The sequence below is a fragment of the Podarcis melisellensis genome (genome assembly GCF_964234715.1).
Source record: "Podarcis melisellensis genome assembly, chromosome: Z".
In the NCBI taxonomy this organism is placed as follows: Eukaryota; Metazoa; Chordata; class Lepidosauria; order Squamata; family Lacertidae; genus Podarcis; species Podarcis melisellensis.
In genome coordinates, this window is record NC_138547.1 from 12,327,559 (window position 1) to 12,441,819 (window position 114,261).

The 114,261-nt window shown below is 45.3% G+C and overlaps 1 protein-coding gene and 1 long non-coding RNA gene across 10 annotated transcripts; both read right to left on the bottom strand.

Annotated features, from left to right (window-relative positions):
* Positions 1 to 12,508: 12,508 nt before the first annotated feature.
* Positions 12,509 to 14,857, bottom strand: LOC309361566. The gene is made up of 3 exons (XR_014164510.1): positions 14,216 to 14,857; positions 13,682 to 13,885; positions 12,509 to 12,644 (listed from the first exon to the last, which is right to left on the bottom strand). It is a non-coding gene; the product is annotated as an uncharacterized lncRNA (long non-coding RNA).
* Positions 14,858 to 45,107: 30,250 nt separating this feature from the next.
* GAPVD1 (GTPase activating protein and VPS9 domains 1) lies at positions 45,108 to 97,709 on the bottom strand. Of its 9 annotated transcripts, none has more exons than XM_081896292.1 (27): positions 97,565 to 97,709; positions 84,364 to 84,583; positions 83,101 to 83,944; positions 78,943 to 79,029; positions 77,988 to 78,122; positions 77,698 to 77,887; positions 75,592 to 75,672; positions 72,884 to 73,044; positions 71,777 to 71,906; positions 71,359 to 71,487; positions 69,843 to 70,016; positions 68,359 to 68,499; positions 64,384 to 64,518; positions 63,115 to 63,234; positions 60,158 to 60,235; positions 59,628 to 59,986; positions 57,798 to 57,885; positions 55,836 to 55,916; positions 54,728 to 54,850; positions 54,473 to 54,602; positions 53,261 to 53,370; positions 52,102 to 52,261; positions 51,642 to 51,829; positions 50,811 to 51,024; positions 49,750 to 49,822; positions 48,266 to 48,463; positions 45,108 to 46,152 (listed from the first exon to the last, which is right to left on the bottom strand). In XM_081896292.1, exons 2-27 carry the CDS (start codon positions 84,546 to 84,548, stop codon positions 46,012 to 46,014), a joined length of 4,455 nt encoding a protein of 1,484 aa, XP_081752418.1. In that variant the 5' UTR covers positions 84,549 to 84,583; positions 97,565 to 97,709; the 3' UTR covers positions 45,108 to 46,011. The 9 variants fall into 9 exon arrangements, 8 of the variants coding, with proteins under 8 accessions (XP_081752418.1, XP_081752417.1, XP_081752415.1 ...); XM_081896291.1 differs by having other exon boundaries at positions 59,628 to 59,989; XM_081896289.1 differs by having other exon boundaries at positions 59,628 to 59,989; positions 71,840 to 71,906; positions 97,565 to 97,687.
* Between the last annotated feature and the right edge of the window lie 16,552 nt (positions 97,710 to 114,261).

Consider the following 114,261-nt stretch of genomic DNA (forward strand, 5'->3'; position numbering starts at 1 on the left):
CCCCCCCCAACTACTTGCTGGTTTAGGCTGTGTCGCACCAGTCTTGCAATGCCTAAATAAATGTCCTGTTTTGCTGACAGTTGGTGTCTGGCTTCAGTTGGCTGTTCCAGGCAGCTGGAACCCCAAAGCAACTACTCTACTCCACACTTAAAAATGGAAAGCGTGATGCTGGTGGTCAACAAAAGAGTTCAAGTGTCTGTCTCAAGGTAAATCTGAAAAAATGTAGTATAAACACCAACAACTGGGAAACACTGGCCTGCAAGCGCTCCAGCTGGAGAGCAGCCTTTACCAAAGGTGTCATGGGCTTTGAAGACCCTTGAACTCAGAACGCAAGGGAGAAACGTGCTAAGAGGAAGGCATGCTTGGAAAATCCACACCGTGATCAACTCTCGCCTGGAAACCAATGTCCTCACTGTGGAAGGACGTGCAGATCCAAAACTGGCCTCCACAGTCACTTACGGACTCACTGTTAAGACGTGTTTATGGAAGACAATCTTACTCGGCTACAAGTGATCGCCAAAGAAGAAGATTTCCCCAACAGTATCATGGCAGAGGGTGGGAAGAAAGGTCTCTCTATCTGTTTTCTCTATGCCATACATAGTGGGTTTTTAAAACAATTTTTTATTGCTTTTTAAGCAAATACAATAACAATAACCATTGAACATCCAGCAGTACTTCTAATAGTGTTTGTTCTGCCCGTTGACTTCCGACATAAATTCACACATTCAGTCTTCAAACCTATCACTTAACCTAACCTCTCCACTGTGCAGATGGAGCAGGTGGTATAATAAGGACTTGATTTTGGTCATTAACGTAGTTAAAGAAAGGGGTCCCTGTTCCTTGGAAGGTGTCTCTATTCACTATGCCTTTAATTGCTCTCCTATGTCTGGTGAGACACTCAGACATTGCTATATCCCAGATATTATTTTCCCATTTGTTCAGGGGTATTTCAATCTGGTTCTTCCATACATAGTTTTATAAAATCATAGAACTGTAGAATTGGAAGGGACCCCAAGGGTCATCTAGTCCAGCCCCCTGCACACCTCTGAGGGTGGTCCTTAGTCTGGCAATGAGAGGACTATTCTGCAGCACCTCTCCTCTCCTCAGTAAGGCCCAGCTGGCTCCAACATTGTCATCATTAGAGCATCAGACTTTTTGGGGAGCACAAACAATTGGATATTATATTCTGGCTATGTTTTTAATGCATTTGTGTATTTTCTTCCTGTATTTTATGCTTCATGTGAATCATTGCAAGACTTTTTGTTGTGGGGAGCAAAGCCTTTCCTGGTGCACCACACCTAACACCTTCTACAAAAGAGGGTTTGTCCCTGGGGCAGACTGAAGGGTTCAAGCCTGGCTTGCTTTGGGGAAACCTCTTCAGCATGACCTGAGCCACAAAGGACATTGTCAGCTATTAGACACCATTGCTTTGCCCAAGAGGGTGGACACAGAAGGGGGAAGCTGAGGACCACAGAAAAAGAAATGAGCAGCCACTTAAAGCTGGAATCTCCAACATGGTGCCCTCTAGATGTTATTGGACTCGAACTCTCATCAGCCGTATCCAGCATGACCAGTGGCCACAGATGTTGGGGGTTGCAGTCCCAAACACCACGTGAGCTACTCGCTTCTTAAAGATTATATTCAGATTGTGAACATCTGAGAGAAGTGTATTCCCTGCTGAGAATCTCCGAATCCTGGAGAATCAGGACAGGCAGTTTCTTGTTTTTCCAATCTTTAACTCCTGCACATTTCCACATCAGTCTCATTCATATTCCTCATGAATATGTGTCTCAGTGCAAATTTATCCTCATTTACACATTTTTGAATGTAATCCTGGCTAAGATATATATTCTTGCAAAACAATTTCTCCCTAATACAATGTAGTGCTGTGTATTATTTTTACTAACACATGCATTTATCTGCACACTTTGCCCAAGTATGTGCATTTCTGTACACATTACTTGGCTGGAGAACTGTTCTTCAGTTTGCAAATTGTTTCAGAATGTGTGAATTAGGTAGGTCTGTCTTTAAACGCCAGCTGAATCAGATGCCTCCCCACATCCCTAAGGGGGAATTAACTCTCATTTTCTAATTTGAGGATCTGTTTTAATGCAGGTCTGGGCAGCGGCCCTTGTACACACGGTGAACATAGGGAAAAGAATACAGTGCTATGGACACCTTTCCCCAGGGGGGTGATTGTCAGGGAACAATAAACACAGGTGGTCTTCTGGACACAGAAAGCACCTTTCTGTTGCGAGCAACGGGGAGGGGGCTGCCCATGGCTGCTGTTCTGGTAACGAGAGGTAGCAGTTCACTTGGGGTCTGTGACCACCAGAATGGCACCTTTCAGACAAGACAAGGTAGCAAGGCCTCCACCCCCAAGGAGCTGCATATGGCTTTTCTGTTCTGCTGTGGCAGCGGTTGCAACCAGTTCCAAAGCCAGCTTAATTAGCAGGTCCCCTGTGACAAGTTCCAGCGGTGCAAGCGGAAATCTGTCTGCTCCGAATTTTGCTAATTACCTGAGTAGGTTGTAATTCTAGCTACACACACACACACACTCCTCATCTCTCTCTACACACCCCACCCCGAGACAGGAGGGCAGCTGGAATTTCAACGTAGCACAGCAAAAGCCTTCCCTGCTACCTTGCAAAAGCACCTGCCAAGCCTCTTGAGTAGGTGAGGGGTGCTCTGCGTCACAATAGCCGAGCTGGTCACCCCAAACGGGATGAGGAACCAACCATCCTTTTGCAGGCAGTTTTTGCTTTTTTACCTTCCTTTCTCCCCACCTCTTAGTCTTTCTCACTTCCTAGAGAGATTCGGCAAATTTGATTGCAATGCTCAGCGGATTCTCAGCAAATGCCCTTTGCAGACGTTTGTCCATTGAGGTGTCAGCATTGTAATGTCTGAAAAACTCCTCTCGGGATTTGGGGATGGGGAATCCCAGGAAAATGAGGCCTAGAGTCACACAAGCTGTTCAGCTCACAGTCAGTGTATCATTCATGCTGGTGTTCTGAACAGAGGGCCAGTGTAGTGCTTGGCTGCATAGTGTAAAAAGCTGTGGATTTTTTAGGAGTTGGTGAGCCCAAATTAAATACCATTTTCCACAAAAAAAGTCTTGAATTCTTGAATTAACCTGGGCATGGTGATCCAGTGCTCTGGTTACCACCTGGCTGGATTATTGCCTTGTGTTAAACATGGGGCTGCCTTTGAAGATGGTTCAGGTGCTTTTTCCAATCATAAATACAGACAACAGCTGTTTTGCACAGGGGTTGCATTCCTGTGCATCCCCCCATGCATTGCTGGAGAATGTGTAGGCCTGCCCACCCTTTTCTACCCACCCTCTTCCAACCAGTTCCAGGGTCAGTGTGATACGTGTGTGTACAGTTGTGCAACAAATAGTCATGCCTTAAAGAGTCGCTACCTGTACAGCTCTCCACATTTCCACATTGGTTTGTTGCATTTTAAAAAAAGTCCTCATGAAAATTCATCAGGCTTTTAGTGAACATTGGACACTACATCATCATCATCATCATCATCATTATTATTATTATTATTATTATTATTATTATTATTATTATTATTATGTGTATACTGACCTATACCCAGACCAGTCCATTGGTGCAGCTAGCTCAGTATTGTCTATTCTGACTGGCAGCAGCTCTCCAGGCCCTGGTGATGCTGGGGATTGAACTTGGGACCTTCTGCATGCAAAGCAGGTGCTCTACTTCTGAGCTACATCCCCTCCACAAATTTCAGTGCATCTCAGTGCATAGGCTTCACTCTAGTGTGTGTATTTTTGTACACATTACTTGGCTGCAGAACTGCATTGCAAAATTCAGACAAGCGCAAAAGGATTTCTGTGTTTCAGTTCGGCAACACTGCTTCGGAGAATGTGAATGAGGTGGGTGCCCCTTCAAATGTGAATTGAATTCATCTCCCTTCCCCACTTCTAAGTTGATGTGTAGAAGACTACACAGTTGGAGGTCCACTGGTCCCCTGCAGTTCATGGCCTGTCCCCCCCCCCCCAGTCCTGGAATGATTAATAAATGCCAGGGCTACATGATGTTTGGGGTTCTTTCTGTGCCGTGTCGTTCGGCCCGAACCTGTGCTGCTTCCACAGAGAGGAATTGGGGGGGGGGCTCCATTAGGAAGCTGAAATGCCAGATAATTAGAAATACCCGAGCAAACTCCGTTATTGTCAAGAGGCTGCAGTCGTATACAGTAATGAAGCAATTATTAATGAGCGGCGGCAAGGTTGTCATTAATTTCAGCTTTTAAGGATCACAGACGAAGGCACGTTAAATGCTAAAATGCAGGCAGAGTGATGCAGTGATTTATAAACGGACCAGCAGCTGCAACTGAGCGAGGGTGTGCCCACTGCCATGTGGGGACCGCAGGAACATGCTGCTACTGGCATGGTGGGGAGAACTTAACGATCACTGGTTAGTTGCTAAAGGGAGAGGTGATGGGGTGTTGGGGAAGGGCCGTAACTCAGTGGCAATCTGCTTTGCAGGAAGAAGACCCCCAATTCCAGCATCTCCTAATCAGAATCATGAGGACTGGAGCCTTGTTATTTTTAGATGAAGGAATTCAGCAGTAGAACATCTGCTTTGCATGCAGAAGGTCTCAGGTCCAAACCTCAACATCTCCTGTTCAGAATCATGGGGAATTGAGTCTTACTTTGTTTTTAGATGAAAGACAATAATTCAATGGTAGGAGGGGTGCCAACTTGGATACACTATTGGGGGGGGGAGGTAAGCCCCACCCACATAATTGATCACATGACACAGCACACAAACATAATTTGAATGGCAATGCCCATCAACTTTGGGGAGGCAGCCCCCTCAAATAGTTTATTGGTTAAACCAAAGGGACCTCGGCCCCTAGGAGCTGGATCTTAAGAGCGGTAGAGCATCTGCTTTGCATGCAAGTCCCAGACTCAGTCCAAGTAGGGCTGAGAGAGACACCATGACTGAAATCCTAGAGATTTGCTGCCAGTCAGTGTTGGCTTTACTTAATTAGATGGATAGTGGTCTGACTCACTATGAGGGAGCTGTGTTCTTGTGTTCCAGATGTATCCAGAATGTGTAAAAAGAAGGACATTAAGGATCAACTCCATAATTCTGCTTCTCTAAAGTCCAGTAGGAATTCATGAAGATTACTTACACTCACCTCATCCCCTCCATCAACCCTTAAAGGTATACTCAGTCTGCATATTAGGAGTCATCATCACTTCTCTATATAAGAGGTGGGGAACTTATGACCCTCCAGATGTTACTGGACTCCAGCTCCCATCAGCAGAGCCTCTTGGAGATCCAGAGAGACGTGGGTCACTTCCATCTTTTGTGGTCCCTTAGCCATCTGGAGGGTAGGACCCAAACCAATGGCTTCAAGAAACAAGAAAGTAGATTCTGACTAAACAATAGGAAGAACTTTCTGATGGTAAGAGCTGTTTGACAGTAGAACAGACTTCCTTATTTTTAACCTTCTATTGGAAGCCGCCCAGGATGGCTGGGGAAACCCAGCCAGATGGGTGGGGTAGAAATAATAAATAAATTATTATTATTATTATTATTATTATTATTATTATTAAGAAGGTAGATTCTCTTCCACTGGAGTGCTTAAGCAGAGGTTGGGTGGCCATCTGTCATGGATGCTTTAGTTGAGATTCCTGTACTATAGGGGTTTGGACTAGATTCCGAGCTTCCTTCCAACTCTGCAATTCTATGATTCTGTGCTTCTATTGCTAATTTGTTTGGGGTGGGGCAGAAACAAAGGAATATACCTTATACCCAATCAAACCCTGACTCCATCTAGCTCCATAATGTCTGCACTGACTAGCAGTATCATTCCAGGGTTTCAGAGAGTGGATTCTCCTGGTCCCAAGTGGAGATGCTCATACACTGATGGTGTTGCAGTCTAACAGCAAGAGGCAGTATTCCTCAATATCAGGAAAAATAGACCACATCACACTTACTCTCATTTCACAAAAACCTCTTAGAAGGTACCTGCACATTTTGTTCCATAACTTTCTTTCTAGGAGGGCTAGAGATTGACTTCCTTTTTCAAAAGAAAGCTGGGGGGCCTTTCCAAGGGGCAATAATGAAAGATTTATAGGTGCCAGGGTGGGAGCCCCTGCCATGCTGCATTTGCTCCTCCCGAAGGTGCCCCAGAACTCTTGGTTCTTTTTTTACTGCTGCTAAGAATAATGCTGGCCTAGGTGGACAAAACAGCCTGACCTTCTGCAAGGAATCTTCCAGTGTTCCTGATTTTTTTTTTTTGCAAGCTGTTCTCCCCTGCTTCTGTTCTGACACCACCCTTCTCCCACCTTCCAGTTATTATTATTTATAATGAATCAAATATGTTTTTAAGCTGCCTCTTTCCACACTTAGGCCTGCTCTTTTGCTGCCACTTTCACTTAATTAAGGAGGCTCTTTTGCCATTCGGAGAGAAAGTGTGTGTGTAAAGTGCCTCTCAGAAGGAGGGGGATGTACAGACATGAAGAGCTGCTGTCGGTCAGATCTCTACTTTCCAATTTATGGCCTCGGCACATTCATTTGGAAAATGGCCATGGCTTCCTGGTAGCTGAGTGCAGGGCTAATGCGAATGCCTTCAAATTAATAGTGGCTCACACCTTTCATTATTATGATTAAATGAAGCACTGGGGAGGGGGGGAAGGGTTGATGGATCTACTGGGGGGGGGACTTAAGAGCCTGGAAGAAGCAAGATGTGTGTGCATTTTCATTTGGTTGCGTCGTGATGTCAACCTGAGATGGGGGAGAAATGGGTTTATCTATCAACCAGCTCCTGAAACAATATGGAGACCCAAGTACATCTCCTTTCCAAAAGGAAAGGAAAAGTGGAATAGAAATAAACTTGAACAGCTTTAAAATGGAATGAGACAAATTCACAGAGGATAAGGATATTAGCCACAATAGCAATATTACGTTCGGTATCAGTGGTGCTCTGTGTTTGATTACCGGAGCATTCAAGCAGCTGAACACTGTGGGGCTCACATTCCCTTTATGGGTTTCCCTAAAGTGTCTGGTCAGCCATTGTGAAAACAGGATGGGCCAGGGTTCCCAAAATACGACCTGTGGACCACCAGGGGTCCACAGTAGACCTGTGGATTTGTGGTCAGAGCCAGAAGATGGCACATCCATCAAATTAAACATTTGTACTGATTTTTAATTGTATTCTTATTGCTTCTTTTTATTGCTTTTATGGTATTGCAGTTTGAGATCTATGGAATTACAACTGCTACAAAAGGCAGGGAAAATCGTTTGCTGGGCCACCAAGACGCTCAACAAATTTCATGTGGTCTGTGGGTGGGGGAGTTTGGGAGCTGCTGGGATAAGAATATGCAGGTCTCTTCTCTGATGCAAAAGGCTCCTTCTTGCATTCGTATACATTTTTCTTCCAAACTGGAACTAGACTAGATGATCCTTGGGGTCCCTTCCAATTCTATGATTCTCTTTTAAAATACACACCTTGCTTTAAAGTGCAGGTGGGGAGAAGCCTCATCGCCTCCTTGGCAAAATTTCTGGGGCCACATGTGGGGGGGCGGGGCAGAGACAAAAGCGGGCAGTGCAAGTTACATGTAAATTCTAGCTTTTCACAGTAGCCTCGTTTCTACACACCACCTTCCCCATCCTCCCTACAGAAAAGCAAGAAGGTGGTTCAGAGTTCAAGGATGCATTCCACGGAGTGAGGGTGCAAGGCAGGGGCTGTGAGGATTATGGCCTGGGGAGAAGGGTGTGTGGCCTGCAGAGAGTTCTGAGGGTCAGGGAGAAAGGACCACTTTTTGAAGTCCTCCTCCCCCCTTTTTGCTTTACAACATGATCTGCTGTTTGAGCAAACTATTCACCATTGTGATAATTAAGATATTCACTATGGTGCTAAATACTCTATCCCAGGGGTCAGCAACCTTTTTCAGCCATGGGCCAGGCCACTCTCCCTCAGACCATGTGGTGGGCCGGACTATATTTTGGCGAGGGAAAATGAACGAATTCCTATGGCCCACAAATAACCCAGAGATGCATTTTAAATACAGTGGTGCCTCGCAAGACGAAATTAATTTGTTCCGCGAATTTTTTCATCTAGTGAATTTTTCGTCTTGCGAAGCACGAAATCCCATAGGAATGCATTGAAAATCAATTAATGCGTTCCTATGGTCAAAAAAAGTCCAAACAAAGCCAAATTTGGTACAACAAGAGTTTATTAAGTGCTCTTTAAAGTCACACATACTGTAAAGAGCATTTCAAAATTCAAACCCAGAATTTTTTAAAAAAACAGCAGAGTGGCTCAATGGTCACAGAAAATCATAAAAATGCAGGAAAAAAACCACAAGCTTCCAGATTCTTGCAAACCCCTCCCCAACTGTTCCCCCAGCCACCCAGCACACAGAAATTCAAATCCAGAATTTTTTTTAAAAAACAGAGTGGCCCAATGGTCACAGAAAATCATAAAAATGCAGAAAAAAACACACAAGCTTCCAGATTCTTGCAAACCCCTCCCCAACACCAAGTCCTTGAATGCCAAACACCCCAACCCAAAATCCAAACCCCCCCAAAAAAAGTTTTAAAAGCTTAACTTACCAAATGGCTGCAAAAGAAGTTTTGGAAAAGCTTCAAAAATCACCAAAGTCTTTAAAAACCTCAAAAAAGGCTACTATGTACACTGCGTTCTATGAGTTGCTCCTCAAAGTCAAGTCGCAACTGTATTAATGGTGTTAAGAAAAAGGAAACAAACTTGCAAGACGTTTTCGTCTTGCGAAGCAAGCCCATAGCGAAATTCGTCTTGCGAAGCAGCTCAAAAAACGGAAAACCCTTTCGTCTAGCGAGTTTTCCGTCTTGCGAGGCATTCGTCTTGCGGGGCACCACTGTAAAAGGACACATTCTACTCATGTAAAAACACGCTGATTCCCGGACCATCCACAGGCCGGATTGAGAAGGTGATTGGGTGATTGGGCCGCATCCGCTCCACGGATCTTAGGTTGCCTACCTCTGCTCTAGCCCCAAGTTTCTTGAAAATCACACACCCCGGGTTTTATTTGTCAACAGCTGGGAAAACACACAGACCCCAATCTAACACACACACACACACACACAGAGAGAGAGAGAGAGAGAGAGAAAGAGCGCAACTGTATATCAGCCTTCATTGCTGCCACTCGCAAAGTTTAAATTTTGTTCTTTTTCCATGGCCCTCTACCCCTGGGCCTCTTGGCACAAACAGAAACATGTCCGGGAGCAAACTTTGGCCTTTTTGTGATAGCTGCTGCCATGGAACACAGGCTGTGACACATCGCATCAATGTTGTCATGTTTGGAGTGCCGTGACTTGATGGCAGAAGATGTGACAGAGCCCAGATGATGAGGGAGAAGCAGGAACGGGGAGGGGGGAGCAGAGGGGGATATTCCAACATTTGCAGGCAAGGAGTGAGAAGCCATCCTCTGTTAGCGACACTTGTCAGCCTTAAATCTTTAAAAGGAGGGGGGCCATGAAGGATTGAGGGGGTCCCCTACCAACATCTGACAGTCGCAAACAGGTACATCTGTTTGACTGTAGCTGGAAGAATTATCTCCAGAGGAAGAGGAGGAGGGAGATTAAGTATTACTGGTGTGGTTGTTTATCTTTTATCTTATTTACTATAGCGCCACTGGTGTGCATTTGTCCTTGACGCAATAGCATCTGCATATGTGTACTGGAATTGTTTTTAGATGTTTTCACATGTTTAAATTATTTTATTGTTTATTTGTTTGGCACCCTGGGCTCCTTTGGGGGGAAGTGTGGGGTACATCTACCGCTACTACTAGAACTACTACAAATAATAGTCATTATATTCAGTGCCGTAGCATGGGTTGTCAGCACCCGGGGCAAGGCAAGTAATTTGTGCCCCCTAACCCGTGGATTTGCGCCCCCTAACCCTAACCCCTAGATGTTGCGGCCGGTGCGGCCAGCCCCCCCTGCACCCCCCACGCTACGCCACTGATTATATTGCTGTTGTTGTTGTTAAGAGTCTTAAGTGTATGCCTATTCAACTTGCTATGTGGTCACAACTGTCCCTGTTGAATCTACACTGAAATTGAGCCTACAGGCTAAATTCAGACAAGGGATGATCTCTTCCTTCTAGGAACTTACAGTCTAAGGGTCAAACTGCATGCTGTGTTAGGCGCGCTTTGTTTTATTATTTGTTAGAGTGCTGCTGGTGTGCATTGAGCTTTACACATCAGCATGAACAGTCTTGTGCTCATTCAGATTCTTATTTAATCACTCGCCCAAGGGAACTTACAATCTAAACTAAGAGGGGTGGGCAGTCCCTGTCCTAAAGCAAGTTACTGTCCAAATTGAGATAGGTGCTGGGGGAGCCTCACAGCCTTCCATGGTTGCTTACACCAAGTCTTCAGAACAGTGATGATTGTGATCAATGGACGACACTCAGGAAATTTTACAGCACACTTTCCTTGTTCAGATCTGCATAGGGAGACCAAGTAGTTATAACTGTTTCCATATGTATCCTGCCCATCTTCCATATTTTTGCAAGGTAGATCAAAGCATGCTATGGATTTTAAGAAGCTTGAGAGGCACCTACTCCAGCAAACTCCCCAGGATCATGCCCGCTCAGTTGCCTCAGAGCCTTCTGCAGACACAGAAGGAACTGCGGGTTTGCAACATCAGCCACTTTGATTGGCAGGCAGCATCAAGGCTTGGAACTTACCCAGCTTGATATAAACATGTTGCCTTCCAGCTGTTGTTCAACTACAACTCCCATCATCCAATCCCATGTTGGCTGGGACTGATGGGAAATGTAGTCAAACAACATCTGGAACACACTACCTTGGATTTTCCTGGAATAAGACCTACTGCACTTTGGGGTTCTTGTTTCTGCTCCAGAACCAGAGACTCTGGAGCACACATATCCTGGGTTTAGATTTGGGCACATCCTCCCCTTGATCTGGTTCCATCAGCCTGAGTCTCAGGCCTTGTCACAGTCTCCTGGTGGGTGGTAAGCTGAAAGTGGGATTCCCCATATCCACATCCTCATCCTAACCACTGCAAATCCCCTGTGTATGCTAAGAATGGGAGGCATCTGAGGGAGATCAAGGTGGATCAGAATAATAAACAACAGAGGCCTTGCCTCCCTGCCAAGCTTTAAGAAGCCTCTTCAGCTGGGTGCTCAACACTCCTCTACCCCTCGTGCTGAAAAGATGTTTCTCCTGAACGTCCCTGCTCCATCTTTCTTTGTTTTGTTTAATGATTCCTGACATCTCGTCACCATATTGTAAAGTTCCTCCTCAGCAAAGGAGGAACAGATTGTCTCCCTGACAGCAAAGGGGGGAACGGGGGGGGGGGGGTAAGAGAGGAGAGATGGAGAGAAGCTATAGCATCTCCTAAAAGTATGCCTCTCTGTTTTCTGTCAGCTCCAGAGAAATTGTTTTCAACTTCCCTTTGCAAGAGATGAGGGCCTTTGTGGAACAAACGCACCAGGATTTCCACAGTGTTCTTTTCTTTGACCCAAGTAACCACCGTTCAACCTCGAATCTCCACAACTCTTGCAGAAAATAGGAATCTTCCTTATAGAGAGTCAGACCACTGATCTATCTAGGGTAGCAACCACGTCAACTTGTTTCTTGGGCATTCATCCTGATTTTTGTACACACAGAGCTTGTGAGGCAGTTATACAACAGCCATTGTCTATTGAGTATTTGCTCTGATATATTTGCTGGAAGGTTATACGATGCCACAAAGAGCAATTGTTGTCCCACGCAACTTGAATTCGCCAGAATGTATTTGAACCCCACCTCACAAACTACCAAGCAGTCTAGTTCCATATTGAGCTTTGTGATGTTCATAGGTGATTCATAGGTGGAAACTTTTGAACTCCCTGCCTGTTGACACCAGGTAGGGGCCTTCACTGTTCCTTTCTTTTGGCACCTGCTCAGGTGGCGCTGTGGGTTAAAGCCTCAGCGCCTAGGACTTGCCGATTGAAAGGTCGGCGGTTCGAATCCCTGCGGCGGGGTGCGCTCCCGCTGCTCGGTCCCAGCGCCTGCCAACCTAGCAGTTCGAAAGCACCTCCGGGTGCAAGTAGATAAATAGGGACCGCTTACCAGCGGGAAGGTAAACGGCGTTTCCGTGTGCGGCTCTGGCTCGCCAGATGCAGCTTTGTCACGCTGGCCATGTGACCCGGAAGTGTCTCCGGACAGCGCTGGCCCCTGGCCTCTTGAGTGAGATGGGCGCACAACCCCAGAGTCTGTCAAGACTGGCCCGTACGGGCAGGGGTACCTTTACCTTTTACCTTATAAACATTTCTGTTTAGGAAAATTATTCAGGATATGTAGAATGTTTGCCTATGTTTTGATCTGTTCTTTCGCTTATCGCTGATTTTAGGTGTGTTTTAAATATGTGTTTTCAACAGGGTTGTCCCCCCCAACAAGTTTGCTGTTTTATTGTTATTGTAAACCACTTTGAAGTTGTTAGGTTGTTTTGTTTTATTTTGTTTTTTACAATCAAGCGGTATATAAATTTTATTAAATACAATAAAGAAATAAATACTGTCCGCACAGATCAGCAGCATCTCTCCAGGGTTCCAGGCAGCGGACATTCCCAGCCCTATCTAGAGCTGTTGAGATTTGAAGCCAGGACCTCCTGTGTCTATAATGCAGATGAAAAAAGGCTTCACAGTTACATAGTACGTACATGCATACATAAGCATAGTAATCCTAGGTAAAGTTTGCTTAGATCATCCCCTAAATGTCCTTTTGTTTTGTTGGAGTTTCTGCCCTACAGATACAAGTTTTGGAAAGGGTTCGGCGTTCTTGGAGGGAGAAGCCGATTTGCCCGAGCTGCTGGGCTAATATGCCTTTGTTCTGAAAACGGGCCAGAGAGGGACTTTGCTTTCCATACTTAGCTCGCCACCTCGAGGTCGTGGGAGGAAAAAGCAGCCAGAAATCCATTCACCTTCTGTGGAGCCCTGTGGAGTTGACGTTTTTTAGAATCGGAGGATTGACTTGGGCACTTATTGCCCTTTACTCCAAGGATGGGGGATAAATTCACTTTGCATTTAAAGATCAAACCCCTTAATTTGCAGCTTCAAAAATGTGTTTTCATAAATGGGAATACAACGACCCTTTAAAAGTGGCAGTTCTCCAGATTTTGCAGTGCAGTTCTCCAATCAAGTCATGGGTATAAAGATGCAAATCCTAGTGTAAAGTATGCATACCAGTGCATTATTAGTGAAATTAACAAATGCATTATATTAGGGGAAAATTATTTGCATAAAATGTGTACCTTAGGCAAAAGTGCATACAAAAATGTGTCTAATAGGAAACATTCACACTTAAATTCTGACAAATTTTCCTGAGGATTTAAAAAACAAACAAACAAACCAGCAACACACACCTCAAGTTGCTGTAGAAATATGGAGAACATTTAAGAATGGAAAAATAAAAACGTAGAGAAGTGAAACTGACCAATTTATCCATCAATTGTAGGGAGTCAGAAATGCTTGCAGATAGATTGGGGTATATGCTATACTCTGAATTATTATCTGTTATTTGTTTTGCTATGCATTTTAGATAATACAGAATGAATGAAAATTATATCAAGAGGCACAGAAACTCTTGCTGATCTACTGAAAGCTACTCGGAGGTTGAGCAAGAGATCCTGATCTTCCTCATCCTCACCAGCCCGATTAAGTAAGTCTTCCCACTTCTCTTGCAACCAGCCCGTCTCTTCTTGGATGGCCTTGCTCCCAACCATGACCTGTCTTGCGTGGACTGTCAGCTGGAACAACAGACTCTTTCTCTCCACAACTCAGGGTGAGTAGCAGCTGTTTTCCATACCAACTGTGGACATCAGATGTTGGGTCCCTCGGGCTATAGGGTGACCTGGTTGCAGATGGAAAGGAAAAGAGCAAGATCTGTTGGAAGGGCTGCCGAAACTCTCTTAAGACAGCAGCATCTGTCTCCCTCGTATAAGCCAGTAAATATACAGAACTTGGAAGGTGGAAGGGTCTTCACAGTGTGAAACAAGACACTCACTTGTCCCAATTAGAAAAGGAGCTTTCCTGGTTATGGGGGAAAACATGAAATAGGGGCGGGGGGGGGGAGCTTTTTCAGCCCGAGGGCTGCATTCTCTCCAATCATCTGGAGGTCACATGCCAGTGGTAGGGTGGGGCCAGCCAGAGGCAAAAGTGGGCAAAGGAATGAATGTGATACTTTTGTATGTCAGGCAATGTTCTTCCTAATCCTCTTTTAAAGCCATCTGAGCCATCCATCACTATACCTTTTGGGAGTGAGTTCCACAGTTCAACCATTAATAACATAATTAGAGCCTGCTGTATCAGGGCCGATGGCCCATCTAGTACAGCATCCTATTCTCACAGTGGTCAACCAAATGCCTGCGGGAAGCCTGCAAACAGGATCTGAGCACAAGAGTAACTCTCCCCTCCTGTAGCTTCAAATAACTGTTATTCAGAAGCATTACTGCCCATGGGCATAGCTAATTGGGGGCAGGAAGGGGCAGCTGCCCCCCATCAAAAAAATACATAGAAAACTGAGGTTCTGGCCCCCTAACAAAAGACCTACTCCCCGCCCCAAAAACTCCTGGCTACACCCATTTTACTGCCTCCAACGGTGGTGGCAGAGTGCAGCCATTTTGGCTAGTAACCATTGGCCATCTATTAGATTCATGGCTATGCTGTTCCTCCATGGGTGGAGGCAGTATGTCTCTGAATTTCAGTTGCTGGGAACCTCAAGTGGGGAGAGTGCTGCTGTGTCCAGGTCTTGCTTGTGGGCTTCTCATACACATCTGACTGCCCCCTGTGATAGACCACAAGGTGGACCACTGGCCTGATTGAGCTGGGCTCTTACTATGTCCTTAGATTCTTTGGTTCACCTCCAGTGAGCCAATGAGAAGTCTTCTCACCCTTTGTGCTGATTGGAACCAATCAGAGCTAAAGGAGGTGAGTCAGCCACGGAGAATTGGCTCCTAGGGTCACTCTGGAGAAGGTGTTCAGGAAGAACACCAAGGAGTTGTTGTTCTGTCTCCTTCAAAGCTAAGCATTCAGCAATCCAATCAACTTTCAACTTATGCAAGGTTTACATTCTGGGGGTAGCGCATATCCAGAATCACATAGAGTCAAAACACACTCTCCCTGCATCTCCAAATGCTCTCCCAAGGTGAGTGCAATGGTGGGCAGGATTGCCAACATTTCTCTCCCTAGGACCCTGCTCTGCATTACTGGAGAGAACTGGAGGCTAACAACAACAGAAGAAGAACTTCTGTTTCTTCCAGGCCCCCATTTTTCTTATTTGGCAGAGAGCCTTCAAAATTCTAAACGGGCTGGACCAGGGTGAAGTGACTGTTTTGCCTGGTTCTTAAATCCTCACACAACCTAACAGCCTGCTTTTTGACTCTAGCCAGTCCTGGAGAAAGCAGCAGAAGGAAAGGAAAGAGAGAGTGGGATAAGGGGCAATACTTAAAGAGTACTATTACAACCACACACACAAACACAAACAAAGCTCCCTATGCTGTTCAGAGCCGTAATTGGATTAGATCTTTATTAGTTTGTCCCTTTTGGAGGGAGTAGTTGTTGGGGGGGTTTGTTTTCAAACCAAACCTGGGGGGCTACATAGTGCTAATCAGGAAGGGCAGGAGTTGCCTTCTGCTACCCAGCAGGGAAGGAGCCCATTTCAATTGAGAGATTTAACTTTTACTGGCAGATAATAATGTTTCACAACCAGAAGAGCAGGGAGGGAAACTGTCAGCGTGTCAAGCATGGAAGGCTACCTTCCAGTGTGTGTGTGTGTGTGTGTGTGTGTGTGTGTGTGTGTGTGTGTGTGTGTTTAATGTGTTTCATCCAGGAACGATTGATCAATTTATTTATTTATTTAAAAAATGCATGGCAGTAATTTCTCCTGCTCTGACTTTTGTCTTGCCTTAGATCTGGTTGGTGGCATGTGAACCTCCCTCCACCTCTCTGTGACAATTCAAGGAGAGTTTTCAGAACTTGAGTTGCCGATTGAAACACTTTGCAAGACAACAGCTACAGGATATGAAAGACCTCAAGGAGCAGAATTGGAGTGTATAGATGTGTGTGTATGTGAACCTGTGAAGTTCACTTTTTGTACCATAGGCTACTTTATACAGATACTGACACATCCATCTCCATCCAGACAAACAAGAGGCATTATCAGAGCTCAAGGACACATTCCAGCCTGGTAAATATATTGAAGGAAGGTGCAAAGCAGGCCTAGTGAGGGGCGTAGCCTAGGGAGACGGTGTGTGGCCTGGAGAGACAGGGAGACCTGAAGGGCCACATTTGGCCCCTGTGCCTGAAGCTCCCTGTCCCTGCCTTAACATATTTCCATTTAGGCTGCCTGGCCCTCTGCTATTGACTCCAAGCTTCCCTTGACGTCTTAGCTCTGACTGTTCCACACAGCAGCAGCAAAATATATCAATTCATGGCCAGAGCCCATCTCTGAAAAGGAGACAGCAATTATATAAGTCTTAAGCACCCAGAGTGTCAGCGAGCCTTCTCTATCCTGGTGCCCTCTTGCTGCCTTGGACTACAACTCCCATCAACCCTGTCCAGCAGCTGATAGAAGTTGGAGTCCAAATAAACTGGAGGGCAGCAAGTTGGGAAAAGTTGATGAAATCCTAGCAAATAAGGCAGGGAGCATTTAGTTTTGTGGTCCTTCGCCAAGCCCAGGAGTAAAGTAATGGCACTTCACAGCCTCTGGAGAGTTAGAGTGTGGTACAGTGGTTAGAGTGTTGGACTAAGTGAAATATACTCAGAGTCGAGAGTGGATTTCATTCTCTTTATTCAGCTCATGGTGGTGAGGAGGAATGAAAGTTCCCCCAGAATGTCTGCTTTATATGCATTATTTTCACAACAGCCCCATCTGATTGGCTAATCCTGTAGGCCAATCATGTTGTGGATTCACTTCCACCTGGAGCTGGATTGGGTGGCTCCTGTGGGCCAATCAGACTGCTGCATTCTGAATCCTATTGTTCTAGGACCAATCAGACTGCTGCACTCTGAATCCTATTGTTCTAGGACCAATCAGACTGCTGCCTTCTGGACCCTATTCAACTCAGTACAGAACACTAAGTAAGACCTGGGAGACAAGAATTCAAATCCCAACTCAACCACAAAGCTTACTGGGTAACCTCAAGCTAGTCACTCACTCTCACCTTAGCCTACCTCACAGGGTTATTGTGAGGATAAATCTGGGGAGGAAGAGAGAACATTGTACGCCACCTGGAGCTCCTTGGAGGAAAGCTGGAGTATTAATGTAAAAATATATAAAATAAACAATGAAAGACCTCTAACCTACCCCACAACACGCTCACCTATGCCACATCTGTGTCTTTTCCCAGTAGATGCAGACTAATCTGCTGATCTATAGCAAGTGTTTAAGGGAAGTGCTTGACGTTTTAATGCCTATTTAAAAGAGAACATTAGATTCTAAACCCAGATTTACATGGAAATATGTAAATACATGCACACACACACACGCACATGCACACACACGCTTCAGAACTCAAGGGACCTACTTTTCCTGCAGAGTGTATACAGACACTATTCTAGCATTTTCAAACAGAATTAGAGTTGAAATACTTCTTGTATATTCATGTCGAGCTAATGCATAAAGATGGAAAAACAGCCCCAGGCGTTTATGTAGATGATGCGGGAATTGCATCCGCCAAATTGTGCATCTCTTAGAAAGGGAAATTTGGGAGTTTGCAAAAGAACATACCCTCCAACATTCTTCGGCTGAAAATGAGGACGCGTGTCTTTAGGTGTGCGCTGCCACGTAAGTCAGCTGGCTGCCTCCCCTGCTGCCCCAGCCCCAGCCCAGCAGCTACTCTCTCCCTTACCTCCTCCCCTCACTGCCTCCACCTGTGCTGCACCTCATGCTGCCATCACAGCAGCGGTGGCTTTGGCGGCAGCAGAGAGGGGCTGGCAAGAGCGTTGTGTGCATCTGCCACCTCTGCTCCAGGGAGAACTGCCTCCCCTGCGCACAAGGGTCCTGCTTCACGAGGGTTCCACTGTAAGCACTGGCTGTAACTCTGGCTGCAAACACCAGCTCCTCCCCTCTTCCCTGTGCTTGGCAGCAGCAGCGCTAGAGCACTGAAACGGGACATTCTGGGATCAAATCAGAAGCCTGGATGGCCTCTGTCATTCTGGGATGTGCTGGGGAAATCGTGTGTGTGTGTGTGTGTGTGTGTGAGAGAGAGAGAGAGAGAGAGAGAGAGAGAGAGAGAGAGAGAGAGAGAGAGAGAATTTTGATGTGACAGTGACATTGTGAAACTTTACAGTGAGTCAGCAAGTCTGGCACACCCAAAGCACCATAGCTCAGTGGTGCTTAGCATGCAGAGTGTCCCAGGTCCAGCCCCTGGCATCTGGAAGCAGGCACTGTGAAGACCACTCTCTCAAACTGCTTATGTAAGGAAAGGTAAATGGACCCCTGACCATTAGGTCCAGTTGTGGCCAACCCTGGGGTTGCGGCGCTCATCTCGCTTTGTTGGCCGAGGGAGCCGACGTACAGCTTCCGGGTCATGTGGCCAGCATGACTAGGCCACTTCTGGCAAACCAGAGCAGCACACAGAAACGTCGTTTACCTTCCCACTTGAGCAGTACCTATTTATCTACAGTGGTGCCCCGCAAGACGAACGCCTCGCAAGACGGAAAACCCGCTAGACGAAAGGGTTTTCCGTTTTGGAGGCGCTTCGCAAAATGAATTTCCCTATGGGGTTGCTTCGCAAGATGAAAAAATCTTGTGTCCCCCCACGGGGTTTTTTCGCTTTTTTTCGCCCTTTTCCTAAGCCGCTAAGCCGCTTATCAGCTGTTCCGCTGATAAGCTGCTTAACAGCTGATCGCTAGAAGCCGCTAGACCGCTGTAACGCTAATCCACTAAGCTGTCAATGGGCTTGCTTCGCAAGACAAAAAAACCGCTAGACGAAGAGAATCGCGGAACAGATTCTTTTCTTCTAGCGAGGCACCACTGTACTTGCACTTTGACATGCTTTTGAACTGCTAGGTTGGCAGGAGCTGGGACCGAGCAACGGGAGCTCACCCCGTTGCGGGGATTCGAACTGTCGACCTTCTGATTGGCAAGCCCTAGGCTCTGTGGTTTAGACCACAGCACCACCCTGCACAGAAACGCCATTTACCTTCCCGCCGGAGCAGTACCTATTTATCTACTGGTACTTTGACGTGCTTTCGAACTGCTAGGTTGGCAGGAGCTGGGACCGAGCAACGGGAGCTCACGCCATCGGGGGGATTCAAACCGCCAACCTTCTGATTGGCAAGCCCAGGGCTCAGTGGTTTAGACCACAGCGCCACCTGCATAGCATTCACTTAAAGCACATTTAAATCACTCTTCTCCGCACCCTCAAAGAATCTTGGGCACTGCAATTTACCCCGTGCTGAGCTACAGTTCTCAGCATCCTTAACCCACTCCAGTACCCAGGGTTATTAGAGAGAGATAAACCTGAATGCTGGATTAGTCAGCAAGAGGCAGTGGTGGCCACCAACCTGGATGGCTTTAAAAGAGGATTAGACAGATTTACGGAGGAGAGGGCTATCGATGGGGACAATTATTCTGCCTTCACATTTGGAGGCACAAATGCTTCCAGTTGCTGGAAACCACAGGAGGGGAGAGCGCTCTTGTGCTCGGGTCCTGCTTGTGGGTTTCCTACAGGCATCTGGTTGGTCACCGTGAGAACAGGATGCTGGACTTAGATGGGACATTGGCCTGATCCAGCAGTGCTCTTCTTATGTTCACATGTGGTTAATTTTTATTTTATTTTATGTAGTTTCCATGCTTTGGGATGAGACTAGTAAAAGAGTCCTTGATCTGAAAAAGTGGGAGACTTGAGCGTTTGCATAATGTGTAACTTACAAACAGCCTGGGTATGGCTTAAGACATAATGTGGGACTGATGAGCACAACATCACCTGTGAGCATGGCTGAAAAATCTACTTAACACCCTGGGGAGCTGCTACCAGTCAGTGTAAACAATATAGAACTAGCTGGACAAATGGACTGATTTAGCAGAAGGCTGTTCCCTGTGTTCCTACCCTCTTATGTTCTGTGGCTCAAAGAAGCTGAAGTCTTTGCTCTGCAGTTTTTGTCAAATAGGGAACAAGAAACCACAGTCATTCAGGGCTTTTTGGTGGAACTTTATTTCATATGCACAAAATAAATTAATATATTTTGGACGTGCAGTCCTACATGTCAGAAACAGCTAAGAATATCTGGGTGCCGCAAGGCTTGTCTTTTTCTTTGTGTCATTGCGGGCGGATTTTCTCTTTTAGGAGCATAGGAAGCTGCTTTATGCAGAGTCAGCCCAAGAGTCCATCTAGCTCAGCCCTGTCTACACTGAATCCAGGGATTCCGGCAAGGTTCTCTCCCACCTCTCCCTGGGGATGCCCTTGGTAAGATCTCAACCTCACGCCCTTCCATCTTGGGGTAAAATTTGTACTCTTTCCTCCATCTGTTGTATATATCGCTTTTCTCATTATTGCATGATTTGAAGTATAATAATAATAATAATAATAATAATAATAATAATAATAATAATTTCACTGTCAATGTCTTCCCCTCACCTCCAGCCCTGCCTCTTCCCCCCAGCCAGCTCAGGATGCAAATTTCCAATGCCATTACGAGGCCAAGAGTTTAAGAGGCAAGTGCTCTCTAGATGGGTCCAGGCCATTGCTGAGAACCGACAGCCGGTGTTATGGCTTGTACGGTACCATTTACAGGGCAGCTAAGCAGCTTGGTGATTGCCTCGGAGCCGGGGACACGAGCAGGTTGAACAAGCCGGCACGGCTGGGTTTTTATGGCGATGTGTCTGCCGGGGACGGCGCTTTGTGCGAGAAACAGACAGTGGCTTCATTAGAGTCCGTTTTCGGCTGGCTCAGGCTGCTGGCCTGGAAGCGATGGACGGGAGCCAAGGGTAGTTATGCAAGAGAGGGCTGGCAGCGTCCTGATGCCTGCAGATAGGTCCTTTGGTCGTTGCATGCGTGCCTCTTGCAGGATGCAAGAGCATAGGAACCTAGAGCATAGGAGCGCTGTCATTAAACTATGGTATTCCTTGTTTAGAATAAAGTAAGATTCCAGTCCTCATGCTTCTCAAACATTGCCTTATACCAAGCCAGACCATTGGTCCATCTAGTTCAGTACCGTCTAACCTGATTGGCTCTCCAGGGTTTCAGGAAGGAAACATTCCGAGTCCTACGTGGAGATGCTGGGGGTTGAGGCTGCGGCCTTCCTCATGAAGAGCATGTGCTGAGCCAGTCAGCCATGGTCGTTCCCCTATAGATTTTAGTCCTCACTGTCCTGAATAAAGAGCTGGTTTTAAAGAGGAATCTGGGAAGCTTATCCAGTATCACACCCTTGCTCCATCTACTTCAGTGTTGTCCACACAGGCTGGCAGCAGCTCTCTAGGGTTTCAGACAGGGAGCCTTGCCCAGCCCTATGTGGAGATGCCAGGGACTGAGGCTGGGACCTTCTACATGCAACACAGGTGCTCTTCTGCACAAAGTAAGTTTCCAGTCCTCATGATTCTAAATAAAGGGTTGATTCAAAATAAGAACATAAGAAATGCTGGGGATTGAACCTGGGCCCCTCTATGTTCACAGCAGGTGTTCGACCACTGAGTTGTGGCATTTCCTGTAAAAACAAAGTAAGGCTGTAGTCCTCACGTTTCTAAATCAAGGGCTGGTTGAAATAGTGACGTAGGAAGCTGCCTCACACTGAGACAAAGACTGGCAGTGGTTCTCCAGGGTTCCAGAGTCTTATCCCAGCCGGGGATTGCCAGGGTTGAGCCAGGAGGCTCTCCTGTCTGAAATGCTGGAGAGCTGCTGCTAGTCTGTGCAAACAATACTGAGCTAAATAGACCAATGAAGTGACTCAATATAAGGCAGCTTTCTATGTTCCTAGCTTGCAAGTTTTGCAGCATGTCCAAGCAATACATGACGTCCAGGGATTCACGGAAAGGGGGAGGTAGGACCTGCACGTCAGTAACATCCTCTCTCTCTCTCTCTCTCTCTCTCTCTCTCTCTCCATCCCCTTCTTCTGCAGACGCCTGGCCTCAGGTGGGTGCTCCTCTCTCCTTCCCAAGTGCTCCGACTGGCCCATGAACTTGAGACAGCTGGTTACCATATCGGCCTGTGATATGCTGTCATGTCCTATTTGCCGGCTTGCTCCCTTTCGCTGCCACCGTTGCTGGAGTCAGGCTGGTCTTTTCCAGGTCAAAGAGGATGCGTACAGTACAAAGCTGGGGGCTGGGAGCGGGGAGGATGGAAGGGATTCAGGGAAACATCGGGTTTTGCTTGCATTTCAATGAGAAATGGTTTCTCTCTGGCTGCCAGTTAGCTAATAGGCTAAGTTCAAGACGCTAGTTCTAGTGGAGAAAACCCTATATAGCTTGGGACCAGCATGCCTGAAAGGTTGTCTCAGCTCCTGCACTTCTTACCAGGAAGTCCATTTGACACAATATTGGATTTTAGTGTTGTGGTGCTTGGCCCTTGCAACGCCTTCTCTTTAAATATTAGACTGGCACAGCCTCTGTTGTCTTCTTGGCATCTACTGGAGTAGGATTCCAACTCCCATCAGCTCCAGCCAGCAGGGCTAGTGGTCAGGAATGATGGGACTTGAAGTTCAGCAACAGATCCCCTAGACCAGCTTTAGGATTTGAGCGTTAGTTCTGAGGCTAGGCAACAATGGCCTGTTTTGGGTGCCTCTGTAAGCCCGTGAGCAGTCTGTGATCTGCTAGGGCAAATGGGGCACTGCCCAACCAACCTCAGCCTGCCTTCCTCCAGACCCTGACCTGTCTGCCTTCTTTTATTCATACTCTTATTGATTAATTACATTTAAACCCCACCTTTTTCTCCAAGGAGCTTGAAGCAGCATACATGATTCTTCTCTTCTCGTTTAATGCCCCAAACAACCCTGCGGTCAGGCAGAGAGGCAATGGCTCAGGAACGCCCAGTAAGCTTCACGGCCAAGAGGGAATTTGAACCCTGTCCTCCCAGGTCTTAGACCAACACTCTAACCCAGGGGTCAGCAAACTTCTTCAGCAGGGGGCCGGTCCACTGTCCCTCAGACCTTGTGCGGGGCTGGACTATATTTTTTGGGGGGGGAATGAATGAATTCCAATGCCCCACAAATAACCCAGAGATGCATTTTAAATAAAAACACACATTCTACTCATGTAAAAACACCAGGCAGGTCCCACAAATAAGCCAGCGGTGCATTTTAAATAAAAGAGCACATTCTACTCATGTAAAAACACACTGATTCCTGGATCATCCACAGGCCGGATTTAGAAGGCAGTATGGCCAGATTTGGCCCCCGGACCTTAGTTTGCCTACCCATGCTCTAACCACTATGCTGCACTGACTCAGCAGTGTGGCTTACCTACATCCAGCTCCACCTGTTATTGGCTCTGGCTCCCACTATTGTGGTGGTCCCTGTTTTCTGCCTAACAAGTTCCACTGGGCACCTGCCACCAGCTTCTTCTTAGTGGTCCTCCCCGACACCTTGCCCACTCGGCACTTGTCCCAAACAGAAGCCCAGCCTCAGGCAGCACAGGGAGGGAGTGTAACTCTGTTTACCCCTGTTAGCTATGGGAATCCCTTCAACCTCTCCTTGCATAATTCAGGCACTGTTTTTTTTGATGCTCTACATTTTATTAAACATTTTTTTCCGCATTATATTTTATAGCCCTCTCAGGAAGATCGTAACACTACAGAGAAATTTTTACATAGGCAGTAAGGAATCAATCCAGCTTACAATCACAATATGCAGAACATCGTGGTGAGGCAGTCTTCCCTGAATAACTGCACAATGAAGTTAGCAAATATGAGGATGGAAAAGAAGAACCAGGGGGGGGAGGGGAGGCATGAGGAAGCACACACAAATTAAAGGGAAATTGTAATTCTGCCAATTTTTATGGCCTGAGCGTTTCATCCCTTGATTCCTCCCATAGAAAAAAGTTGAAAGATGTTGACACAGTTTGCATGACAGCTGTGCAGGGGGGAAGTAAATTCCACACTAAGGATCGTTAGGAGAAGGATCAAAAATATAAATGCCAATATTGAAACACCTGTTAGTAAATCTGATGAGCAACCACACTTGGAATACTGCATACAGTTCTGGTCACCTCCATCTTTAAAAAAAGATATTGTAGAGTTGGGAGTCAGTGTGTTGCAGTGGTTAGAATGCTGCGCTGTAATTTGGGAGACCGGGATTCAAATGCTCACCCCACCGTGAAACTATGCTGGGCCAGTTACTGTCTCTCAGTCTAACCAACCTCACATTGATCGCTCCAATGGAAATCAGGCAGTCTGTTATGATTAACATAGCTCTGCTGCACTTGCGAACTCATCATACATTTAAAGCACATTATCACACACCCCAAAAAATACTGGGAACTGTAGTTTTCCATCACCCTTAAAAACTACAGTTCCCATGAATCTTGGGAAGTGGAGCCTGTGTATGTGTGCAGTCTGTAACACAGTACTAACATTCCTGGCCATCAAACTAAAGTAGAAGACACAGCGTCATAGGCCCAGTGTGTAGTTCCGATGGACGAGGAGCAAAAATATGTTACTTTCTCGAGGCTCCGCAAGCAGCTGGTCTGTGTTGCCTTCACTCTCCTTGCTGACAGGCTGGCGGTGCAGGTGGTTTTCTGCCTGGCTTGTGATCATCAGGACTTCTAATGAACCCAACGGCTGCTCTGCCCGGTGTCAGCCAATGGGAAGGGGCCGCGCTGAGCAGACTGGCGCAGGAATTATTAATATTCCAAAGAACGGACAGCAGGCTGGGTGGGTTAGCCTGAGGGAGGCAGCAAGTTGAAGGTATGGTTACCATGAGCAGTGATGAAAAATTGAAAAGCTGGTTAACGTCTTTGAAGCTGTCCTCAGCTTGGCCCAGCGCATAGATGGGGGTGGGAGGTGTTTGAGGGTGGAGCGAGACTGGGGGGGAGGGGGAGAACCAGGAGGGGATCAACTGCAGTGAGCTTAAGTCCACATTCACTCCATACATTTAAAGCACTACTGTGCCACTTTAAACAGTCATGGCTTCCGCCAAAGGATTCTGGGAGCTGCTGTTTGTTAAAGCACTGAGTGTTGATTGGAGGCCCCTGTTCACTTCACTCAGATCCCATTCCCAGAGTGGTTTAACAATTGATCCCTCTTCCCAGGGAACTCTGCGGATTACTTTTAGCCCTGGGACAGGAATCTGGATCTCCTAACAGCTCACTGCCCTTAATGAACGACAGCTCCAAGAATTCTCCATGACTTTTCGAAGTGCTATCATAGGTGCTTTAAATGTGGCTGTGGCCCAAAATATCCCACTGCAATATGGGATGTGGTAGGCCACACATGAGGTTGTAGGGAGAACCATGGCTGGTTTGTATTCTCCATACATGGTGCATGGAACAAGGAAATGACTTATGGAAGCTTGCCCACTGATAAGGACTCCCAAGGAGGCCACAATTTGAAATGCCTCACCAGCCTTCACCAACCTTCTAGAAATTTTGGACTACAAATCCCATCAGCCCCAGCCAGCACTGGCTGAACTCAGGGCTCTTTTATACTCTCCCCCTCCTCCCCACTGCATTAGAAGCAGCTTTTGGGGGAGGGAAATTATTTCCAAAAGAACCAAGAGCATGGGGTCCCCGCAACCAATTTGGCTTCCCCCAAAATATCCTGGGAGCTGTAGTTTGTTAAGGGTGCTGAGCGGTGTCAGGCAACCATCATTTCCCCACACAGAGCTACAATTCTCAGAGTTCTCTGAGAAGAGGGATTTATAGTTAAAGCACCCTGGGAACTGTAGATCTGGGAGGGGAATAAAGGTCTCCTAACAACATCTGGAACCCGTAACCAACTACAGTTCTGTCCGATCTAATTGGAGACATATTTTTAGTCAATTAAAGGGTTTGTTTTTGCTTTGTTTTGTTTTTAAATCATGAATCTAATCAACAAATTGATTAAAAGTCACAGTGCTACACATGGTCATTTTATTTATAATTTATCTCGCTTGCAGAGGGCACCGCTCTCCCCCTTCGTCCCAAGTGTTGTCATCTAAGCCACATTTTTTTAAAAATTCCCAATTGTGAGCTCTTTCAATTAGGCAGCACAAACACTCAGGCGGCTTGATGTGTTCATTAGCGAGACACAGCCCCGTCACCGAGTGACAGGCCAGATGACAAACTGTCTAGAGGTTCTTCCAGGCAATGAGGAGAACCTCTCACACATCAATATGGAGACATGGGCAAAACACAGGACTCAAGAGGACGTGCTTGAGGTGTAAATTTGTGAGCCAGTGCTGTTCACTAGAGCTTTGCACCTGAACCTGCTCAGACGGTCAAGGCACCCATCCAAATAATAAGCATCACCTACATGTGCAAAGTTTATTTTCTGCACCACTTATGAATGCATGTATCATGTATGTGTGCATGTATGTATGTATGTGTTACTAGCTGCCTCATACCTGCCATTGCTCCGGAATTCCAAGAAACCCAAAAAAATCACTGCAACCAGTTAATCGAGCTGCAGTTTTGAAATCTGCAGTTAAAAAACCGTGAAATTTTGGAAGCTTAAGTCTGGCATTTTGATTCAAAACCGTGTCCAAACATGGTAGAAAAACTGCTCCGTCAGGAACCTTCATGCAAAATTTGGTAACAATATCGTAAGAAGTATCCAAACACATGGGGAACAAACAACTTACCAAAATATATTGTTATGGATTGTGGAGAGCAGTCTAGATTATACCTGTGGGTCCAAGCCCAGTGAGGTTTAGATGAATCTAGTAGAAAAGGCTGCTGAACTGGTCAGCCCAGTTTATAATGGCCTTGGCTGGCTAGTTAAGTACCACAGTTTACAGGCACAAAGAGGTGGTCAAAGACACAGATCAGTGGACCTTCTCCTGGCCCACCTGGCTGGATGCTACAATCATCCTAGGGTAGAGAACATGAGAGCAACTCAGGTACTTGTTCTTTCATAGACACACATATACAATGGTACCTCGGGTTACGTACTTAATTCATTCCGGAGGTCTGTTCTTAACCTGAAACTGTTCTTAACCTGAGGTACCATTTTAGCTAATGGGGCCTCCTGTTGCCGCTGCGCCACCAGAGCACGATTTCTGTTCTCCTCCTGAAGCAAAGTTCTTAACCCGAGGTACTATTTCTGGGTTAGTGGAGTCTGTAACCTGAAGCGTCTGTAACCTGAAGCATATGTAACCTGAGGTACCACTGTATATATATGATCATGGGTTCTCTCCAGCCAAATTCTACTCAATAGACCCCTTGAAATGAATGTATCTAAGTTAGCCATGTTCAGTGTTTCCAATGGGTCTGCTCGGAATAGCTCTACCACTGGGTGCCATGCCTCATCCTCATCCTCATTCTGGGGGGACGCAGGGGGACGCATACCCCTAAACATTTTGTGAAGCTTTGTACTTTTGTCCTTTTTCTGTATTTATTTTTCCCTATTTGAACTACAAAATGGTGATTTTCTTGAGTCAAAACAGAGTACCCCTAAACATTTTTAAAAGGAAAAAAAAAGCACTGGATGGTAGTATTTATGAGTTTTAGCCAGTGCTGGTCCTACTCAGAGTAGGCCCACCAGAAATAATAGACATGGCTACCTCTGCTTTGTATGCAGAGACCCTAAGTTCAATACCAAATGGCATCTTCTGGTAGGGTTGTGACTGAGTGACTCCTGCCTGAGGCCCTGGAAAGCTGCTGCCAGTCAGTGTCAACAATACTGAGCTAAATGGACCAATAGTCTGACTCCATATAAGGCAGCTGCCTATGTTCATACCGTAGATGCCATTTCCCCCCAACTTTTGCATTGTTTCAGTTTTATGAGAGAGAGAAAAGTGTGTCTCAGCGTTCAGGAAGTTTGGGGAACGATCCCCCTGGGGAGCAGGCCAGCCTTCCATCGCTGGACTCAGCACATTAGTCAAGAGGAGACACACGCTTGCGAAATGTATTCGGTGGAGTCTCCGGAGGCCGGCGCAAATGCTGAGCTTTTGAAATTCAACCTAGGCAGATGGCTGGCCGGCCACTTCGAGCCATCGGCTCTGGGAAGTGGAAGGACGCTCACACTCCTGCCAGAGACAGAGAGGGTGGGAGGCATTGTACACACAATACATTTAAAGCACATTTCCCTGCCCCCCAAAAGAATCCTGTGAACTGCAGTTCACTCCTCGTAGAACTACAGTTCCCAGCACCCATTAACAAACTTCAGAGGTTTGTGTGTGCTTTATTTGTATGGTGTAGAGTCATACTTCGTGTTGCGTTTGCTTCAGGTTGCGTCCTGCAGCAACCCGGAAGTGCTGGAAAGGGTTACTTCCGGCTTTCGCCGCTTGCACATGTGCAGAAGCGCTAAATTGTGGTGTGTGTACAAGCGCCAAATCGCGCCGAGCACCTGCGCAGATAGGGTGCTTCAGGTTGCGGGCTTTTCATGTTGCGAACGGGTCTCCAGAATGGATCCTGTTCACAACCAGAGGTACCACCGTGTATGCAGTCTCTAGAGAGTGCAAGCAGCCTTGCATGTTTGTGCCTTAACTCACTGGCATCATCCTTAAGTTACAGAATTATGGAATTGTAGAGATGGAAGTGTCCCAGAGGGCTGTCTAGACCAACCTACTCCATAGCAGGCATAAATACTTGCTTTCATGACTTAAAGTGACTTAAAATATTCTTACCCCACTTTGCAACTAAAAAGGCTCTCAGAAAGGTGCACAAATAAAGGGGGAAAGCAATAAAGCCACAAATACACAACCACATTGTGATAACAATAGCACATACAATAACAATAGCCTTCAGCATCTTTGAGTGCAGCGGCATTTGCTTGACACAAGTGCTCAATGCTACAGAATGCAGTGTGCTTGAGAATCTCAGGCTAGTGCTTTGTTTTGTTCCTTAGCTCAGATGTTCAGCCCTCAAGGCTGTGTGAGTAAGGTTCTAGTCCATATGGTCCTGAATACAGAGCTAGTTTTAAATAGGAGTATAGAAAGTTGCCTCATATGAGTCAGGACTTTGCTTCACCAAGCTCAGTATTGTCCACACTGACTGGCAGCAGCACTCCAGGGTTTCAGAAAGCAGGTCTTCCCCAGGCCTAGCTGGAGATGCCAGAGATTGAACCTATGACCTTTGGCATGCAAAGCAGTTGCAGTTGCACTTCTGACACTACAAGGACAGTTAGCAAGGAGGAACCTACCAGGAACAAACTGCCCATTTGTGGGAGACCAATAACTCTTGCTGCAGTGTGCAAGCCCAACCTAGATTAGAACTAAGTCTCGTGATTCATGTACATTGTCCCAGTAAGTTTCAGTGAGCCTGACATTTTTGGAATCTCACGCTTTTTGCTGCTCATGTGTGTTTCACCTCTTGCTGGCTAGCTCAGCGCTAGAACAGGCATACACTTCTCCCAGGTCAGCAAATGTACGTCCGGTAACCCATGTCAGAAGTCTAGATTTTGGCGCATATATATATATATATATATATATATATATATATATATATATATATATCAACAACTTTTTCACTTCTGGGTTTTCACTTTTTGAAATATAGCAAGCCTAAATTGCTTTCTTTTCTATGGCTGGTGCCCTGCAGAAAACTCCCCTTTCCAAATCATCGTCTTCAAGTAGTATTAAAAATAGCTCGCTCGTGCCATCTAGAGGCCACAGAGTGCTAGTGGGCACAAGAAGGTACCCTCCTCACACAAGAACATAGTTAAACCATGGAATCCGCTCACAAAAGAGGCAGTGATGGCCAGCAAACATTTAAAGCACGTTACTTCGTGCAAATAATCCTGGAACCTGTAGTTTACCCAGCACAGAGCTGAATTCCTAGCACCCTCAACAAACTACACAGGATTCTTTGCATGGAGTAATGTGCTTTAAAATATGCAGGGGACTCAGCCTTGGGTTGCTTTAATAGCAGAACAGACAAATTCATGGGTTCTAAATACCAGTTTCTGGGAACCACAAGCAGAGAGAGTTCTCTTACGCTCAGCTCCTGCTTTTGAGCTCCCCAGAGGCATCTAGTGGACCACTCTGAAAGCAGGCTTCTGGGCTAGACCTAGACTTTGGGGCCTGACCTAGCTTCAGGGCTCTTTTAATGTTATTTTGAGGCAACTTACATTGGGGAAAACATGGAGACCACCAGGCGGTAAGCCCTGCACCCCAAACCAGAGGGGGCTTCTGCAAAGTATGGCATTGCATTGTATAAAGCCAAAGCCGAAAATGTTTCAAAGAGGGGCTTGCAAATATCAGGGATAGGATCACCCTGTCCTCAGGCTTGCAATAAAAATTACATGACACAAAAGGAAAAGGGGGGTGAGGAAGGAGTGGGGGAAGGAGCTCAGTCACTAAAAACTTTTTTGTTTTTGTAACAGTCAGATGGTATGGAATGGGTTCAGGAAGAGGAGACAAAAGAGGCTGATCTGTTGGCTGTGGAGACCCCGTGGTTTTGTTTCTCACTCTGCTTTAGCCGGATGGAATAGTTCAAAGGAATTTTAAAAGGAATTTTATTCATTCTTGTCTCCATTACCGTATGCATTATATGCATTATATTTGTATGTTACAGAGCCAGTGTGGTGTAGTGGTTAAGAGTCTCGTAATCTGGGGAACTGAGTTCGCTTCCCTGCTCCTCCACATGCAGCTGCTGGGTGACCTTGGGCCAGTCACACTTCTCTGAAGTCTCTCAGCCCCACTCACCTCACAAGTGTGTTTGTTGTGGGGGAGGAAGGGAAAGGAGAATGTTAGCCACTTTGAGACTCCTTAGGGTAGTGATAAAGCGGGATATCAAATCCAAACTCTTCTTTTTCTTCTTCTACAGACTCCCATGTCTGCCTATGTGTACTGCTTCACTTGTAAATAGTCTTGAGAGACCTGTCATGCAAGTCCCTCTTCAGGTTTACATAAAACCCTCCAGCTGCAACATCTGGGAAGAGTGGATACCAGGTTGTATAGTGGGACAACAATTTTAGTTAAAATTATAGCCCCAGAGGAAGAGATTGTTATAATAATTTTAATGTGCGTGCACATAGCAGGCCACATTCCACAGAAAACCAATATTCCACTCTTCAAAATTAGGAAATATTCCCTGGGAAAAAATACATTTTGTTTTAGTACACAGGGCAATTCCAAAGCCATCTTGACTCTCTTAATGACCCCAAATATTTCCTCTGCAGTAGAAGAAAGTATATTGGAAAAACTTTTCCCAATAGTTCTTCTTTTCACTTGCAAAATCCTTCCATGTCCTGTGCTCACAGGTCTGGGACAATCGTTTCAAGAACCAGAGTATTTCCCATTTTGAAAGACTGGCCAGGATTAGGCCATTAGCAAGCATTATCATGTATAGGCAAACAGGAGACAAGCCACACTCTCAAATTTTTTGGTGGTCATTGGCTATGGGGTTGGACAATTTTTAAAGCCTTTAAAAGCTATCACACAACTTTGTCCTCACTTCCTTGCAAGTAGTGGGTGGGGGGGGGCGCTGTTACAACAGAAAATAAAGATCTTCCTTGCTTTTCTTCTACAGGTTCCTGCTTCCACCCAATTCTTCTCTGAACAATAATGGACTTAGGGGATACAGTGTCCTTTGGGGGAGTTGGGCTGTAAAGGCCAACCCCAAATTTTCATATAACAGCCTCTTTCCTGCTCCAGGGGTAAACTAGTCTACTTTCTTCAAAACACCCTGAAGCATCTCAGAACAGGTATGGTATTTTCACTAAGCATTGTGATGCCTCCGCTCCCCTCAAACACACATTTCTTGTAAGTGTGATTTGGATGGAAATCTGGACTGCAAAATTCAGAAATGTGTGGATTTTAAGCAAGAGGTATGTTTCAGGGACGCAGGTGGCACTGTGGTCTAAACCACTGAGCCTCTTGGGCTTGCCGATCAGAAAGTCGGCGGTTCGAATCCCCATGACGGGGTGAGCTCCTGTTACTCAGTCCCAGCTCCTGCCAACCTAGCAGTTTTAAAGCACGCCAAAAAAGTGCAAGTAGATAAATAGGTACCACTCCGGCGGGAAGGTAAACAGCGTTTACCTCTGGTTTCAGTGTTCCGTTGCACCAGAAGCAGCTTAGTCATGCTGACCACATGAACTGGAAAAACTGTCTGTGGACAAACGCCAACTCCTTCGGCCAGTAAAGCAAGATGAGCGCCGCAACCCCAGAGTCGTCTGTGACTGAACTTAACTGTCAGGGGTCCTTTACCTTTACCTTTTTATGTTTCACTTTGCACATTGTTGCAAAAAGTAAAATTTATTTAATTATTGCATTTATAGCTCACATTTTTTCCTCCAAGGAGCTCAAGGTGGCAAACATAGAATGGCTGTCCCTCTCCCCAGTTAACCCCAACAACAACAACAACCCTGTGAGGTAGGTTAGCTTCAGCGGAAGTGACTGGCCCAAGTTCACACACAGTGAGCTTCATGGATGAGTAGGGATTTGAACCCTGGTCTCCTCACTACTATACCACACTGGCTCTCTCAGGGAGTTTGGTGTTAAAAATGAGGACCACGACTCCCATCATCCCTGGCCGTTGGCTATGCTGGCTCAGGCTGATGGGAACTGGAGTCCAATGTCAATGGACTGGAGGACCAGGAGCTTAACTTAGAAGGTGCAGCAAAATGAGAAACTGCACATATTTCTGCCCCATTGTTTCATCAACCAGCCTTTTGACTAAAAAACTGCATGAAAATAAATGTTACCTTATGTTACCTCAGAGCTTTCCAAACTGTTTGTTGCAATACGTTAGTGTGTCGGCTGCAGCGTGTAGGTGTGTCACCCGAACACTTGCCACCCTCCTCCCGGGACTGGAAAGGGGTTAGTTTAACCTCTGGTTTGCTAGTAAAAATGAATTACTGTGTCATGAAAGGCTGCCTCTCTGAAGAGTGTGTCCCCAACATGGAAAGTCTGGAAAGCTCTGCTTTCACCCTTGTATCACTCATCTCATGCCCAGACCCTTTCAACAAGAGCCAAGTGATTAGATATTACGGCCAGCCCAGGAAAGGTACATATTCCTGCATTGCAGCGGGTTGGACTAGATGATCCTCAGGGTCCCTTCCACCCCTACAATTCTACGATTCTATTATGCTAAGTTTTCTACACTGGCTGGCAGCAGCTCTCCAGGGTTTCAGGCAGGGTTCTCTCCCATCCCTACCTGGGGATACCGTTGGGGATTGAACCTGGGACCTTCTGCATGCAAAGCAGATGTTCTACCACTGAGCTATGGCCCCTTTCCCTAAAAATAAAGTAGTCTGCATAGTTCTGAAATGTAGAGGACACAGAAAGCTGTCATACGCTGACTTAGACCAATGTTAGTTCATCTAGCTCAGTATTGTCTACACTGACTGGCAGCGACTCTCTGGGGTTTTAGATAGAGTGTCTTATGCCAGTCCTATCTGGAGATGCAGAGGATTAAACCTGGGACCTTCTGCATGCCAAGCAGGTGCTCTGCCACTAATCTCTTGCCCCTTCCCTGCATTCTAATTTGGTGGAGATCCAAACATCTTCCTGTCCTCAACTCCAGGTCTTTAAAACTGGGTCGTTCTTTTTTTAAAAAGAAAAAGAAAAAGGAAGAAGCTGTTTTTCAAAACAGATTTTCTCCAGTCCCAAAATGAGATCATGATTGTAAATTAAAGTGTAATTAGCCTTTATGCTTTTATATTCATTAACTCTTCTCTGTTAATGATGCAGAGGCTGGAGTGTGAAAGCTGGGCATTATGAAACCACATCCAGGAAATAAAATAGTGATTTAGATAATGGCCAGAATGTATTGCTACTTGCACATAATTAAACAAATGCTCCATTTAAACTTGGAAACATGAATGAATGTTGATTAACCCCAACCCAATGAATCTGCATGCGATTTGGTTAAGTGGCTGCGTGGCTGGCAGGGAAGAAGCAGAAGGAAGAAGGGAAGGATCTGTCAAGCTACACCTGCGTTGGACAGGTGCAGCCTTGGGTTTGGGTCCAGTTGTGGGGAAGGAGCATAAGAATGTTAAGAAGAGCCTGAGACCAATGGCCCATCTAGTCCAGCATCATATTCTCACAGTGGCCGATCAGATGCCCCAATGGGCAGCCCACAATCAACTGGGCACAAGAGCTCTCACCCCACCTGTAATATCCAGCAACTGGCATTCAGACGCAGAACTGCCTCTGACTATGGAGGCAGAGTATAGTCACCGTGGCTAGTAGCCTTGTCCTCCATGAATTTGTTTAACCCAGGGGCTGGCAACCTAAGGCCCGTGGGCCAGATACAGCCCAATCGCTTTCTCAATCCGGCCCACAGACGGTCCGGGAATCAGCGTGTTTTTACATGAGTTGAATGTGTGCTTTTATTTAAAATGCATCTCTGGGTTATATGTGGGGCACAGGAGTTTGTTCATCCCCCCCCCAAAAAAAATTATACAGTCCATCCCACCACAAGGTCTGAGGGATGGTGGACCGGCCCACAGCTGAAAAAGGTTGCTGACCCCTTGTTTAATCCTCTTTAAAGGCCATCCAAATTGATGGACACTGTGGGAGGGAGTTCCATAGCTTAACTAAGTACTTTGTGAAGAATCCCCCCCCCCACTCTGAATCTTCCAATACCATCATTGGATGTCCCCATGTTCTAGTGCATCGTCTGAGAAACTTGTGCCCCTCTTACTTGCCTTTTCCACAAGTTAAAAAGCCCCCAATGCTGTAACCTTTCCTCACAGGGGAGCTACTCCAACCCCTTGAACATTTGGGTTGCCCATTCTTGAACATCTTCCAACTTTACAATATCCTCTCCAATGTGAGGTGAACAGAATTGTGTGCAGCATTCCAGACACTGTATCTGAAATCCAGCAGTGGGTTTAGGGTGGTGCTCTTCAAAGACTACATGCTGGCTCAACCAGCCCAGCATGTGCTCCGACTTCCGTCATGGTGTCCTGTTGCGCCAGAAGTGGTATAGTCATGCTGGCCACATGGCCCAGAAAAGCTGTCTGTGGACAAACGCTGGCTCCCTTGGCCTGAAAACGGAGACAAGCACTGCATCCCATAGTCGAATTCGACTGGACCTAACCATCCAGGGGTCCTTTTACCTTTTTTTGCTAGTGGAATACATTGCAATGGCTCCTGATAACTCAGTGAGACTTTTCCCACTTCCCCGGAGATGCTGTACTACTGAGCTAAGGGCCTGTCTGCTATAAATAAGTAAGATTCTAGTCCTCATGGTATTGAAAAAAAGTGTAGATTTAAACAGGATTCTGCTTTAAACAGAGTCAGGCTGTTGGTGCTTCCAGTTCAATATTGTTCAGGCTCTCCAGAGTTTCAGATGGATAGGACATTCCCAGTCCTATCCACAGTGGCCTGGGATTGAACATGGGACATTCTGCATGCAAAGCTATATCTCTCATAACAGTTATGAATTTTCCCATTCATTACATAAAGGTAAAGGGACCTCTGACCGTTAGGTCCAGTCGTGGCCAACTCTGGGGTTGCGGCGCTCATCTCACTTTATTGGCTGAGGGAGCCGGTGTACAGCTTCTGGGTCATGTGGCCAGAATGACTAAGCCGCTTCTGGCGAACCAGAGCAGCGCACGGAAACGCCGTTTACCTTCCCGCTGGAGCGGTACCTATTTATCTACTTGCACTTTGACGTGCTTTTGAACTGCTAGGTTGGCAGGAGATTCATTACATACAAAGGTTTATATATCAAGATCTAAAATAAACTGGGGTTGTTGTTTTTTTTGCTTTTGCAATTAAAATAAAATGGGATTTGGACCTGAGCTCCAGCCCTCAATGTTCTTAAACATTTCAAAATGAAAACTTTCTGCCCTTCCAAAGAAACAAAGTCCTGGTCTGAACAAGACCAGAGCCATTCAGCCTGTGATGCCAAGACTTTTGAAAAGTTGGGCCACACTAAACATTTTGCACATAGGCTGGTTTTGGATGAGGACTTTGAAGATGTCTGTTTCCTCCAAGCTATTTCCACCCTCCTGGTTTTGGCTCTGGGCCCACATTCCTAGCAGCCTGTTGAACCCCAGGGCTCTGGAAGCTGTCCTGGGGTCAAGCTGTCCTGCCCTGAGTTTAGTCATTGGCCCAGCAAGGGCTCCGCCATTGTAGCTGCCTCAGCCATGGGGGGACGAGCCGTTAATGGCAGGTCTCATTATTAGGCCAATGGGGAGCTTTCGGCAGGGTGGCGGTGAATAATGGCCGACCTCAACACCGTTGCTCCCTCCTGCCGGCTCTGGAGCTGTCGCTGTCAATCAGAGCACCTGCCAAAGGCTGCAGGGCAGGGGCGGCGCAGCTTTTGTCAAGGAACGGGGAACGGCCAGGCTGATCATCCACCAAGGCCATTTGGCATGTTGTGGCCACATTCGCACCATGCATTCAAAGCGCTATGATGCCACTTTAAACAGTCATGGCTTCCCACAAAGAATTTGAGGAAATGGGGTTTGTTAAGGATGTTGCAAGTTGTTAGGAGACCCCTGTTCTCCTCACAAAGCTATAATTCCCAGAGTGGTTAACAATCAACCCTTCTTCCCAGGGAGCTCTCCCATGGTGGTGGAACAGACAGGAATTCAACAAGTGAAGCTTTGTCGCAATATTTAATAAACAAGCTTCAGGATTTTATTTTATTTTTAATAATAAATCCCAGGCTGCATCTGTACTGGGTTTTAAATGGTTTTTAATGACAAAATTGATTTGTTTTTAAATATGTAATCTATATCTATAATTGCTGGTGTTTTTAATGTTAGATTGCTCTGAGATGTTATGTAGGAAGTGATCCATAAATGGAATGAGATGAAATGAACAAATGATGGGGGGGGGGGAGTATTTTTAAAGGGAAAAATTAGGCTGCCATACTGGTCGCTTGCAACATAACGGAAACAAAATCTATAATAAAGTGTGTTATGATATGATGATAAGATATGATATATTCACACTCACACACATATGTACAATAATTTACAAATAACCAAATGTCAAAAGCACATCAAGCAGTAACTTGCAATCATGTCACTTCAATGCAAGCAGTGGCTGCACCCGTTGAATACCAGCCTGGTTTGCTGCTTTTGAAGACACAGTAGTGCCATATAAAGCCACCTATATTTTACTTTGTCTTTGAGAAGCTGGAATTATCCCCCTGCTCCCCCATCTTGGGGGCGGGGGACAAGCAAGCAAAGCAAATTTCAGGGAATAGAGATTCTTGTTGAATATTTAACAAATTTGCTTTGTGTTGATTTCAGACCATTGGCCCATCTAGCCCAGCAATGCATTCTCTGACTGGCAGAGGTGCTTTGGGCAGAAAACGACTCTTTTCAAAGGACTCTTAAGATTCTTTTCTTACCAGAGGGGGCATGTGGGGTGTGTAAGAATATAGAAAACTCCCCATTCATAGTCAGACCATCAGTCTCTTTAGCTTAGCACTGCATGGTAGCAGCTTTCCAGGGGTTCAGGCAGGGAGCCTTCCTAGCCCTACCTGGAGATGCCCTGGATTGAATCCAGAACCTCCTGCATGCAACACATTTGCTTTATCGCAGCCAGCAGATTTCCAAAGAGCTTGGACTCTACCTGTCTTCAAGCCTACCATCTTTTCTGTGCTCCGGTTTCTGTGCTTAGTCGATAACACCTTTTTGGGATGGGGTGGGGAGCACCTCTGCCATGATCAGAAAGAAAGAATACTTTTTAAAGTAAGCAGCCAAGTTTCCCTGCCACGCAGAATCATTTCCAAACTAGAAAGTAACATAATCAGCCTAAGACCTTGGTAGAAAACTTCAAGGCACAGGAGCAGGACCTGTTTTTTAAAAAACAGGTTGTCAACCCTGTGGCCCAGGGTCCTAATGGCAAAGCAACTTGAAGCCCTAACCCCCCACTGCTCTCTCTTCTTAGGATAAATGAGAATGAAATAAATATTATGGGCTGCATCCAACATTAGTCCGACTCAGACTAGACCCATTGGAATGAATAGAGATGACTAACGCAGGTCCATTGATTTCAATGGGTCTGAGTACAAGCTAGGTGGATACAAACCTTGTAGGTGGAGCGAAGCAGATGAGAGAAAGCTGGGGCGGGCAGAACCCTGATAAATCTGGAAGCTTGTCGGCAGAGGCCGACTAAAACTAGCAGGTCTTGTGGAGAGGGAGCATGGCAAAATCTTAAGTGTCGTGGAACCAAACTTCACAACAGACTTATGGACACTTTAGACTGGGGATGTTTTTGCTACATAGTGCATTTATGGTAGATTCATGTTGGACCATCAGTGCATCATTCCACTTTATCAGTAGTTCTGCAGTGCTCTGCCAATGTTACTGTAAGGTAAAAAGGTAAAGGACCCCTGGACAGTTAAGTCCAGTCAAAGGCGACTATGGGGTTGCAGCGCTCATCTCACTTTCAGGCCAAAGGAGTCAGTGTTTGTCCACTGACAGCTTTCCGGGTCATGTGGCCAGCAGGACTAAACCGCTTCTGGCACAATGGAACACCGTGACGGAAACCAGAGCACATGGAAACACCCTTTACCTTTCCGCTGCAGTGGTACCTATTTATCTACTTGCACTGGGGTGCTTTCAAACTGCTAGGTTGGCAGGAGCTGGGACAGAGCAATGGGAGCTCACTCCGTCACTGGGATTCGAACCGCCAACCTTCGGATCGGCAAGTCCAAGAGGCTCACTGGTTTAGACCACAGCGCCACCCACGTCCCTAATGTCTCTGTATTGCATTACTGTCACTTGCAAGGCAACTCTTGCTCCGTGATGCAGCAAAAGCAGAATGAAAAAATACAAGCCAGAACACTTGTGGTATGAAAAGTTACAGGATTTCAGCAGGATGTTAACAGGATGTACGCCGACTGGAAATGAAGCAGGTTGCCCACCCTGAAACTTTTGCAGGAGCAAGCAATTTCAAAAGTGGGATTGCAAATCATCATGAATGTGCAATGAAAAGGATGTCTGGAAGGGCTCTTAAGACTCTTATTACACTTGAATGTTCAGCAGTCCTCAGCAGAGCTGGCCCCAGACATTGTGCGGCCTGCGGCAAAGGACAAAATGGTGCCCACCCTCTCCCTCTCCCATTTTCATATGGTGACTCTACTGAGAGCTGACTAAACTTCATTGCTGGCATCAGGATAGCAATAGCAGAATCCCCCAGCCCACATGAGGGCTGCCGACACAGGGCACTCCAGCTCCTGCCCTCCTACAGAGGGAACAGTCAAGGAGCTGCTGCTGCTGCTGCCCCCTCAACTTCTGCCCCCTGAGGCAGTTGCCTCCCTATGCCCAATGGCCTTGCTGGCCCTTGAATACGTAAACGGAGGTAGTTTACATATGTAACGGTTCTTAAACCGTTAAGGAATGGATCCCAGAGAATCCACTAGTGCTCTATGGGAATGCCCCTCTGTGCAGACCCCCACCCACCCAAAACACCTGGAGCGGTGTGTACATATGTGTGTTTGTAGGCCTTCCCAGGGGCCTGTTGGCTCAAGAACACCCCTCCTCCTGTTCACGCTTCCAGGTATATGATTTAATGAAAGGCACAATAAGAAGTGAGACAATTAGAATTTCTGCCTCATTATCATGGTAATCTTATCTGTGGGATAATGAGGTATTAATGGAGATTTAATGTGCCTCTCATAACACAATCCCTTGGAGAAAACACATAAGGAAATTGCTGTAAATCCACTTAATGATGGAAAGGTCCCCAAACGCCATCTTCCAGGGGATGAAAAATGCCGGCAGCGAGCGAATGAGATTCAAGGTCAATCACACGGCAGGGACTTTACGGCAGGAGTGGAGGCAGTGGGGAGAGCTGCCATGGCGGAGGAGATTGGCACAACTCAGGCCCAGCATTTTGTAAGGTCAGCTGCCCGGGATTGGCTGAAATGACAAATCATACACCACACACACACACACACAACCCCAGCAGTTTTGAATAACCAAAAATAAGGAAAATACTCAGTATGGAGCTCTTTCACAGATCACCAGTGAATGTAGAAACATTGGAGGCTGAACTGGCAAACTGATCAGGAACGAGACCTTAGGATTGTAGTCAATAGCTTGATGAAACTGTTGGCCCAGTGTGCAGCAACTGTGAAAAAGGCAAACTCCATGCTAGACACCATTACAAGAGGACTTGAAGATAAAGCTGCCAATATCATAATGCTGATATACAGCGGTGCCTCGGGTTACAGACGCTTCAGGTTACAGACTACGCTAACCCAGAAATAGTACCTCGGGCTAAGAACTTTGCTTCAGGATGAGAACAGAAATCGCCTGGTGGTGGCAGCAGGAGGCCCCATTAGCTAAAGTGGTACCTCAGGTTAAGAACAGTTTCAGGTTAAGAATGGACCTCCAGAACGAATTAAGTTCTTAACCCAAGGTACCACTGTATACAACTGCAAAACTGCATTTAGAATACTGGGTATTCTGCCTGCCTCACTCCAAAAGCATCTTGCAGAGTTGGGAAAGGTTCAGAAAAGGAAAACCAAAATAATTGGGGGTGGCGGGGCGGAGAGTGGCTCTCCTAGGCGGAAAAGTTGCAGCATTGGAGATTTTTTAGTTTAGCAAAGAAAAGAAAAAAAGGCAAGGGAGAGGAGACATGATAGAAGTTCATACAATGATGCATAACTTGGAGAAAGTAAATAGGAGAAATTTTTATTCCTCCCTCTCATAATGCTAGAACTCAGGAACATCCAATGTAGAAAGATTCAGACTTATTCAAGCAGGGCACAATTCTGAAACTCAGACCCACAGGAGGCAGTGATGTATAAGTAGATGACATCAGCAGGAACAGCCACCAATTTGGAAGGCCTTAAAAGCAGGTTGGACAAATTCATGGAGGATAACACTTTAAATGGCTACTAGCCACAATGGCTATCCTCTGCCTCCACAGTTGGCGGCTCTATGCTTCTGAATACTATTCACAGAAAGGGAGATGCTCATTTGCTTGATTCCAGCTTGTGGGCTTCCCGTTAGGGACTCTGGCTGGTCCCTGTGAGAACAGGATGCTGGCCTAATGTGCCATTGGCCTAATCCAGCAGATTCTATTATGCTCTTAACAGCGCCTAAGGTCACAGAGGTCATACTAAATGGGGAGCCCTAGGGTAGTACAGAAACTTGGCCACTAGATGTCACTCAAGGCATGCACAGGTAATATGCCCAGGTCTTTGCCAGGGATAGGGCTTTCAGAAAAACACCTCCCTTTTAATGCTGGAGCCCTGAGATCATGGAAAGAGTCCCACAGCAGTGTCAGCAGCTGAGGTATGTGTGTTGTAGAGAGAGGAGGAAGAGGTGTGTGAGAGTGCTCAGGGAACATCACTGATACAACCCCAAGAGAGGGAGGGTCCCTCCAGATTACTGTATATGCTTATCAAGTGTTTGCAGGTAAATTAAATAACATTAGCCATTTAAATGAGCATTTAGTCTGATTTGTCTGTGGGGAGGTTAGATGATGCTGAATCAAAGCAAGGGTCCCACACTTTACTTTGCATTTTCCAATCAGGTAGGTAGCCGTGTTGGTTTGACGCAGCTGATATATATATATATGTCCAGTAGCACGTTAGAGACTTAGTTGGTCTCTAAGGTGCTACTGGACAATTTTATTATTATATTATATGTTTTGCAATCACTTCTTCCTTATTGCAGAAAGTCAAATCTTTGCCGAGAAAGAGAAGTGGGTCGTGCAAGACTTCTTGCACAATCTGGAGTTTGCAGTGCCAGTATGCAATTGAATCTCAGCTGGAAATATCGAGTCTGCAAGTGACTGGAGCAGGGGGAAATCCCCCAAGAGGCAGCTGCTTTCCTAAACTGATCTGCAGGAATTGAGGAGGGGAAACTGTATGCATTGCAAGCGTGTGGGTGTGAGACTACTCCCACCCACTTCTGGCCAAGTGTGAATCTGGCTCTTGTGCAAAGAAGTTAAGTATTGCTCCCTCCCCTTCCAATGCCTTAGGGACAGAAACATGACATTGTCTACAGATGTAATATTCTAAAAACCAAACAGAGCCATTGAGGAAAAGAAAAGTGAGGTATCTGCAAGGTCTGTAAAATACAAATAGTTCCTTAAACTAAAAAGGACACCCCCCCAAACAAAGCAGTCCAATAAGAACTGAGCATGCTCAGTAGCAATAGAATGTTGAGTGACAGCTGGAAAAGAAAAGTAGGAAACAAGACCCTATGGAACAGAATGGCATGCTGGAAAGAGAGGTAACCTGGCTGAACAGAAACATATTGAGGATACGCTGCAAAATTTTCTTACCAGCACCATGCAGACACACACAGATTCTGACTCTACTGTAGGATTCCCCTCTGCGTGGTACCACTCATAAAGCAGGCAGCTGACAAGAGTGACGACTGAAGCAGGCATACAAACTCATCTTCAAATATTTGGTGAGAGCAAGCTCTCTATTTTTTCATTGTAAGGGCTAGAAACTTGTTTTTTTATTTTTAAAGGTTTTTGGTATGTTCAATTCTGTGCCAGACACCAGTGATTTAAATGCACAGCCTCCCTGAGGGCTCTTGTGGAACGCAGCAAACATTTTGCTTTCTGAGCAACAGTTGCAGCCACCATTCCAAAAACTAGGTTAGATCAAATTCAAATGTGCCTATCTTTCTGTCCACGCTTTAAAAAAAGTATAGGTAAAGGTAAAGGGACCCCTGACCATTAGGTCCAGTCGTGACCGACTCTGGGGTTGCGGCACTCATCTCGCTTTATTGGCCAAGGGAGCCAGCGTACAGCTTCTGGGTCATGTGGCCAGCATGACTAAGCCGCTTCTGGTGAACCAGAGCAGCGCATGGAAATGCCGTTTACCTTCCCGCCGGAGCGGTACCTATTTATCTACTTGCACTTTGACGTGCTTTCAAACTGCTAGGTTGGCAGGAGCAGGGACCGAGCTCACCCCGTCGCAGGGATTCGAACCACCGACCTTCTGATCGGCAAGTCCTAGGCTCTGTGGTTTAACCCAAAGTGCGTTCCCCAAAAAAGTATACAAAGCCCTAATAACCCACCAAAAATATGCCTACAGCAGAAAATGCTGGTTGAACCTAATTAGCACGGCAAAGGGGGGAAAATCAGTCACTATTTTGGAAATTGGTTACCTCCGGCTCCCCCAAGGCTGTTTCCCCTCTATCCACACAAATTCCACCTGACCACTGGGTCTATTTTCAAGCTATGTATGAGAATGTTGAATATCCCATTCAGGAACATGAAATAGAGCAGCTGGCTAAATGGCCTACAGTCTCGTAAACAGAAGTGAAATGTGCCGATTTAAAAAGACATCAATGCTTCTGTCTTTTAAGCCTTCATCGTTCATGCTTCTATTTTTAAAGTGGAAACGAAACAGTAGCTCACCAGAAACTAACCCAACATACATTTATCCACAAGAGTTGAAGGACCTGTTACGAATTTTGTTCCCAGAAAACAAGGTATGGGTGGCAATTGGGCCATCACACACAAAGCAACCCTGCTCTCTGCCTCTGGGTGCAGTGAAGTGGGGAACTCCTGGTCCTCCTACTGTTAGATGTCAACTCCCATCAGTCCCAGTTGGTATGGCTAAGGATCAGGGATGATGGGAGTTGGAGTCAAACAGCATTGGAAGAGCAGCAGGTTCGTAACCCCTCTCCTATACTGTCCAAAAAGAGAAAGGGGGAATCAGATAATGACAAAGACCTCTGCTTGAAAGCCTGGAGAGGTGCTGCTACTCAGTATACATGAAACTGAGAACCCCTTCGGTCCATCTAGCTCAGTATTGTCTACACTGACTGGAAGCAATCATACTGTTTTGGAGATAGGAGTCTCTCCAGCCCTACTTGGATGCCATTGGGGTTTGAACCTGGGAGCTCCTGCATGCAAAGTAGATACTCTACCACTGAGAGACAACCCCTAGATTGTACAATCCATCATATTTTAACTTGTAAAACTCAAGAGGAAAACAACACTTTAGCTCTTTCCCCCAATACAGTGGTGCCCCGCAAGACGAATGCCTCGCAAGACGGAAAACCCGCTAGACGAAAGGGTTTTCTGTTTTGGAGATGCTTCGCAAAACGAATTTCCCTATGGGGTTGCTTCGCAAGACGAAAAAATCTTGCGAGTCCCCGCGGGGTTTTTTCGCTCCCCCCCCTTTTCCTAAGCCGCTAAGCCGCTTAACAGCTGATCCGCTGATAAGCCGCTTAACAGCTGATCACTAGAAGCCGCTAGACCGCTGTAGCGCTAATCCGCTAAGCTGTCAATGGGCTTGCTTCGCAAGACGAAAAAACCGCTAGACGAAGAGAATCGCGGAACGGATTCTTTTCGTCTTGTGAGGCACCACTGTATGTGCAGCAACAAGTTTGATCAAACCCACAGGCAGAAGTGTCGTGGTGAGAGTGCCAAAGGCAGGATCCGAGCTGAGCTTGCTATGTCAAAGAAAACACAACTGTAAACTCTGGGGCCTGTTTGCCCCACTTGTGACCCTCCAGCTGTTGCTAGACTCTTGACTCCCATCATCCTTGGTTGATCCATCCTTGCCTGGGGCTGAAGGGAGTTGGGAGTCCTAACATCTGGAAAATCACAGGCTCCCCAGGCTAAGGTTACACTGGGGAAAGGGGGGTTATCATAGTCCATTTATTATTATGTAACGTACAAGCAAAACATACACAGAGTTACTTATTTTTCTCTCTGATTAGGAACACTTCCTCTCTTATATCCCTTTGTATCTATGTTTAAATTGTAAGCTCCTTGGGACGGGGACATGCCCTGTCATTGCAGAAAGATAGCACTATATAAGAAAGAAATGATCTGCGGAGTCCTGCTGTACAGGAAGCCAGTCAGCCAGCCTGGCCTTCATCCTGGATACTTCATTCCACCTCCCCCCAACCCCAATTCCCCATTTTCCTCTCTGCTTCCCCCCACCCCACATCTCCAAGATAGCCAGAGATTATGCCTAGTCCTCAACCAACTGCTTTTACACACACACAAAAGCAGCCCCATAATTTGTATAATAAACCCCTATATATTTGTTTTTCTTATTGGAAAAAGAGCAGTGTTATCCTACATACAACCAGTTTAAAACTACAAACAGCAAAGAGAATGAGAAGCCAAAAGACACACAAAGATTTTCACCCAAATGCTTGATGTATGCTTTTAATACGAATAATCAAAATATATATTACAGATTCTGGTTTCGTAGGGGGAAAGTTCCATTTCGGGTTTGTACAGTATACACAGTATTTCCGAAGGAAAACAAACAAAACAAACGTAAGGTTATTGATGTTTCTTTCTTTCGCTTATATTTTAAATTCTCTTCAAGCAATCCCGCTTCCCCCTATAAACCCTTAAACATCACCTCTTTTGTGCAACAGATGAATAACTCTAATGCCCTGTCCAAAATTAGAAAGAATGTGCTAATTATGATAAAGGCCATATGAATATCTTCCAGTTTTAGTATACCATTTGGTGAGCATTTACATTTTAATAAATACATTGCTCTTTCATGATTCAAGTTTGACCCCTTCACTTGCTGCAAATTCTCCTCTGTGACTGGTGCATTCCGTCTCAACAAGACAAATGAATTCTCGTAAATAAAGATCATTAGAAAGTGCTTACCTTTATTCTCTCCACTCACCAAGTTTTTTAAAAAGTTCTAACTAAATTGTTAAGGAAAAATTTTTTTTTGACATGGAGGCTGTGGCAGCAGAAAAAATGCCTGGAGATTCCAGGATACTTTAACAAGTGGTCCCTTTTATTTTAATTATGATTTGACACAGTGCTAGTTTCTATGGGAAAGAGGATTCAAAAAGAAAAGGAAGCACACACACCCAAAATAATACCTCAAACCACCCTGCTGGAATTAGTCCAATTAGTAAAGGTTTGTTTGAAAATGCTTGGAACTCCTTTACAGTATTTACACATGGAGGTCTTCTCTCTTTGTTTTCCTGTAGCCTGATGGGCAGAGACCAGGCCTCATACATTCATAAAGGTCCTCCTCTGTGAGCCATTTGGTTCTCAGCAGAGATGCTGGCTGGGTTGGGTTTACTTGCGCTCGTCTATCGTTTTAATGAACTCAACTGCCGCTGTGAACTGCATCCACCAGTAGGATTCTTCTCCAGTTAAACAGTTGGCGTAGAAACTGCTGATGTACTGGACAGTGGACAACAAGCAGGGCGGATTGGCCTGCAGAGAGGAAGAGATGTATGTCACGGTTGGCAGGCCTGTTGTCTCTAGAGGTCGTTGGACTCCAACTCCTATCAGCCCTAGCCAGCATAATTTTTTTCCCACCATGGTGCCTATGTTATGGAATGCCCACCCTGCTGAAATATGAGAGGTCCCCATCTGCATGGGCATCCTGTCTGCTTTTGAAGGCACACCTGTTTACACAGGCAATTCCTTTGCTCTCTCAACCTGAGACTCCTGTTTTAATTACTCTGTTGTTCTAATGGTATTGTTTTGTTGCATCTTTTAAATAAGAGTATTTATATTTTAACGCTCGTGCAATGGATTTTTATACTTGTAAGCTGCTTAGAAGCCTATTTTGGCATCAAGCAGTTAATCATCATAATATATGATGGGAGCTCAAGTCCAACAACATATTGAGGGCACCATGCTAGCCCCCCCCCGCCCCCCCCCCGTTATAACGGCTTGGAAAGCAGGCAAGAATACCATTTAGAAATACAACTGAACTCTGAACTCTGCAATCTGAAGGAGTAATGGGGAAGGTACCTGCCTTCCGAGGAGGAAGATGATGGCGCTTGGTTCCTTGGCGGCAGCAGCAGCAAAGTGCAGGTGCCCAGAAGGATCGGGGTGGGGTCCCCATGAACAAGGATACCTTAAGGAGCTGAGACATTTAGCCCCCTTCCAACCACCCCACTACAGGATGGAGGCAGTAGCTAGGGTACACCCTCCCCCTCAAAATGCAGGAAGACTCCCTACCCCAATTCTCTCCCTCCCCCATCTCCAATTTTATTCTGCTTGCAACCTAGATTATAAGCTCATTTCTTCCCCACCACTCAAAAAAATATGTAGGGTAGGATATGCTGGGAACTGTGTCCCTCTCTCCCAGAAGATAATGTTGGCCAAGGGGGAAAGAAGGGGCACTGAAAGGGCTGATGACCAGCCCTCTGCACCCCTTCTCTCTCCCTCATAGAAAGAGAGATGGTTTGTCGGGGTTTAGCTCAGAGCCAAAGAATGGAGACGGACCACACAGCACACAGCACAGGAGGGGCAGGGCCTTCCAGAGAAAGACACTGAACACCCCCTAATTGAACCCTCTCATGAGAAAAGGGTACAGAGGAGACACACCTCTGGCCTGGAAGAAGTCAGAGGACCTTAAGCCATACATGCCACCTTGCGGCCCCTGCCAAGGCAGGATTAAGTGAAGCAGCAGGTGGAGGCACTGTGCTTGTTGGAGACTCTTTTCACCAATGACGCACCCCCCTCCCAAGGCCTAGTCCAGCCACTGGATAATAGCTGCCACAGCAGTTGAACCAGACAGAAGCAGGTAAGGCACAGCATACATGTAAAGCAGGCTCCCCAAACTCGGCCCTCCAGCTGTTTTGGGACTACAATTCCCATTATCCCTGACCACTGGTCCTGTTACCTAGGGATGATGGGAGTTGTAGTCCCAGAAACAGCTGGAAGGCCGAGTTTGGGGGTGCCTGATGTAAAGCATCCCCCCCACAACCAAGAATAATAGGAACAGTAGTTTACGCTGGGAATTGTAAGTTTTTGGGGAGGTATCTTTAAAAGTTGAGATTCCTGCATTGCAGGGTTGGACTAGATGACCCTTGAGAGTCCCTTCCAAAAATACAATTCTATTATTATAGCCATTTGGACTGGAATGGACCGGAGACTAGCCTAAAACAGTATATCCTGCTCCATACCTACTGGATATTTTCTTCTAAGGAGTGCCCAATAGCCCCCATGACCTTTGCATGGTTCTTGGGTGTGGAAAGCCATCTCTATTGGGCACAGACCTGCACCTTGCAGTTGGGAGAGCAAATGTCCCTTTTTGTCACAGGCTTGAAGCCTAGCCCACAGGTGCTGCAAAATGGCAGGTGGGAGACAGGGGCAGGAGGGTAGACTGTTACTCTCAGCCACGTCTCTTGAATACTCCCCCAGTGCAAACAAAGAGCAGAGCAGGCAGGAACCAGGCTAGTTCACTTTAAAAAAAATTACGACACCTGCAGAGAATGTTTCATGTAGGGAAATACTAAAAAGCGGTCTGCAGTCTGAGTTGTTTCATGAGCGAGAGAGGCACAAGGCTCTTGTGTGGGGACATCACCCTTACCTTTATGAGAACAAAGACGAGAACAGGGACAAAGTCGTCTGCCCCAGGAACAGAATCTTCATTTGCCAGGCTCAGCAGGTTCATGATTGTGGAGCACATCCGCAAGACACACTGCAGCTTGTCCCGGGGGGTTTTGTAGGCGCTGATGGTGCGGATCTCAGACTGTGCTGATGGCCATGGTGCTTCGCGGAGGTAGACCTGAAAGGAAAGGAGAAGATGTAAATATGCAAGCTTATTAAAATACCTGTGATTGGTGTAGCATAACCGTTAAAAGGCCAAGCTATGAAACAGAAGGTCCCCAGTTGAAATCTCACCTTGGCTGTGAACTCACTAGGAGGCTTCAAACAAGGCACACTCGCTCACCCTTGGAGCCTCAGTCTGCAATTTGGGAAATACTAACGCTGACTTATCTTAACTGGGTTGCTGGAAATATTACAACTAGAACCTGCGAGTGATGTGCTCCGAATGCTTGAGACCTCTACGCAAATGTTATGCGATATTATAACTAACACCTACTACGTATTTTGAAAACTTTCCTGTTTGCTTTGTATTTGGATCGTAAACAAATTCTGCGTGATCATTCCTGAGATCCAGGAGCAAGTGTTCACCCACGGTTGGAAACAAGCAGAGGCCTGTTTTTAATCAAGAAGGCAGACTGAAACTTTCAAAACTGCACTGATTCTAACCACTGATGTTTTTGGTTTTTTGGTACAAAACAATGAAGATTTTGTAGGGAGCCAGCACACAAAAGGCAAGGAAGCTTCCACATGCTACTAAATATGGACTTGCTGGGACTACTTATCCATTGAGCCTAAAAGGACTGGATGCACTTAGAAAAGCTAGAGCCACAGGATGGTTACTACTACTTCCAGACCTCACTGTGGTGAGGAGAAAAACTTGTACCTGCAAATATTAAGTGACGCAAACCCTTTCATGTACTTACCAATTCAGTCAGAACTAAGACTGAGTTATTGGGTACTTTTTGGTCTAATCTGATCCCCAAGCCCAGAAAGGGAATGGCATTAAAGCTCACAAGCACACAGCACGACCTCTAGCTTAGTACTGTCTACACTGACTGGCAGCAGTGGCTCTCCAGTGCTTCAGACAAGAAGTCTCTCTCGGCCCTTCCTGGAGATGCTAAGGATTGAACCTGGGACCTTCTGAATGCAAAGCAGATGCTCTGCCATTGAGCCACAGCCACATGGCCAAACTTTCAATCACTTCCACACAATCAATCTGAATGTTTAGGGAGAAGAGTTCTTCCTTCTCCCAACTCCAGCATATCCACACTGGCTCGTGTGTGTGTGTGTTTGTGTGTGTGTTTGTGTGTGTGTGTGTGTGTGTGTGTGTGCGCGTGCGCAAAATTCAACCCCCTACCCCATACTACAGTGACAGTCCACATCATGAACTGCCATCTTCAGTCACAAGTGATGCAGTTCAGACAAAGTCTTACTCTCAGGTGCCATGCACCACCAAGGACTTACCTCAGGAATCTGGAGTGCTTTATGGTTCGCAGTCACCACTTTAGATAACCTCTGTATGTGATCGTAAAGAAGCCTAGAAACAAAGGGGGGAGGGGGGAGAACCAAACAATTTAAGTAATGTAGATGGCACAATCTGGGATTCTGCATAGCGAGCACCGTTAGGTAGCAGGGGGCTTCCTTACGCAACCTTCAGTTCCTTGCAGCAGCACCCCTTACAAAAATCTGTCCTACAAAAGAGTCTGGGCTGTCAATCCAATAACTTGTATGGCTTAAGCAACTAATTGTATTTAAATATAATGCCTCAGTGAAAGTAACATTTTGAGGTTACTGAAGGACACAAGAACTTGCAATTAAAAAACCAATCAGCTAGCTTCAGAGACAGATCAGAATATCCACACTTATCCTGTCTTATTTTGGCACAGAAAAAACCAAGCGTTGGCAAGGCTGCCACTCTTCCAGAATCTCAAGCCCTCATTTTCTTCTCTTGTTGCCTCTAAGGACAGGCTATATATACAGGGGGGTGCGGAGGAGGGAGAGGTATATTGGGCCCAATACAGAAGGGGTGGGGAACCTCAGGCTTGAGGGCTTCAGGCCTCTCAATCTGCCCCTTGGAACTCTTCCCAAGCCACACCCTCCACTCACCCCCTGAGTGGTTTTGCCTGGCTGAAATGTGTCCTTGAACTCTGATAATGCCTCTAAAATGGGTAAGTAAAAAAAGAGTATTGTACAAAGGTAGGATTTACACCCATTGTTCCGCCCACTTGTTCCACTTGCATGCAGCCTCGGAAAGGTTTCCCAGACTAAATGTGGCCCTCAGGCTGGCAAATGAAAGCCCTAACAAAACCCCCAAGTTCAGAACAAGTTCAAAATGAACACTCATTTCTTGCAAAGGAAGAAATGCAACAGAAGGGAACAGAATTAGGGTATATGAAAAAGCTACAACCAGAAGCAAACTTGGGCCTGCACAGAAGTAGAGGAAGCACACAAGGAAAGGCAGCTGTGGCTTGGCCTCTGCTGCCATTATTGCTCAAGCCTGAAGAAACCAGCCATGTCCCACTCACTGGTCACGCAGGATGTCTCCATCCTGGTTAGGGTAGAAGGCCAGTTTGAAGATGCGGTTCATGACGCTGCGCTCAATTGCCAGCTGGGCATCCTGGAGCTGCTCCTCACTGGCGTTCTGCCAGATGACATCCTGGGCCATTACACCATAGAGAAATTGGAGGAAGTCCTCAACTTGGGCAGTTTTGTCATCCGCTGCCGTCAGCTTCTGGAAATCTTTGGCAACAAAGCAAAAGGGAGGAAATAACAGGGCTGGGGAGGGAGAAGCACACCCTCTCTCCTCACACACAACATAAGAATTGTTAGAAGCTGCTCCAAAATTACAATCCCCATGTCTTCTCCAGGAAAGCCATGACATTTGAACTTGGCAGTTCATGTGCACCACTATTCCCTATGCAAAGAACCTGCACATGTTACAAAGGAGAGCTGGCCAAGAGTACTTCCAAGGGAGAAATGTTTAACTGGATCTGCACAAGAACCAAGACCAGCAATACATACCACATGGGCCTGCTGCTTCCTATTCCATGACTGGTTCCTGCCTTCTCTGCCTACCTTAGAACGTCAAGTGGCGTGAAGTCACAGAGTGGGACCAGAAGCCCCTTCTGTGAGATCATAGCAGCTCAACCAACTGGAGTCAAGGTCTCCCCAATGGCAGACTAAAACTCCAATTATGAGTCTTCCCCTCACCCCTTTTATCTTAATACGTCTTGGACCATTCACTAGGGTACAGCCAATGGCCCGTCTCCTAGTAAATCTTTGAACCAAAGTGTGCCTGGCCCTACACTGCATACATCCCACTTCATCTCTTGTGCACAATGCCGGGAGTGGCTTACCTTGAATGAACGCCCTTATCTTTGACTCTTTGCTCTCCAGCAACAGCCGCACGCACACCGTGGTGAAGTATCGGTTTGCCACTTCTTTGTCTCGCAGGACTCTCTGCAACAGCCTTTCCAGATGGGCCTGGGTGGTCTGTAGACCCTGGCGGCACTGTGTCAGGTAGGCAATATAGGGAGCCCTTTTCCTGGGATTTGGGGTGGGTGGGAAGAAAGGGGTTGTACAACTCAATGACATCTGGAAAGTGCAAGTTTGGGGGAGGTGCTCCAAGCTGTTTAGGGGGGGCTTCAAAGCACCTGCCCCATGAGAAGTGACAGCATAATTCTACTCCCAAATTTATATGAGTGAGATGCAGACCCTTGTTGTCTTCCTGGGGGCATCTGACTGGCCACTGCTGTATTAGATGGGCCTGATCCAGCAAGGTTCTTCTTGTGTTCTTATGGAAGGTAAGGGATTTACCTGTAATCCTCAGCAATTGAGGCCAGCAGCTTGCGGCAGGTTCTGTTGTCAAAGCGGCCAACACAACGCATGGTCTCCTGGATCTGAGCCATCAGGTTCTTGTCCTGAAGGTTGATGGCTTCAGCTAGCTGGACTTTTAGGAAGCATACAATTTCATTGTCTGTTCAAGATGGTGGAAAGGGGGAGCGGAAACCGAGTGAGTAAAGGAGCATTGTGGTAATATCCCCCCCCCCCGAGTTGTGGCCCTGTGGGATCGCCCCCTGCTGTCCTCCCTGCCATCTTCTAGAGCACAAGAGATAGACTCTATATTTGGCAACACTTTGATTTCTCTCATACACTTCCTAGTCTACATTTCACACTAACACACACATATGCTATATCAGCCTTCCCCAACCTATTGCTGGATTAAAACTCCCATTATCCCCAACTGATCATGTTTGCTGGGGCTGAAGGCAGTTGTAGTCCAACATTTCTGAGGGGCACCAGGTTGGAGAAGAATGCTCTGCCTAGTTACCAGCAGGTGACTTGGCCATGGTTGCTGATGGGACATCTGGTTCAGTAATACCTAAAGGCCCACCATGTTCATGATAACTCATGTTGTTACCAACCCCTGTTCTAAGTGACAAACCATGTGTCAAAGAAGTAAAATAAGTCTGACTTTGATATGAGTTATATATCCAATGTTAGTCCTACTCAGAGCAGACACGCTGAAGTCAAAGGATTTATGTTAGTTATGTCCTTACTGCGGGATAAGTGTTTAATAGTTATTGTATCTGTATTCATTTAAGAACCATTAAAAAATTGTTTTTAAAAAAGTTATGCCCTTTTGTTTCAATGAGTCTACTCCGAGTAGGACTAGCATTAGAGAAGACTGATTCATTGACCACAGTAAATAGATTAACACTAAAATATAGCCCTAAGCATTGTATAACTTATGCCCTGAGGCTTTATGATGAAGGGTGGGTAAGGTATCCAATAAACAGAATAAAATTTCTCAAATTTTCCACTTTTCCTCCGGTGGGGACAGGGACAACACCACCCTGTCCCTGCTTCAAAATTTCCAGCAATTTTACGCATTTCTAAGTGGTGTCATGTGTCAAGTGTGCCTCTTACTTTAAGTGTGGTTGTTGAAGTCTGAAAGTCAAAAGAGGTATTTTACCTTCAGGGTCCGTATGATCTGGAAGGCCATTCCGCGTCGAGTGGGACAACATAGGGAAGGCCACAGAATCTGCTGAACAGAGGGCAAGCCGGAGTTTCTTCTTTGCATCTCTGGGAGGAAGGGGCAGAGGGGGAGAGAAAAAATATTCATTTCTGCCTTGAATATTCATATAAACACCAAAATCAATTTATTTTATTTCAGTGGCTCCCAAAAAAAGAGAGAGGTGGTGGTGGACTCTAGCACCTCACATGGAAATGCTCATTGTGTAATATGAATCTGCTCTCCTCCCTTTTCCAACAGGGAGAAGTTTATACAGTGGTACCTCGGGTTACAGACTCCGCTAACCCAGAAGTAGTACCTCGGGTTAAGAACTTTACCTCAGGATGCGAATAGAAATCACGCGGCGGCAGCGGGAGGCCCCATTAGCTAAAGTGGTACCTCAGGTTAAGAACAGTTTCAGGTTAAGAACAGACCTCTGGAATGAATTAAGTTCGTAACCAGAGGTACCACTGTATTGTGAGCCATTTGTTGGAATCCATTTTTGTAAGGTCTAACCCCAAATCCCCTGGAAGAACACACCAGGAGAGGAGGATAGATGCCACAGGGCCTCTCCCATCCCCCAAAAGAGCAATTCAAGTCACTTGCCTTCATGGTGATGGAAGAGCATAGAAAACCAGTAGGCAGTTTCAACTCTCAAGTTACACACTGGAGAATTTCTAAACAGAGCTTCCAAAAGCAGGGAATGTTATTTAGCATAGAGCTAAATGCCCGCCGTGTCTGCCTCTATACATCGAACAGCCTTAGTGTTTGGGCTCATTTATTAATATTCCTACATTTATACCTCACCTTTGCTTTGATTAGAGTACGTGGTTCACCCTCCCATTTTACCCTCACAACCACCCTGTGGGATATGCATGGGCGAGAGTATGCTGCTGTTCCCCAAGGCTTGGCCTTGGTAGAGTTGGAGGATTCGAACTGGTGTCTCTCTGAGTCCTGGTCCAACACTCTAACCAACACACTAAGGTGGAGAATTTTCGCCAAACACAGAATCCTAGACAGTATTTGGATCTAGCCTTCTTCCCAAAGTCCCTTTGTCTACTGCAGTGAACATCTCTCTCTCCCTCTCCCTCTCCCCCCCCTCTCTCTCTCTCTCTCTCTCTCACACACACACACACACACACACACACACACACACACACAGAGTCAAGCTACCTGTAAGAGAAAGCCGAATCCTGTGGCTGGGCTGCTTGGCTGGCAGAATCCGGAAGGTCATCTGCGGATATGTTCTGCAAGTTGTCGTCCCGCACAGAGTCATGGATGCTCTCGCCATCTCCGATGGCATCTAAACCCAGCCCACCAAATGAGCATAGAAAAGTTAGCGTTCTCACATTAGCAGCAGGTAGCAGCCATCCTCTTCCCCTCATTGCTTGAAAGCCATGACGGCTGGGGGCAAGAACAGACTCTCACCTGCATTGTCATAGGTCACTACAGCCCCCTCATTGGGGCTGGTTCGCTTAATCGCATTCCTGTACTTGTCCAGGATGTCCTCTGCTGCCTGGGCCTGAGCGCTCAGTCTAGGGCCAGAGTCATCTAAAATGTCAAAGGGGGGGGAGAGAAGCAGCAAGGAATTAACATGGGGGTGGGTGCTGGTCTCGAGTAGGCAGTCTAAATACCAAAGGCATCATGTTGTGGGTGAAGTCATGCAGCCACTACGGACATGACTGAATGTGAGAATACAGAGATGTGTCATTGGGGGTTTCTCCTAGCCGTTTTGCTTTCCCCTTTAAATCAAATGTGTGGGAAAGATAGCTGCAGAAACACAGGTTTTTGTTTTTTAAAAAAATATTTTTTATTAAAGATTGTCTTGGTTTACAAAAGTTCGTGCATTGTCTCTTTTTTCAGGTTGTAAAGTCTTTTCTACAGACCAGTTACATTTGATATGAGACATTAGTGTTGTATACAGTATAAGTTTGAGGAAGAAGACAGGGGTGGGATGGTGAAATTTACATGCCAAAACACAGATTTGAGGAAATAACCCTTTTTTTAACTGGTTCAGAAGGTTTAGATTCCCACTACAAACATTCAATGTGGTTATGGAAATGAAATAACTAAAGTACAACATTTTCTGGTTCAAACACACACTTAAAAACTCTTCATATTATCTGTGGTGCCCTGTTTATTAGTTTCCCCTTGTGTTTAATTTTAGATTATAAGCCTGCAGGTAGGGACTGTGTTGTGCTGATTGTATGTTGGCTGCTCTGGGAGACTTTTTGGTTGAAAAGTGGGGTACATAAACACTAGATAGATAGATGCGAGTTGCAGTTCAACATTATCTGGACAGCCACAGGCCCCACACCCCTGGTTTAATACAAGCCATCTGTGTGCAGGGAAACACAAAAACACACACAAATACAGCCTGAAGTGATGCAGTTCTACAGACTGGCCCCAAGATGAGTGTTCTCATGTAGTAAGTATAGGTAAATCCTACCTGAATCCCTAGACCAGGATTAAGAGTCCTTGAGATCTTCTTTATTTAAAGTCAACCATGTTATTAAATTCAGCAGCAACTACTAACCTTGAAGAGCGTTGTATCTATCAGGCACAAAGTCCTCTTTGTCCTTGTCCTGCTTCTCTTTTTTCCTAAATGGGATGGGAGCTGGGGATGTGGGGAAGGCGGAAGAATTTTAATTTGAAATAGGAACTTCTATGACAGCTCAGTTTGCACAAGATTATCCCAAAAAACACATTTCACCCCATGGTAATGAGAGAAAGGATCTGAGGAGTGAGAGGGAGAGAAATTCTGTGAACTGCCCAGAGACCACCGGGTATAGGACAGTATATAAATTCAATAAATAAAATAAAAATAAAAATACCACAGGTGCAAAAATCCCATTAGAGAGAGCTTATTCTAGGCATGTTTTGAGTGATATTGCCACAAGTCCAGGTGATAGGTAAACAGGTACATATATATATATAAAGTAACCCACCAGTCTTCCTGCAACAACACTTGAAGCTGAAACAAGGCATCAGCAGGCAAAGAAGCGAACAAGCTGTTTTCGGGGCAAGACAATCAGGTTTTTTTGTTTTGTTTTGTTGTTTTGTTTTTTAACTAAAAGGAACTTTCAACAAAAGCCAACTGCCAGTATCTCTACAGCACAATAGAAATTGCTTAAAAATGACTATATCTATTATGTTATAAAAAAACCTTCAGAATTTATTAGGTGCATAAGAAATAACACATAATTTACAGGTATCTAAGGGGCAGGAAGACTGAGTGTGGTGGGATTTTATTTCATATAGTTCAGTTTAAGATATACAAGTATCTCTCCCTGTGCCATTTGGAAAAACATGATTGCCATTTAATATATTCAGGTTTTGCATGCCCTTCCTTTAGTTGGATATATCATTGGATTTTTGGAATTGTTTATTTGTCTCTGTCAACCAGGCAGAGGGCCTTCTCGGCACTGGCGCCCACCCTGTGAAATGCCTTCCCACCAGATGTCAAGGAAATAAAAAACAATCTGACTTTTAGAAGACATCTGAAGGCAGCCCTGTTTAGGGAAGTTTTTAATGTTTGATCTTTTATTGTGTTTTTAGTATCCTGTTGAAAGCTGCCAAGAGTGGCTGGAGAGGCCCGGCCAGATGGGCGGGATATAAGTATTTATGATGATGTTGTTGTTGTTGTTGTATTTATTTTGTTGTTGTTTCTGTATCATTTAATTTTTTTAAAAAAAAAAGTAAAAAAATAAAGGCAACCCATTTTTCAATATGAATGTGACTCCCTGACTTACTGAGGTGATTTTCTTCTCTGTAAGGAAAAGCAATGATCACTTGAAAATGTGCAAAAGTCACCTAGGCCTGGTGATCCAAGAGGATCAATAGCACAAAATGTGGTCCAGACCACTGTTAAAAACAATAGTGGCCATGATACAATGAAATAGTTGAAAATTATATATAAGTGGCATTGGACCCCACTAAAGTTTCCCCAAATTAATCTTCAGCATTCCCCAAGTTGTTGGAGAAGGTGCAATGTTCTGGGATCTCTGCTCCAAATGTGGTGGGACCCTTTATCTGAAGATCCCCAGCCAATATACAACATTAAAAACATTGATCACATCAATGTCAGCACAGATGTTGCAACCCCCTACAACGCATGTATGTCGATGGAGAGGACTACCTCACCTAACTAATCAGTGAACTTACTATGCATGTACCTTACCATTACTTTTTGTAACAGACAAGCCAATAATATGTACTCCATTTGTTGTTCTTGTTTTTATGATATGCTTATGGTATTACTGCTGAAAATCATTGTTTAATATTTTTAGAGAAGAAAACTTGCCCAAGTCCAGCTTTTGAACAAATAACCAAACCTGATTTTTTGCTACCTATTTAGGGTGATATGTTAGGACACTGGTCTTCAACCCACAGCTGAGTTGTGGCCACAGGAACTGCACTGCCACTAGACAAATGCATAGTAGAAGAAATAAGGCATTATACACATAACGTATCTAAGAAGTGAGATATAAAACCACACCTCTGGGCATAGCTGAAACAAAACGTTTCCTCCACCATGGTTTGTTCCGGTCAGATTTCTCATCATCGCTGTCTTTGCGATCCTCAACCTGTTTGGGGAGATATGTGTTCGGTCAGGTCTAGATTTAAGTTTATTGAAATCAATGGAACATGAGTCACGAGTATCTTTTCCTGTTGATTTTTCAGCATAAAAGTTGAAATAACTACTAGATCCAACCTGTTGTTTTCATTCTGCCTTATCTGATTCTGTTGAATGTTAATAAATGTTAAACTGGTTGAAGGCTTGTAAGAAACCATAGGGTTTTTAAACCAAGTAATCAATTCATATTGCATATTTAAATTCAATACTTGAAATCAGGAGGGACCTGGGACCCTCTAGATGTCGCTGGACTTCCACCAGCCCCAGCAGCCAGCACGGCCAATGGCCAGAGAAAATGGGAACTGTAGTCCAACCATGGAGGGTCATGTAGCAGTAGCAGCCACCACTGAAACTCTGCATGAATCACAGTCCATCCCTTTTGAATCATACAAAGAGGCTGTTGACACATGGACCTATATCTGATAAGAAGAACCTGTCTCCTTTGATCAACCAAGAGCACTAGAGCATTCAGTTCTTTGCTCTGTGTGCAGGAGAGGGAGGGGGCATAGTGGACTCTTCTACCCTTTATGCAGAACTAAAAGGGATGTTAGTGACTCTCCCCCCACTTGCTCAACCACAAAAGCTAATGGGTGTGTGGGGGACACTCCTCTGAGGTCAAGGGTGACTGACTGTTTAGCCTCTCACAGCCTCATCAGCTTTCCACAGGAGAAAACTGGCAAATTAAAAGACAGGGCAGTGTGGCCTCTATGCTACAAAATCAATAACACTGAATTCTGTGACTTATGTAAAAATCGCCAACCAGTTTCTGCCTGGTGCATTCTGCTTTGAGCTACTTATGAAAAGTAGAAAGGATCTATACAAGAGACTGAAATCCCACATTAGTCACACACTTTCAAACATATATTCATAAGGGCTAGAAGCTTGCTTCTTAAACCTTTGAAAGGACTGAAAACTTAATAGTAGTAATAGTAATAATAATAATAATAATAATAATAATAATAATAATAATAATTATTATTATTATTATTATTATTATTATTATTATTATTATTATTTATACCCCACCCATCTGGCTGGGTTTCCACAGCCACCTGGGTGGCTTTTAAAGTATTAAAATACAGTGGTCTTGCTTCAACTTGCTTCAAAGGGGAAAGAAACCCTTGGGATTCTTAGGAATTCTGCAGCCAACACCACACTTTGTGGCTTTTCAGTACTCCCACCAAACTGTAATGTGTATGGGGTTAAGAACAAAGGACTGTAAAATTAAGTCTGCGGGATCAGGCCAAGGCCCAACTAGTTCAGCATCTTGTTCTCACAGTGGCCGAGCAGATGCCTGTGGGAAGCAAGCTGGATATGAGTGCCACAGCACTTTGCCCACCTGGGATTCCCAGAAACTGGTATTCAGAGAAACCATGCCTCTGACAGTGGAGGCGAAACATAGCCATCATGGCTAGTAACTACTGATATCCTTGCCCTCCATGAATTAAGCTAATCCTCTTTTAAAGCCATCCAAATTGGGGGCCATCACTTCCTCCTGTGGAAGCAAGTTTCATAGTTTAACTATGCCCCAGTTCAAGGGAGTTCTAGCTTAAGAAAAAATTGAGGTAGCAACCAAGCTAACACAAAATACACACAAAATGCTTTTAGATAGAGGTAAAACTTAATGCATTACTTAGCTATAAAGCCTTGATTTGAGAAAGCCATTGAGAGGCTTAGTTTGTCTTCTCTTACCTCTCCTCTGCAGGAATCTCTGCTAGGAGATGAGGAAGAAGACTGAGAGGCTGTCAGCAAAGGAGTTCCCCCTACACAGCCAAGCACAGAAAGCTCCCTCTCCTCGTTGCCGGCTCGCCTGTTCCAACCAGGGTCACTCATTGGCCTCCGGGCAGATGACACTATATCAGAGCTCCTGCTCCGCACGAGCCTCTCAGGATAGGAATACCGCTGCCTGAACACTTCGGAGTCAATGATTATAGCAGTGTGGGAGCTGAAATTGGGCAGCCTTGCCTCGTTGCCTCCTAGGGTCCCTTCCAGGATCGGGGGGTCTGGCGGGGGGTGTGAAGGTCTTGCATAGTGCACTTTGGGCCTCACCACTGCTGGAAAAAACACCAGCGTCAGACCAAGCAAAGCATTACACCAACGCTGTTCTTTCACATCCCTTTACAGTTACAGGTAACACATGGAAGTTTTGCAGCTATGGAAAGAGGACCAAATGCAGTAACACTACTGTTAACATGCATGTGGCCCACACGCTGCAGGATTACCTTCGTTGGAAGACAAGGGATCGAACATGGCAAGCAAGGATTCTGCATGAGACAAGGTAGAGGCCCCCTGGCTGGTTCCTAAAAGATGGAGAAGTGGGTTTAAGAAATTACCAGGAAGATCTTCACTAACAGGCTGCATAGACCCTAAGAAGCCAGAGGTATCACCTGAGGTAACCTACTCAAGCATGCCTACAGCACTCTGACATACAAAAGGATTTGCCTTTCACTATGGACACTTTAAGGGAAGCGGGTGGCGCTGTGGTCTAAACCACCGAGCCTAGGGCTTGCCGATCGGAAGGTCGGCGGTTCAAATCCCCGCGACAGGGTGAGCTCCCGTTGCTTGGTCCCAGCTCCTGCCAACCTAGCAGTTCGAAAGCACAAAGTGCAAGTAGATAAATAGGTACCACTCCAGTGGAAAGGTGAATGGCATTTCTGTGCACTGCTCTGGTTTCGCCAGAAGCAGCTTAGTCATGCTGGCCACATGACCCAGAAGCTGTACGCTGGCTCCCTCGGCCAGTAAAGCGAGATGAGTGCTGCAACCCCAGTTATTTGCAACTGGAGTTAACTGTCAGGAGTCCTTTACCTTTATGGATAATTTAAATCAATGTTACCAGACATTATTCATCTCTAAAGTACTTGGGAGAAGTTGCAATCTTTTCCTCATTCCTGGTGGGGATAATCTTGCCAGATTCAATAATCACCTTCATTGGCTCCTGCTCTGAAAGCCCTAATGCAAGGATGGTCTATCAGCAGCCCTTGGCTGGGCTTCAAGAAGTCCTCCCTACAAGTAATCTGCTCAGACCTCTGGGTAAGAGTGATATGCCCCCTCCTTTAAACTTAGCTTCTCCTCCCATGCCCACAACCTGAGTGGATATCACCCACCCTCAACAGAGAAATGCCACCATTACTCATCAGAGAATTTTGGGTTTCTACTTCAGCACATGGCACAAGGGAGAATTTTTTTCCTCTTACAGTGAATTTCAGTTTACAGATTTGGGTGCGGGAGGACAGCATTCCTGATAGGGATGACTCCCCCTGCTGGGTCTCGTGTCCACTCCAGATGGAGTCATCCTGTCTCTCCAGACTGAGTGTCAGAAAGGAAGAACACCTCAACCCCCAAGAAGTTTAGGAGAACCCATAGATACTCAGCACTAGGAATGAAAACACTTATACAAACCGCAAGACGTTAGGCAGAAACTCAAAGGTAACCCCCGCCAAACTCCTTCCCATACAGAACTGCAACCTATTGTAACCTCTGGGTGTTCCCTCTTTCTATTTTCCGCCTCATAATCCTCTGGCTCGTTTTCTTCATCTTCATCAAACATTGATCTGATCATTTTTAATAGTTCAGTCATCAACTGTTTAACAATACCAACAGTCACTGTTTGAAACAAAACTACCTTTTCCATACTGGAAGCTTTTAATGTTATGGATATTATCAGCCACTCAATCCACCTTATTGTTTTCCCTTTAAAATCACAGTTGTGACTATGTCATCTCAAAGCAAATTCCTTTCTCACAGCCAATTATGGCCATTTGACTTTCACCAGTTCTTTAATGGCAAGAAACAAAAAAGAATTAAATGTTTTTCAAATATGAGTTCCTATCGTCCATTTTAATCTTTCTTGTCCACCATAAATCAAGCCTTTCCGCTTTGCTTTAGACACTTTAACAATTAGTTTCCTTTCTGTTTCATTAACAACAGAAGGTGTCTACCCCATCTGTTCTGAAAGGAAGAGGAAGGTTGTGGTTTAAGAATTGCAAGGTGCCTGAAAAAACTGGGTCAAATCCCCTACTACACACTCCCACCAGAACAGGGGGGACACATTGAAAAATGGAAGGTGTGTGTTAGGGCTTGGCGATGTATTGATGCATCATCCAACACTGGTTTGTGGATCACATAATGAGAACCTTTACAGAATAATTGAACTGGCAATGTATTACGAAGCACAGCCTTCAAAACTAAAAGGGCGGAATAACTGAGTCCTCTGGTGGCTGCCTGGCTGCCTGCCCTTTCGGCTCCCTTTCCCCTCCAATGGCAGAACACTCCCACTCCCAGCCACGGTGCCCCCCTGTAACCATGGTGTCTCTACCTGATGCAGAATCACAGGTGGGCTGGATAGTTCTGTTGGTTAAAGCGTGATGCGGATAACACCAAGGCTGCAGGTTCAATCCCCATATGTGGCAGCTGCATATTCCTGCATAGCTGCACATAGCTGCATTGCAGGGGGTTGGACTAGATGATCCTCAGGGTCCCTTCCAACTCTACAATTCTATGATTCTCTGATTCTTCCTTCTCCCTCTGTCTAGGGAGGAGTGGAAGGAGTTCACCCTCCAAACACAAGGGCTTGCCTGCCTTTGGGAGGAGGAATTCACAGAGCACATAGCACACACCTATTAGTCTCCATGACTGTTGCTCTGCCCAATCTCCCCTGCTCCACCCTACATAGTTCCATGTTTCAGACACTGTGGTATATCACTAAATTGCAAATGTTCAGCTGGTGATATACCACAATGTTGAAAACCAGATAGTGTGTATAATGGAAAACAAAATGGAAGGTATGATGGTGCTGGAGGGTGGGGGAAGCAGGCCGGGGAAAACATGCAAGACACATTCAGAAACAACCAAGGAAGAGCAGAAAGTAAAGAGGACTGGGATTGTACACAGAAAGAAAAATCCACAAAAAACAAGTACTCAGACAAGTGTTTCTCTCCATACACAGGGAGACGTGAAGACCCAACCATCCCTAGCAACATGAACGGCCAGTCTGGAGAGACAAGATGACTCCTCTCCCCTGGATAGGACACAATAATCTGAAGACCTTGACTGCCTCCAGCAGGGAGATCATCCCTATCAGGAATGCCATCACCCTCCATCTGGTAAATTCAAATGCTTTCAGGACTGATGTTTAAGCTGCCAGGAAACTCACTGCGGGGTGGCTCATGCTTCACCTTACCATGAGCTGTTTCGTCCATGTCGGGGCTGGTTACTGAATCCTTCCCACCAAAGTCAGAGCTGCACTCGGATCGGAGGTCCTCAATCTTGTTTGGGATGTCTTCAGAGGTTGCGCTAATGCCTTAGGAGAGAACAAGAGACCTCGCTGAAAGGGAAGCCACCAAGTCTGAAGACATTCAGCAAAACAGTAACTTACTAGACCACTGCAGTGGATATCCGTTCCAGCAATGAATGCATGGGATTTATAGGCCTCCTGCTCTCCACATCTAGAACCCTGTCCAGCAAGACCAAACTTTGTAACCTTGAGGAAGTAATCTAAGCAATTTCCCCTCCATTATTTTACAGCCGGATTATGAGCTCCTCCTGCTTCAATTATTCTATGGGAATTTGACTAGTCCAGAAAGCAGAATGGCGACAATGAATGCTTTGGGCTTAACTCTAATTCTCATCCTCAATTAAAACTTTGAGGAGGAATATATAATTGCATTTCCTTGCCTTCATGCCACGTTATCAACCTCCACACCCCTTTCTGCCAACTCTCACAACTTAGAGCAGGAACTCTCCTCCTCTTTTCAGCAAGAAACACATACAAAGACCACCCTCCTGTAGTGTATACTGACTTTTCCTTTACCCAGGCACTAACCCTGTCAGGAATCTTCGACCAGCTAAAATTCTTCCGAGGGTGGTGAGTATATGTCTGGCTTTGAAAGGCTGCCATTTGTGGGAAGGCAGCAAAACAACTCTCACAAGAGCCATCTTAGCATGGAGCCAAGAGGAGAGAAGCAATTTTGAGAAACTAGACTATCCACTGAAAAAGGACTTGGCCTTCTTATGGATGACAATCCCGTATACAAGTTTTACAAAGAGGCCACAAACACATAAGACACACACAATTAGGAACACAGGAAAGTGCTTTTCATGCCAGATCAGATTGATCCATCTCTGACTGGCTGTGGCTCTCCAGTCTCACAGGCCAAAAATGCTTCCCTCCTTTTCACCTGCTCTCTGACTCTTTTGTCTAGAAATACTATTGATTGAACCTGGGATCTTTTCACATGCAAAATGCATGCTCTGCCCATATGAGCTAAGGCCACTTCCCCAGTTCTCAAATCCCTGGCATCTCCAGCAGCAGGGCTAAGGAAGTCGCCTGCCTGAGATCTTGGACTGCTGCTGCCATTCAGGGTAGACAATACCAGGTTAGATGGACAGTCTTATCAGACATAGCACAGCTTCAACTGTTCACATAATGTGTTATTTTCTGAGGTCTCACCTGATACGACGCTGAGGCCTGGTGTGCTGGGGCGGGAACTGACCTCCCTCACATCTGTGTCATCAGAGGTACTCCCCACCCCAGAGCAGCTCTCAAGCTCCTGCAGCCTCTCCTCTTGCTTTAGATCTGGGGCCTCTAAATTGTGGGTGGGGAGAAATACAACACACAGGTCACCTTCTAGATACAGTAGTCTTGTAATTTTACATCCAGTTTTCACAAATTTCCTACCTTCCGTGAACGCTTCCTAAACATTGGAACCCCAGTGCAGATGCCACAGAGTCATGTTCAATTCACATGGTACATTAACCTGGATCCCTTGGCCTTATTGTCACCCCCACATGAACCCCCTAGAACAAGGAAGGTGAATTTGTGGCCCTCCAGGTATTTTGAGGCATCAGCTCCAAACAGCATAGTCAAGAGTCCAGGGTATCCAACAACATCTGGAGAGCATCAGCTTGGGGAAGGGCTGCCCCAAAATGTACTCATCACCCTTCTTTGCAGATGCATGTTGGAGATCTAATTATCAGGCAAGGTGCCTTTCAGAGAAGCTCCCCTGGCGTTAATAATCACCCCATTGTGGAAAATCTCATTGAAGAACCTCAGAATTCCCCAAAGCAAGGATTCCCAAATTTTGGTATGTGCTTTGCCAGTGGTCCACAAGCTTCATTCAGGTGGTCCATAGCATGTCTACATTAAATATTCATACAGATTTTTAACAGTATGTTTATTGCTACTTTTATTTCTTCTGTATTGGTCTTTTACTGTATGACAATTTGATTCTATGGAATTCAAAATATGTAAGAACAAAAGAAGCAATACAAATGCACTTAAAAATCACGTGGCATCTACCACAATGCATTACAATCGCTGCAACAGGAATAAAAATCAACAAGAAAAATCACTAAGACTCCCAGCAGTTTTCAAGTGGTCCATAAGGAAAATAGTTTGGGATCGATCCACGGCCCCAGAATACAAGGTTTGTGTAGAGAATTAAAGAAACATTTGCATGGGTGAGTAGGCAGAATGGAAGACCAGGGGAGGCTACTCTCCCATGGGAGGCTTCTAGGTTGCCTCATTTGAATGGCCCCACTGTCTGGAGAGGAGCAACCCAACAAAGGGTATCTTCCTCCACCACAAAGAAGCAGAAAGTGTGTGCATGGGTGAGTTAACTGTTGAGAAAAGGCAACAGTTGTACTAGTTGACTACAGTTGTCCCTACATTGGTAACCTCACGGTTGAGGCACTGCAATGTACTCTCTTTGTGGCTACTCCTTGGAGGCTATAGCCAATGCAGAACAAGGAGGCTAGTGTGTTTGTGGGGGCAAACTATCAACAGCATACAGTACCTTGTTTGTGGGATACATACTGGCTGTCTATTTGCTACTAGGCCAAGTTCAGGCGTTGGTACTAACACATCCATCCCTATACAGCTTGAGACCAGGTTACTTAAAACACTGCCTTATCCCTTATACACCTGCAGACCACTGCAGTCCGCAGGAGAATCTCTCCTGCAAGTTACAAAGGTCTCAAAACCTCACTCCACAGTAACGCAGAGCAGAGCATTTAGTGTGGCTGCCCCATTCCGTGGAATAAAAAGCACCCACATTCTGCCCTTTCTGGAAATAACGGAAGTTATTTTTGTTCTGATGGGCTTCCCCAGGTGAATAAATGATCGTTTACTATGAGTGTCCACTTGTCATGGTTTTAGCCTTGTTTTAAATGTATTTGTTTTGTTTTATGTTGTGTGTAAATAACCTTTGGGCAGTGTTTTCGTAGGAGATTAATAAATATACAGCTATTTATTAATATAGCACCCTCAGCAAAAAGCACATTACAGAATTTCATAGGCAGCAGACAGGTCCCTGGCCTGGAAAGAGCTTACAGATCTAATAGGGGTGGGGGGGGGAGGAAGATGGATAGAGGCACCTGCAGCTCCATGTGCTTATTTTACTTAACAAAATTTATAATCCTCCTTACTAGAACAATAGACCTCTAAGCAGAGTACATGACAGTCTCAAGTGTTAATTAAAAATTTCAATAAAAGCAAATATCAACAGGCTACATAAATTTTTTAAAAAATACAATAAAAATCAGTAATTTTGAAGCATACCTACTAAAATCACGTGTCTGGGCAGGATTGCTGGAACAAAAAAGGTTTTAGCAGGCACCGAAAACAGTACAATGAAGGTATGCCTGCCTAATGTGCATGGGAGGGAGTTCCAAAGCACAGGTGCCGCCACCCTTGAAGCTTAAGGTTTAAATTAATTAAAGTAGGTTTAAAGGAATGAAGACAAAGACAAACGGTTCTGTGTCCACCTCTGGGAAAGAGTTCCAAGCACAAAGGAGAGAGCACAGAAATGTTTAAGGAAGCAAAAGACCTCCAGCAGCTAAGGGTGGTAAGAGTCGAAGGAACAGAGGCCATAGGCAAGAATATAATTGGAAACAAAGGCCAAGAAGAGATGGAGAAACGTCACGGAGAACATTTAAAGTTAATGACAAGCAGTGGCGTAGCGTGGGGGATGCAGGGGGGGCCGGCCGCACCGGGCGCAACATCTGGGGGTTAGGGTTAGGGGGCGCAAATACACGAGTTAGGGGGTGCAAATTACTTGCCTTGCCCCGGGTGCTGACAACCCACGCTACGCCACTGATGACAAGGGACCGTGTCCAACATTATTCCTGCTCAGAGTAGACCCATTGAAACAGCTGGGTGTGACCATCTTAGCTTTGTTAATCTCTATGGGTCTACTCTAAGTAGAACTTTGCTGGACAGAATCCAGAGATTCTGCCAGATATGAAAGGGATTGGAAGGTAGGGAAGGATTATTTATTTTATTTTGTACACTGTTTTGGCACAGTTGTCCCCAAGCAGTGTACAGGAGACCCACAATAAGACTAAAAATGTGTTAAAACTATAATATCAATTGGCAGACGAAGGATGAGGAGGTTAAATCGGTTATGATACATTGGGCCAGGGATTTTGGTTATAATATACAACTGACTGACTGGGAAAAAGTATGGAATGAAAATATGAAATTTACTGCATGTTCGGCGATAAAGGAAAATATCATGAAAATGGTATATAGATGGTACATTACACCGGTCAAGTTAGCAAAAATGTATAAGACATGTAATAAGTGCTGGAAATGTAAAGAAAAAGAAGGATCATTCTTTCACATGTGGTGGGAATGTAAGAAGGTTAAGGGTTTCTGGGAAATGATATATAATGAACTGAAAAAGATGTTTAAATATACATTTGTAAAGAAACCAGAAGCCTTTTTGCTAGGAATAACAGGAAGAGAGATTAATAGAAGGGACTATAAACTTTTTCAATATGCAGTAACAGTGGCAAGAATACTAATGGCCCAAAAATGGAAACAAGAGGATCTACCGACACCTGAAGAGTGGAGAATGAAACTTATGGATTACGAAGAATTGGACAAAATGACTGGGAAAATTAGATATCAAAAAGACCACAAATTCATCAAGGACTGGGGAAAGTTTACGGATTATCTGGAAAATAGATGTGATGTACAGACAACGTTAGTCGGTTTCAAAGAGGCTTTGTGATTGTTAAAGATGTATTGTAAAAAAACCCCAGAAGCGATAAGTTACTATTAACTGGCAATACAAGTCATGAAAAATGCGTAATGAATAGAAAATATGGATGATTGGTGGAGGAGCTGGTGGAAGTACAAAAAACTGGAAATTTGAGAACAGGATTGTGTTGATTAATTTGTAAAAGAAAATTTAATAAAAAATTATTTAAAAAAACAAACTATAATATCAATTTAAAAGCCTGCTGAATTTTTTTAAAGTCTCCAGTAAGAAGTTCAACAGAGAAGGGAAGTTCAATATGGAAATGAAGTTCAAGTTTCCTTAACCAAAGAAACCAGAAGGTAGCATTCCTTCATAATTACAGCCCTGCTTGTGTGGGACATACAGACAAATCAGTTATCTTTAAAGCTGAGGAGTCTAACCTGAATCACTTGGTAGCACTTCAACGCTCCAAGCTTCACTGGTGGTTTCCGAGATGGTTGAGCCTGTGCAGGGGTCAAAAAGCACCGATCCTGAACCAGGCAAACACAGCAAGCTTCCCAGCATATTCTCAGCTGCGGCACCTGAGGAAGCAACCCACAATTTGTTAATGGCAGGGAGATACCCAAAGGCAATTACATCTACCCTTTATCCCTCATGTTAGCTCTGAAAGGATCCATTTTCTGGCTGTCCAGTTGCGACTGTGCAAGAGGGAAAAACCTTATCCACCTGGAAAACATTAAGTTGCCCCTTTTCTCACTAAACAATATGGGCCACCACCCATGAGAAGCTTGCAATCTTTTAAGAATGTAAGAAGTGCCCTGCCGGATCAGGCAAATGGCCCATCTAGCACAGCATTCTGGTCTCACAGTGGCAAGCCAGATGCCTGTCAGAAATTTGCAAGGAGGATCCAAGCACAAGAGCACTCTCCCCTCCTGCTGTTTCCAGCTAACTGGAATTCAGAAGGATTACTGCCTCCAACTGTGGAGGCAGAATATAGCTATCATGGCTAGCAGCCATTTACAGCCCTCTCCTCCATGGATTTGTCTAATCCTCTTTAACGTCATCCAAGTTGGTGGCCTCCACTGCTTCTGTGAGAATTAGTTCCAAAGTTTAACTCTGCAGTGCATGAGGAAATACTTTCTTTTATCCGTCCTGATTCTTCAACATTCAGCTTTACTGGATGTCCACATGAGTTACCCAGATTTCATGTATTACTCGAACTGCATGGCTCCTTCCCACATCATCATCTGTGGGGTGGAAGTGGGCCACTGGCAATGGAAGTAACCATACAATGAGCTCCTGCTTATTACACTTACACCCTGCTCTTCCTATAGAATGCTAAGGGAAATGTCTATGCAGCTCTCTATTGGTTCTTCCATCCAAGCAAATCCTGTCTAAACCTGAGTAGCTGTATCCATGTTACTATATCAGGTACTGTCAAGACCATGCATCATACATTTAGCACTGCGAGGCAAAACAACCTTCTGGGGAACTGTGGTAAAGCACTTCATGCAGAGAATCCTTTAACCCAGTCTATAAATTGCATGAATATGCTTTAAATGGGCTCCTCTGCTCCTCCCTGTTAGCACTGGGAGGAAATAAAGTGCAACCCGTAAACTGATGTTATATCTGGACAAGATCATAGTTTTGCATTGCCCCCCAGAAGCCATGATCTGTAGCCAAGATTTGTTCTCAACTTGCTGATCATGATTTGTTAAAAGGTGTTTCCTACCTTTGAACAGTTGCAAGGTATTTCTTGACTTAAGTAAATGTATAGTTTCAACCTTAAAGCATGGCAACAATTGTGCAGTGCGCTCTTTTTGGGTACCTGCTTCAAAACACACATCCAAATACAGAGTGCAGGCACCTCACTGCTTTGCAGAAGGACCAGTGTTTTTCTTGCATCAAACAGCAGACCGGTTACCTGCAATTTCCTGCAAGCGGTCCTCGTCAATATTTGGATCGAAGTCGCTCCCTAGAACATCAGTGCTCCAGGTCTCGCTAACAGTCTCAGAAATGTCCCTGTCATCTGTTAACCCCATCATGTCACGGATCTCAAATTTACGGAGCTTATCATCAAGGTTATCCTGAGTGGTAGCTATTGTAAAAAGATCAGAGTTTGGTTAAAACACTTTGCATCCCTACACAATTATTTCATAGCTTGTGTTTTTAAAGGTGGGGAACTGAGGTAAACATGAGGCAGGATGACCACATAAAAAGAAGACAGAAGGCTTATTGAACCCTTAACAGAAGCAGGAACTTTGGCAGGCATAGCTTATCAAACAGGGATGAGGGTGGAAATCATCTGCCAGAATTCCCCCTTCCACTCAACGGTTACAGATACAAGATCAGTGCCCTTCTTTGTATTTGATCACCCCTGGAAAGAGAAGGACAATGCATAGGTAAAGAAGAAATCCAGAGAAAGTGAGTTGTACCCAGTGCTGCTGTTACTCCAAGTTAGACACACTGAAATTAATGTACACAGCTCACTTAGGAGCATCAATTTCAATGGGTCTAGGTTCAAGTAGAACTTGGTTGGAGACAACCCATTTTAGCATCTAAACTATCTTTCACCACACTTGAGTAGACCACAGTTGAGGCAGCCAACTCTAGGCTTCCATCCATGGCATGCATCAAAACCATTAGCTCGCAAGGTATTAGGAAGGGCACAAGTAGCACACTCTGTTTACAAACATGAAGCAAGCACCCACACGTGGACTGGTCTGCATGTCAGAATATGGTTTACTGCAACCATGCAGTCTCCTTAAGACAAGCTTGCACCTGCTTTACTTCCTGGGCTTTTCAGGTCAGTGCAGGTTGTCCAAATACTGAAACTGTGCTTTAAGTTTTCCTCTTTAATCATGACTTGCAACTTGGGGGGTGGGGAGGAGAACAAGCCCTAGGCTTCTTATAGAGTAAAAGCGGGAATAGGTTCCAAGTTTGCTTATGTTCCTAATGCTTTCCCACCCCCTTTTATTTTGCACTGTGCCTTTTTAGATACAGTGGAACCTCGGTTTTTGAATGTAATCCGTTCCGTTTGACTTCCAAAATGTTCAAAAACCGAGGATCAAAGGGCTGTCAGCAAGTTCAGTGGGGAAAATTGAGAAACGTGCCTCGGAAGCCATTTGACGTCCGAGGCGCGTTCAAAAATGGAAGCATTTACTTCTGGGTTTTCAGAAGCCAAGACGTTCAGCAGCCGAGACGTTTGAAAACCAAGGTTTGACTATAATAAATTTGAGAGCAGGGACTGATCACTGGTATTAGCAAGTCACTTTTTGGCCATTGGCATTTGTAAGACCGTGTGTGTGTGTGTGTGTGTGTGTGTGAAGAGTGGGATTAAAAAAATCTTTTAAACTAACTAAATAGGCATAAACCAAAAAAGGCAGTGAGTTCAGCATCTGCGAGCTACGCCTTTGGCTGTGTTCATTGTCAGCACTAACCTTGCTCATGCTCCAGCAGTTGCAGGGCTTCCACCCCATTGCTCCCTGATGGGCCGCCTGCACCAAGTTCAGACACAGATTCCCCCTCCAAGTCCAACGATGACACAGAATTGGAGCGATTTGAAGGGCCTGTTGGAAAGAGATGGTGCTAATTAGCCTGATCTCCCCACACCCAGTGAGAGGAAATATACACCCAACTAAATGCAACCAGGAACCAAACAGAAGTCATTAGACAAGGTGATCAAAAAGAAAACTGCACCAAAAAGTTATATATAAAAAAAAACACCAAAACATTATTGGCCAATGGAATGAGCAGCTATCACAGCATTTACAACAGTGGCTGAGATACAAAGCACACACCAGCTACAATGAACAGAAGCTCCTATTAAATATTGCCTGACAGACAAGAGGCCATCACCTTCAGATATTCCTTCCAGATTATCACTGCAGAGGGAAAAGCGCAAGGTTTTATCAGGTTTACCGTGGAGTTTGGTTTCATCAACAGGGACATCTCCTTGCCCTCCGTCAGCAAGCTGCATGTTTAAAACCTAGGAAAAGGGGGGGTGGGGGTGGTCAGCATTTTGGTCATGGATTGACAGTCAAGAAAAAAATATTATTTGCCAAATATCTTTTAAGCCAGAATTTTTAACTTAGAGTCTCTCTGGCTTCTAGTGCCATCAAACTTTTGGGAGTGTAGCGATTTGGTATCAGAACTGCTTCTCCAATTTCTTTGGAGTCATTAGAACATAGCAGAAATCGCATACTAAATTAAACTGTCTATATTTAAGAAATAATAGATGTATATTCACTAAATATGGCAAATACAGAGCTATCATTTTTGCCAAGTGCTTGTGAAGCCCATAATAAATCTAACATTTACATCACAGGATCCTTTACATCATCTTCTTCACCTTCACATCGGGGGTGGGGAGATGAGGAGGTGAATTATCAAGTTGCCATGCGTCTGTCTTAACATTTATTGTCCTGAATATAGAAGTGATAGACACCTCACCCAGAAAGCCCACATCCAACAACTGTTCAGATGTCACATGAAATCATGGCTTACTGTGACATGAATGAGCCCTCTCATATGGCTGAAGGAATGAGCTCATAAGCTTTTGCTTCTGGTTACCCACAGCTTGTTGTGTTTAACCCAAAACTTATTTTGGGTTCAAATAACAAGTTATTATGAACTTCTTTTTTATATAAAAAAAGTCATCTTCAAAGTACAAATTCTTCTTACAACTGGCTTGCTTAAACTAAACATTGTTAATGCTGACCATGGTTTGTGGGTCCAGACAATATATACATACTAACTGCAGTTAACCAAACCCATATGTGAAAGAAGTACTACTTCATGTTTGCTGAAAGCTGGATCAAGGAGGGGCAGATACTTGTTTGCTGTTGGAAAACAGCTGTTAATGTTTTCATAGTTCCACAGCACCTAGTACTATCTGAATTTAAGGTAGCATCCTGTGCTGCACCTTACACCTACACAGGTCTCAAAGCCTCGCTGGGTCAATACCTCGTTTTCTGACATCATTCCTGGAGTTACTTGGGGCCCAGTCCCGAGAGAAATAACCAATACTTCTTCTGGTTGAACTTCTTGTATTGTCTCCTGAGAGAATCCATCATGGTCTGCATGCTGGTCCACTTGAATATTCGATCGGCTCCGGCTTCGGGTAGCTGGAACATTTTAGGGGGGGTTGTTTTATAAAGGATTTTTTGACTGGCAAAAATGCAAGATCCATACAATAGGGTGATGCTTAGTACAAGCATGCTGAGCAAAAGGCAAAAATGGCTTTGAAAGACTGGCACGAAGTGGTGCTATATGATGCCACCCTCCAGCTGTTAAGAAAAGTATGTGCAAGGGAGGGTTGCCTTGCAAGCATCAAGCCAGCACACTGAGCCTTCAGGAAGAAGGGTCAAGGAAAGCCTTACATGTACACCTGCCCTCTGGCTATCAGGCATTAACCACAGTAGTTTATATGTCTCATAGATCTCCCAACAGTCCTGTGGACAGAAGCTTTATACATTAATTGTGCAGAAGATGCTTTACTGGCAGGTGGGTTTTGCCACATCTGAGTGCTGCAGGGAGCAAGAGGAAAAATCCCTGCCAAAATCCCTGCTTCTGTGTAATTACTCAAGGCACAGGGGCATCTTCTCCAACCATCCAAAGGGGGAACAAAGCTCTTCTTGCATTGTTTACTACGCCCTTTTGTAAAATCACTAGGGAGGCATAAGTAGGAATTCAGTTACTCCTACTTCCCTGATTTTTGTTCATGCTTTATTCTCAGGGAAAACAAAGTGTCTGTCGTTACATCTCTTCTGCCCTAATGCAACACAATCTCTGGTAAAGTGTCCAGAGGGCAGGCACCAGGTTGGTGGAAAAATAGCTGCCTTGCAGTGGTTAAAGAAGAAATATCTCCCCAGTGTTTGGACTGCTGGTAGGGAGAAAATAGTCAGGATCCCCCATAAAAATGGGAGGGTTAAATATCTTTAATGGAGTTACCCCAATGAGAGATAATTAGTTCCTAGATACAAGTAATGAAATAGCCTCTCTTCACAACTTGAAGCAAATGTATGAGAAAGGAAAGGGCCTTCCTCTCACAGCAAGGGGGAAAAGTCACACTGGCAGCATTCAGATCCTGCTATTTAGACAGCTGCTCGAAGAACTCCATGCCAAAAACCACAGTATTACCAAGAATGAGGGCCCCATATCTTGGGTAATATCTAAATGCAGACCTAGCACCAGAAAGAGCCCCAAACAACCAAGCATAAACCGGGGGGGGGGGGGGGTGTGCAGAAAAATCTTACATTTCCTCTGCCCCCGTCCCCCCCCCAAAAAAATCAAGAAAATAAAATGCATAACATTGGAATAAAGCATAAAATGCTTCAAACAGAAACACAGAAACTTTCAAAACTTTTACTACATTAAGACAGACTTCTACATACACAACACAGAACAAAATACATGATGGAATTTGTCTACATCCCTGCTGGAGTTCCATTCCAGACAAGGATGACTCTCTAATCTCGCAAGATGGCAAGTTTACACAGACCAGCAAAAGTAAGTGGTATTCTTTTTGCTTGAACGGAACCATTTCACGCAGCAAGAGAGTTATATGTTTGAACATTCCCCAGTTTTTTTTTAAGTCTATCTGAAAGATAATACATCTGCAAGGTTAGACTCAACTCAGATGCCAATTTTCAAGGTACAGGGCGTTTGGGGGTTTTTTTACAGGGTGACATGTACCGGTAAATATGAAGAAAAAACACCACCATATTCCATCTGCAACATTAACACTTGAATTTGCCAGTTGCATAAACTATCCCAAAGGGTAGCTGGTCATCACAACTGAGAAGTTAAACCATTTTTGTCAATGCTCTGCCTTAAGGATGTTTTTGAAAGCTGAAGATAATACATTTTTCAATAATAATAATAATAGAAAGGCATCTAGAGAATAGGTTGCTGTTATTTAGAAAGACTTAAAAGGAAAAAATGCACATGATTCAAAACCAGCTAGGCATAAATGAAATTTACATACAAGAAGGTTGTCCCCAGGAATGTTGGTCTTGGAAAATTATGAGGATGATAGACCACAAGAATTCAATAGCCCAGGGAGTGTTTGAACTCTTCTTTGGGTTGTGATCAAAGGTTTAAGGTGGGGTGGATTTCTTCAATATACACACAATTGTGATGTTTGAGGCAGCTTCACTTGATCAGCTGCCACTGGGGGACCTAAATGCCTAGAAATTAAGCCATGTTCTCAGAGGGAAAGCATGTCTCCATTATCAGAGGTGGATGCCTAATTCAGCGAGAAGAACAGGGTGCCTATTCTCTAGCAAACTATTTGAACACTGCACAAACATTTTTGACACATTATTTTTACATCTCTTCACATGTAGACTATCAAAGCATATAATATAATTACCACCACAAAAGGTCCATGCAGGATTCTGACCCAATATTCAGAACCAGAGGACTCCTTTCCACCGCCCCCTTGCACAAATCTTAAAAGTCAAGATCCTAAGTCAGAGTTTCATTCATGCACAAAGACTTTCCAACACTTTCTAGATATAAAAAGCTTTAAAAACAGAAAGCAAGCTTCTGAACAGAACAAAAGGAAGATGCCTTTCTTTTAAAAAAGCAGCTGGTGTGGACACAGACGTGCAAGGCAACAGCATGGCTTTGCAGAAACACTGAGAAAGAGGAAGGATTCAGTTACCCACCAAATGGGGTTACAAGGTTTATGTGAGCTGTCAGGTTGGTGGCAGACGTATCCCAGGCAGTGATGGCTGCCAACTGTTGTCCTTGAGTGGACAGCGTTAAAAAAGAAACACAGGTCAAGCCATTGGGAGGAAATAAAACATGGTTCAGTTGTAAAATAAGCACATAATACAAATGCCTCATGTGGAGTGAGGTGGAGGAGTCAATAATTATTTGAGACTGTGAGGTTCTGGCATAACAACAATTCAAGTGCAGCTTTGTGTTAGCCTGTGTGTCAACCGCAATTTGGCATGGATGCAGAAAATCCAAAGAATGCAATACTAGGAGCAGAAATCGTCGTATTGAGTATATACAGAGATATTTTTAGGGAAAGTTACTATGCTTCCTGATTGTGAAGACATACTTGCAAACATGTCTGTAGAGATCTCAGAAGCCAGAAGAGATGCTAAATGTCTAGCAGACATAACAAGCTGAATCCAGTTCCCCTTTTAGTTATTTGCCCTTCTCCTTGACTATTATTATTTAAAGTTATAAGTTGCTTTTTGTACAAAAGTAACTCAAACAACTTACAGCAATGGAATAAATCATGTAAAAGTTGTGCAAGTAAGCATTTCTGAACTTTACCCCTACCCTCCTGTCAACTGCACAATGTACACAGCCCTGAACTTATAGCAGGAACAATAGCAGCCCACCACAAAAAATGCTTAATTTCCTATTTAAAAAGGGTCGCTTACTATGACAGGCTGTGCCATCAATGAGCTGAAGAGAGGCATTTTTGAAGAAAGCAAATCAACAGGAATAGAGAGTTGGGATAATGTGCATTTGCTGCTTAGGCTTTGGAACGAAACAGGTACATATACAAGCCTTCCACAACCTGCTTTCCTCCAGATGTTTTAGACTACAACTCCCATCAGCCCCTGACAGTGCAATTCTCTTACACTAAAGAAAGGTATCACCCTGTTTGTCTTGTTGGCATTTATTGAAGGCCTCCCTTTTTCAACAAGTATTTTAGGTGGCTCTTTACCCCAGACTGTATCCCTATTAGAATTGAAAATGGGTATTTTACATATGAAATAGTTCTTTGGTGCCCAGTTAAAACATTGTTATTTACCCAGGTCTTTGGAGTATAATTCTCTGCATATATATTTTTAGTGGGGCTGTGCTGGATTTGCTCCTGAATACATATTATTGAATTTTACGTTGCCTTTTATTCATGTTTTATATCTACTTCTAACATTTGCTTTTGTAGGTTGCTTTGAGCTCAGTTTTTTGAAGAAAGTTGATAATCAGTATAATGAATAACAATAATTTTAATTTTGTCAACATGTGGGTCTTGTGTTATATACAGATTTTTTTTCTTAAAATTATTTTTATTGCTGACATCACTTTGAGATATTTTGTGTGAAGGAATTCATAAAAGGATTTTGCCCTTTTTGCTTTGGTGGCCAAAAAGATCAGAAAGAAGACCCTGGACAATATAGCAGTGAACTGTAAGAGAGATGAAGAGATCTAAATAGAGATCAATTAAATAGAGATTTATTTGTGGCGCAGCATCCCTTTTGCTTGTATTTATTTCTGATTCAGATTTGTCATGGCCAATGGCAAGTACAATAAAGCTATTTGGATTGGATATACTAAGAAAGGATTGGATAATGAATTTTAAAAAAAACTTTAAGAATTAAATCCTATTGGTCAGGGAAGAAGGGTGTTATAGCTCAACACATCAGGAGGGCTCTGGGTGGAAAAGGTACCTCAGGTTACAAACGCTTCAGGTTACAAACACTTTGGGTTACAAACTCCACTAACCCGGAAGTAGTACCTTGGGTTGAGAACTTGCCCCAGGATGAGAACAGAAATCGGGGCGCAGCGGCAGCGGGAGGCCCCATTAGTGAAAGTGTGCCTCAAGTTAAGAACAGTTTCAGGTTAAGAACAGACCTCCGGAACAAATTAAGTTTGTAACCCGAGGTACCACTGTACTTTAAAACCCAAGTGACTGACACTAGTCAAGGGGACTCCACTGTTCTAAAGCAAAAGAGGCAGAGGAAAGCATCCGAAAACAGAGCTGGGAAAAGCTATCATGCAAAAGCCTGAGCCTTGACCTTCCTCACCTATAGGCAGCCGGTTTTTCTTGTTTGCTGGTGTGGTGGCAGGGGAAAGCTGTGGGGTGTTGTATGGGGTCATCTCCAGGCTGCTGCTTTTCCCTGGCTTGTTCTGGGGCAAGTTTAACAGCAGGTTTTCCAGAGCCATGCGGTCCTCCTTCAGCTGGTCGCCCGACATGACGTTCCGCATAAAGCTCACCTAAAAAAAGTGTGCGATGTTAAAAGGCAGCAAAGCAGACCCCCACCACATACACTCTGACTTGTCTCCTCCTGCAGCCCAAAAGGAGTTGGATATTTACCAGGCCAGTGAGCTGGCTATGGGTCATGTAAACCACAGTTCTACTCAGCCCTTCCAAAAGGTTCACCGAGGACATGGGTGGAGTCTCTACTGCCCGTCCGCCAATGACAACGTCCAAGAAGGCAGCCACACAACCCTGCAAGGAAAAAAAATGGTGGGCAGGGGACAGACAAGTGAGCTGTTTCAATACAAGCACTTCAAGAGACCTGTACACCCCTACAAAGTGGGTAGACGATATAGAGATACACGCACAGATAGAGAAAGAATTTAGGACCTTTTGTTTGTATTTGTTTTAAACTGATTTTAATATTGTATTTTAAATTGCTGTAACCCACGCTGGGACCTTTGTTTATTTTATTTTATTGTTATATTTATTTCATTTATATCCCACCTTTTTCTCCAAGGAACTTAAGGTGGCATACATAGTTCTACATCTCCACATTTAATCCCCAAAGCAACCCAGAGATGTAGGTTGGGCTGAGAGGTAGTGACTGGCCGAAGATCACACCCAGTCAGCTACATGGCTGTGTGGGAATTTAAACCAAGGTTTCCCAGGTCCTAGTCCAACCCTCTTGATCCCTAGTTCTTCACTTACGGTGAAAGGCAGGTAAGAAATTGAAATTGTTATATTATTATTTTAAACATGCAGCAAGAATATTAGCAGGTCTACGTTTTTAATAGTTAAGGGGGGGGGAAACCACCAATATATGCCAAAGCACACTTTTTCATACAGGTTCCTTGAAACTCATTTACATTTAATCGTGGCTCTTGCACACTACAGATCCTATTGAGGGGAAGTGCCATTTGCTACTTCCTCTTAAGGTTGCAATTTGCTCACTTAAATCTCTTCACAGTCATAACAAAAGTCTATTTGCAGGTGCCTTTTCCAAAATTATACAGAATGAGAAAAACACTGGCATGCACAGAGATACAAGTTCAATAGCTTTGGCTCTTACTTTGTCGAATTTACCCAGGTAACTCTTTGTGCGGGGGTCTCCTTCTTCAGAACTGGTCATGGCCAGCTGCTGCAAAAGTCTCCCAACCTAACAATAAGAAACAAGTTAAAGACAGGATTGCAATACTACCACAAAGAAAGAAAGCCGCCTCCACCCTCTAAGTTGAAGCTGGATGAAAAATAACTATTCATACTCAGCTTGCACAAAGTCTGAGATGTTACAACTGTATTTTCTTTCCAAAAATTAAAAACAATTACATGGAAAAGTTCCACAGCAACATGCCTATACAGAACTTCAATTTCCCTTACAAAAACTTTGGCTACCTCTTATCAGCTTTGCTTCATCTCAGGTGGAACCTACACACATATAAAAACTGTTCTGAAAATGCTTTTTTTAAAAAGCCTTTTTAAAAATACATTGAATTTCCCATAAAGCTCACCATCACCATCTAGTGTCACACTGTATATTCCACTTAAAACGTTTTATTTGCAGCTATATAGCTGGGTCCTCAGTGGCAAGAACAGTTGTGGGAACCTGGAATGTTTGCAAACTAATTTATCTGTTAAGCCACAGTTCCCAGCCTGAATTAAACTTGCTCATTCTATTTCCATCCATACTTAACAGGTGCCAAAAGATGGTTTTCACATAAACACGGAATAATCATCTGGCAATAAATATGACATCCATGAAAATCTCAGCTTTTATCATCTAGAGTTGGGATGAACCAAGCGTCCATCAATACCAACCAAGCATCTATCCATCAACCTGCACTGAACCCATAAACATGTTTATATAAACACACAAAATCCCAGTTTGTCTTTTGCGTCTTGCTGAACTTGCTGAACTGCAGGGTGTCAGCTTCTCCTGCAGAGGGCATTCACAGACAGGAAACCTAGTATGACAAGGACCTTGCAGGAGCAGGAAGATAACAGGTCAATATCAAAAAGTGTCCATTTGTGTGCCTACAGGAGGCATTGAATTCTACAGTACAAAGCAGAAGGCCGTAATTGAAGCAGGTATAAAGACTGTACCACAATTCATTTTTCAACTGCAGCCCTTTACATGAGTAAAGAAGCAAGAAATTATTGGCGGGGGGGGGGAGAAGAAAACACACACACACAGTTATACCAATGGGCATCCAGCTTTTCCAAAAATAAAGGACAGGCCTCTGACAGCTGCAGGGATCAGACTGCTTATCTAGTGAATGCTTAGAAACTAGTGGGCCAGCTACAGCAGGTTGGCATCGCTCTGTACACAAGTCCCTCCTTCTTCCATTCCTGCTCTTCTCTGAATACTAGACAACACCTGACCACCAAAATCTGATCTTACGCCTTCATGCATTCTACACTGCAACACCCATGCTAATTCCCCCCACCCCCACAAAAGCAGGATGGGTAATGCAAAAGTAACACACGCTTATATGTTGTGTGATGTGTGCTCTGTAGAATTAGGACTACCGTGAACATCCATGAAGTTTCTTAAACAGCACAAGGTGTTGTGTGCTAGGTATAACAAAACAAAAAAGTTCTTACTTCCGGAAACTATCTCAAATATAGCCAGAGTCACAAAACAAATAAGCAAATAGATCACTAACCTAGTTGCCAGCTAAAGGAGAAATGTCTATGTGTCTTTCAATTGTGCCCAGTCTTCCCATGCCTAGAACAACCACTCTAAATGTATAACATACACCACCTCTCCATCTTAACATCATTCAAAACTAACAAAGCTTTAGGCACTTGTAACTTTCCCCTTCACAGCTCTGCTCTGTCTCTCATTTCCACCTTGTTCCTTGGGAGCAGAGATCTATGCTGTCCAAGGAACTCTCCACAAAGTGTCATCTACATTGATGGTGCTGTATGAACACCAGCAATTTAAAGCTGGTCAGCATGGCACAAATTAGACTGGCACACTAACTGTCCTTGGAAGGCAAGGAACAACCCAGAAAATGTAAATTTTGTTGGTAGCAAAGGGTAGTCCAAGTAACATGGCTATTGGTGGATCTCTTGATTTTGCCCAAAAGGTACGATGAAGTTGTTCTCTCCTAGCTTACAATAACATCAAAACAACCTGTATACACACACATTCCTTGTAATGGATACTGTAAAACCACATCCCTCTTAAAAATTCAACCTTTTTACAATAAAGTGGTTATTTGAGTTCAATTGCTCAGCGGTAGGTAGCGCTGGGAGAAATAACAGTCAACATCACCTTATCTCAACAAATGAAAAATACTCTGGTAGCACAACTGGAAATAAAATAAAGCAACTTGGATGCTGTCCCAGTTCTTTTAAGCAAAGAAGAAAGACGCACACTATGACAGTTGAGCTATCTGCAATATAAGCAGGGCTGGAAAGGCCACTCCAAGGACCTGGGTCCCGGCCCCCCCCCCCAAATTATAATGGCAGCTAGAATTTTTTTTTTTTTTACTTTTGTCCTAGTCTATATAGGGTTGATGAATAACAACCTAACTGTAGGAATCTGAAAACAGCCTAGGGCCTGGGTAGGCATACTAAGACTCAGGGCCGGATCCGGCCCAATCACCTTCTAAATCTGCCCTGCGGACGGTCTGGGAATCAGCATGTTTTTACATGGGTAGAATGTGTCCTTTTATTTAAAATGCATCTCTGGGTTATCTGTGGGGCATAAGAATTCGTTCATTTCCCCCCCAAAAATATATATATATATATAGTCCGGCCCCCTACAAGGTCTAAGGGACAGTGGACCGGCCCCTGCTGAAAACGTTTGCTGACCCCTGGCCTAGGGTAATGGTTTGTAAGCATTAATTCTTGCAACAAATGAGGACAGCTATTCTTCACACTTCTAGTGTGGCTTTAAGCAGTGGGAGTTCCCCTCCAGCTTTGCCATTTGTATGAAAAAGTTAGAAACCCATCTGCTTGTACAGTAAAGTACAAGAAACTTTTTACTTGATTGGGAATATTGCAAGATTTTGGCCTTATGTTTTATTTCTGTATTATACTGTTGTATTTATGTTGTATGTGAATGTGATTGTTAAATAAGGAATAACACTGCAAAATAAAGTTATTTCCTCACGTTTGTGTAGCATTTGCTTCTCTGGCTCCTAGTCATCTGACATAGCTTTTCCTCTAGACCCACAGACAAAGTCCAGAATAGCTAACAGCTCACAAAATAACATTTGCCCAGAGAAAACTATGAACCACCAGCTAACAGGAAGACTGAAGAGGCTGCCTGCAAACAACTGGTCTCGCCACCAGCAGGCAGAAAAGGGGGACACAGCACCAAAAATGGAAAAAAGGTGGATTAAAAAGGTATGCAGGGCAGCCTTCCCCAACCCTGTGCCCTACAGCTGTTCTCAATTACAATTTATATCAGCACAACTGTGCTGATGGGAGGTATAGTCCAAAACACCTGCAAAAGCACCAGGTTGGTATAGGGTTTTTTTGGAGGGGGGCAAAGTTTCTGGATTACCTTGGCATTTTTACTGCACCATTCCTCTTGACAACATTCATCCACAAGTCTGCTTTCTGAGCTAAAGAGGATCAAGAATGCCTAACCTGCCCCCCCCCAAAAAAACTTAAAGTACACCTTGTTTCTTAGACACAGCACCTTTCTCTATTTTCTTCTTGGTACTACAGACTAATACAGCAGCACTATGAGAGAGAGAGAATACCGTATTTTTCGCCCCATAGGACGCACTTTTTCCCCTCCAAAAATGAAGGGGAAATGTGTGTGCGTCCTATGGGGCGAATGCAGGCTTTCGCTGAAGCCTGGAGAGCGAGAGGCATCAGTGCGCACCAACCCCTCTCACTCTCCAGGCTTCAGGAAACTATCCGCAAGCCTTGTGAGCCTGGTGGGAGTTCCCACGGGCTCACAAGGCTTGCGGGCAGCAGCCTGCAGCCCCGGTGAGTGTCCGCAAGCCTTGCACGCCCGGCGGGAGGTCCCGCCGGGCACAAGAGGCTTGGGGCAGCAGCCTGCCGCCCAAAGCACGCGGAGCCCTCTGGAGGGTGCCCCGTGCTTCGGGCAGGTGTGCGCAAGGCTTGGGGCAGCAGCCGCGGCTGGGGGGGGAATAAATTTTTAAAATTCATTCCCCCCCCCAAAAAAAACCGAGGTGCGTCCTATGGGCCGGTGCGCCCTATAGGATGAAAAATATGGTATATATTTTTGAAGACCTGGTTATACCTGCATTAGGTTGAACCTTGCCACTTCATTGATTGGGGCATCAGAAATAATCCCATACTGCTCTGGGTTGACCACGGCAGGACAAATGAAGCAAGTCAAGAGAAGGTCCGTGCACATGGCTCTCACTTCTCCGACATCAAGCCTGTCCACACAGGAGAGCGTTTTGTACATCTGGGATACAATCCACCGTAAGCTGTGTGGGAAGCAGTAGGTGTTCTGCTTGAGGTAGCCAATGAACTTATTCACCAGGGCCACCAGCTTGGCCTCGTTGGATTCTACCATCTCCTGAACTTTCTGCCTGAACTTTTCAGTGCCCTTTTCCCCAAAGAGCTTCTCCTGCTGGGTGGGCGAGAAGCGGTCAATCAATTTGCTGGGGTCGGTTTCCAGGTGGTCTTCATCTTCAACCAACAGCTGCATAATGGGCTCGTGTAAAGTGGCAGTGAGGAAGAGCTTGGCTGAAAAGAGCCCCTCAGAAAAGAGTTTGAACAGAATGCTGAATGCGCAGGTGCCTCTCCTTAGGAGCCGTCTGGGATTATCACTTTCCTTGAGTTCAAATTCAATCAAGTAGCGCAAGACTTGGAGGAGGTAGCTTTCGTCTTCTGGCATAATGCAGTTGCCATAGATGGAGGTGAAGACGGTGTGAATGACACTCTGTGTGTTCTCCTGGTTGAGCTTCTCTCCAGCAACCAGGCACGATGCAATAAGGCGAGGGTTTTCACGCAGCCTGTTAAGGAATTCTCCATAGGCTGTCTCTTGAAAGCCCAACTGCTTGTACCCATCCACGAACAGTGTATCCTCCAAGACCTTGGCATGCTGGCAGCATTCAGCAGGTGAAGCTTCCGCGCTAGGAAAATATAAATATATATAGAAACCATTTAGATCACCCAAAATCTTAATTTCTCAAAGTCACAAAAAAATCAATGGAAAGAAAAACATTCTATTTTTGCTGAGTATATCCACACACACACATTTAGCAAGAATCTCCTAAATATTAAGATCTCAAAGTCCCATCTATGAAGAGACGGCCACCAACTCAAGACACAGGTAAGTCTTCTCAGTGGTTGCAAGAGGGCTATAAAATACACACCCAATTGCATCCCTTCGACCCAGCTCAAAGCTATGTTTTCTTTATCCTCGCTCAAAAGTTCTGTGCAACTTGAAAGCTTACATTTGGAATGTGTGATTTCTGCAGTGTTTCAGTGCACAAATCACTGTCCAATTTCAGATATTAGCATTTCTATTTCTGTATGTACCAGCAGTTACCTTGTTATGATTAGCCGGTCCAAGTTAATTCTCTGCTGCTTGGAAATCCATGCCGTGCGATACAGCTTCTCAGCAGTCTTCAGCACCTCAGCATTCAATCTCTGAATCAGCTGCTTTTCGGAGTTCACATAGAGCCGTTCCTGCTTGAGGTGATGGGCCAATGTGTGAATGTCCAGCTTCACCATCTTTGAAAGGGGGCAGCAGGACGCTGGGTGACTTGCTGTGAAGGAGAAACAGGATGAGATCCATGGACAAGGACATGTTACACTGTGTTCAGTCAATCCATGGTACACTAATTGAATGAACTTGGGGCCACCACAGTGGCTAGCATGATTTGGCAGAATTAGCTGGGATATGCCAACCCCAAGCACCCTCTTATCCCTTTAACTTAGAAGCTAGGAAACCTGTCAGGTTCAGTTTATCAAATCTAGGCAGCAACAGCAACATAATGATTCAATACCTGGCTTCTCCAGAAATTAAAAAGTGAAGAGAATAAAAATGTAATTCTGAAGCAGCCCAAGTATCAAGTTGGGTGTGAAAGATATGGAATGAAGCAGCAGTTTTTGCAAGTATAATTGCATCAGGGAACACAGCTGCAAAACTGAACACACCTCAAAAATAATTGTACATGAATTAGGCAGTTCAGCGTTTTCTTCAAAGGAGAGCAGAAAGAAGAAAAATGGGCTCAACGCTGCCATGGCTTGCTGGCTTTCAGGTAATTACATTATCCTCATGGAAGAGTTAGCCTTTGAGAAAAGTAAGAAACTGTGCACTCCCCACTGTCTCAACCAAGACCCACCCCCCCCCAAAAAAATCCAACATATCAACCAGCCACATAAAGCATTTCAAGCTGACCAGAAGGTAAAATGTTTTACTACATCTTTTTTACCGCATATTTTACCACATCAGAGAAGACCCTCTAAAATTAATGGGTCTAAGAGAGTCAAATGTCCATTATTATTTTTCAATGGGTAGGTAGAGAATAGGACTAACAGTGGGTACAAACATGTGTGATCCTGGGGGCCCCAGCTGGCTCAAAATGTCTAGCTGCTTGAAGCTGAAAATCCAAAATCTGCCTAGCCCCACTCCACCAATTAACATACAGGATAACATACTGGGAAGACAACAGCAGGTTCTCCGCTGAAATGGTGTGGGAACTGTGCTAAAACTCTACTGTGCCTTATTCATTTCAAAGGATACTGTCTTCCTGTTCAAGCCCCGCTGAAACTTATGGGAGCAAGGATTTATTTTTCTACCCCAGATGAGGTTGGAGTCTTTCACTCCAAAACCCTTCAAAGTGCTCAAAACTCACCATCTGCCTTGCCTCACTGTAAGACCACTTCTGGTGGGGCCTCAGCATTTGAAAGACAAAAACTCTGAGCCCTGGCGTTCTCCCACTCCCCAGCTTTTAAAAAAACATTCCCCATCTCCCATGTTCACCTGTACGTCTGCCAGTTAAAGTCCAGAACCATGAGACGCCAACCCTATGTTGCTTTGGAAGTGTTTAAAAGTTGGCTGCATGAATAAAAGCGATACTTGAATTCAGTGAAATGGGAAGCCCATGGGGAATTAAAAAAAAAAATACTGTCAAGATGACTGTGTGCTTTGGTCTCACTTTCACTGTTGCCTAAGTAGATATTGAGAGAACAGTCTGCTCTGGAAAATCCTCTCACTAAGTAAGAATAATCGCTACAGTCCAGATATGGCAGTCCATGGCAGTTCCTTCTGTCATCAGGTTTCCAAAACAAACATTACAAATGGTTTTACATGCTGCACTTGTGTTATGCTAGAAAAATAGTTGACTATACACATGTTTTTAAACAGAGAGTGGCATGAAATGTGTTGGCAGATTCTTTTTAAAAAAAGAACATAGTACAACCACAGTATCAGTTAAGGAGTTCAACTAAAAAGGGGGAAATATCTATTTGGGAATTTTGCATGAAAATCTGTAATAATTTGCCTTTGCATTGTTCATATTTTGCATTCAAAAGCTGAAAACAACAACCACCTTGCACTATAGCACTGTCAGACGACCTCAGCACCAAAAAGACAACCCAAGATTAGTTTTTTAATGCACACAAACCAGAAAGCCGTAAGTACATTAGGCCGCATCCATAAAGAGCTTTTGCTCTTCGCAACTGACAGTGTAATGGATTTCTACCACTTGTGATTCTCAACTAGTTTTCTTCAGAATTGCCTCACTGAAGTCTTCTTGACTAGAGTATGGGAGACTAACATTTCAAGCACAATTATGTGACGCACAAGACAATACATTCAAAACCTTCAACCTCCAGGGAGGTTCCTCTTCAATAAGCTCAAAGAATCGCCCCATGTTCCTGAAGAACAGTTTGAAAACCACTACATTGCGCAAATAAATCTGTACTTAAGATAAGGTGCCTGCTGCATGTCCCAAACGTTAAGAATCAGAGACTACATTCTAACAATATGTTAAGCACTACAGATTACTTTCTAAAGTGATCCCAAAGGCATAAAAAGGATTGCCCATATGATGCCCTATAGCAGGCACGTCCAACAGGTAGATCGTGATCTACCGGTAGATGACTGGACGTCTGTGGTAGATCACTGGTAGATCATTGGCTTCCGCCAAGAAGCTGAACAACTGCGGCTCTCCTTAAAAAAGCCCAACATTTTAGGTAAAAGGTAAAGGTACCCCTGCCCGTACGGGCCAGTCATGTCCGACTCTAGGGTTGTGCGCTCATCTCACTCAAGAGGCCGGGAGCCAGCGCTGTCCGCAGACACTTCCGGGTCACGTGGCCAGCGTGACGAAGCTGCTCCGGCGAACTGGAACCAGAGCAGCACACGGAACGCCATTTACCTTCCCGCTAGAAAGCGGTACCTATTTATCTACTTGCACTTAAGGGTGCTTTCGAACTGCTAGGTGGGCAGGAGCTGGGACCTAACGACTCAGCCACAGGGATTCGAACCACCGACCATGCGATCGGCAAGTCCTAGGCGCTGAGGTTTTACCCACAGCGCCACCCGCATCCCTACATTTTACCTCCCTAAAAAACTCAACATTTTACCTCCCTGAAAAAACTCAACAACTTTGACCCAACCCCCCCCAAAATGGCCCTTCCTCCTTCCTAAAAAAAGCTAAACAACTTTGACCTGAACTCCCCCCAAAAGGGGTTAGCTCACTGCCAGTTTTTAACTCTGAGTAGACTGCAGTCTCTTGATAGTTGTCCACCCCTGCCAACTAAGGCAAACTAAGGCCCGGGGGGCACATCCGGCCCAATCACCTTCTAAATCCGGCCTGCAGATGGTCCGGAATCAGCGTGTTTTTACACAAGTAGAATGTCCCCTTTTATTTAAAATGCATCTCTGGGTTATTTCTGGAGCATAGGAATTCGTTCATTTTTTCCCTCCAAAATATAGTCTGGCCCCCCACAAGGTGTGAGGGACAGTGGACCGGCCCCCTGCTGAAAAAGTTTGCTGACCCCTGCCCTATAGATCTTGTTGCAGACCAAGCATATCCAATGGCAGTGCTTTATTTCTATCCCATACCACTGCTGTTTGCCTGCTCGCACCCACCCCCACCTCTCCCAATTGCACCCTTGCCTGTTGTGGCCACCATTTTCCGCAGCAGCAGGCACAGCCTCCCAGTGTGGCCCTTTTATGATCACCAAAGCATCTTCCAGGAAGGCGCTTGACAATTGTAAAAGGGTCACGTCAAACCTTGGGGTCTGCCGCAACCTTTTTACGATCAGCAAGCACCTCCTTGAAAGGTGCTATGGGCAATCATTAAAGGACTGTGCCAAAGCACTTCCAGGAGGTTGTGCCTGCTGCCATGAAAAAAGCGGCAGTAGCAGGCAAGGAAAAAATAGGTGGTGGTATGGTGTACCGGTGTGTACAGCCTCAAAACAAGCACTGGCCAATGGACCAGGATCATAAGAGTTGTAGTCCAACAATATCTAGAAGGTATCACATTGGCTACCTTTAGCACAGATTCACACTAAGTTACCAAAAAATTATTACAGATTGTATTTCTCTTGGGGATAAGCCCTAGAGCTGTCATCTTTTTTTCGGAACCTAGGATCTCATTTGCAGTATCATCCTGGTAAAAAAAATAAATCATTTGAGCCTGCCATTCTGATGTGTTTTCCACATGTGGGGTCACTTTAAGAAAGTCACTCTGCAACAGCTAAGCTAACATTCCACTGGGACTGAACTCTTGGCACAGATTTATTAAGATTTATGTCCCACTTCCAGTAGAAAACCACTGAAGCAGCTATGAATAACTTCAAGCATTTATTTATACATTTTACTGCACATTGTAATGCTGGTTTTGCAGGGGCATCACAGCTGCTCATGCAAGAAGATATGAACCAGCACAACTATTTTGGATTCACTATAATCAACAGTTTAAATTCTATGCAGACATAAGAAACTATAGAACGTCAGCAGCCGCTGGCATTTAGGCACATGGATTCCGATAAGCTCCCAAGTACCACTTCTGATATTCCACTCCAGTTATCACCTTAAACACGCAAGTACAGATTCTGGATTTAAAATAGTCAAAGACATGAGCCTTCCTCACCACATCAGAAAGGTCACATGAGTATTGGAAAATCTTTAAAAAATCAGGAGATGCCCTCCTTGCAATATGACAAAACCAAAGAAATGTGGAGCTTGGCAAATGTTGAAAACAGAGAACAATGCAGCACTGGTGACACCTCAAAGCACTCAAAATCTATTCATTTTGACAGCTTGGTACAAAATGACATCAAAAGAGGAGGGAAAGGGATTTTCTGCATTTACAGATCAAATATCACTAAAAAAGAGAGCTAAATGAGATAATTCAAGCCTGCCAGGCTTTCTCAGCCTCTAGAGCCTAGGCTGTATGAGGCATGCTGGACATACAATGGAGCAGCCCACACAGGACTTGGTTGATCCTGCAGTCCAAGAGGAGCTGCTTTTAAAAGCCTGTGCTAATTGATATAAAATTTCCAGCAAAAAAAAAAAACCCCAGTCAATATTGTAACAGGCGAGCATGTGGAAAGAGAGAGTGCTTATTACTTATAATATATTCAGTGTCACCTACATATATGGTACCTTACAAACTTTCATAGGCAAAAAAATACAGTCCCTGCCCATCTTATAAGGGGACAATGGGGAAAGGAGGAGCGGGGTGGGAGAATATAGGTAGGGAGGATATGGGCAAATGAATTTAAAACTTGGCTACAGTCAGGGATGAGGATTAAAGGGATATACTGCAAGACTTGGAAGAAAAAAAGCTGGTAGTGAGGGCTAAACCTCCTATCCTGAGGGAATGGGGGGGAAAGGCAAAAGTGTCTTCAAAGCTCAGTGCTTCACTGAGGGAATGAATGGCAGCTACTCCCTTACATATGATAAACTAAAGGGTCCAATAAGGCACACTATAGAGGGGGGCTAACTCTGCCCTGCCCTTGGTAATGCCCACCCAATCAAACTTGATTCTCTCTATCACCCCATTCTAGCGTTCTAATTTATTGGTCCCTCCACAGAGGGAGTGAATTTTCAGAACTGTGACAGATAAAGGCTTAGACAAAAATGCTTCTGAATCCCATTTTCTAGAAACCACAGGAAGGGAGAGTGCTCTTATAATTGGGTACTGCTTGCAACTCACTCCCACTTGAGAACAGCATGCTGGATTAGACAGGTCACTGGCCTGATCCAACAGGCTGTTATAATTATTACTCTTCCTCCCACCCCTTAAGAAAACCCTCCGAAAGCTATGTTCCCCCAACTCCTGGAAAGCCTTCTGCTTTGTGTTAACATGGCCATAGCAGTCAATACTGTATAAGATTTACTTACCAATGCAGAAATGGTCACATCAAATACAAAGCAGACCAAGGCAAAGCAGTGTCAGTACTAATCTGTCTGTATCAAAATATATTTAAGACGAACCTGAAACACTCCCCTACTCCTGTGGTACAGCTGAAATGAAAAATAGCCTCTACTTTCCTACGGTGCTATTCCATGTTAGTTCTACTCAGAACTGATCCACTGAAGTCAATGGACAGAGCTGATTTAGGTTCATTAGAACTTTGTTGGATAAGCTTAATATCCATAGTAACTAAAAACACTTTAAACATGTTTTTTTAAAAGATTAATTTGGGATTGGGTCCTAGCCAAAGCAGTCACCTTTCTGAGTAAAAGACAGCTTCCTTATTAAACCAGCACTACCAAAATACTAGCATGTTAAATACATTAGGCTTAAAAATCAGGTGGCCACCTGACTACCTGCAGCATCAAGGAACTGCCATGAGAAAAACAAGGTAAGGAAAACACTGGCAAACAGGAATGGAGTTGGTGCTTTTATACTGTAACCATGTACCAATGACTAATACAGGTATATGGTAGCAGGCTGACTATTAAGTTGTGCAGACTTATTTGCAAGGGTAAAATACATGGATGAACTGACATTTATAAACACCCAGACTGATGGTCAGTGGGCTTGCTTTTGTAGGGTGGTTGTCAGGGCTGGACAGAATCTCACAGGCACCCAATCTGAATAGTTCGCCTTGAACTTTGATGCTGGCTCCTATGAACCCCATTTCCCTCTCCATTAGCCCTGTTGGCAATCTGCCTATTGGCAAGGTTTACTATTTCTATACAGAGCCACTTGTAATTGTCCAGTACTAAAGTGCAGAGGATGTCTGGCTAATGCAGTCAGAATCCTGAGCAGGGATAGTATGATTAATCCTTTAAAAGAGGATTAGCCATAATGGCTATGTTCTACCTCCACTATCAGAGGCATCATGACCAGTTACTGGGTGAGCGGAAGGATGCTGCACTGAAGTGCAGCTTGCAGGTTTCCCACAGGAATCCGTTGAGCCACTGTGAAAACAGGATGCTGCACTGGATAGGCCACTGGCCTGATCCAGCAGATTCTTCTTATGTTCTGGTATTAGTAATATATTGACATATAAAGTATCTCCAAGTGACTTACCAAGTTGTAAAGGAAAGCATGAAACACACACACAAAAACCAGGTTGCATCCAGTATACTAATAGTCATCACTCAGTTGGTAAAGCATGAGACTCTAAATCTCAGGGCTGTGGGTTCTAGCCCCACAATGGGCAAAGATTCCTGCACTGCAGAGAGCTGGGTTAGATTATCCCCATGGTCCATTCCAATTCTATGATTCTGATGTTGGATCTACTTAGAGAAGACCCACTGAAATTAATATACTGATAAACTAATGTAGGTATATTAATTTCAATGCATCTACTGTGAGTAGAACTTAATTGGATACAACTTCAACTGCCAAACAATAACCCATAAAACAGCAACAAAAACATACCATCAATAGACAGCATAATCACAGTAAGAGATGCTAGTGTCCACTATGCAGGGCCAAGAAAATCCTGGGCATCTAGATTCTTTGCCAGCAGCACTCAAGTAAACAGATATCCATCTTCCAGCAAAGAAGATGTCTAAATATTTTCTTCTGACACCATGCATAGGAACCTGAAAATATTTTCCCAGGCCTGCAGTTTTGAGCTCAGGATTCTGTACATTTCCGTATGGTTAGAGTAAGAATGAAAGCAGAAAAACCACTTAAAAACAGGATGTGATAATAGGGTGCAACACAGGCAAATTAAAGTCCACTGAATTCAACTGGATAATTTAAGCTCTTCCTGGACAGAGAGAGAGAGAGAGAGAGAGAGAGAGAGAGAGAGAGAGAGAGAGAGAGAGAGAGAGAATATACAGTAAAAGAATTAAGTGTAAACAATACAAATGCATACAGAATTTTTTTTAAAAAAGATACAGTGGTACCTTGGTTCCCGAACTTAATCCATTCCAGGAGTCTGTTCGACCCCTGAAACTGTTCGAAAACCAAGGCGTGGATTCCGAAAAACGTTCACAAACCAGAACATTTACTTCCAGGTTTGCAGCGTTCGGGAGCCAATTTGTTCAGGAGCCAAGCCATTTGAGTACCAAGGTACCACTGTACACTGAGGAGGAAAACCTGAAAGCAACTGAGAATACAATACAGTATTCAACTATCGCACATTTTTAAAAGGGGGTGAGTCAATTCAGTTCACAATAAAGTCTCTCCACATGTTTATTCATAAAACAGGGGGTTTAGTGGGCTGTTTGATTAACATAGGAGAAAAACCATGTCAAATAAAAATATCTTTTTAATGAACAGTTAAGGACTCTCCACTTAGATGTTCTGACAGTGCAATGTCCCATACTTTCACTAGCAACTTCCCTTGGGAGGCCACTAACAATGTGGCTGTGGCAAGAAGCATAAACCCACGAGGTTTATGCATGATGGGAGAGTTGGTACCATGCTCCAAGGATAGGAGCTCCAGACTGGGTCTGGTGATATTGAGGTGATAATGGAGATAGCATCAAAAATAGGCTTCCTTTCCCGTTTTAGTCACACATGGCTTTTATAGTTCTGCCTGGCAGGCCATGTAAATTTTTAAGGCTGCAATTCTGTACCCTTACCTAGAGGTGAATCCCACTGAACTCAAGTGGGACTTGGTTCTAAGTAAACATGTTTAGTGTTGTATTATTAGGTTAATAACTGAGGATATATTTGTAAGGCTAGTTTGAAGGTGGGAATGTTCAATATACTGGTTAGTTGTGAAGTTATGTTCTGTTTCCCCCACACACATCGAAGTTTTAAACGGACAACTGTTTATGCTGCTGCAATGAAAAGGTCTCAGGTAAAGTTTGTTCAGCTGTTCCTGGCTCAACTGCATGTAAAAGCAAAGGAGGAAAATGTGAAACAAGTTTCTGAGGGAAAGTAAGGTAATTTGTTTATTTCATTTTATATCCTTCTGTTCTAGCAATGAACTTCCGAGTATTGAGAGTGCCTTTGTGGGCAGCAAGAGCAGCATCCCTTGGAATGTTTCAGCAGAAAATATTGTTTTGTGCTGCACAGGCACCATGGATTCAATCCAGGTGAAGCTCAATGCTTTGATTTAAATGAAAACATATGGGTCCAGAAGCTCTGAACTACCGGTATGCAGCAATCCCACCACATATGAAGCAGTGTTCCAGGCAGCAGAACAAATATTCCATACCTTGTAACCTGCATGAGTTGTTACTATGAGACCAAGCAAGTAAGTGGCTAGTTGCAAGCCTGTCTTCAACCATCAACAGACAGAAAAAGGCCACGTTGCTACAAATATATCTAATACGATTTTTACAGGATGAAAATCATAAATCCACAGTGAATAGTATCACTTCCATTGTATTCAAAGAGGACAATGTATGTAACTAGAGGATAGTAGCATAATCATAAATTTGTTCTCTCTCAAATTTTATGTGAGAGCAGATAAAGGATGGCTAATCAGCCTCTGGGACAGATGGTGCAGTAACTTTACAATATGTAGTAAATTCTCACCACCTAGAACACAGTAATGGTTAGTATAAATTTAAAACCTCCTTTGTGGCCTGCACCAGCTCCTCTAAATAAGGCAGAAGATCATGCACGTTACCCTTCTCTGCATCATCTCTACTACACAACTTGACATATTACTAAACAGAGTAATGAACAAAAAAATACAAATCTTAATATGAATCTTTTAAGTAGAATGACAGCTATATTCCCATTTAAGATCACTCAAACCCAGGTTTCACCTTTCTCCTAAAGTCCCTGGGTCTGTGTCTGAAGGCATATAAAGCAACCACCTTGCTGAAGCAAAGTTGAAGTTCAGTGCTAGGATGAGAGACAGGAAATCCTACATAAGCAGAATTTGCCAACCTGGCACTCTCCAGAGGGGCTGTGGCTCAGTGGCAGAACATCTGCTTTGCATGCAGAGGGTCTCTGGTTCAATCCCTAGCATCTTCAGGTAGGTCTGGGAGAGAACCCGCCCTGAATTCTTAGGAGAGCTGCTGCCAGTCAGTATAAACAATGCTAGATGGCAGCTTATCAAGTTACCTTTTGACATCATCTCCCATGTCTAACAATGTTTGTATGTCATGGGTGAATTCTCAAAATCATTTAATATGACCAAACTAGTTGCCACTTTAAAACCCCACTGCCTCCTTTGTCTGATAAGCACACACCTGAGGTTTGCCCCTTTCTTCTTGGAGAGCAATAATTTTGTTCCCTGCTTAAGCATACCAGAAATATGCAAAACAAATCTCCATAACACTCTTGTGGAACTGTGGAACATAGAATATGTTTTATCTGATAATTTTCCTGTTTGCTTTCTCCCACAAAAAGAACCATTTTGACACCCAAAACAGAGCTCTTTCTTCAAACAGACTCTGCTACTCACCACCATCAATACCCTAAAACAATGCTACACCCAGGGTAATGTGGGGGCTGCAAAATGATGGCTAGTCTGCCAGCAGAGCTGGACTCCCTCAGGTGGAAGGTTGGGATATAAACAGAATAAATAAAATGAATTTGCAAATCAAAAAAGAAGCCATGATGCTTCAAACAAGCTCATGCCCACAATAAACTGGGATAATTTCTCCTCCCTCCTCCCCATGCCTCATAATTTTTGGCAAAATGGTACCGCCTCATTTTACTGCCTGCAAACAGGATGGAATAATTTCACTATTGGGATGGGATAACTAGCTTATATGTCTGAGTGTCTAACACTGCTTCCAACTTGTAGCCACCTAAGACACATCCATCTAGTATTTATGGACCCACTGCCTTTGAACATGGAGGCTCCAGGGGGTTATAATGGCTTTGATCATTTGAAGCTACCTTCAAACAGAGTCTGGTCATTGGCCCATCGTGCATAATACTACCTGCTCTGACTGGCAGCAGCTCTTGAACATCTCAGCCAGCATGTCCCATTTCTCCCCCCATGCCCAATATGATCTGCTGGAGATTGAACTGGGATGCCCTGCATTCAAACATAGTGTTTGCCACTGAACTACAGCACCTGCCTCATCCGCTTCCATGATTTTAGAAATAAAGCTATCTAAGCCAGAGGTTGCCAATCACCCACCACATGCTGTGGCCCTGAATTCCTTACATTAATTACACACAGTGTGAAGCAGTGCTTCCTTCTGTCCACTCTGAACCTACCAGAGATTGATTTTGGGAACCTGCCTGATTCTGAGCCAGACCATGACGCCATCTATGCCAAACTACTGTCATCTCAGATGTGAAGAAACTCTAGTACAGTGGTACCTCAGGATGTGAACAGGATCCATTCTGGAGCCCCATTCGCATCCTGAATAGAACTTAAAACGTGACAGCGGATTGGCGCGTCTGTGCGTGCAGCATTTTGCCACTTCCACGCATGTGCATGACGCCATTTTGAGCGTCTGCACATGCACGAGCGCTGAAACCCGGAAGTAACATGCTCCGTTACTTCTGGGTTGCAGCGGAGTGCAACCTGAAAGCGCTCAACCTGAAGCACATTCAAACCAAGGTATGACTGTATCTCAGACAGAATTTTCTCTTTTTGGGGGAAGTGCTTCGAGCTTTATTACCTAGAAATTAAGAACTAGAAATTAAGAACACATTCTCTCCCTCTCTCCAGCAGTCCCCATCACTACCACCACCCTCCAATTTGGAGGACTCTTCTACCCCACACTTTTTCTTCAGAGCCTTACAAGTTTGAAGGTTGGAGGAAAATTCCTTTTCTGCAACAAGAAGAGGAGGGAAATATGTCATAGAACAACACAGCAGGGGACAATCATAACTGGCAAAGAGAAAATAAATATTCTGACTTTAGACTAAAGTGGGGGTAGAGGCACAAAGAGTAGAATAAGTTAGTTGAAATATAGATGAAAACTATAAACACATAAGGGAGGGAAGGAATGCTCTGACCTGAGAATTAAACTGAGGGAGGACACTGAGAACAGGATGCTGGGACTAGACTGTGTGATGGCCTGAAGCAGATTCTTCACATAGCAGGGATGAGGAACCTATGGCCCTCCAGGTGTTCTTGGACTACAACTCTCATCATCACTCACCACCAGTACAGTTGGCTAGGGGTTGATGGGAACTGGAGTTCAACAACAAGAGGACCACAAGGTATGGTGTTGGTTGTAGGGCCTGAGAGGGAAAGGAGGGGATGTCAATGCAAAATATGGAGGAGGGACGCCTAACTTGTGGCAGAGGAAGGACATATAAGAGCTAAATTACTTCTGAGATAAATGCATATAGGTCAAGTTGTAACCTGATCAGAAGTTGAAAGGACGGGGTAAGCAAATGCAAAATGTAAGGAAAGCAGGTTGTATGTGTGTCAGTGCAAAAGTGGCAAGAATTGACAAAGTGAGGAAAAAATAGCCTGCCTTTAAGGTAAAGGCAAAACAAAAAAAAATTCCTTCCAGTAGCACCTTAAAGACCAACTAAGTTAGTTCTTGGTATGAGCTTTCGTGTGCATGCACACTTGGGGCTGTAGACTGGGGGGTGGGGTGGTAGGATGCAATGTCAATGGTTTGAATAGTCTGACCAGACACTGAAAGGGTAAGGAATAAGACGTGCATGGCTTTATAAAAAAAAGAAGAAGAAGAGGCAAGGCCAGGTGGCTGCTATCTTTGCAAAATTGGGGGCGGGGTGGGGAAGCTGACAATCACGAGGTGGGATAAGAACACCTTGATTTTCGGCTGAAAGGGGAGAGGGCGTAGTCTAGGTGAGAGTACGGGAAGCCAATGCAAAATATGGAGAGGGGAGATAAAATAGGCGGTCACGTGCAAGCTGTAAAGAAGGCAATGCAAAAAAAAAAACCCATTGGGGTGGGGTTGGGGACAGAAGTATCCTGAATTTAGGCTGAAGGGAGGAGTGTAGGGAGGCGGGGGAGAGAGATGCCAAAGCGAAATATGGGGCGTGCGGGACAGCGAAGAGGAAAACGACACGGCGGGGCTTTAGGGGCCGTTCGCTTAGTAGCAGAGCACCCTCGCCCCCCCCCCGCGCGCATAAGGTCCCGGGTTCAACCCCCAGCGGCGCCTCCGAAACCCCGCAGAGCTACTGCCAGCCAGTGTAGACAACACTGAGGTGGTTGGGCTCGGTGTAAAGCTGAGATAAAGCGGGGCGGGGTGGGCTGCTGCTGCCGTCGCCGCAAACTAGATCAGGTCCGCCCCTTCTTTTGCCCAGGCCGGACTCTGCACCCATTGTGTGCCTCTTATCCCCCCCCCCCAACTTCACCAGCCCCACCTCGGGCAGCCCCTTCACGGCCGGGCCCGGCGCTGCGAGGACGGGCAGGACTACTGAGAGGAGGGGGGGCGGCCTGATACGGGCCTTACCCAGCCTAAGGGGACCAACCTGTGAGGCGAAGCCGCCGCTGCCTGGGTCTCTCCGGGTCCGCCGCCCTGCGCGAGCTCCTTCCAGCAGGGCCGCCGCCACCGCCGCCGCCGCCACACCAAGACGCTCCTTCACTCTCCCTCTCGCTTCCCAAGCCAGACACTGCGCATGCGGGATAGAGGGGAGCGCCCTGGAGTGGCTGGTATAAATACTGTCGTCCTGGGAAGGGAGGGTGCGCGCCACCTGCGTAGCCAGCAGGGGGCAGTGGCGGCGGCAGCTGCAGCAAGGGCGTTGAATTGCTTTGCAAGTGCAGTCACTCAAAGGAGAAGGGGCGGGACGCCACGCCCCGAAGGCGGGGAAACTGTTTAAGTGAGGGGGTGTCGTCCTCCGGAGTTCTTGCTACCTTCATTCATTGTTTCATTCATTTATACGTACCCCGCTTTTCTCCCTGAAAGGGACTCGAGGCGACTTACAGTTAAAACAGGAACAGCTAAAAACATTGGGGAGGGAGGGAAACAATTAAACAATAACAGAATTTAAATTCTCTGTATGTATAACAGCTAAATTTTAATAGAATTTTAAAACACATGCTATAAATAAAGGGTTAGTTAGAGGGTGCTGTACCATATTTAGGATAGGAGGGGATGCTGTGATTCCACATTGTGCTAATATTTTAGTGTTCTGTGTGTTTTGATGTTGTACTCGCCCGCCCTGGGGCCTATGGGGTGGGAAGATGGACAATAAATTATAATGACATAACTTTTTTCCCCACTGGAGCATTTTCCTATGCTTTCTTTGCTCCTCCCCCCATCCTTCCCCCCCCCCTTTAAAAATCATGTCAAATTAAGACAGAGACTACCTTAGCTTTTAATACTCTAATCATTTGTACAGTTGTTGTTTTTTTAAGTCCTCACTACATCTGTATCCAAGGGATGCGGCTGGCGCTTTGGGTTAAACCACAGAGCCTAGGACTTGCCGAACAGAAGGTTGGCTGTTCGAATCCCTGTGACGGGGTGAGCTCCCATTGCTCGGTCCCTGCTCCTGCCAACCTAGCAGTTTGAAAGCACGTCAAAGTGCAAGTAGATAAATAGGTACCGCTCTGGCGGGAAGGTAAACGGCGTTTCCGTGTGCTGCTCTGGTTCGCCAGAAGCGGCTTAGTCATGCTGGCCACATGACCCAGAAGCTGTACGCCGGCTCCCTTGGCCAATAAAGCAAGATGAGCGCTGCAACCCCAGAGTCGGCCATGACTGGACCTAATGGTCAGGGGTCCCTTTACCTTTACCTTACATCTGTATCCATACCTTTCTTTCTTGTGGTCCCCCCCCCCCAAAAAAAACCCACTCTTCACAACAGATCTGTGACATAGGTTAGTGCTGAGAGAGTGTGACTAGTTCAAAGTGAGTTTCCTGGCTGAACCATGATTTGAACCATGGACTCCCAGATCTTAATCCAACACCATAAGGACAACACCACACTGGCTCTCATACACTATTGCTGCTTGTCATGCAATCTACATTCCCAGGGGAGCTGAAGGAAGCGGTGGTGTGTCCGCTCTTAAAGAAAACTTCATTAGATCCTTTAGATCTGTCCAATTACCGCCCAGTTTCGAATCTTCCGTATCTGGGTAAGGTAATTGAGAAAGCGGTTGCTGAACAGCTTGGCAGGTTTCTGGAGGAAACATCGGCTTTAGATCTATTTCAGTCTGGTTTCCGTCCTGGTTTCGGGACTGGGATGGCTCTGGTCGCCCTAACAGATTATCTCCTTAGACAACTGGATCAAGGTGGGTCGGGACTGCTGATTCTCTTAGAGCCTTTGATATGGTCGATCATTATCTTCTGGACCACCGCCTTGCTGACGTGGGGATACAGGGCACAGCCCGACAATGGCTGTGCTCTTTTATCTCTGGTTGCAGACAGAGGGTGGCACTAGGGAGGGAGATGTCCTCATGCCACTCCTTGGTGTGTGGAGTGCCGCAGGGAGCAATCCTCTCCCCAATGCTTTTTAACATCTTTATGCACCCCCTTGCCCAGATTGTCCGGAGCTTTGGGCTGGGTTGTCACCAATATGCTGATGACACAGCTCTATCTGCTGATGGATGGCCACACCACCTTGGCCCTGGACAAACTGACCAGATGCTTGGAGACTGTGGTGGGTTGTTTAATGGGAGTCGATTGAAATTAAATCCTTCAAAGACAGAGGTCCTCTGGCTGGGTCGGGATGGCACGAGGGACCAACTCCCTTCTCTTGTGGGGGCAACGGTCACCTCCAGGCATGACTACTGTACGGTAATTCGCTCTACACGGGACTGCCCTTGAAACTGTCCCACAAACTCCAGCGGGTGCAGAATACTGCAGCAAGGCTCCTCATGGAGTCCCTGCCATGGGAGCATATTCACCCAGTGCTTTACCAGTTGCACTGGCTCTCGGTGGAGTATAGGGTCAGGTTCAAGGTCTGGTCTTGACCTTTAAAGCGCTTTGCGGTTTAGGGCCCTCATATCTATGGGACTGTCTCTCCTGGTATGCCCCGCAGAGGACCTTAAGGTCCATGAATAACCGTAGTTTAGAGGTTCCAGGCCCTAAGGAAGTCAGACTATCCTCCACCAGGGCCAGGGCCTTTTCAGTGATGGCTTCGACCTGGTGGAATGCTCTGTCCCATGAGACTAGGGCCCTTCAGGATTTAATCTCCTTCCGTCGGGCCTGTAAAACAGAGCTATTCTGACTGGCCTTTAATTTGAATTCAGGCTGATCTTTTATTTCCCTTCTCTTCACTCCCCCTCCCCTTTTATGAAGATCACCCGCTCTGAGACCCCACAGCTAATTCTCCCCTGGCCTGCTTGCTGGCCCAAGTAGGACCAATTCAACCAGCTAGCCCTGGGGATTATCTAATTGATTTTTTATTTTTATTGTTATTCATGTTTTTATACTGTATTTTATGCTGCTTTTATAATTAAATGTTTTAAAGTGATTTAAATTTGTTGTTAGCTGCCCTGAGCCCAGTTTTTGAATTGGGAAGGACAGGGTATAAATAAATTATTATTATTATTATTATTATTATTACATCTGCTGAAATTCTCTCTTCTACACAACTGTTAAAGTCCTGTCCTCTTTTCCATCTGACCAGTCTAGTTACATTTCATTCTGACCTTATCAAAAGGCAAGCAGAGTTCCTGGGGATGATCTTAAAGCTCAGATAGGCCCATGTGAGTGCAATCTGTCTTTCAAATAACCAGGTGTGAAATTCCTCCACTATAGATAACACCTGCTTCAAACATGACAACATTCCCTGAAGTGAAAAATCCAGCACTTCAGAGAGAAAGGTGCTGGCACTTTTTAGGGTGCTAGATTGTAGTTAATGCATGTAGTTAATGCATGCACTTTATTTTGTGAACCACCCTATGACCCCCAGGCATAGGGCAGTATGCTACTACTATCACCACCACTACTACTACTAATAATAATAATGTGTTACAGTCATACCTCGGGTTACAGATGCTTCAGGTTGTGTGTTTTTTCGGGTTACGGACGCACCAAAACCCAGAAGTACCGGAATGGGTTACTTCTGGGTTCCGGCGGTCGCGCATGCGCAGAAGCGCCAAATCCTGCATGGATCACGTTTGCAACCCGAGCATCCACTGAACTTTAAAAGTGCCTGAATGAGGACACTTTTTGTCTAATGATCTAGCCAACCTCTGCTTCTACAGTGGTACCTCGGGATGCGAATGGGATCCGTTCCGGAGCCTCATTTGCATCCCGAACAGAACGTAAGATGCGACGGCGCGTCTGTGCGTGCACGGATTGCGTTTCACCGCTTCTGCACATGCACGTGAAGTCATTTTGACCATCTGCACATGCGCTCCGTGGCGAAACCCGAAAGTAATGTGCTCCGTTACTTGCGGGTCGCCGCAGAGCGCAACCCAAAAGCGCTCAACCTGAAGCGTATTTATCCCGAGGTATGACTGTAGTCTCTATCTCTTAAATTAGTTCCGCCCCTAAAACCTGAGCTACTTTGTTGTTCTCCCCAACTTGTTGATACAAGATGTCTGCTATTTCTCTCATTCTCTGTAACTGTAACTTGTTTATGCATTAATAAAGCCTTTGAACTCCAGAAACTTGTAACTGATTGTTTCGATCTAATTCACTCAAGCTGCAAGGTCTGCTAACAATGGTGAAGAATTATATTTTGAGATTTTAACATTCCTACCTGAGATTTCCACTGGCCTAAGGACAATGATTATCTCAATAGGGATCAGAAAGGTGTGTTTTAAAACTTCAAATGGAAACGGTGTCTGCCAAAAAGGCAACACCCATCACAGCACAACTACAAATGATGGCTCTCTCACTAAGATGCATCCACAAATAATTTGGTATGTATTCAGCTTTGGTTCTTCCACAGTATACAGGGTTAGGGGCGAGGGAGCACACAATTGTGGTGTTTGTTTGTTTGCTTGCTTGCTTTTTGGTGCCAGTTTTGCGGACAAGGAAATAAGAGCAGAGTTGGAACAGATCTCAAAGATCTATCGACGCAGGAAATCTGCTGATACAGTTGGTGGCCATCCAGCATCTACCTAAAGAACTCTTAACAAAAGAGAATTTGACACCTTCCAAAGCAATCTGTTCCACTGTCAAACCATTAGTAACATCTGGAAAATACCTTTTAATGTCTGGCCAAAATCACAGCCACAGATGCATACGTCAGAACAAGTTCTCTTTTTTCCTCACATCACAATAAGCCAGACTTTCTGGCTCATTGTGGTTTATTGTGAATAAGCAGTGTGCTGAAACATGCAGCCCACTTCACTCCTCCCCTGGTACAAATAAGGTAAATGCACCCAGATGCCTTGGCATCTAGCTACATGCAAACCAGGAATCAGAGCTTTTTGCTCCCTGGAAAGTCATGATCGCTAGCTATGGTTTGCTGTTGGCTTCCTGATCATGGTTTGTGAAAGGGCAATGGACCATTATTCATGGTTTGGATGTACAGTGGTTCATTCGTTTTCAAACATAATCTGTTCCAGAAGACCATTCGAGTCTCAAAACGTTTGATAACCAAAAACTCAATATGGAAAACTCAATACTGTATAGAAAACTCAATACGGAAGCTGCGTGGCATGTTCGACTTTTGAAAAGTGTTTGAAAACCAAAGCACTTACTTCTGGGTTTACAGTGTTCAAAAACCGAAACGTTCATCAACAGAGACATTCAAAAACCAAGATACCACTGTAACAGGGAATCAGAGCAGGACCAGAGGCAAAAGCAAGTAGAATAACAGGCATGTGCAAAAGTTTAAAATTTCTACACACACACTTCCATCCAGACAAGAAAGAGGTAATATCATAGTTCAATGACATATTCCAGCCAGGCAAAAACATTCAAGGGTAGTGGAGAGAGGAAGGGCCTGGAAGGAAGTTATTAAGACCAGCAAAATAGGTGTGGAGACTGTATTTGGCTCCTGACCCTGAGGCTCCCCACCCTGACTTCAGGACTAATCATAATTATATCTCACATCTGAACAGTAGGTAGAACTGAAGCCATGGAAGCTGGGTGTGAGTTGTACATTCTCTGACTCCAGTGTGTTCCACTTCTGGAATCAGTGAGCTGCTCTGTGCACATTTCCACACCCATTTTTCCTCTCCCCGAAATTATAGAAGATCCCCCTGTGGGGTCTCAGGAAAAGCCACAGAGGCCTGTTCTTGTCCTGCATGTTGTTTTTTGTTGTTGGCCTAACTGATGCCATTTGCTTCTGTGAAAAACTGCCTGCTTTAGAATTTAGGAGGATGAGCCACAGATATGTGAAGACCATTTAACGTTGCTAGGCGATTTTCAGTAAAACCTCCCTCTGCCAGGCAACTCTCCCCTTCAAGGTATCCAGGAAGGGTGTCCTGTTTTGATCAGTGCAAGGAACCTCAAAAGGAGGGAAAGAAGGGGGGATGCCTATAAAAAGTAAGAAGAAAAGCTGTTTGGTGCAGCTTCATCATCACACTAGTGAGGGTGGCTCCCCTGCTGTTTTACTCAGCTGAATAAATGAGTGATTATGGGAATCTCCTCTGTCTATGGCATTTATTGGCTTTTCAGTGACCAAGGCAGCTTGGGCCCAATTAGTTGACCCCAACACCCATCCCTCAACAGCTCCCATCTTGATACTTGCTTTATATAGTATTTTATTACTGCCTGCTAAGGTAGGGTTACCAGACGTTCCCGGTTCCCAGGGACAGTCCCCGGATTTGCAAATCTGTCCCCGGACAAATTCCGTCCCTGGAATGTCCCCAGATTTGCAAATCTGTCCCCGGGACACGTGGCAGCAGCAGCCTGAGCAGCCTGGTAGCGCATTTGGTTCTGGCTGCTCAAAGCTCACTGCTGTGGCGCCCGCCATTTTTCCTCTCCAGAAGTCCCCATATGATATGTCTTGTGCACAACACACCATATGGGGACTTCCAGAGAGGAAAAATGGAGGGCACCATGGCCACGAGCAGCTCCTGAAGCCAGCCAGAGCCAAATGAGCTACCAGGCTGGCTCCAGGCTGCTGACTGCCTCTGCCGCCACCACTGCCAAAGGGGAACCGGGGACGTCTAGCGGTACAGATCTCCTGCCCACTTCCCCCTTTGTTTTGACTGATCGGGGAAGGGTCAGGAGTCTCAGGTGGGTGGTGTGCCATTGCCCAGGAGGGGCGCAAGGCGCGTGGTTTCTCTGCCAGGCAAGGTGTAAAGCCCTTATTTCACACCCTGTGAAACATAAATGCGCAGAGTTTTTAAAAAACTGGGCAATGACGCGCCACATGCCCGTGATTCCCGAGCCTCCCCCAATCTCCTGCCCCCTTCACCCTTTGTTTTGACTGATTGCGGGAGGCTTGGGAGTTCCAGCCAGTAAGCCGTTGCCCAGCTTTTTAAAAACTCTGTGCATTTATGTTTCACAGGGTGCAAAAGAAGGGTTTTGCACCTTTATACAATATGCATGTGTGCTTGGGCCCAGCATCCCCACTACTGACTCCCTGTTTCTACTCAGCTAAAAAAAATAAAAATGTGTCCCTGAATTCGTTGGCAAAAAATTGGTAACCATATGCTAGGGCACATTTTCTCTCTTGGCTTCAGTCTTGGCTTTTGAATATGTTGGTGTTATGTACTGAGTTGAATAGGATCCAAACTGCAGCAGTCTGATTGGTCCTAGAACAATAGGCTCCAAAAGGCAGCAGTCTGATTGGTCCTAGAACAATAGGATTCAGAATGCAGCAGTCTGATTGGTCCTAGAACAATGCAGCAGTATGATTGGTTAGCAGGAACCACCCAATCATGCTCCAGATAGAAGTGAATCCACAACCTGATTGGCTTACAGTAGAATTCCGGAATTAGCCAATCATGTGCAGCCCATTGTGTAAATAATGTATATAAAGCAGATACTTTGAGGGGACTTTCATTCATTCCTCCTCACCACTATGAGCTGAATAAAGAGCATGAAATCACTTTGCGACTCTGAGTATATTTCACTGGCGACGAAGGTGGGATCCCGCTGAGCTGACTGCCACACACAGCACCGCAGCACCGCCACCTGCCGCACCGCTGCCTCACACCGTGTATCCAGGCTTCAGCTCTGGGACACAAGGAACTCAGAATGGCAACCAACAGCAGCTTCTCACCATTCAGCCCAGCATCTGGAGACTGGGAAGCGTACGCCTCCCATTTCACCTTCCTCCTAGAAGCCAAAGGGGTCACCGAGGAAGAAGACGCCAAGAAGAGGGCAATATTCTTCAGCTTCTGCGGAGAGGAGATGTTTGAAATCGCCCGGGCTCTCCTTGCACCTGAAGACGTCGCTACTGTTCCATACAAAACAATAATGGAACAGCTGAAGGGGCACTTTTCGCCACAGCCCTCAGTGGTGGCTCGTCGAAATGCCTTCTACGCAAAGCGGCAAGCCCCTGGGGAAACCATAACTGGGTTTGTGACCTCTCTCCGCCAAGCTACCCAGTTCTGCAACTTCTCAGAGCTGGAGAACATGCTTCGTGACTGCCTTGTAGGTGGCCTGAAGGATGAGAAGCTGTAACGACGCCTCTACGCTAAGAAGAACCTAACGTTCCAGGTCGCTCTGGAGGAGGCCCTGGCAACGGAAGCTGCCGAGAGGTCGACGCAAGAGGCACGGCCGAGCCAGCCGTCCCAACCGAGGGTCCACCACGAAGACCTCACCGACGACTCAGGATCCAACAGGGAGGAGGTGCACCGAGTACAGCAGTGCACTCAAGCAGCCCACATACCACAGCTGCCGCGACGAGAAGGAGGGAACTGCGCAAGCTGTGGAGAAAGTCACGGGAGGAGGACCTGCCGTTTCCGCAACACAGAGTGCAGGCAGTGCAAAAAATTGGGACACATCGCCCGGGTGTGTCGGGCTCGGCCCACTCGACGCCAGGCATCAGATGACCAATCCAAGAGCCCCAGGTCCCGGGGCCCAACGCACCAAGGCAACTTGACGGAGCTCACGGACTTCCAGGTATACCAGTTGCCCCACCCCAACGTAGATAACATTTATGTAGAGGTACAGATAGAAGGGGCCCCATGCCTCATGGAGCTTGACACGGGTTCAACTCTATCCATAATTTCGGCAAGGACCTTAAGGAAACTGTGTCCTACTGGGGGTCCCAAACTCAGGCCGGCCCCATTCACCCTCCGGGACTTCCAGAAACGTAAGGTCCCCACAATGGGGGTGGGGACCTTCAGGGTGCAATACCAAGGGCGGACGCGGCAACTGGACTTGCTTGTGGTCAAGGGCCCCTACATTAGCTTACTGGGATTGGCATGGTTTGGACCACTGGGGCTAGCCTTCACCGGGGTGAACCACATGAGCTTACAAGTGGACGTGGACGCCATCTGCAAGGAGTTTCCGGGGGGTTTTCTATGGGAAATTGGGACAGTATACGCCCCCCCATTGCTCTACAGCTTGACCCCGCAGTACGACCGGTCAGGCTCAAGGCCCGCCGGGTCCCGTTCGCCCTGAAACCCCGTATAGACGAGGAATTGGACCGACTCGTGGAGCAAGGAGTACTGGAGCCGGTGCCTAATGCCCCCTGGGAAACCCCAATCGTCACACCCGTCAAGCCTAATGGTTCGGTCTGCATCTGCGCAGACTACAAATGTACCATAAACAAGGCCCTCACGGCCCATGCATACCCAGTGCCAGTGGTCAGCCATGTCCTTGCCACCCTGGCTGGGTCGAAAATGTTTGGCAAGCTGGACTTGGCCCAAGCATATCAACAGCTGCCAGTCGATGAGGCCACAGCAGAGGCACAGACGATTGTGACGCACAGAGGAGCGTTCAGGGTAAAGTGGCTGCAATTCGGTGTCAGCGTGGCACCAGGCATATTCCAGAATCTAATGGACTCTCTCCTTAAAGGGATTCCTGGTGTCACCCCCTTCTTCGATGATGTGTTGATTGCCGGGCCCACACCAGAGGAGTTTGAGGACCGCCTCCGCACCGTTCTGCACCGTTTCCAGATGGTGGGTCTCAAGGTGAAGCGGGAAAAATGTCTACTAGGAGTGCCTCAAGTGGACTTTCTGGGATTTATGGTGGATACAGAAGGGGTCCACCCGACTGGGGACAAGGTACGGGCCATTTGTGATGCCCCAGCACCCAAGAACAAGACTGAACTTCAGGCCTTCTTGGGACTATTGAACTTTTACCATTCCTTCCTTCCCCACAAGGCGGTGGTAGCGGAGCCCCTACACAGACTCCTGGACAAGCGGGCCACTTGGGTGTGGGGCCAGTGCCAGGAGGCCGCACTGGGGCCAGTGCCAGGAGGCAGTCAAGGACTTGCTTGTCTCAAACTCGGTCTTGGCACACTTCGACGAGAGGCTGCCAGTGGTGCTAGCATGCGACGCCTCACCCTATGGCATCGGCGCTATCCTGGGACACCAACTCCCGGATGGAAGAGAGGTACCAGTAGCATACTTTCCCCAGACACTCAACGAAACCGAGCGGAACTACTCGCAAATTGACAAGGAGGGTCTGGCAATCGTGAAGGGAGTAAAAAAATTCCATGATTTCTTGTACGGGCGGCCCTTCACCGTGGTGACTGACCACAAGCCGTTGCTTGGCTTGTTTGCCCCCGAAAAGCAGACCCCCCAAGTGCTGTCTCCTCGTGTCCTCAGGTGGTAAATTTTCCTTGCCAGCTACCAGTATGCACTGATTCACCGCCCTGGAAAGGCGATGGGCCATGCAGACGCCCTCAGCAGGCTACCACTACCGGAAACAGGCCCTGACCCAACACCTGCACAAGAGGTTATGAGCCTGGAGCTGCTTCCTGACCGACCCATTCAGGCACAAGAAGTTGCACACCATTCCAAGAAAGATAGAGTCATCTCCCGGGTCCTGGACTGGGTGTGGAGGGGATGGCCCAGCAGCAGCCCCGGACCAGAATTCGCCGGCTACACAACCCGCAAACATGAACTGTCAGCCCACAAGAGGTGCAGGGGAAGCAGGGTCGTTGTTCCCCAGCCCCTCCGCAAAAGGGTCCTCACAGCCCTACACGAGACACACCCAGGGGTAGTAAGAATGAAGGCCCTTGCCAGGAGTTATGTGTGGTGGCCAGGGATCGACGGAGAGATAGAGGCCTGGGTCAAACACTGCCAGGCCTGCCAAGAATCCCGCCCAGATCCCCCAAGGGCCCCAGTCCAGTCCTGGGAGTCCGCCTGAGCACCATGGTCATGCCTGCATGTGGACTTCGCTGGCCCCTTTCAGGGGAAAACATTCTTCATAGTGGTGGACTCCTACACCAAATGGCTGGAAGTCGCACTGGTACCGTCCACTTCTATGTCCGCAGCCATCCGGGTACTACGCACGCTGTTTGCAACCCACGGGCTCCCTGACACTCTCATCTCAGACAACAGGACTGCATTTACGTCAGGAGAATTTCAAACCTTCACAGTGCAGAACGCCATCCGCCACATCCATTCTGCTTGGCCATTCCACCCGGCCACCAATGGCCAAGCAGAACGCATGGTGCGGACCACCAAGGACACCCTTCGCCGCACGACGCAAGGGGATTAGGAGTACCGCCTTGCCACATTCCTTCTAGCACAGCACCCCCAGCTCAACGACTGGCCGGAGCCCCGCTGAACTACTACTGATTGCCTTGCAATCAGATTGGACCGCCTTCACCCCGATAGAGTTCAGGATGAGGTAGTGGTGGGGAAAGGCAGGAACCCCCGGACCTTTGAGGCCCAGGACCCAGTGTACGCAAAGAATTTTGGGGCAGGCCCTGCATGGGTACCCACCACAGTCACCAGGGTCACTGGCCCCGTGACGTACGAGGTGCTAACAGATGGGGGGCAATGCTGGTGCTGCCACTGCGACCAGATACGGCGATGATTCCCGGGAGAAAACCAGGAGGAGGAGGACAGGTCAGAGGAGTCCCAAGGGAACAGTGGGGCAGTGAGGCCCATAGAGCAGCAGGGGCAAGCAGGAGAGGCAGAATCAGTAAATACAGAGAGGACCCGTGAGGCTGAAAGGACACCGGAACCAGAACCACGACTGAGCGAGCCGGTTGCGCCAGACCAAACAGCCCCATCCTTGGAACACGAGCCAGAACCTGAACCCCATACCAGGGAACACCCCAGGCCGCAACACACACGTAGGCTGCCGGCGTACCTTGAGGACTATGAATGTGACCTCCCAGGCAGGACTGGAACTTAGAGGGGAGGGGTGTTATGTACTGAGTTGAATAGGATCCAAACTGCAGCAGTCTGATTGGTCCTAGAACAATAGGCTCCAAAAGGCAGCAGTCTGATTGGTCCTAGAACAATAGGATTCAGAATGCAGCAGTCTGATTGGTCCTAGAACAATGCAGCAGTATGATTGGTTAGCAGGAACCACCCAATCATGCTCCAGATAGAAGTGAATCCACAACCTGATTGGCTTACAGTAGAATTCCGGAATTAGCCAATCATGTGCAGCCCATTGTGTAAATAATGTATATAAAGCAGATACTTTGAGGGGACTTTCATTCATTCCTCCTCACCACTATGAGCTGAATAAAGAGCATGAAATCACTTTGCGACTCTGAGTATATTTCAGTTGGGCTGGCAGGAGGGGCTAGCATCTTGAAAGACAACTGGCAGAAAAAGAAGCATACCTGCATCCTCAGCTCTGAGGCTCAGCACCATATGCCTGAGTGAAAAATAATAATTTTGTGATGTATTCACAGAGTTCTGCACACATCAAACAGGTAGTTTAAAGTATGTGTAGAAATAGTTTTATTACTAGGCAAATAAGAGCCAAGCTCATTAATCTGAATTGGTTCTGCAGTTATTGTGTTTGTAGCACCATTAAGGCCTTTCAGTGGCACTTGCAAAAAGGCTGGAGATATAACATGGTGCGTTAGAGAGGGATTGTGTACTGCAAGGAGCAGGACACACACCCCTTCTCCCATTTGGGGCTGTAATCTACACAGCTGGCAATAGAGGTGGGTGGGACGAGAGCAGATGGTAGCCAGAACCTTCCATCCCATTCTCTCTTTCTTACCCCAAATCAGCTTTCCCCTTGCCCAAAATAATTACCCAGCCAGATTATCTGACTGGGCATTCTTAAAGTAGGCTTTGACCACCAGGTGGCTTCCCCAAGGTTTTGTTGGACAACTGGCTGTCATACTGTCTGAGCCTAATGGGAGTTGTAGTTCAGAGCGTCTTGGAAGGCATCAAATTGGCAAGGCTCCTTTGAAAGTTTAAAGCAAGGATTCAGATATGCATCTGAATACCCTGCTGGAAAACAACAGGAATATGTTGTGCCCATATTTGCCTTCAGGGCTTCCCATAGATATCTGGGAAGCCACTGTGGGAATGCAGGACGCTAGACTAAGAAGGACTTTGGTCTGGATACCATGGTTTGTCTCATGTCTTTTTATTGTTAAGCAACAAATCAGTTCACAGAAGGAATTACTGAAGGCCGTTTACTTTCCACATGGCACATTTCACAACAGCCAGTAGTTTGATGTTAAATTGTTGCTGTAACATCCAGCTGTTGTTTGCAACTCTTATTTCCCCTTGAATGACAGTAGTGTGGGGGGCCCCAGAACAGAGCATAACTCTCGTATCCTGTTGAGCAGAAGTAATTTGTATGAGGACTGAATAGTGACACAACAAGCTTATAAAAGTTTTAACTGTCATGCTTTATTCCATCAAATTACGGGAATTGTAGTTTGTGAGAATACTGTTACATCTCCATTAAAGATCCCCGTCACTGCAGAACTATAGCTCTCAGGATTCCTTGGGCTTGGGCGCATCCAGGAGGGGGCAGGGGGCAGCTGCCCCCACAGATAAAGTAAAACAATAAAAATACTTAATTATCTGAAGTTCTGCCCCCCCCCCATAAATTCTGGCTACACCTATGCCTTGGGAAGATGGAATGACTGTTAAACCTAATTAATTATGTGGCATATATATATATATATATATATATATATATATATATATATATATATAACTCTTTTTTTCTTCAAAGGTAGAATCACCTGTTTTATCTTGCAGAGGGTTAACAACAGCAGCTAGGAGGAAAATGTGCACATTAGTGGCATTAAGCCAAATTTAACTTCTCTTAGAATCATAGAATTATAGAATCTTAGAGTCATAGAATCTTCTTGGTATAGGTCTTGTTAGAGTTTATAGGTATACAGGCTTCACAGGTTCTTCCTGAAGGCAGCTGAGCAAGTTGAGGAAGTCTGTGCTCAAGTAACCCTAGGACAGCTCTCTCATCTTCTGCCTGGATGAATGCTAGGAAGTTGAATGGCAGGATATGGTGCAATACTACGAAACTGTGGGGTGACTCATACTATGTACATTTATTCAGATATTAGTCCCACTGTGTGGTATCTGACTTAAGGCAGAAAAGACCAATTGAAATCAATGTCTGCTGACTTCTGTAGGTTTCCTCTGAGCATGGCTTAGGCTTCCAGACAGTTGCTGTTTTCAGGCGGGATGCAATCAGATACTGGAAAATTTATGTATTTATTTATTTTATTTATATCCCACTTTTCCTTCAAGGAGCTCAAAGTGGCATACAATGTTTCCACGCTTCTTGTTCTATTCTCACAACAGCGCTGTGAGGTAGGTTAAGGTAAGAGACAGTGAATGGCCCAAGGTCACCCAGTAAGCTTAATGGCTGAGGGGGATTTGAACCCTGGTCTACCAGGTCCTAATTCAACACTCTAACCACTGCACCACACTAGCTTTAAATCCAGGTTGTGCAACTGAAGTTGATTTGGTGCTTTTGTGCAACAAACCTGCTTCTCCAATCCCATCAGAATTTTTATAAGTGACAGGAAAAGGCACTGGAAAGTGATGGATAATAATTGCTTGATGAAGTATAATATAGCCTCTCTGCAAACAATCAGAACAGAAGTTCTAAAAAAGATGGTGTGACTGTTGTCTACCCTCCCCACAAATTTTGTGCAAATAAAAAAAGAGCAAAGCGACCCTAATTGGATATCACCCATAGTGTGCAAAACTAAGTATATTTAAGATTCAAAAGCTCAACCTAAACAATATCCCTTCAGTGGATGGTTATGTCTGTTTTTTCCCATGGGAACTCTCAGTTGGACATTCTATGCCAGGGATGCCCAAACTTTTTTCAAAGAGGGCCAGATTTGATGAAGTGAACATGTGTGAAGGCCGACTTTTTTTCGATTTTACCCCACAGGGGCCAGATAAAAACAGACTTTGGACGTGCCTGTGAATGCTTCATGTAAAAAATCATGTGTGACTACTGCATGTGTGTGTGTGTGGGATCTTCTTTGTCTTATCTACCTCTATGCAGTGACATAAAGAATAAAGATTATCTTACCCATAAAAACAGTTTATTTGTAGCTTGGACCCTGGCAAGCTAGTACTTGATATAATAGTTTGAAAAGAGTTTTTCCTTTGCATTAATTATTGTCAGAAGCAGGGGCACGCCTACAACTGGAGTTGCTACACCTGTGACTAAGGGGGAAATTGCAAGTTGATTTTTTTCCCTAGTCACGAAAGCTTATGCAATTTTGAATATTTCCCAACACCTTATACCTTCAAGCTATTGCACTGTTTTTATGAGGCTGCCATTCTCATGAACAGTTATGCCACTTTCAGACAACCTGTTAATTGAGCACTCACATTGATTTGGAAGTTTGCAGGAAGGTTAGACAACCCAGGCCAGGCATAGGCAAACTTGGCCTTCCAGATGTTTTGGGACTACAATTCCCACCATAACTGACCACTGGTCCTGTTAACTAGGGATGATGGGAGTCATATTCCCAAAACATCTGGAGGTCCAAGTTTGCCTATGCCTGACATAGGCTATTTATTGAACATGCATTTTGATTTATTTGCAGGGACATTAAGCAACACTGAGTCAAGCAAGTGTAAGCCCACACTTTCCATTTAATTTTCCTGTCACTTTTCTTATTGCAATAAGTCCATTTTGGGTGGGATGGGGAACAGGTTTGTTTGCAGTATTAGCGCTGTGGGTTAAAGCCTCAGCGCCTAGGACTTGCCGATTGAAAGGTCGGCGGTTCGAATCCCTGCGGCGGGGTGCGCTCCCGCTGCTCAGTCCCAGCGCCTGCCAACCTAGCAGTTCGAAAGCACCTCCGGGTGCAAGTAGATAAATAGGGACCGCTTACCAGCGGGAAGGTAAACAGCGTTTCCGTGTGCGGCTCTGGCTCGCCAGAGCAGCGATGTCACGCTGGCCACGTGACCCGGAAGTGTCTATGGACAGCGTTGGCCCCTGGCCTCTTAAGTGAGATGGGCGCACAACCCCAGAGTCTGTCAAGACTGGCCCGTACGGGCGGGGGGGGGTGAAAAGAAAGAATGTAAGAAGAGCTTGCTAGATCAGGCAAGTGGCTAATTTAGTCCAGCACCCTACTCTCACAGCGGCCAACCAGATGCCTCAATGGGAAACCTGCAAGCAGGACCTGAGCACAGGAGCACGCTCCCCTTCTGCAGTTTCCAGCAACTGGAATTAAGAACTAGAGGCAGAGAATGCCTATCATGGCTAGTAGACATGGATATGCTTTTCCTCCATGAAATTGTCTAATAAGCCATCTAAGTTGGTGGCCATCACTGCTCCATGTGGGAGTGAGTTCCATATTAGTAAATTTCTTTTATTTCCTGAATCTTCCAACATTCAGCTTCATCGGATGCCCACAAATTATGGCATTACAAGAAACAGAGAAAAGCACTCTCTATTCACTTTCTACATGCCATGCATAATGTTATAAACTGTCAGTTTGCATTTCTTAGTGCAGAAAGTATAGATCTGATGTATAGAGATCTTTCCTATTCTCCTGAATACACGAGGATTCTGGAAGCTACTCTGTGTGACAGAAGCAAGCAGAGGGGTTAATGATTGGGTTATACCTTCTGGGTTTGAACTAGTTCTCTTATCTCTTCCAATTAAGGGCATGCTGACTATAGAATGCTTAGTGTTAAGGTTTAGTGTTAAGTTTTTAAGTTTTTGTAAGTGCTGCAACTGGATTTTTATGGACTGTGCCAATCCTGAATGTACGTACAGTATTTGGACTTGTGACCATTATGCTCGTTTGCCTTCAGCACAAGTAAAGCTCTACTGGATAAAATATTGCCTCTGGTCTATTTTTGGAAACTCTGCTACTACGAGTTTAAGTTTTTTCTTCACACGTACAACATAAATGTGTCATCTCTTCCTGGCCTTTTCCCTAATCAGAAAGTCCCAAATAGTGCAACTGTTGCTGGAGGCCTC

Bases quoted from the DNA above. Each gene is read 5' to 3' on its own strand.
- GAPVD1 (XM_081896291.1), bottom strand. From the start codon at position 84,548: ATGGTGAAGCTGGACATTCACACATTGGCCCATCACCTCAAGCAGGAA. The intron at 75,673-77,697 runs GTGAGGAAGGTC...TGTCCACTCAAG, and splicing joins GAAAAACCGGCTGCCTATAG to GACAACAGTTGGCAGCCATC. The intron at 55,917-57,797 runs GTGTGGTTTTAT...CCACATCCCCAG, and splicing joins TGTTTCAGCTATGCCCAGAG to CTCCCATCCCATTTAGGAAA.